Raw genomic sequence first — 140,519 nt, forward strand, 5'->3', positions numbered from 1 at the left:
GTTTGGCCTTGCTCAGGGTCTGGAGAGGGCCATCCAGCTCCTGGGCCACTCTGGTGACTTCCTTCCACTTGTCATGCCCCTGCCCAGATCTCTCTGCTGTTCAAGGCCAAGCCCTAATGCCCCCTCCTCCAAGGAGCCATTTCTAACTCTACTCCAGGGACACAGTCCTCCCTGCCCCTGGGGTGTCACTTCATGCACCTCCTGGCCAGGCCCCTGAAGTCCTGAGGGCCTGAAGGGCACTGATCTGCCAGGTCTGTGTGGGAGTCCCAGTCCTAGTGACTGTCCTTGCTGCAGAGCTTAGAACACATGACAGAAGAAAGGAAGAGAGATAGACATACAGGGACAGAGTCAGAGAAGTAGCCCTGTCCAGAAAGGAGACACAGGAGGCCTGGTGCGGGATCACTTCTTCGGGACATTTGGGACTGGGCTGCACAGGGTAGGGGGCTGGGGCTGTGGGGGTGGGAGGGGTCTACAGCTGGAGGCTCAAGATGGGGATAAGCATGAGGACCAAGGCCAGGCCACGGGGGCTGTCCAGGGCAGGCGCCCCATCCACGTTGCACAGCTCCGTGTTGCAGCAGGACACAGGCCGCGTCTGGCCGATGCCATCCACATCTGAGGGCTCACACTTGCTGGCACATGACTTGGTCACTGTGGAGTCCCCAAGGAAGGGGTACACTGTGGGTCCAGGAGGAGACAGTTGTCAGGGGTCCTTTATAGCCCACAGCCCCTCTGGAGTCACACCTTTCTCAGTCCCTCCTGGCTCAGTGGCTGAGTGCCTGCTGTATGCCCGAGACACACCTGGTGTCCTGCCCTACCAATGTGGACAAGAGGACCAAACCAGAGATACCCAAATGAAGTTGAGGATGTATTCCGCTAAAGGAAGGGACTGGTAGGGGGAGAAGGAAGGCGGGGTCCTCTCTGCTGGGACAGAAAGCCTATGTCAGGAGTGAGGTAGAGGGTGGCCATTCACTGTGCCCAGAGGCTGAGCTGGCTAGTGGTGTCTGGGCTGGAGTCAGCTCTGACCTGGGACCCCAGCCCCGCCTGTGGGCAGCTACTGACCAATCTCCAGGGAGTAGAGTGTAGTCTTGCACATGGTCTCGTTGGCATGACAGGTGGTGATGGTGATGCAGCTGGCCACGCTCATGGGCTCCTGACAGGTGTAGCATTGTAGAGCTGCCACTGGGAGGTGGGGAGCAGATCAGGGCCAGTCAGGGTGGTGCTCAGCCCTCCCCTGGAGGCCCAGCTCTCAGAGGGCCGATGCCCACCTGCTAAAACTCACGGAAGTCACTATGAACTGGATGCTGGGGTGGGGAGGCAAAGTGACTGAGTCACTGGTGTCTCTATAGTGAGAGGCAAGCCTGGGTGGGTCTTGGGGCAAGGGTAGGGACAGGTCACCCCTTGGTTCCCTCCTGGGGAAGGGTTTTGTGAGGATTCAGGTGAGGCCAGGAGGGCTATGGGTGTAGGGTGGGCTGGCATGTCTGGTGTGCCTGCAGGTGCCTGCGTAACAAAAGCTGCCCACTCCCTGTAGGGTGCAGGCTGCTGGGCCTGGAGGCCTGTCTACCTCCCTCCCCCAGTATCCCTAGCTCCAGTCCCAGGAGCCAGGTCTCTGGCTGCACAGTGAGGCTGCAGGCTCCTCCATCCCCACTGCGTGAGCTGCCAGGGCCTCTCCCATTCTCTGGTTAAGCTCACCTTCTCCCTCTGGGAAATGGGCATAATGGTCTGGCTTAGGCTACTGGGCCAAGCTTCCTTCCTGGTTGAACACAGGGAGCCCCATAGGTCCAGGTCCTTTCTCCTTACTGTCCTCATCTCGCCCTGGGGGTCTGGTTTCCTTCCCTCCTCCCATCAACAGTTGCCCCAGCCCCTGGCCTCCATGAAGTGCAGTCCCCAGCAGGCACCCAGGGCCTTGGCTCCTACCCATCTGGGAGGCCACACTCTGCTCACCCCACTGCAGCTCAGTCCCCTCCTAGACCAGTGGTGGACAACACCCTCCCGGGAGTCCACTCTCTCTGTCTTCCCTCCTGAGGGGCCCTCCCTGGAGACAGTTTGGGAATGTCTGTGGGCGTAGGGTCCCCTCCACCCATGCTGCCCCTTGGGCCCACACCTCACCGAGCTCCCCACAGGCCGCTAATACCAGCACCGGCAGTGCCAGCTGCATCCTCTGCATGGTCCCGGCAGCTGGGTCTGTGCTCACCCTGGGCCTGCCCAGCGGGGCCAGCAGATACCAAGTGTGGTGCCCAGACCGGTTGGCTGAGCAGATTAACGGGCTCCAGTTACCAGGGTGGAGGTGCGGAGACCCCGCCCCAGGCCAAACAGGGCCTCTCCTCACTCTCCCTCCCTGCCCCAGGCTGGTCCACTTCCTCCCCGCCCGTGCCCAACCCCTCCAGCTCTCCCCAGGTCCCTCCAGGATGCCCTTCCTGCTTGGAGTCCTCTGCCGCCTCCCCTCTGAAACTTTCCGCCTGGGGTCTTTCTTCCTCCTCTCTCCATCCAGAGGGGTGGAGGGGTCCCACTCCTGTCTCCCACTCCTGTCCCACTCATGTCCTTGTGGCTCCAGGCCAGAATCTTTCCAGATGACCTCGGCTCCACCTCCCAGCTCCTTCAAGAGGTCAGGCTGGTGCTTTGCCACAGGCTGGGGACTGAACTGCCACTAGACAACAAGCTAAAAAGTTTTCTCAGAGGCTTAAGGAGACAAATGCCAAAACTGCTGGGTCAACAGAGAAAGTTCTGGAAGGAGGGCAGGGGTGGGTAGGGAGGGGTTGGGGGTCAGGGGGTGGTGGTAGTTAATCCTGTGTCCCTGGCTTTGCTGTTTGGGCACCTTGATTTCTAATAGTCCAGTGAGGTCGCCCTCAGCCGGGGCTTGGTTAAGCTAGCTTCCTGAAGATAAGGAAATGGAGGTGGCATTCCTTGCCTAAGGCTCAGACGAGACACAGATGAATTTGGGTCTGGGGACTTGGGGCAGGTCTAGCCACAGCTTCCCGTGCCTATGAACATCCTCCTGAAGTACCTGCTCCAGCCTCCCCAGGGTAGGCCTGGTCCGGGACCCTGCCACCCCTTCCCCAAGTCTCACGCTGCCTGACATTGACAGGAGCTTCCTGGTCCAGGCTGGGGTCTCACTGGTGGTGCCCAGACTCACACTGCAGCCCTGGCCGTCTTTCCTGAGTGTGCAAATCTCACTCCACTTTTGGACTTTGGTCCTTCTGTCTCCACTGCCAGGAATGCCATTCCCTCTCCCACCCCTCAGTGGTTGAAATTTTGTCTCTGAGGTCACCCTCCCGTGACTTTTTCATGGTCCTTAGGGATGGCTGCTGGGTCAGGTCCATTTGGGATCTGGTCTTAGCCCAGTGTGACTGGGATAGCCTGTGTCTCCTGGAGCTCTAGGTGGGAGCTGAGGGTACATGAGTGGTGGTCTTGAGGGCACCCCGTAGGTGTTAGAGACTTAGCCGAATGGGTCTTATTTTCCTGACTACAGCGTGGACTTACATAGTACTAATTGACTGTAGTTTCAACAAAGGCACTGAGGCTCCGAGAAGCTGATTGACTTAGGCAAGGTTGCCTAGCGAGTGCCAGGTGGGACAAGTAGCAGCCCAAGCCTGTCTGATTCTGTATGTCACCACACAGCCACGCTGCCACCAACAATTGATGCTGGGTGCAGCTAACTGGATTAGACGCCACACCACACACACCCTGGGTTCCTCTTGAGGCCTCACCCAATTCCTCTGCAATGCCATGGCCCAGATCCTTCTTGTCCTCAGACCCAGGGGTTTCACCTGCACTTTCTACCCGGAAAACACCTGCCTGGCCCCCAGGCCTTCACCTCCTCCTGGAGTTTCTGCCTGATCCCACCAGGGAAACCCAGAAGGAGCCTATCTTCAAAGTTGCAGCCAATTTCTTGGGTGGAGAGGAATGTAGCCTGGCCAGGGTCTGGCTGGCTTTGTCCGGGAGGGCTTTGTTCTGAGAGGCCCACACCCTTCCCATCTCAGTTCTTCCAGAAACCTCTGGGTCAGGGCTCAGTGTGTGACCAAGGTCAGGGCTCAGTGTGATCAATGTCAGGGCCCAGAATATGACCAGGATCAGGGCTAAGAGTGTGACCAGGATGAGGCAGGGCTCAACCTGTAACTAGGGAAGACCTCTGCAGTAATGCTGCTGCTGAACTGGGGAAGTGCAAGGCTGCCCCTGGAGCTGCTGATCTCAAGAACTTACCCCTGAACTGTCGGGGGTCAGAGGCTACCCTACTACCTCTTTTCTGGGCAGAATGGAACTCTGCTGTGCGACCCCTTCTCCAGGACCTTGCCCAAGTCTCTCTCTACAGGTTGGGGTGAAGATTTAACTCTGCCACACAGCTGGGAAGAGAGGCCATGCCCTGCTCCCACAGCAGTTTCAGCTGACAACACAGTAGGTCAGACAGCACTCACCACGGGATGGGCAGCTCAGGCTCATGGTCCGTGCTGTCCTGTGTCACCTGTATCTATCGTCTCATTGCTTCTGTGTGTCAGAGTCTGGGTGGCTCCCAGGCTGTGATGGGGTGTGGCTGGGCCATGTCGAGGCCCACCTAGGGAGGACGAGCTGAAAACTGGCGTGGTGCTGACTGGTTCTGTGCCTGGTGTCTGTTAGTGGGGGCCGTCCTCAGTCTCTTGCTGTGTGGGCCTCTTCAGTGAGGCAGCTGGCTTCCTCAGACCCACACAGTGTGTGACATCCTGTCGTGTAACAAACTACCTGACCCTCAGTGGCTTAGCACCCACTCAGCACAGCTCAGTCCTTACCCTGGTGCAGCTGGGCTCTCTGCTCAGGGTCCCACAGGAGGAGGGTAAGGTGTGCCAGGCTGGCCCAGGCTCACTTGGGTGTGGGCCGAGTTGAATCCCTCAAGGTTGTAGGACTGATGCCCCTGCTGGTGCCAGCAGAGGCTGGTCTCTGCTTCAGGGCCATGTCCCTCCCCGTGTGGTCCTCTGCACATCAGCAGGAGTGCCAGGTCCCCCTCAGGCTTTCAGCTCTGTCCCCTCTTCCCACCATCAGCAGAAACCCCATCCCTGACTGCATCTTGCAGCAAAATTACAGAGGAGCAAGGCTCAGATAGGAGTCGGGATGGCAAGGGCCCTGTCACCGTCCCAGCACGCAGCCCTGGGGACACAAACTGGCAGTGTTCACAGAACTCTAGACTATCCCCAGAGTTTTGTTGAATGTGCCCCAAACTGTCACCCCAAAACTGTGGGCAGGTCACCTATGCTGCCTCCTGACACTGCTGGGGTCTGAGTCTGGCCTGAGGAAGGTCTTTTGGGCGAGGACCCTGATGTAACAGTGTGTAGAACTGAGCTGGGGCTCTGTGCAGTGCTGTTGAATGATGGCTGCTAAAGACCTCTTAGGAATTCCGGGAGGGTCCTGCAATAATGACAATGATTTGCCACTTGGACCTTCCCAGAGGGTCCAGCTAGGCGCAAGGCGTTGTGGCTGTGTGGATGGTGAACCCCATGAGAGGGGGAGGGTGCCAGTGCATGGCCCAAGGGTGCAAAGAACACAGACACTCACTGCAGCTTTTCTTATTATGAAACCGCAGGCAACCTAAATACATGCGAGCACAGAGGTTGGCACCTTAGGGCACGTCCCAGCTGATCCTTCTGGAAGGACACAGGAGGACAGCATGCAGCCACCCCTTTCCAAGGTACAGCTCACTTCCTTGTCAACATAGGAATGTTGGACTAAAAGTCATTGGTCTGCTCTGCTGCAGCCCCTCAGAGTGGACAGGGAGGGTAGGATTCCAGGATGGGACACCCCTCAGCCTTCCTGGGAGTCAGGAGAGCCTACCCAGAGGAGACAGGCTGGGGATGTGCGAGGGCACGGCAGGCCTTCCTGGGCTTGGCCGCAGCTCCCCATGCACAGCCTGTGGTCTCCTGCCCCACAGCAGAGACATGCACAGCAGAGAATGTGGATGGGCCAGAAGACCATCTGAGAGCAGGGCAGACAGAGTGCTGCAAACAGGACGGTGCCCCGGGCTCAGGCAGAGGCCGCCAGTCTGGGCCCCTGGTGGTATCTCACAGAGGTTGGCCAGTGAGGCTCACATGTCCATGCCCACCTCCCTCCCGCGCTGCAGGGGCTGGAAAGGGGGATCTCTGGCTCCCAGGCCCCCTGCAACCAGGGTGACTTTTACTCCATGAAGGGGGAAGGCAGGAATCTGGGTGTTTGGGGACAGCACACAGAGGCGGTCCCTTGCCCCTCTCACTGTGGCCTTGTTGCTCCTGTGCTCCTAGAGGTCAGATTCTGGTTAGCCGATCTCTGATTCTGAGCATGGTTGAATTCCTGCCCTTCTTTAGCTGCCGCCCAGGGTTTTCTGTGAACAGACTGCTCATTCCTTTGGCCTTGTTAATGGGGTGTTGCTCTTTCCTTGACTAATTGGAAGGACTTTTTTTTTTAAACAAGGTCTTTCTATTTCCCAGGTTTGCTTTCTTTATGATATTCTTTCTCATTTTTTTTTAGATTTCTAAGTACTAATTTATGAATCTTTCTCAATCTGAAATTTGTATCATTTTTTTAAATTTTGAACAGCTTTATTGAATGTACTTCATATACCACACAATTCACCATTAAAGTTTATAATTCAATCATTTTTAGTTTATTCACAGACATGTGCAACCATCACTTTAGAACATTTTATCATTTCAGGCCGAGCATGGTGGCTCATGCCTATAATCCTAGCACTCTAGGAGGCTGAGACCAGTGGATTGCTTGAGCTCAGGAATTCAAGACCAGCCTGAGAAAACAGCAAGACCCTGCCTCTACTAAAATAGAAAAACTGAAACAAGAGGATCACTTGAGCCCAGGAGTTAGTGGCTGCTGTGAGCTTTGACACCACGACACTCTCTCAGAAAAAAAAAAAAAAAGAACATTTTATCATTTCAAAAAGAAACCTTGAGCCCTTACACCCCCGTCCCTACACCCCTGTGATTCTGAGAGTGGACATTTGTTGTCCCTGCAGCACAGGCCACGCCCAGGGCTTGACTCCAAATCTGAAGCACAAACAGTGCTCTGGGACTGAGCCCTGACCTGGGAGGTCTGATGAGACCTCCAGGTGGATAGCGTGGGACTTGAGGTGAATTAGGGGACACCCAGCTGAGGTCACTGCAGAGCTGCTCAGTTGCTGGTGGCCAGTAGTGCACATGCTTTTGGGTGACCAGCAGTGATGTGTATTGAGTGGTGTGAGAGAAGGAAAGAAACTCTAGTTCCCTCATCTCTTGATAATCCCCCTCCACTCCCTGGCAACCAATCTGTCTACTTCCTGTCTCTGCAGAGCTCTCTATTCCCACCATTTCATATAAATACAAGGCCTGACAATTACGTTCTTGAACTTGCCATCCTGTGCTTGCGTTGGCAGCACTGTACAAACAGCTCAGTGAGGTTTCATAGCCTTGGCATTTCAGGGTCTCACAGTTGTGTGGTGTCCATACATGGCGGTGTCTTGATGAGTGGCCTTCATTATTATTGTGTGTTTTCCTGTGCTGTCCAGGAATGTCAGAGCTTGAATGAGAGCAACAAACAAACATTAAATTTCTTGTTAAACTTGGCGAGAGTAAGAGTGAAATCAGGATCATGCTAGTCCAAGTTCATGGGGAAAATGCCATGAAGAAAACAGCAGTGTACAAATGGATTAAATGTTTTTCTGAGGGGAGAGAAAGCCTCACTGATGAAGAGAGGTCAGGGCAGCCAGTAATGAGCAGAACTGATAAACACATTGTAAAAATTAGAATTTTGCATCAAAATCATCAGCTGACTGTGAGAAGCATAGCCAACCATGTAACATTGGTAGAGAAATGGGAAAATCTTAACTGAAAATCTTGGCATGCGAACGATGTGTACAAAAATGGTCCCAAAGGAACTCACTGATGAGCAAAAGGAAAGGACAGTTGAAGTTTGTCAAGACCTTTAAAAAGGGAAGGCGATGCTTTGGCCATGTTTTCACTGGTGATGAAACTTGGCCGTACCAATACAAACCTGAAACAAAGAGTCAACGTGCAAACGGAAGTCAGCCAATTCTCCATGCCCCAAAAGTTCCGTCAGTCCAGATCTAGAGTCAAAACAATGTCACCAACCTTTTTTGATATCAGAGGGATTATTCATTATGAATTTGTAATAACTGGACAGTTAACCTAGTTCACTATTTAAATTGCTCAAAAATATGAGTGAAAAAGACAAAAACAACTTCAACTTTTTGCCAACAACTCAGGGCTCTTGCATCACGACCATGCACCAGCTCACACGGCACTGTCCATGAGGGAGATTTTAGGCAGCAAACAAATAACTGTACTGGAGAACCCTCCCTACTCACCTGGTCCCCAGTGGCTTTTTTCTCTACTCAAAGATAAAGGAAATATTGAAAGGAAGACATGGTGATGACATTAAGGACATCAAGGGTAATATGACAATATCTCTGATGGTCATTCCAGAAAAAGAGTTCCAAAATTGCTTTGAAGGGTGGAGTAGGCCCTGGTGTGTGTGCATAGCTTCCCAAGGGGAATTGTTTGAAGGCGACTCTAGTGATACTCAGCCAGGAGATGTGCAGTACTTTTTCTAGGATGAGTTTGCTAACTTAATTGTCAGGCCTCGTAGAATCATAGAATTTGTGGTCTTTAGTGACTGGCTTCTTTCACTTAGTGTGATGTTTTCAAGGTTCATCTGTGTTTTGGCATGGATCCGTACTTTATTCCTTTATATAATGGAGCAATATTCCATGGCATAGATACATCACATTTTGTTTATCCATCCACTGGTTGATGGGCATTTGGATTTTTTTTTCACTTTGGGGTACTATGAATAATGCTGGATGAACATTCATGAGCAAGGGTTTCTGTGGACATGTTTCTGCTTCTCTTGGGAGCAGAACAGCCAGGTCTGCAGTAATTCTGTTTCTCATTCTCTGAAGAATGTGTCTGGCTTTTCTATTCTGAATTGGCTAACATTTTAAAAATCTCTCTTTTTATTTTTTTAATTTTTGACACAGTCTCATTCTGTTGCCCAGGCTTGAGGGCAGTGACATAATCATAGCTCACTGCAGCCTCAAACTCAAGCCATCCTCTCACCTCAACCTCCTCCTCAGTAGTGGGGACTACAGGCACCTGCCACTGTACCCAGCTAATTTTTCTATTTTTTTTTGGGGGGGGGGGTAGATGGGATCTTGCTGTGTTGCTCAGGCTAGTCTGAAATAAACTTCTAACCTCAAGTGATCCTTCTGTCTTAACCCTCCCAAAGAGCTAGAATTACAGGTGTGAACCCTTTTCTTTTAACATTTAACCCTTGGATTCCACTGGGCAGCCTTTTGATATAACCAGAGTCAGGACTCAACCAGGCAGCTACGTGTTGTCCTGTGCTGTATCCTTCCCTTCGTTATCTGAAAATCCACCGCCAGCACATTCTAAATTTTCTCTTGTATGTGAGAATATGTATGCATAAATTCTCTCTCTCTCCAACATGTCCATAGCTGGGACCAGTCTGATGGGATCCTCGTTGGTTCACTTAATGTTAGGTCACTCTCCCCCTGGGGCGTTCCCCCTGCCTGGCCATGCGGCTTTACAATTGCTTTGGTTTTTCATGAGTTTATTTTTCATGATAACTTTGTCAAGGGGAGAACAGAAAGGCCAAGGACAGGGCCTGGTGGTGCATTTCTTGATAGGTGTTAATTTGGGGAGGAATTGTGCACCCCGGTTGATGACTTGCCTCAATGTCTCTGAAACCTTGTGGGGGTCCATCAGCTCACTTTGCTCCTGTGTCTCCCCCACAGATGAATGATCACAGCTGTCAATCCTATTCTCCCAACTCTCAGACACACCCTCCCCAGCACCACACCTGGCACCCTCAGGAGCTGGAGGGAGTGTCCCCTGCCAGGTGGGGGCTTCCTAGACAGGGGCACGCAGGGCTTGGGTGGGCATACAAGGTTCCCAGGGAAATAAACAAGTTGAGCCACACAAAGGTGGTGGGGCCAGCATGGGAGGAGGAACAGGCAGGGGACACCCCAGGCCAAGGGGTGGCAGGTCTTCCCCTGGGCAACCGACCAAGTTCTGTGTATGTGTGTGCGTGTGCACCTGTGAGTGAGGGGGGACAGCCCACGCCTTCCAACCTCTCTTCTCCCCGGGCAGGGAAGGCCTCTGCAGCTCTGGTGCTGCAGGACAACCTTCCTCCTCTACCCCTGTGAGTCTCAGCCTGGATGGCCTTTCTCTGCAGATTCCTGACTCCCATTCTAGGCAGGGAGGGGCTCCTGATGTGCCCCTGCTGCTCCTTGCTTCTGCTCCCAGAGGCAGAAAGGCCTTCAGTGGATGAGACAATGGAGGAGAGTGGGTGGGGGAAGCTGCAGAGGCCACCTGGGGTGAGGGGCCAGTCCCCCCTCCACCCCACTTGGGGCCCAGGACACAGTGCTCCACTCTCACCAGACAGCTCCGTCGAGTGACCTGGCCTTGTTTTATTAAGGGGCAGGACTTTATTAAGGGGTGCACACAGGGAGGCCCCAGGTATGGACCACAGGGCATTTAGGCAAGTTGTCATGCAGGGCTTCCTGAGGAAGAATGGTGCTGACGGTGGCATGGAAGCTGCTGGGCTGGGGTTGGTGCCTGGGGCAGGAGAAGGAGGGTGGTCAATCCTGGTTGCAGAGGCTGGCCTGGCAGCAGGCGATGGACACATGTGGGCCCAGGCCCAGGCTTTGGATGTCGGGGCAGCCTCTTTGGCACCTCTTGGTGACTAGAGGCAGGTCATTGAAGCTGATGAGGTCCCCTGGGGTGGGCAGAGAGAAGTCTTGGAGCTCCCCAGAAGGCTTGGAGCTCCCCAAGGCCACCTAGGCCCCTCAACCCACCCTCTACCCAAGTACATCAGGCTCTGTGGCCCCTCCCTGGGCTGGCACACGTGAACACCCCCTGCTCTGCTCCTGACTCACAGGCTGCTCCCTACTTGCAGGATGCCTGGAGACTGTGCCCCCTCTGAGCCCAGATCTTCCAACCTGGGCAAGAATGGTGTGGTGGCCCCCTCCCCCACTCACGGGTGGCGATAGTAACGCAGTGGGTGGAGTCCTCCGGGCATCTGGACTTGTGGGAGCATCCCCCGAAGCCCTTGCACTGGTGGCACCACATGGCTTGGGCTGAAGCTGCAGGCAGAGAGACAGATGGCCATAGACCAGGAGCAGGCGATGGCACCCATCCAGTCCCCACCCCATTCCCACTTCTGTGATCAGCTCCCCCAGGAGCTACAGCCTTCCTCTGGGGGTACCTGGCCCCTCCAGACTCAACAGCAGGAGTAGGGAAAGGTCACCAAGCCTCATCCAAGGCCAGGCTGTCATGGGGGGCCACTTACTGCAGAGTACAGTGGCCATGCAGAGGCTGGAGGGCTGAGTCACACAGATGGGGGCCAGCACTGTGGCAGTGGTCAGCTCTCTGATTCCTCTGCTTAGGCCTCCCAGACAGCATTCTCTGAGCTTTCTAGGAGCCCTGCCCCATGGACTCAGGCAACACTGTGGGCTGCCTGCCCGCCCTAGCTGCCCCTAGAGACAGCCTGAGGAACCAGGGCCGGTATCCACTAGTGTGAAAACCTGCTACATATCCCCCAACTCCTGTTTCCTGGAGCCTTGGGCAGGGTGTGGGTTGGGGTAGGGGCAGCCCTGGCTATGGTGTGACCTTCCAGGGTGCAGGGGCCTGAGCTTAGAGGGGAGCTGGGGGCAGACCTGGGGCAACCCCGAGCTGTGCTCTTTGGCCATGCACACTTGTGCCTCCAGGGACCCAAGCAGGACCCATTAGACCCACCAGGGCCTCCGCTCGCTCCTGTGGCTGATGTGGTGGGGACCTTGCCCACCTCTGTAGGGGGCCCAGTGCAAAGACAACTGGACACAGAACTGTAAACAGACATGAAGCTCTGTTTTGCGTTCTCCCATGAGGCTGGCCTCCTTGCTTTTGAGATACTAAGTTCCTTCCCCTAATGGCCTTGCTGGGTCTGCCAATCCATTGGTCTTTGCCTCTCCTGGCCAGCCGCCCTCCCTGCCTGTCTCTGTCTCCATCTCACGGCCTCCCACTGTCCTCTTCCTTGCTCTCTATTCACACACTCAGGGCTTGACACTGGGGCTCAAGGCCAGCGCTCTGCCCATGCAAGGCTGCTGACTAGCAGGGATAGTGGTGTGAGCTGTCACGACTGTGCTGACTCGCCTCCCTGGCAGGCTCTCGCCATGACGGGGGGCTGGATTTCTCCCTGATCAGTGCCAGTTCCAAAGCCGGGTGCCTGTGGACAACACAACTCATGCCAGAGCTGAGCTGACCTCAGGTCTTTCCATCCCTCCCGAGCCTCCTGGTGGACCCTGGGGCCTGTTGCAGAATCCACCACGGAGCAGGTGACAGAGGCAGAAAGTCCTGTCCGTGGTGATGCCCCTACCATCAGCCCTGTCTCCTCTACCAGCTGCACAGATCTGGCTGAGACCCTCACCTGTGAACAAGAAAGGTAACAATGGCTGCCACCAAGCCACAAAGCCCATATGCCTTACTCCACCAGAAGGGACAGACAGTGGTGTTTGTGCCCTGAGGACGCTGCTGGGAGAAAGTTCCTGCCTCTCACCCGCTTCTCAGGCTCATCCTCCTGAGGGCCTCCCTGGCTTTGCACACGCTGCCCCTTCTGCTGCCCAGGCAAAAAAGCCCCAGCTCAAATGCCACCTCTTCCAAGACGTCCTGCTGGGTTTCTAGGGCAGAGTTAATGGCTCCTCCTAGGAGCTGCCTCATCTTGCCCCCATCTGGTATCAGTGTTTCTGCCCCAGGTGACTGTGCTCAGCGGTCCCTCTCCACCCCCACTAACCTGGACATGAGGGCCTCCACCGACTCCTCGGCAGCCCCCCAAGACCTGGTATGGCACTGCTCCCCTCCCCCGTGCCCCCAGCCAATGCGGCCCAGGAGGGGCTGGTAGAATGAATGAATGAACAGAAGAGTGAGTGAGTTTCAGGAGGGGGCTGGGTTATCAGGGGAAGAAGTATTCTGCTCCTTATTAAGGGTTCTGTGTTTTCAGCTGGGCTGGGGAGAAAGGCAGAGAAAGTTTTAGGCCCAAACAAGAAATTGCTGTGAGATTTTGGGGACACTATTTGGGCCGTATGCTCAGAGCTCTGGAAAAAGAGGGGACATATGAGGGAAGGGGTGGACAAATGGGTGGGGGTCTGCGAGCAACAGACCAGACCAGGGACTGACTCCCTCTGCAGCCAGTGGGCATGGTGGCTGGTGGCCTGGGGCCAGCCTAGGGATGGAAGATGGTGATGCCTGAGGGTGGCAGATAGCAGGCACTCAGCCACGAGGTGGCACCCAGGTGTTCTAAGAGAGGCTCTCGGTATGCGACCCCGTGCTACAATGGGAAGGGCAATGCCCAAGCGTGGGCAGGCCGGCATTCAGCACAGGGAGGGGCTCAAAAACCTTCTTGGTCTCTGGGTCAGGCAGGAGTCAGTGGACCCCTTCTAGCACCCAGGCTGTCCCATGACACACAGGTCACATAGGGTGGTGACTGACAGGTGACCACTCCCTCTGGAGCCCCCCAACCCCTCATGCCCCAGCCCTGACAAAGGCTCTCTCCACATTGAACTGAGTCCCCTAAGTGCCCCTAAAACTCTCAGCCCTTCAGGATGGAGCTCATCTGCCCGGGCCCTGGGAGAGTCCTCAGGGTCAGGCAGGGGTTCAGTCTCTCAAAGGACAGAGCCTGATAGGGCCCAGGCTAGGAGTGTCCCTGGGATAGAGACTAGACAGACCCAAGAGACTCCTGACGTACAAATGGAGCCCTGCTCCTGGCGTCAGAGGCTGCCCCAGGTAGTCCCACACACAGATACCAGGGGAGGGCCTAGGATCTGGGGAGGGGAGCTGCTGGGCCAAGGAGACATCAGGTGTGGGGGGAGACGCAGCCCTGAGATGAGCTGGAAGGTAGGCAGGACATAGGCCAAAGAGCCCCAGCCAGGGGCATGGGCCCAGCAACAGCCAGGTGGTTGCTGAGATGAGGCTACAGGGATGGAGTGGACAAGACTGCCAAGTAAGCAGGGAGCAGGAAGAGAGGGCCCAAGCAGGGCAGAGGGTGGCCAGATGAGCAGTTAGCAGTGGGCGCCAGACCAAAAAAGGCCAGAGGAGGCCAGGGTGGTCGAATCTAGTGTGTATATGTGGGAGAGCACACGTGTGTGCGTGTGTGTGTCTGTGTGTGCTCATGCCTGTGTTTGTGGCTTGAGGGGGTCTGTGGAGCTGGAGAGGCCCGGGGAGGGGAAGGGGAAGGAGAGGGGGCAGAGCCCTGAGAAGTGCAGGGGTCAGCACAGGGCTGAGCTGGGTGGGCCACTGAGCCCATGTGGGGCTTATGAGGAGGGTTGTGACTGGCAGATGAGGAGCATAGTGGACAGTCCCAGCCAGGGCTGGTGTGACCCAGACAGAGAGTGGCAGAGGGCATGGGAGGACCAGGGCCAGTAGTGCCCCGACCCCTGCACTCACCCAGCTGCAGGCTCAAGAGGACAGCCAGCAGGGACCCAGCGTGGAACTGCATGTTCTCTGGTGAGGACGGGCTCTTTGGTGCCCAGACTGGCCGCCTTATACTCGCCTGCACCACGCCCTGGCTCTCGCCCACTCATGGAGTCTGTAGGTCTGAGTCACCAGGCAGCCTGGCTCAGCAAAGAGCTGGGCAATTCTGGCACCAACCTGGTCCCCAAACTGGCTAATGGGGTTCCCTGGGGCAAGCCCTAATTCCGGGAGCCTTTCCTTGTCCACAATGTAGGGATAATCCTAGTTATTGGATCAAGGATCCCATAAAACCACCCAGTAGAGGGTAGACACTAAAAAGTATGGGCTGCTCTCCTTTGGTGGAATGAGATGCTGGCACAGGCCTCCAGATAACCTTTTCCCCTTACAATGAAGATGGAGCTTCTGGCTGAGTGGAAACCAGGGGTCTTCCTCAACACTCAAGCCCTGGAGGGGATCTAGATGCCCCTATCTCCAGAGAGACCAGAACGTCCTGCTTGGCCATTGCACCTCAAGTCTCATCCCATCCCAACCCGTCCCAGGGCTGGGAGTGTAAGCATGGCTAGAAGCAGCCTCTCATGGAGGTCCCAAGGGTCCCATGATTGTCACCAAGGGTCTCAGGGTCTGTGTGGGAGGCCGGTGACAGCCCAGAGAAACACCCTGGAGAGCAGGAGCCACCCACCATTCTGCTGAAAGCCGGCAGGGCCAGGTTGGAGTGGTGGGCAGGGCACAGTCCTGCCTCCCTCACCTAGGACAAGACCCTTGGCCACGCAGGGGCTGGTGTGCCCCAGCTCTGCCTCTCCCCTATCCCCAAGTATCCTACCAGCCTCCTTCCCTACACCTGGGCTGGCTCTGTGGTCAGACCAGGCCCAGAGGAGATGGGACGCACCCAAGACCTGGATGTGGTACAGTGGACAGGAGTTTTGGACCCACAGAGGCAGGAAAGCCGTCCAAAGTAGGCTGAGGCGGCGGGGCTGCAGAGAAGGGCAGACACATGCACCCATCCCTTTATTCTCTGAGTGGGAAACTGACAGGGCCACTCCTGGTGCTAGGTACAGTGGGCATGGTGGGAATCACAGACTGAAGGTGAATTCCAAGTCTTGCTCAGGATTAGGGCTCAGCTGAGCACTAGCACAGGAGCAGGGCCCTGGGAAGCACCCGGATCTCAAGAAGCTGGATAGGAGGTAAAGGACACCAACCACCTGGGGCCTCTCCCTGTCCAGACTGCAGGCTGGCCCCTTACACCCATTAGCTGGGCGGGGGGCTGTTGTTCCCATCTCCTCAACGAGGCTACTGAGGCCTGGAGACATGGTGCATAAGCCCTGGGACCAGATAAAGTACACCCAGGCATGTCAGAGGGTGGAGAGTGCTTGGTTTCCTTTTACTTTTTCCAAAGTTTGAGAATTATAAATACAAGAATGTTCTCTGCGACAAATCAGACACTAGGAAGGGTGGGGGATAAAGCAGCAGCTGGCCTCCTGGGCCTTCCTCACGTCCAGCTCTGAGGCTGGCACCAGGGCCCCGCACGTGCACCTCCCTTGGGCCTGCTCTGCCCGAGGTGACAGAACTGCCGCTCTGGAGCCTTTTGTTGTAGATGGCGACCTGGCTGTGTCTGCTGTAGTCTAGCTTCTTCTTAGGCATACATCATATTCCATGGAGAACATGTGACACCCCAGTGTGCCATAGTTTGTTACAGCAGCCACTTCTGAGACACCCAGGCAGCTGGCAGCCAGTGGGCTCCAGAGAGAGCAGAAGCAAATACCCCAAGCACCTGTCCATGTGGCCAGGTCCCCAAAGCAGGACACGGGTTGGGTAGAGGCCCCACGCCTCTCCAGCCCATCAACCCTCCACACGCCCAAAGTTGGCTGGATGCCCTGACACTGCCCTCAGAGGTCCCAGCTCCCCTCTCAGCTTCCCGGGTTTAAGCTCCTATAGTCCCCATCCTCAGACAGGGTTCTCCCTCTTTAGCCTGTCCTGGGTGACAGTGATGTCAGCACTGGGCTAGGACCAGGTCAGGATTGGGGAGAGGTAGGCAGGCAGTTGCAGGAAGCAGGTGTGAAAAGCTGCCCCTCCCGATAGCCTGGCACCCCCAGCTCATGTAGGGCCTTGTTCTCAGCTATCCTTGAGCACACAGGTAACCAGCCTTCCTCCCATTACCCCGTAGATAGGAGGGATGGAGGGAGGACCCAATCCTAGGGCCCCTCCCAGCTTTGGCTGAGGGCAGCACCTGAGTGGTGTAAGGCCATGGTCCTGACTCAGGTGGTGCCTTGCACAAGCCCGGTAATGACCAAATTCTGGGCCTCCTGTTGGACTCAGCCCCAGGTGGAATGGAAGGGCTAAACAGGATCTCTTACCACCTCCCCCTCTCCAGGCCCTGACAATAGTTAGGACAAGTGTACTTGTTTGGTTTCTACTGGCACTGCCATTCCAGTACCCTGACTACAAAGCCACGTACCTCCCTCTTCTCAGCCTGGTCCAGCATTAGTTGCGTACGTTCTGTGTGCTCAGCTGGGCACCCAAAGGACACCACACTCTGACCTCTTAGAGCCCGCATGTTAGCCTAAGGACCAGGCCCTGGAGGCCCACTGCCCTGCCCAGCTCCTCTCTGCCTGGAATAGCCCTGGCCCTGGGCCCTGGCCAGCGCTCAGGGCCCACCAAATATAGCAGGGCCACAACTCCCACATCCCTGCCAGCCTCAGGCCTTGTGCCCAGTAGAGGTGGAAGTGAGGACAGAAAGGTCAGGGGTGTGAGTGAGCTAGAGGGTGCTGACCCCTTTCTTTGCCAAAGGCTGCTCCCACACTGAGCCTGGCACAAGTTCCTAGGACCGACAATGGGGGCAAAGGCCTTCCTCACCTGACCCTTCATCCCACACCTGTCCTGGGCAGCTGCTGGCCTCAGCAGGAAGCAGACAGACTTTCCTAGGCCTGGCAGAACCTTTTCTCCTAGGACTGCCCCCAGAGGGCTGCCCCGAGAGTGGGGTTTGGCCACAACTCCCATCGAATCAGCATTCCTGGGCTGGTTGAGCACCCCTCCTTTACACAGCACTGTGCTAGAGACTTCCAGCCTTGGATGGAAAAGGGGCCGAGTTTACTCACCAGTGCCTGACACCTCTAAGGGGTCTGGTCCCACCTATCAGCATTTTGAAAATGAAAGTCAAGGCTGCCAACTGATGTCCTCTGGGTGGTCAGAGGAGGTCAGAGTCTTCTTGCTGATAGTCCTGGGCCCTGAGGAGGGAGCCTGGGAGGTTCTCACGGAAGGCAGGATGTTGGGTGGGGTTGCAGGATGAGAGGTTATAGTCATGTCTCTCAAAAGCTTTGTCATTGAGAGGGTCTGCCTGGGGGGCCAGGGCTTACAGCAGACCCCAGAGGGTGGCCAGGAGTATTGGGGCCAAGGCCAGGCGCCCTAGTGTGGCGAAGCTGGCCCCATTACAGAGGTCATACTGGCAGCAGACGGTGGTGGACGCATGCTTGGAGTAGCCATCGTACACAGTCTCGAAGCATCTGGGCACACACGACTTGCTCACCTTCATCTTGGTAGGGGTATAATCTGCAGGGAGTGAGCAGACCAGCCAGCACCTCTGAGAAGGGTGGGACCTCCCAGTTGGCCCAACCCCAGTGTGCAGGCCTATCAGGACAGGTCCTTCCCAGCTAGAAGCTCCTTCCCTAGGCCCCCCACACACTCAGGGACCGGCAGAGCCTCCCTCCTGATCCCAGGCAGGACCAGGGTGCCCCAGACTCACAAGTTCGTGTGGTCATGCAGTACGTGGCCATAGCCGGGCAACGCATGGCGTTGAAGCAGTTATCTCCATTGTAAGCACACACGTGGCACTCCAGGGCCTGGGCTGGGACCAAGAGGTGGGCAGGAGGGGTGTGGGGAGTCACAGAACATAGCAGAGCCCCTCTCCATCACCCCCAGCCCTCCAGCCCATCACAGCTCTTCCTAGGGCAGAATGGCTGGAAGGAGAAGTGGCCACAGGGAATTCTGGCCTCCTTCCCCACTGCCAGCCTACCTGCCCCAAATGTAGGTCTGTCCAGCCCTCTGTCCTGGGCCCATCTTACCCAGAGGTAGGCCCACCAGGGCCACCAGGAACAGAGTGAGCAGGGGTGCCATGGCTGGAGGTGAGAGGGCAGTGTGGGAGCAAGGTGGAGGCAGCAGCTGGTTCCGGGTCACAGAGGAGGTTGGACAGCCCCTGTTCTCCTGGACGGAGCTGCTAGTCTGCTGTGGGTGCTGCAGCCCTGCATAGAAGGCGATAGAGACAAGTGGTCAGTGCTGGGCCATAGGAGGCAGGGGGAAGGGGGCCAGTGGGCTGAGGAGCCACCTAACTCAGTGTCAGGGAAGGTTTCCTGGAGGAGGGGAGACTTGAGAGGGGTCAGGGTATGTCAACCAGGAGGGAGCCTGACAGGGTCCAAGAGAGCCCCAACAGGGAGGAGGATGAGGAGCAGGGCTAGAGAAAGGTAGGAGTTGGCAGCCTCAAGGGGACGCATGGGTGACGTTGAATGCCAGCCCAGGGGATAGCTGGTGCCAGGGTGGGGGTGGGGCTGTGGGAGCCTGACAGACAGCCTCCTCTCCACACAGGCCCCTGGGAGCTGGGTGTCTGGCTAGGGCAGGACTGGCCCAAGGCCTGGGTCTCTTCTCACTGCTCTTCTTCCCCTCACCTCTCAGGTGGTCCATGTGTGGGACACCTTCTCCCAGGAAGGCCTCCACAGCCCTGTCTGGAGCTCTTGGGTCTGAGTCCCTGGCCACTGTACGAGCTCCCCCAGCAGCAAGGAGCCGAGTCCAGCCGGTGGGGAAAGGCTTTGAACACAGCCGGGTAAGACCAGAGGAACTGCCCAGTCTGGGTCTGCTGTCTAGGACGCAGGTGCCACCCTCTGGGAAGGGGCTGGGAGGGCAGGGACATGGACTACGACGCCCCTCCCCCCGCAGGGTACTCAGGGCCCGATCCCCACCCTAGGGGACTAATTAGACTTCCTCTTTTCCGGAGAACAACAGGTCCTCTGTGACCCTGTTCCTGAGCACCAACCTCAGGATGTTGAAGGCCTGGGTCAGGCCGGCCTGCGACTCTGGAATCTCCCGCCCTCTCTCTGGGAGCCCCGCCCCAAAGACTGCAGTCCTGGGCGGAGGAAGGGCTCTCGATGCAAGCCAGGAGTCGCGGTAACCTCGCCAGTGACTTTCACCACCCTGCGGCCCCTGCGCCTGGAGCTCACCGGGAGCCGCTCGCCGGTCCCTCCTTCCGTCTGACTCGCGTGGGTCGGCGAGCCCCGCTGCGTCGGCTCCGCCCGCTCCGCCAGCTCCCTGCAGACGCCCCGGACAGGTCCCGCCCCGCCCCCACGCGCTCTCCCGCAGGCCCCGCCCCACGCGCGCTCCCCGCAGGCCCCGCCCCACGCGCGCTCCCCCGCAGGCCCCGCCCCACGCGCGCTCCCTGCAGGCCCCGCTCCGTCCGCTGACCCGCCTAGGGTCGTGGGCCCCGCACAAGGGTGAGGCGTGTGGACCCCGCGCTCAGGCAGCCCCACGGTGACAGCCTCGAGACCCTCAGACGCACGTGCTCCTCCTGAACGCGTCACGGGCAATCTCCATCAGGTCCTGCTGCAAAATGCTCTGGTCCCTAATGGCCGCACTTGGCCCGCACCGCCACGCCACGCCGCGTGGTTTAGCCACTCTGCCCCCAGCCCCTGCGCAGCCGCTGGTTCCTCGGGTCCAGCTCAGCTCGGACTGAGCAGCCCCAGACGGAGCTGGGGACTCGCTGCAGAGCCCCACCTGGCCGAGCAAGCCCTGACATTCTCCCTCTGTTTCGGGCACCTCTCCCACCATCCTAGTGGCAATATGAAATAATTACATTTATATAACTTTAAACACCTCAGTTTTTGCTTTGTTTTAGGCAAAATTTAATAGAATTTCATGGATTCTAAAATGTTCCTTTTTTTAATGTGAAAAAAAAAAAAAACAAACATTTTCTTCAACTTTAAAAGCTATATATCCTTTTTAAAGACATGAAACATTTTTGTGGGCCTGAGACCCAAAGTCCTTGCACCTACTGAGTAAGTGGGCTGTGGTTCCGGGACCCTCTGTCTGGACAGTGGGTTACTCTCTCTGCCCGGTGGTACACATGTGGGTGTGTCAGGGGCTGGGGGTACAGCAGCAAGCAGAGCTGACAGAGGTCCCCAAGTATTCCCAGCCCTTGGAGCTCACAACCTATTGCTGGGTGGGGCATGAAATAAACGTCAATTAAGTGCCTAGCATAATACACACACCCTGCATGCAAAGAAGCAGGAAAATGTGACCCACAAACTGATTTCAGAAACAAACCAGAAATGACACAGATGGAGTATTAAGAGGCAAGTATTAAATTATTAAAATGAATATTGTGAGTATATTTTGTGTGTTCAAGAAGGTAGAATAGAGCATGAAAATGTAGGGGGTATAAGAGACTTTTTTTTTTTGCAATTTTTGGCCAGGGCTGGGTTTGAACCCACCACCTCCAGCTTATGGGGCTGGTGCCCTACTCCTTTGAGCCACAGGTTCTGCCCCAATAAGAGACTTTTTTAAAAACACAAATCAGACTTCTTTTTTTTTTTTTTTTTTGAGACAGAGTCTTACTCTGTCACTCTGGGTAGAGTGCCATGGTGTCATAGCTCTCAGCAATCTCAAACTCTTGGACTTGAGCAATCCTCTTGCCTCAGCTTCCAGAGTAGCTGGGACTACAGGCTTGTGCCACTGTTCCCAGATAGTTTTTTTCTATTTTTAGTAGAGTTGGGTCTTATTCTTGCTCAGGCTGGTCTTGAACTGCTGAGCTCAGGTAATCCATCCTCCTTGGCCTCCCAGATGTCAGGATTCCAGGCATGACCCACCGCACACAGTCACAAATCCGACTTCTAAAAATGAAAAATAGGGTGGCGCCTGTGGCTCAGTGAGTAGGGTGCCGGCCCCATATACTGAGGGTGGTGGGTTCAAACCCAGCCCCGGCTGAACTGCAACCAAAAAATAGCCGGGTGTTGTGGCGGGCGCCTGTAGTCCCAGCTGCTCGGGAGGCTGAGGCAGGAGAATTGCGGAAGCCCAAGAGCTAGAGGTTACTGTGAGTCCTGTGACATCATGGCACTCTACCGAAAGCAGTAACATGAGACTCTGTCTCTACAAAAAAAAAAAATAAATTAAATAAATAAATAAATAAAAATGAAAAATAGGGGCCAAGCATGATGTCTCATGCCTTTAATCTTAGCACTCTGGGAGTCTGAGGAGGATGGATTGCCTGAGCTCAGGAGTTTAAGACCAGCCTGAGCAAGAGTAATACCCCATCTCTACTAAAAACAAACAAACAAAAAAAAAAAAGTAGAAAAACCAGCCAGGCATGGTGGGGGCACCTGTAGTCCCAGCTACTCTGGAGGCAGAGGCAGGAGGATCGCTTATAGCCCAGAGAGAACCACATGCCTGTTCCTCAAGTTGCTGTAAGCTAGGATGATGCCACAGCACTCTACCCAGGACAACAGTGCGATTCTGTCTTAAAAATGAAAAAAGACAAAAAATGGATTTGAGAGGGAAAATGTACTGGGTGTGATTAACAATAGAGAAGACAGATTAGTGAACTTGAGGACACAGCATTAGAAATTACTAAAAGGAATTCCTTCGTCAAGAGTTCTCTATGACTGGCCTTTCCTGAGACATGAGGCTGGGGAGGGAGTGGAGGTTAGGGCAGGTGGGAACTCTATCTCATCCACCTGTGTCTTCCCAGTGCCAAGGAGGAAGTGTGTACTACGTACATAAAGAATAGCTGTGCAGTTTGTCTTCTGAACCAAATAGAACCTTATCTTTTAAAACTTAAAAAATAAAAAACCTCTAGAAATAAAAAAAAAAAAGAAATTACTCAAAGGAATCACGGAAGAAGACAGACTGAAAAAAAAGCATCAAGGAGCTATGGGACCGCTTCAAGTGGCCTGCCCTGTGTCATTGCTGTTTCAGAAGGGGAGGAGAGGATGAAAGGAAAAGAAACAATATGCAGAGAAATAATGGCCAAAATGTTTCCAAATTTGATGCCAATTGTAAGCCCATGGAACCCAGAAACTCAATGAACCCCTAAGCACTAGAAATATGAAAAATGCCACATCAAAACACATAAGTAAATTGCATTAAACCAGTGACAGAGAAATTTAAAAACAGACTTTACACACAGAGCATCAAAGACAAGGGTGGCAACAGAGCTCTTATCAGAAACGATGCACACCAACACAAGGAAGCAGTATTTGAGATACGAAACACCAAAAACAACAACAACAAAACACACCTTTCAAGTTGGAATCATATGCACAGCAAAAATAAAGGTGAGATAAAGAATTTCCAAGGCAGAGATGGTACAGCAGCAGCAGCAGACTGGCTCTGGAGGGTCCCTCTGACCAGTCTAATGCTCCTTCCCTCTGATGGCCATGAAGAGAACACATTTGAGGTTTGGAGAGGGCGCAGGAGGATCTGGGCCTCCCTTCTCAGAAGGCACCGTCTGTGGCTTTTGCAGAATCTCCCTGAAAAGCAGCCGTTTGTCTGGAAACTGTGCAGTGACTGATTTTAGCGTTTTTCTTAGAGCATAGAGAAAACTTCATCTCAGGGTGCTGGATGGGCTAGAGAGGCAGCTGTGCACCACGAGGGGTCAGAGCCCCAGCCCTGGGGCCGCCTTCAGGTGGCTGTCCTTGGAGCCCTACCCTACGCTGTCACCTGCCGCAGTGCAAGGTGAGGCTCTGGGTGTGGCCTCTAGCAGGGGGAGCCCTTCCTCCAGGGGCTGGCCTCACTCGGATTAGAGTAGCCAGAGAGAACCACACATCTGTTCACAGGCCCTGCCTGGGGCTGTTGCCTGAGGCAGTCTTGGCTAGGGTTGGGGTGGGGACAGGATGGGGATAGGGTAGTTGATGGGGCTATTGGACTGGGTCTCAGAGTCAGCAAGCAGCTGGGAGTCTAGGATGGGGATCTTCGGAGGCTGAGAGCTAGAACCTCCCTGCTTGGTCTGGAGTCCTGCAGGATCACAGGCCCTGCTGTGGCCATGCGGAAGCCTGGCCCTCCCTGGAATGTCTCCCATGTACAGGCTGTCTCACAGGCGGCACCCTCCCTTCCCCCAGGGTGGATATCCCTGTCCTCTGGACTCCGTCTCCTGTGACCAGCCTGCTGTGGGAAGACAGAAGTCACCCCTTTCTCCCAGCCTTGGTTTCCACACATACAAAAGTGGGTGGCCTGGACACCTCTGTCCCTCTGCTCTCCACCCTGCTCCCAGGTCCAGGTGTCTTTCCACACCGTGGTCTGGGCACCTGTCCAGAGTGGGGCAGAAAAGGGCACAGATGGGGCCCCCAGCAAGGGGTGGCCTGCTCAGGGAAGACAGGCTTCCTTCTTAGGGGCCCAATGTTCATCTCTCCGTGGCCATCAGGGGGCACACTTGTCCTTACCTGGAAGAGTTCATGGGGTAGAGGGATGGGGCACAGCCAGGGGCCACCTGCAGCCCTGTAGTGGCCAGAAGCAGGGCAGAAGCTCTGCAGGAGGCCAGGGCCCCCAGTTACAGCCACAGGTGGCATTGATGGGGTGCTCGCTGCACCCGGGGGTGGGGTGGATGCCAAGGGCACATGTAGGAATCTTAGTGGCCCAGTGAGGATAAGGAGCATCCCACCCAGCCACCCTGGGAGGTGGGACCTGGCGTAGAGATGGGGCCTCACAGGTGGGGGCGGGGGGGACAGCAGCTTTCCCCAGACCAAGTCCTGAGTGTCTCAGTGGCAGTCCTCCAGAGAAGGGTTCTTCCATGGCCACGTGGTCATGACCAATGGTCTCGCCAAATCACACTTCATCTCTTAGGACTGCCCAGCACCCCAGGACCCTCCACTGGAACTGGGGACGGGACTGATGCTGTCTTGTGGTGTTTGAGAGTGAAGGGGTGACCTGGGATTGGAAGCATCACTGGCCCCTCACTGACCAGCAACCACCCTCCACTGTCTGCTGGTGGTGGTGGGATGGGGTGAGGAGCTGGGCCACCATAGGGTTTTTCCAGGCCAGGCCTGTACTGACCTGCCCCAAAGGGAAGTGCTGCTTGCTAGTGTGGGCTGGTTCCTCCTCACAGCCTCAAACCCTCAAAGTTGCCAGAACCTAGGCAGCGGGGCTGGGACCCTCCCTGCCTCTGGGCGACCTCACCTAGCCCATGTGCTCTGAGTCACACTCCCCGCCTCCAGCTCTGTGCTGGTTGGTCTGGCCATGGGGCTGCTGGCATCTGTGGATAGGTTGTCCCAGGCAGTGGGACTTGCCTTGGCTGAGGCTGTGGGCACTCAGTTTCTGCAGAGCTTCTAGGCTGGGTTTGGGTCTGGGGCAACTTGAGCTGGCCCTCTGGAGGGTCTTGGACCAAGGTATCAGGGATGTGGCCTGGGACGGGGTGGGGGATCCCTTATCCCCTAAACATTGTGTGTGGGGCTTCCAAGCACTATGCCCTGGGCCACTCAGACCTCACTTAGACATACTCTCCACCTGCAGGGCTGTGGGGGAGGTGGCAGGGAAGGACAGATGGTAGTGTTTCAGGCGTCATTCACATGCTATTACACTGCCATGATCAGGCCAAGGTGATAAGGGCCAGAGGCTCAGGGGACCTGAGTGGCCTGATCCCCCCACTGTGTCTTGCACTTCCAGAATAGCATAGACATAGACACTCTGGTCTTAAAACATTTATTCCCATGAGGAGATTTAAGTAGAAAAATAAACGGGAACCAAACAGAACAAATACAAAATTAGAAGGGATCAGAATGACTTCTGTCTTTTGCCCTCCACACTGCTGGGGGGGCGCTGCCTTCTGCCACCCCGAGGGTTACCCCAAGCCACCGGCACTCAAGGACCCAGCCCCGGGCCTTCAGGGGGCTGAGGGCATCTTCATCCCCCTCACACTCAGGGAGGGGAAGGGGTAAGAGCCCTTTCCTGGGGCTTCAAAGGTTAGGGGCCAAGAGGAGGGTGAGCAGGCCCAGGGCCAGCCCCAGGCCGAGGATGGTGTGGGAGAGCGGAGCGTGGGCAGGAGCGGCGCTGGTCCGCCTCTCATTGCATAGGTCATCCCGGCAGCACTGGGTGGCAGTGCCGCCGCTGAGCTGGCCTTGCTGGGTTTGAACAGGCATGCATGTTTCTGCGCAGTCCTTCTTCACCAGGTTCCCAGACAGAGACTCCACTGAGCAGGGGGCGGTGCAGTCAGGCCTGGGGGCCACCTCTTACCCACTCACACCACCAAGCTTGTGTCCACAATGACCCCTCGTATGGCCCCCCGCTGACATTCTTCGCCTCTGTGCCACTGTCACAACTGTGACCCGGCTGCCACCCACATCACCCCCTGCTGAACGCCACCCTGGGGTGCGGCTCACCTGTGGTCATGGTCCTGCAGAAGTTTGAGCTGGATGGGCACAACTGTGGGTGCTTGCAGTCAGTGGAGCTGACGCACACGTGACAGAGGAGGGCCCGAGCTGGCAGTGAGGGCAGCAAGGGCTCAGCAGGCCTTGCTCACTGCCCCCGAAGACCCCTCTTGAACAGAGCCCCTGCCATCCCTGCTCTAGGCCCATCCCTCTTGAGCCAGGTCCTGCCAGGCTCATGTCTTGCCTACAGGCTCAGATGTCAGTTCTGGCACTGCCACCTGGAGCCAGTGTCCTACCCTGGGCCCTGTCTGGAACCCTGAAGAAGTGAACAGTCTTCCTCTAGGAATTCGGGGATCTGAGACATGGCTGCTGTCCCCCACCCCAGGGACTGTCCCAAGAGTGTACAGTGATGGTTCTGAGCTGAGGCCCTGGGGGCTGTCTGCTTGACTGCTCTGGCCCTGTGGGGACAAAGATGGGGTTATCTCACAAGCTGTCCTGGCAGGGACCTGGGGACCGGGAGGGACTGGCAGTAGGGACTGGATAAGCCCTGGGGAAGGCATCTCAAGACAATCCCTGGCTCTGCTGCCTCTTGGAGGGTTTGTGACTCCATGGGCTCCTTCTAAGATTCTCAGATTCTGAAATACTGAAAATCTGATCCCATTAAGTTAAGTAGGTTTGTTTTCTTTTAAATTCTGAGTCTAGCATCCTACAACTTCAGGATTCCCTGAGTCTAAAGGTCTGGAACTCCAGGCTTCTACTGCTGTGATTGCCAGTTAGCCTTAGCTGGGCTGAGACTAGGGGAGCACCCCACTCCCCCACCCCCGCACACCAAGTCTCCTTGCCTAGCCCCTTACCTGGCCCAATGGCCACAGCCAGGGCAGCGAAGAGCAGCAGGATAGCCTTCATCTCTGGCACTGTAGGGAGCATGGGGGCCCCTTCTCTCTGAAAGCCTTATAGCTGGGATGTGCCGGGGGGTGGGGACTGGGCAGCCAGCCAGCAAGTGGCGGTCCTCCAAGACCTGCACAAACATCAGCCTGGTAGAGGGACCAGCCCCACCCTGCCTGGGCCACACCTACTAGCCCAGGTCTTGCCTGGCCCCTCCCCCAGGCAGGGGCGTGCCCGTTGCCAGGCTGGTGAGGGGAACAGACAGAGACTCTCTGTCCACCCTTCCAGGTCCTGGTCCTGCAGCTTGCTGTGGCTGTGTCTCTGCCTCTCCCTGCCCATGTCTCTGTGTCTCTAGGTGTCTCTGTTCTCTCACTGTCCATCCATTCCTGGGTCACTTTGCTCTGACCTGCTGCCCACTCTGTCTCCATCTTTGCGTCTTTGTCTCTGCACCCCCACCCTTGGATAATCTCTTCTACAGGGTCACAGCCTGTGTTGGGTACCCTGTGAGTGCCCAGGCTGTGCCCAGGGGCTGGGAGGGAGCAGGAGGAGCGCTGACCTGTCTTCCTGGGCTCTGGGTTCAGAGTTGCTGGGTCCTCCCAGAGAAACTCTGGAACAAGGAACCCCATGGAGCAGAGATCCCTGCTAAGTTGGGAGGACTTGGGGTGATCTTGTTATACCCGGGGCAAGTGGGAATTATAGATAAACACCAGCACACTGAGTCTGAATTAAGCAAGACTCCTTTATTGACCAGCCGTCAAAAGCGGGCTCATGCCATAAAGTCTCTTGACCCCATTTCAGAGGCGGTGCAAGGTTTTTATACGGCACTTGAGGCAGGGGATGGGAAGCCCTAGAGTAAGCAGAATTGTACAGAAGCCAACACCTGCAAGGTTAGATCTACAGGGTAAAAGGGGGTTGCTACAAGGGGAACTGGGGTGGTGCACAGACTAGTGACAGGACTGTGGTTTGACAAGATTGTGCAGCAGTCACAGGATTTTGCAGCTCTCAGTTAAACTTCTGTTTTTGCAGGGTTGCTGCTTGCTCGAGGGGCTACTGTGGTTACCAAGAAGCAAGAAGGGGGACTGTAAGCTTTTAACAAGATGGAGTGGGTCTGGCTCGCGTGCTCAGAATGGATGGACTTAGGGCACTACAATCAGGGCTGCTGGGGTGTGGGTGGTAGAGGGAGAGGTGCCAGGGCAGAGGTGAGGCCTAGGCCAGGTGAGGGGCATGAGGACCCCTAGCAGGACTGTCATAGGTGCATGGGGACCTCGGGGAGCCGGGGACCAGCCCTGGGATTCAACCCTTCATAGTACTAGGGAAAACTGAGGAACTCATGTCTCTGCACTACCCTCCAGCCCTGGCACCACCTTCCAGATGCCCGGGATCCCTCCCTCCCTATGCCCCCTCCCTGGAGGAGCAGTGTCATCCCCCTACCTTCTTTCTATTGCCCTACATGTCTCTGCCCTGGTCACCCAAACATTGTGAGCTACTCTGGACTAAGGCCCCAGGGTCCAGAGCCTAGGGCCCCAGCGCAGGGTGCAGGGTCTGGTGCCAGTGGATGGGAGGCATATCCCACTTTCACCCTCTCTGCACTCACAGCAGGTCCCTGAGACCCCGCCTGGAGCAGGGTGCAGCCCTCTCCCCCAACTTTCACCCTCTCTGCACTCACAGCAGGTCCCTGAGACCCCGCCTGGAGCAGGGTGCAGCCCTCTCCCCCAACTTTCACCCTCTCTGCACTCACAGCAGGTGCCTGAGACCCCACCTAGAGCAGGGTGCAGCCCTCTCCCCCAACTTTCACCCTCTCTGCACTCACAGCAGGTCCCTGAGACCCCGCCTGGAGCAGGGTGCAGCCCTCTCCCCCAACTTTCACCCTCTCTGCACTCACAGCAGGTCCCTGAGACCCTGCCTGGAGCAGAGTGCAGCCCTCTCCCCCGACTTTCACCCTCTCTGCACTCACAGCAGGTCTCTGAGACCCCGCCTGGAGCAGGGTGCAGCCCTCTCCCTGATAGTTTTCCAGTCTGCCTGCTTGTCCAAGCCTGTAGCCCCTTGTTGGGTGCTGTGGGTGGGGCCCACAGTGACGGGCCAGGCTACCATAAGCAGGTCAGAGACACAGATGAAGATCAGCCCTGGGCCTGGCCTGCCAGCCATCCCTGCTGACAACGGCCTATGGACACACACCAAGTGTCTGGGCTGGAGATCTTGGCCGGTCCTCCTGGCATGCCCTGGGCAAGCCGGCTCCTGTGCCAGGCCTCACCTCGCCTTGCCAGACAGGGTAAAGTTACTAACACAGGTGCCGGGGGACCAAGGAGAGGCACTGCCTGAGGCACTGCTCCATGTGGCTCTCCCAGAAGACATCCCCAAAGGCAGAGAGGTCACAAGGCAGTGCCTCTGGAAACCCAGGAGGGCCTAGGTAGAAGCCCCCCTGAGGAAGCCCTACATTTGTGTACAGTGCCTAGTGGCCACTTGTCCCGCTGGCTGACCCAGGTTCACTGGGGCTTGTTCAGGGCAGCCAGCATTTCACTGACAAGGCAGGTGATGTAGGAGTTCACCTCCTCCCCCCTGGTGAGGGAAATGGGGTGGGGGGCAGCTCCAAGGCTTCCCTGTGTGACATGGGGCCCAGCTTAAGGCCTGGGCGGGTTGGGGGAAGATGCATCAGAGGCCTTGGGAAGCAGAGCTCAGGGCTTGGTGACAGGGTGGTGACTTGGTGAGTATGGCAGCTGAGGAGGGGTGACTCACTGGGGCCAGGGGGCATGGAAGCTGCTAGAAAAACAGGTTTGGAATTCCCGTTGGGTTTGGTGGGGCTGGAGGGCCTGGGATGCCAGCTGGACTAGGTAGAGGTCTGGGTGGGGCTATGGGACTGTGGGGCAGTGGGCCCCCTATACCTGGGATGAAGAAGGCCCTGAGGGGTCCCTAAGGCTCCACTGTGGCTGTGTTCATAGGGGCCTGCTGGGCATGGAAGGCGAGGCCGAAGCTGGGCCCCAGCAAGACTGCCTTCAAGGATCTAAGCTACCTGACCCTGGCATTCTCCTAAAAGAAGTGTGAACAATAGTTCCGGACCTGAAAAAGTGGGTGGTTCTGATGCCAGGAGCTCTGGGGGAGCCGGGAACTTGTGGGGTGTTCTGGCGGGGGCCTTGGAGGCAGTTCGGGTTGGAGTGCAGAGAGAAGCCTTCATAGTCCCCTATGTCAGCCCCCTGCCAATTTCCTTTTATTGATGAAGAAAGGAGGATCAGAGAGGTCTGAGCAGGCACCAGGACACCCCGGGAGTGAGATGGAACCTGGCAGGGTCTCAGGTACAGTTTCCTATCACCTCCACCTCCTTCCAAAGCCTGGCCCCTGTCACCCAGCCTGGGAGGGGGGCCTGCATCTGATTTGTGCCATCAGGGAGTTGGGAACAGGAGAGGCAAGGAAGAGGGATGGGGCAGGGATGTCCCCTCACCCCTGGTCCTGCCTGCTCCTTGAACTCGGCTGGCCAGGAAGCTGGTTTGGAACACACCTGGACTTCTGTCTGGAGCAGAGGTTCCCTGCTCATGCCTCCCCTGGCACCTGCCTGCCCTCTCCCCTCCCCCTCTCCTCCCCCCCTGTGCTCCTGGCATCACACAGGGTTGTGGGGGCCCAGAGAAGGTAGTATGTGGCTCAGGGCAGCACAGCACAATATGCCAGCTTTCTGACAGTGAAGTCTTGGCTCCTGACTTGACCTGGGGTGGACACTAAGCGGACCTGTTTGGGCCCTGGGCTGGAGGTGCCAGCAAGCCCTGGGGAATGGGGAGGGGGCTTCTTCATCATCAGGTTGACATACGGCAAATGCACAGTCCTAGTCGCAGTCCAGGGGCTCTAAAATGCTTCATTTGTTCCTGCATTCATTCAACATCTTATAAGGACTTGCCATCTGCCAGGCACTGTGGCTATGACAGAGGCCAAGAGAAGGGAGAGGCAGGGCCCAGCGCTGGGGCTCCAGACTATGTGGGCAGGGGAGATGGTCAGTCGCTCTGTGGTACACTGGGTGAGAATATGACCATGGGAATGCCAAGGGTCTGGGATTGGGCAGAGTCATCTAAACTGAGACCTCTGAAGCGGGGGTGGCCGGGTGGGATGTCAGGTCCCGGGCGCCAGGCCCTGTGAGGCCTAGGGCATCGTACCCCTTTTCTGCCTCTTTTCTCAGCAGGGCCCAGGTAAATACTCTGTGGGTCAGGCTGAGTGATTCAGTGTCTCTCTCAGGCCTGCTCTGTTCCTCTCTGTCACATACCTGGATAGGTGGGGCCTTGGATGGCACAGAGAGGGGCTGGCCTTGTCAGACATCACCCAGAAGTGGAAGTCATAGCTGTCTATTGCCCTACACGTCTGGACCCTTCCCCTACATCCAGGCCTCCCCACTCCTTCCCCACCTGCCCGCACAGAGTCACCTTTACACATGGAGCCACAATGCCAGACATGAGTCTCTCACCCGCTTCTCGGGGACCTGTGCCTTTCCTAGATCAGCCCCTGGGACCCTGACCACCTGCAACTCCTCCCCCATAGCTGGGCCTGGATGCTGGGTGCAGTTATCTCTAAGGGCTGGGCCAGGGGCTGGGGCTCAGGACTGGCCTGCCCCTCCGCGAGGCCCACATCCTTGTCAGGCCCCTCCTTCTTGCCCTGTGTGGATGAAGCAGAGCTTGAGCAATGCTTTTCTGTCTTGGGGTGCAGCCTATTCCTGGGAAGGGCTGGACTGGAGCCCTGGATTCCAAAGATCTAAGAGAAACAAACTAGTTCTCAGGCCCGGCTAGTGGTACCACATGTGGAGGCTGCCACCTTCTCTGGGACCTGCGTGGGGACACCCCTCCACAGAACACCCGGGTGGGCCCTGATTATCAGACATCTGCTGCATTGAGGCACTGGCATTCAGGGGTCTGGGCAAGATGTCCAGAGGCAAAGTCTGGGAGCTGAGGGAGAAGCCCTCAGGGTGTGAACTGTGTCCTCCAAGATGTAGGGGAAGGCCTGCAGAGGGGTGTTGTCACAAGGCCCGGGCACCACAGATCTGTGGGGATCTCAGAGTTCCAGGACTGCAAGCTCTTAGCAGTGTGGACGTGCAGAACTCAGAACCTTGGAATTGCAGAACTTAAAGGACCTGAGTGAGAATCAGGTGCACTGGAGGTGGTTTATTCTCTACACATTAGGACAAGCCCTCACTAGGGTTCTAGGGACACACAGAGGGTTTGTGCTCATGCTCAACTCCTGGGGTCTCCCCTCTGCTCTGCCACAGTCCACCCCACCCGTTGCTGCTGGATTTTAGCTCAAAAGGGTAGGTTCCAGGATGGGGAACACCATCTCCTGGTCACTTTCCTTCCTCACACCCCTGTCTTCATTTGCTCCCCATACCCACCCATTGACCTGTCTATCCATCCATCCATCAGCTATCTATCTGCGGTCCATTCACCCATCCATCTGTCCATTTATCCATCCATCATCCATCCACCATTCTTATCTATCCTCCCTCCATCCATCCATCCATCCATCCATTCTCTGTCCACACAGGGATTAGTGACATCTGCACCATCATTAAGCTCACCTTCTCAAAGCACCATTCATTCTGGGATGTCAGGTATGGACAGGGCCTGAGCAGATGAGGAAACAGGGTGACCCAAGACGGGTGGACCAGTGGATCAGACCTTTTGACCATCTGAGAAAGACATGTAGGAAGTTAGTGCTGCTGACACAGTGTGGCTTTTCCCCGGTCCCTGGTAAGAAAAGGGCTCCATGGTGTTGACCACACTCTTCCAGGAGGTCCCCTTGTGGGTGGGCTGCTTACCACCCGCTGCCCTCCCCTCAGGATGAGCAGAGCTTGTCCTTCTGGAATGAAGGTAGAACTTCTTACTCTCCCTGGGGTCCTCCCCTTGACCTTGAGGAATTCCTGCCCAACCAAATGCTCCTTCTCCTGTGAGTCAGTGCAGACCAGGTTCCAAGGGAGGTCCCAGCAAGACCGTGGAGCTGGTGACCTTCAGCATATCCCAGGCAAGGGCTACTTGGTGGTCTGTGGTGGCTACGTCCCTCCAAGCCCTGTCCCCAGTGAGGTGACCCCACCAGGGGGCACTGCCCTCAGACCCCCTCCAAGTCTTCTAGGAAGTAGTTACAATACTGTCCCTCTCCCTCTCCTTCCCCTCTTCCCGTTCCTATTTACAGGCATCTGTCCCTGACAAGAGGAAGCAGTAATTCCAGAAGCTCACAGAGTTAACCCCAGGGGTGGGGCCAAGACCCTTGAGTAGACAAGCAGTGAGTGGCAGCTGGGGGCTGGCAGCACCCAGCCTGCAGACTCATGCTCTTTAAAGATTATATGATGACTTGACATGCATACACCTGTGCCTTGTCCTCAGTCTGACAGTGGCACTGGCACCACCCCCAGGGTGGTATCTGCTTCCTTAGTGTGGCCAGGGGGCTGAGGAGGCCTGTCTCTGTCCCCCCACATGCCTCTCCTGGCCTGGCCACTCTCTGCTTATCCTGGTGGCTCCCTGGGGTCCCAATCTGATGCTGGGTTCAACCAGGAGGTTTACACATGGGGGAGTCCTCTCTGGGAGTGGGACAGGCCTCCAGGGGAGGGCAGAGTGTCCCAAACTGGGCTCCTCACCACAATCTTAAGAGCTTAAGGGTGTGTCAGCTCAGCCCAGGAAGCTACGTAAAAGGGGAGGGTGGGTGAATCCGTAAGAGGGGAGGGGAAGTAGATCCTCGGGGATCAGAAATGCTGGGTGGAGGGCCCTGGTCTGCCAGGAGCCTGGAAGCCCCCAAAGCTATGCATAGGACAGAGGGGCAGCCTTGATCATGAACAGGTCAGACAGAGCCGGGTTGATTCGAAGGGACCTGGGAAATCTCCACCTTCATTCCAGAACTCCTGGCTGTCACGGCGGGGTCCACCACAGGGGCCCTAGCTTCCTCTGCAAGTGGCTCATTTGGTCTTGGCCCTTCCCAAGTCTAGTCTCTCCCCCATCCCACCCAGGCCTCCCTCAGGCATTTCAGGGGTAATGTGCCCCAACCCATTTGCACCCTATCCCTCACTTAGGTCCACACCTCCCTGGTCTTGGGGTCCCCTTCTCCCCTCTTCCTCTGCTCCCACCCCAGTGCCTCCTGTGTTGCCATGCCTTCCTTGGACTTGGCTCAAGCAGAGCCCCTTCCCAGCAGCCCCCTCGGAACTCTGCAGCAATCTTAGAATCTGCCTGGCCTCCCTATCCTGCTGGGGACCCTGTTTAGGCTGGCTCCGCACTCTGCCCTCTCTTGTGTGGTTCTCCTCATAGTCCCTGAGCCTTTCCTACCTCTGGGCCTTTGCATGCGCTGTCCCCATCTTAGCTGTCCCTCCCACACAACCCTTGCTAGGTGCTGAGGTCCACTCCGTCTGCTGTGAGGCACTCTGAGGGGTGCTGCTTTGTGATTGTAGGGACACCATGGAAGCAGGAGGAGAACTCAGGCTTCCCCAGGCCAGCCTGTCCACACCCCCAGGAGCTGTGGGGTCGGAGAGTCCACAGAGCTCTCTCTGCCTCAGCGTTTCCTCTGGAGCAGAAAAGTCCAACACCCCTGTGTGGAAACAGTCCCCTGCCCGGGCCTGACTTCTGCAGGTAGCAGCTGGCAGGGGGAGGCTGCATGTTGCCACATGGCTCTGACTCGCCCGGTGGGAGCTGCCCTGAATTGTAAGGCCCTGATGGAAACAGGCAGACTAGGGAGACCTGTCAGACGGGACAGTCAGGGCCCCCCTTCCTTGGGAAAGGAAAATCCCAGCTTATCCCTGGCTTGCTGTCCCCATGGGGCCCTACCCCATGATCCCTGGAGCCCAGGGGCTTGGAGGGCCCTGCCTGGCCTCCCAGCCTGCCTAGCTCCCTCAGGCCGCTTGTCCTCTCTTGCTCTCCAGGCAGCTCAAGGTGCGGTCACAGGGGAATAGCCCCCCAGTCGGCAGGGAAATCTTCTCTGTGTCCTGAGCTTGCTTTCAGCACAGGCTCTGGGCGCAGCAGCAGGCGGGCTGGGCACATGAGGCCTGCAGCACAGGGGGACTGGAGTCTGGATGCCAAGGTGGGCTGTGGCCCAGGGAGGGTGGAGAAGTAGCTTCAGGGAAAGGCCTAGGAGGAGCTGCAGCAGGTACCCAGCATCCTCGTGCTAGCTGTAGAGGGCTCTTGGGGGTGGGGGGTTGTCTCCCTGTTGGGAGGCCAGGCAGCTGGGGCCAGGGGAGGCTGCCTGCATCCCTGCATGGATCCCCAAACAGCGGCAAATGCCTGTCTGGAGGCTCCTAGCCGCAGGCCTGCTCTTGGCTTAGGTACTCGGTTGTGGGGGAAGGCTCCCACCGCCCAGAGTGGAGTCCCCACAGCCTGGGGATCCCCGTGGTGGAAACCACCATTGGCTGTAGGATTCCCCCTGGGCTGTGGGAGGCTCCTCCTCCCACCTCCGATTGTGGCTGTAGCTCTGTTGGGCAGGCAGGAGGCCCACTGCCACTCCTCAGTCAGTAGATTTGTACTGGTCAGCTAGGGAAGGGATGTGAGGAATAAAAGATGGAGGAAGAGGATATCTCTGCCTGTCTCCTGAGTTCAGGAGGCTTGGATGGTGGGGCAAGGACTGGACCTGGACGGTTGGGGCCAGGGCAGGGTTCCACAGGTCTGAGAGCAGAATCCTGGGTGGCTCTGGACCTTACTCTGCCCTCCAGGAGAGCCATGGGAGGAGATGTGGCCTTGGGAGTGCTGAGTGGCCAAAGGAGTTAGGTGCCCCCAGCAGGACACATGACTGTGGTATGGGTGAGGGGTACTCTGCAGGACTGCGCACACAGGATGTGGGTGTTGGGGGGCAGCACTGGCAGAGGACAGTGAGGCTCAGAAGGGCTCCACAGAGGACCCCTGGTGAGCCAAGTGGGGGCACTTGGATTGTGTTTCTGCCACTCTGGCCAAGGGCTGGTACAGATGCAGGACTCTTAGGTAGCTGGCAAGTGCGCCCCTCCTGTGCCTGAGTTAACTCAGCAGGGACCCTCCCCTGCAAAGTACCTCTTCTGCCTCCAGGGGGCCCTCACCCTCCACAAGCATGAGGCTGACCACACCAAGAAAAGTCTCAGACCTTCCTCTGCCATCTCAGAGGACCAAGTGGAGCCTGCACTTTTATTCTCTCACAACAGCCTGGGGGGCTGGCAGATGGCGCTGCCAGGGGAGTTAGGTTGGTTCCCCCATGCCCGATGTCTGGCCCTGAGCCACAAGGTGACCTGACCCGCCCCTCAATGGGTTGTGAGGGGACTGTTTAAATGGCCTGCAGACTGTGTTCTCCTGGACCAAGGCTGGCAGGGGTACTGGGCTGGGGGCTATGGCCAGCAGACTGAGCCCGTTAGACCTTGGAGGCAGCCTCATCTCAGGGCAGTGGCCAGGCAGGGGAATGGGAAGGCAGCAGCCCAGGAGATGAGTGGCTGGAGGGAGGGAGAGTGGGGGTGAGAATAGGTGGCTGGTGGTTTGTAGAGGAGACGGGGAAGACCAAACCTCTGGCCCTGTCTTTTCTGCAGGAGCGCCTTTGTGTACAAGGGGAGGCCTAAGGGGCCCAATGAGGGTCCTGCCTTGCAGGGCCTGAGGGGGAGGGACCTACAGCCTCAAAAATGTTGGTAGAGGTGCTGGGGGGAATTGAGGGGGTCTTCCCACTCACAGATGGCCAAGAGTCCCCAAAACCCCAGCAAAGAGCTGAGAGTGTCCTGGAGGTGGGGTCTAGGGGCAGGTGCTCCCCTCTGGGGTGTCTGTCAGGTGGTTCCCTGGGGCACAGGCTGAGCTTCTGCATGAGGGTGGCAGACCCAGGGGCTGTGGCCCCTCCCTGGGACATGGAGGTGCAGCCTGGGCAAAGAGGACAAGGAGGGGCAGTGACCAGGACCCTTCTCCACAGGTTGTATCGGGAACTGCTCCTGAGCAGATGGAGCCTGTGCTGAGAGGCCCTCAGCAGGCCACCTGGAGCAGCACCCATAGCAGGCTGGCCACGGCGCTGGCCCACAGGCCTCCGAGGCCACCAGACAGGCTTGCAGCTGCACTGCGGTTGCACTGGCTGCCCTGGCAGCAGGAAACAGAGAGGGCACGGCCGTCAGGGGACACGGTGCTGTTGGGGCACGTTGGAGAGCAGGACTTCATGACCAGGATGCCACCGGGGCTGGCTGCAGAGAGAGGAGGGTCTGTGGGCACTGCATGTCATTTACTCCCCTGCCCTGGAGGCCCCATAGCTGGGACCATTGGCACCACAGCTACAGTGTGCTTTGGAGGGTTCTGGGGGCTCCAGTGGCCTTTGAGGCCTCGAGGTGGCAGCTTGGGGAGATGTGTCCTAAAAAGAGATCAGGCTCCTCTGTGACATCAGTATCCCCTCCCTCCTTCAGTCTTCTCACTTCCCTCCCCACGCTGTCCCTGGAGATGTAGAGAGGTGGCCGTGGCCAGGAGCTAAGGCCAGACCCCCTCTGAGGCTGGAAAGCCTTATGAACAGTGGGAAGGCCTCTGCTAAGCTGGTTTAGAATTTTGTGTCCCCTGAGGAGACAGACTTGGGGTCTTGCCAGGGGCCGCCTTGTGGACTTCTGCACTGCACAGTGGGGACAATCGTGTCCATGAGGTGACAGTGCAGCAGCCGCTTGGAGCCCAGCGTCTGTGAGAAAGGTGAGTTAATCTGCTGTTCAGAACATTCTGGAAATGGTAACCCCAACCAAACAGGCCTCTTGTTCAAAGCTGGCCAGAAACCACGAGGTGGGGTTGGGGGATTCTATGGGAAGGTGCTTAATCGGTCTGTACCTCAGTTTCCTGGTCTAGAAAAGATTGATAATAACAGAAGCCCCATCTGTAATTGTTTCAGGGTTAAAGGGAGACATTTCTGAGGAGCGTGAGAGCAGCTGATGCACGGGGAGCACTTGACAGTTATCAGCCCTGTGGAGTTTAGTGTCACGTTCTGAGTGTCTCTGACGTAGAGGGACAGAACGGCCGGGTCTGGATGGATGCCAGCGGCTCCTGGTGCAGGGACAACACCAGAGCCAGTAGGATCCCTGTGAGGTGGCCTCTGTGGGCACACCCTCCTCCCAGAGCCTCAAGATGGCACTGAGCAGGACCCAGACTATTCTCTCATTACACCTGATGGCTGGTGACACTAATGCTCAGTTTTTAAGTAAGGGCCAGTTCAGTGGCTTCTGCCTGTAATGCCAGAGCTCAGGAGGCTGAAGCGGGAGGATCGTTTGAGCCCAGGAGTTCAAGACCAGCCTGAGCAACATAGCAAGATCCTGTTTCTATAGAAAATAAGAAAAACTAGCCACTGTGCTCCAGTTTGAGACCCTGTTTCTAAAAATAATAAATGAATATGGCTCGGCACCTGTAGCTCAAGCAGCTAAGGCACCAGCCTCATACACCAGAGCTGGCGGGTTCAAATCCAGCCCAGGCCTGCCAACCAACAATGATAACTATGACCAAAAAATAGGCAGGCATTGTGGCAGGTGCCTGTAGTCCCAGCTATTTGGGAGGCTGAGACAAGAGAATCGCTTGAGCCCAGGAGTTGGAGGTTGCTGTGAACTGTGATGCCACAGCACTCTACCCAGGGAGACAGCTTGAGGCTCTGTCTCAAAAATAATAATAATAAATAAATAAATAAGGAGCTTTGTTCCATGGATAAAATGGAACACAGACCGGATTCACTGACCCTATTTTTAAGCAGTTGCTGGGGAGATGGGACATACCTGCCCAGGAATCACTAGCCAGAGTTTGGAGATAGAAGGCCTGGGCTCCAATGGCTTGGCCACTTCCTGGTGGGGCTGGGTGGGCTCTGAGCTCCAGTTTCCTCATCCGAGAAATGGGGATATTTAGCCAGGGCTATTGAGGGTGGAGTCAGAAGAGGGCCAGGTGCTCAGGAGGGTCAGGACAGGACTAACCACTCAGGGGCTAGGCAGACCTGCTCCACCCACTCACAGTAACTCCAGAGAGTTGTGGGCCTAGGGTCACCTGCTGAGGTCACTTGGATGGGTGGAAGGGGCACCTTAATTTCCTCTGCTCCCTGGGGCTCCTGTGCCCCCCAATTTCTGTCCATGGATGGCTCCTGCCCATTTTGCTCTTCTGATGACTACCCTCCCCAAGTATCAGCTCTGGTACCCTCATCTCCATATGGTCAGGCTCAGCTGTGACCTTTGAGGCCCCTGGAGGACAGGGAGGGCCCTATGGGTCTATCTGTCTGGAGGTGCTCCTGGCAGGCTGATGGCTCATAGGTGCATGTTTAGGGAGGTACAGCTGGAGGAGAGGCCATGGTGCAGGCCTGGGGAGTCAGATGGCAGTCCCCAGGTGGCTGACCCTGTCCCAGGGTAAGACCTGAGGCTTCCTGGGGGCAAGTGAAGCCCAGGGGACAAGAGTACCCCTCTGCCCCTCTATTCTTTGCAGCTGTCTCTCCACAGAGCCCTCTGCTATGTGGCTTGTTGTTTTCCGGCCATGTCCCCCCGGGAAGTCCACCCTGTACTGTGGTGTCCTGCAGGCCCTGAACATGCAGGTGGTCTTTGCAAGCTGGGTGGTGGAGACTGCTGAGGTGGAGGGAGGAGAAATCTCTCCCTGTCTCATCCCTGCAGCAGGTGTGGGAGTGGCATGGGAGTGCCCCCTACCACCTGCAGAGAGACAGAGCTGGTATCCCTAGGCCAGGCCCTTTTCTGCCCAGTGAGATAGGGGTCCTGGAGCACTGGAGTTGTGCCACTTTCCCACAGGCCAGTTGGAGCAGGCTGCAGGTGTGGGAGACAGAGCTGGCCCTGGCAAGGCGCTGCACCTCTCACACATGGGATATCTCTAAGTGGGGCTGGAGGGGCCCTTGTCAGTGTCAGGATTTGTAGGAGGCCATGGCCCCAGGGTGAGGCTGTTGGATGTCCCTGCCTGGGCACAGAGCAGGGGGCCTGGGAGGATCACAGATCAGCTGCCCTGGTGATCTGAGTGATGGCAACAGTTGCCATTTATTGAGGACAGAGGCCCTTCCACAGACATGATGTCAATTGGGGCAGCAACCCTCGTCCCCTTTCCATACACGGATATTGGTGCTTGGAGGTGATATTACCTGCCCAGGACCCCCAGGGCCACATACAGGTGTCCAAGGTCTGAACTGGCCAGGCTGCCCCCTCCACATATCCCACCCTGACCTTTTTCTTTCTCAGCTCTCAGGGTCATTGCTCAGGTCAGGGTCCTGTCTGGCCTCACTGCCCCTCCTTGGCAGCCCTCCCTGCTGTCTGCCTCCCTCTCTGCAGCCCTGTCAGGCTCCACACGCAGTGTGTGGATGGTTGTCCCCGAAGGACCCATCTCCGTTCCATCACAGAGCTCTCTCACTTCCCCACCCTGCTCAGACCCCCATGATGTGACCTTGCTTCCCGGGGCTCCTGCAGCCTGCTGAGACCCCCATTCCACCCCCCTGCATCTGAACACTGGCCCCAGCTCAGCTAAGGCAAGAACCAGACAGCCGAGGGGTCCACGGAGATCAGAGGAAGGAGAAGGTCTGTCCTCACCGTGGCAGAGTTCCAGGGACACGTGTGATGTTCAGAGGCACATGCGGACACTCTCAAGGAGGGCCAGCCCTCAGCACTGCCTCTCCTTCCCTGATGTTTTAGATGGACTCCTTTAGTCTACACTGTCAGGCCCCTTTGGGCCTCATTCTGATGATATTACGTGAAGCTGTGGGGCTTCCTTAACAGACCCTCACAGACACGACCACTAAAGTAGCCGCATTAGTCTACCTCTGACTGCTTGGGGGCAGGGGCCTGGGTGGCATCCCTGCAGGAGGGCTGTGGTGTCCAGGCTTGGCGAGGCTGGGGGGGTGGGGGCACCTGGAGGGGGTGGGGTAGGGCATGGAGGGGGCAGGGCTGGCCCATACTCACTGGCCCTGGTGATCACACAGTACTTGTCGGTCGGGGCGCACTCTACCAGGGATTCACAGTGCTCGTGGCCGCAACACACGTGGCAGTGCAGAGCGCAGGCTGGGGAAGGAAGCACAGGTATCACAGGAGCTGAGTACAGGCAGCCTGCTGGCGGCCTGCCCAGGTATGCCCTCTGTGTGCTCCTCTGCCTGCTGCACGGGAGCTAGGGGTCCTCTGGGACGGGGCTGAGGGTCTCAGGACTTCATGGTCGGGGCTCCCCACTCTGTTCCCCCTTGCCCTGTGTATGAGGTCAGGTTTTCCGCATGAAGGCAGGGTACGTGTAGAGTGGGCAGGCTGTCCCCAGGCTGGTCTCACAGACCACCCTCCTCCCACCTCACGTCCTTCTCTGCCTCATGCACTTATCTGCCTTCCAGCCCCCTGTGTCTGCCCTGGGGAAGGGACAGGGGACTCTAGGGTGAAGCCACATCCAATAAACCAGGGAAAGACTAGAAGATCAGGAAAGGGGTGTGTGGCCCAGTGGGAGGGTGGGTGGGGGATGGGGACGTGGATGAGTGGCAGGGTGGAGGGAGGAAGGGGTGGAAGTGGACAGGCAGCGTGATGCACATAGGGGAGGTGACTTCAGATGTGACCTGGGTTCCTCTTCTCACTGTCCCTGTCCCCTGTCTGAGCCACAGTGTCCTCACCCCTAAGATTGGAGTACCAGCAACCTGGGCTGCTCGCCTTGTCAGAGGGTGGATGATGCAACACCCGGGCCTGGCCAACGCCTCACTCTCAGTTTCTGAGAAAGGGCTGCCGAGGCCCCAGGCATGGGAGGCTGCCTGGAAGCGGGAGCAGCCAGGTTACTTTACCCAGAGCAGGTGTGGCTCTGAGGACTTTGCACACAGTAGGTGCTTAAGAGAGAGGGAATGGCCACTGGGCTCCTACCCCTACGTGCCTGAAGCCTGCTGGTGACCCCCACAGGCTGAGGGGATTTGCAGCAAAGGGCCCTGGTCCAGGCAGCAGGTAGAGGGAGGTGGGGGTCCCTGGCCCTGGCGGTCCTGTGTGCTGTGTGACCTTCCAGTGACAGGGAGGACAGGGACAGGGCTGTAGCTCAGGAGATCCCACAGGCTCCCTGGCATGGCTGACAGCTGTACAGTGTGACCCAGAGCAGACAGGGAAGAGTATAATGGATGTCATGTGCAGACACCTGCAAGGCAGGACTCAGTTGGAGAGGCAGGCAAGGGAGACCTGGGAGGCCTTCCAGAGTGGGAGGCCCTGAGTTGGGTCAGGGTGGGTGGATTACTGTGTGCAGTCACAAACCCCCACCTGGGCAGAAGGTGTGGACCAGCAGAGGCAAAGCCACAATGCACAGGGCATGAGGACCCAGGAGCTGTGACAGCCATGCCTGTGGGTGGGGGAGCCAGAGACACAGTGTCCTGGTGTGGAGTCTGGGGGGGGGTCCTAGGAGGGTGTGCTATGGGGTGTCCTGTGGGGGTGTCCCATAGGAGTATCCAGTGGGGTGTTAAGTGGAGTGTCCTATGGGGGTGTCCCGTGGGGATGTCCTGTGGGGGTATCCAGTGAGGTGTCCAGTGGGGTGTTCTATGGGGCTATTCTATGGGGGTGTCCTGTTGGGGTGCCCTGGCTCATGTACACGTGCTGTGACATCACAGTGGCCTGCTCCTGATAGGCACTATCCTGGTGTTAGCACTTGATGCATCACCTGCTAGGAAAGCTATGCCTGGGAGAACACAGACGTCCCAGGCTGGTGTCCCCATCCTGACTAGGCCTAACCCTAATCCTCTTCTCCCACCCGGAGTGGTGGGACCTGAGTGAGTGCCCTCGCTTGGGGCCTCTGGGCACCCATCCCCTTGTAGCTGTTCTGATAGTGACGCCTCAGTTTGACTTGACCTCTGCCCAGTCCCCTGGGGCCAGCCCCAGGCCCTTGCCCGTGTCTCTCTCTGCCTGTTCAGACCCACACTGTGGGCCCCTCTTCAAGCTGGAACTATGCCCCAGGGCTCCCATCCCCACGCTCAGGGGAAGCCTCATTATCCCAGAGATGATAATTATTAAGCTGATAATCACAGGCCCTGTCACACCCCCACCCTGCTCCCAAAGCCAGGTCAGGGCAGAGCCAGGCTAGAAAGTAGGGTGACAGACCCATCCTGGCTTGCCCAGGACTTTTCTCTTTTCAGCACTGAGAGTCCCACACTTCAGAAATCTCCCTCATCCTGGGAACTATATAGAGAATGGCTTGTTACTCTGTCTGGGACCCGTGTCCCAGTACCCTGCCGAGAAGCTCTGTGGCTTCAGGACTTGCAAGGGCTTTTCACGCCCACCCCCACCCCCAAGAGCCAGAGAGACACCAGAAACAAGGAAGAAATTTCTACACCACCCGGCAGGCAGAGAGGCACCATGAAGGCCACCCCTCTTCCTACAGTCCCCAATTCAGGCTAGTGTCCCAGATGGGCACCCCAAGCTCCTTGGCTATTGTCAACGCCCAGGAGCCTAGCCCAATGCCTGCCCCCTGTGCCCCTTCTGAGGAGTAGCCAGTGATCTTACCCAGGACAGCACACAGGGCAGCCAGGAGCAGCGGCACCAGCAGAGGCCTCATCATGGGACGTCGGCGAGCAACTGGGAACCCACCAGTGGGAGGGTGCCTTTATGTGGCAGCAGCCTGCTTGGGGTCATACCTGGTAATTTAGCTGGGGAGAGCAGGGCTGGCCTGACTCATGCCTGGGCCTCCCTCAGCCCTCCCCCAGGGCCCGGAGCTCTCAGAAGGTCCCTGGGTCCCCTCTCTGCTAGCCCCTTGGTCCTGAGCCATGAGTCTACCTTCTGCAGGTGCCGGGAGGCCCCATTTGGGCCAGGACGAAGGAAGGTGGTCTGTGGGTAACAGTCCTGACCCAGGTCCTGGGAGTTGGGCCCCACCCAGAGCTCTCCTGAATGTGCCTCTCCTGTGATCAGGGCATGCAGGGAAGTGCTATCCCCATTCTAATGGGGAAACTGAGGCACTGTAGGCTGAAGGCAGCTTTGGACTGGTGCCCCTTGGTCTTCAGTACATAGACAGATCACCTGGGATCTGGTCACTGTGCAGGTTCTGACTGATGTGCTCCATCAGGGCCCGAGACTCTGCTTTCCTGTTGCTGCTGGACAAGGCAGAGCCAGGAGTGCACAGGCGGCTCCAGTTCCTTCTGAGTCACTGCCCTTCTGATGCCAGGCCAGGCACAGGGGACCATGAGCTGACAAGGGTGTCCTGGGGACATGAGAAATGGCCTATTGGCAGTGGGGCTGTCCCATTGCTGTCCTTGAGTGTTTCTGAGGTCCTGGAGGCCAAGGGATGGGACCTTGGGCAGCTTGGTGTCTCTCCTCTATCCCTCAGGGGCTCCCACTCTCAGATGACGCCCCTCCCTGGGCCTACCCCAGGCCTCCGATCTCTTCCAGTCTCCCCTTCCTCACCTCCCCTCCCCACCTCTTGGATGGGCCTCCCACCCCCTGGCCCAGAACATGCTTCCCTGCCCCAACCGCAGCAAGGGTGTTCTTATCCAGAATACTCTTTGACCTTTCCCTGGACATGGCCTAGAGGTGCCCGCGTGTGCTTCTCCCCTTTCTAGACGCTGCTAGGAGCCCAAAGAGCTTTTTCTTCACCTGTGCTGCCTGAAGGGCAGGCTGTGGGAGCTGGGCTGGCCCCCGTGGGGACCTCGCAGGATGGGGGTGGGCAGTGCAGGCCCCACTTTCTCTGTGCAGCCACCTCCCAGCACCAAGGCCTGGGAGTCTCGAATTTAAACTCATGACAGGCTTTGTTCCAGGATGCAGGAATGGTGTATTTGTCAATATTTATTTTATTTTAACTGTTCTTTAGCTTCTTTGAGAACTTCCATATTTCTGGGCATATGGAACATGGCCCTCCTGTGCCTCAGCCCCAGGTAATAGGGAAGAGCCCCCTCCTCAGCACACAGAGGGGGCCACACAGGCCTAAAACTGGAGTTATGATCACTGCCCTGGATCACGTGCATCCCTGTGTCCCGAGACGGGCAGGTGCTGGCTGGGCAGAACTGGTGCCGTTCAGATTCCCACCCAGTTCACACCACCCACACTATCTGCCCTGTCCATGTCATCCACCCCTGTGCTCTGCTCCATTCAACTCCTTGTCCCACACCATCTACTCCATGTCACCTCTGAGCTTGGTGGCCTCTTGGCCGTGGACCATGACAGTGAAAGCCCCAGGCAGGCCTGTAGTCATCAAGGGCTTGGCCATGCCTCACAGCCCCTGGCCTCCCAGGCCCATAGCCTAGCCCTGCCTAGAGCAGTCCTGAGACAGCAGCTAGACTCTAGAGCTTGGACACCTTCACAGATGCCACCTCAGAACTCAGCCCAGGCCTAAGGAAGTTTCCACACTCTGCTGTGGTGCTGGAGGTTGGGCAGGGTATGGCAGAACCAAGGCTTGCACTGCTGTGGGGACTGGGCAGTGCACAGGCCCCAGACATACCCTTGGAGGGACGGGAGGGCTCCCAGCATATCCCTGGGCTGGGAACCTCCAGCAGCAGAGCCCCAGAGGGGTGGGCAGTGTCTCACCTGGCCTCCCATTGCCACCTTGGATGGCTAGACTATGCCAGCCCCTCCTCTTGCTGACCCAGCCTTGCTTCCAGCCAGCCCTCTGGTAGTCTCATCACAAGGCTCTGCATGTAAGGGGACAAAGGGACACAGTCATAGAGGCAGAAGGAAGGGGTGAGAGAGTGGGGTGCTGGGCTCACCCATGTAGTGAACCACAATCAGTGTCAGGCAAGGACTTCTGACCTCGGGGGTGGAGGGACAGGTGCTGGGGCTAGGGGGGTGGGTGCCGAGCCACATGAACAGAAATGGCCACAGTCAGATGGGACCAGTCAGATGGGACCATGCAGTCTAGCTATACTGGGGTCAGCAGCTGCTCCATGGAGAAGGTAGGAAGACAGGACAAGGGGACAGGCAGAGTGGACAAGCAGGCCACCCCTGACTTCTCAGCATAGGCGCAGGTGGTGAGAGAGGGTAGAGGAAACGCTGGATTCAGTGGATCCCAAGGGTCTTTCAGGGCCAGAGATTCTGTAGCCCCTGAGAATGGGCGTGCTGCTGAGCTGGGCCCTGAGTCTGAGGGACAGGAGCTCTGGGAGAGATGGACCCTCCCCATGGGAGAGCCTGAGGGAGGGGCTGAGGAATGGGCTGTGGGGTGGGCTGTGCTGGGAGTGGGTTGTGATCACCCCTATTAAGCTAACCAGGAATCATCAGTCTTTTACAAGCTGGGCACTCTAATTACCAGACTCTCTCGGGGCATCATTAATGTGTGGCCTCCTCAGCCTGGCATTAGACTCAGCTCCGCAGAATGGCTGAGAAGGACTTCAGGGGCTCCCAGTCCCTGCCAGCTCAGAGGAGCTAGTCCCACCTCCAGGAGGGACCAGTGACCCAAGTCAGGAGCCCAAGGCCTCAGGGTGGCCAGTGGTTGGGTCCTGCTCCTGCTCAGGCCCTCCCCTCTTTTCCCTCATTCTCTCCCCTCCATCCTTCCTAAGGCCCTGTCCACCCCCTTCTCCCCTTCCTCTCTCACCACCTTGCCTGTCTAAGACCTGTGCTGGGGGCTGGGGCTGGAGGGGCATCAGTCCCTGGCCCTGGAGATGGGGAAGGCCATGCCAACTGCACTGAGTCCCTAGGAGTCCTGAGGACCAGTTCCCTGCCTGGCTGGATACCTGCACCCACCCACTGGAGCCTTTCACCAGTGGGCGAGGGAGTCAGCATCCTGGCCTCATAGTGTGGATGCACCTTAGAGACCCCTGCTCAAGGCCTGCCTGGCCCTCGATTCCTCCACCTGCTGCCTGCTGGGCCCACAATACCCCTGAGACCTCCCAGAGCCCCTTGTGTCACAGGCCTGAAGCAGGTGAGGCACAAGTGGTGCCCAAGCATTGTGAGCTTGTCCAACTAGTGGGGCCCCAGGACTGAGCAAGCGCAGCCTCCTTGCTGGTTTCACATGGAGGGAGCTGAGCCTGGGGGTTGGAGAGGAGCCAGGAGTGGAGCTCAGGTCCCTGGAGGAACTCAGACAGCTGGGTTGCAGCCCCCTATGGCCATGTAGCTCATAGGTGCCGGTGAGAGCAAGAGGGTTCAGGGCTGGGCTGGGCCCAGAGGCGCAGAGCAGCAGGAGAACCCCAGCTTCTCCCTAAGGCTAGACGAGGATGTTCCCAAAGACACCTACCACCAGAAGTCCGGGCTTAGGTTGAAGCCCACTCACTCACACTGTGGGATGCCAGTTCTGTCCCCCAATCTCTTCAAGCCTCCATTTGGCCATCTGAAGAATGGAAGTGATTGCAACGCCGACTAGCACTGGGGGCTGCCCCCAGTCAGGGTCTGTGACCCACAGTCCATCCCACCCTGCACTTTCCTCCTGGGGCAGGAGGGAAAGCTCCTTGGGGAAATGCTGATTCCAGGGGAGGGACAGGACGAATGCCAGATGAGTCTAAAGTGCCTTTTTCTTTTTCAACTTCTTTATTGAGATATAATTTACATGCCATAGAAAACTCACCCCCTTAAAGTGAACGGCTCATTGCTTATTCACAGAGCTAAGTGACAGCACCATTCCCGGTGTTGGAATATTTCTATTATTCCATGGCAGTCCATTGCAGTCACACCTCGCTGCTCCTCTCTCAGCCCCTGACAAGCCCAGCTCTATCTCTGGGCCGTGGATTTGTCCATTCTGGACGCTTCTTATAAGTGGGATCACCCCGTATGTGGCCTTTTGTGTCTGGCCTCGTCCCCTCAGCAGACATGCTCACAGTTCCTCCATGCTGTGTCAGCACTTCAATCCTGCTAGTGACGTAGTGACATTTCTTCATGAAGACAGACCACATCGTGTTTATCAGGCACCAGGTGATGGACATTTGGGCTGTGAAGCATCACTTAGAGCCAGAGGAGAAGAAAATCCTAAAGACCAAAAGCCAAAGTGATGGGGTTTGTCAGGGGAGTGAGGACAGCAGGCAACCCAGGGCTGGATGAATTTGAGCAGCAGAATGGGTAACGGTATTGGATTATACCTTGGTGAATAAAGTGAATGTCTCTGAGCCCATAGTAATGTAAATAGATGCTAACCGAAAATGAGAAAGAGACAGAGCTTCCCCACGTAAGAAGGCCACATAGTTTCGGTAGATACTCTGCCTTCAGGGATGGGGGGCTTAAATCTGCACCCCTTATCTGTGGCTGCTCTCAAGGACTTCGTCCCAACCAGTAAAGTAGGAGGAGAAACATTAGCCCAGGACCTGAGTCAGCATCGACAGTGCTGAGTCATGATGATGCCTGGCTCCCAGATTCCGTGCAATTAAAACGGGCCTCCCTCCTGCTCTGTCCCCTAAAAGCACCATCTCAGTACAACCAGGGAAAAACATCAGAGGATCCCACATTGAGGAACAGTCTACAAAATGCTGACCAGTACCCCTGAAAACTGCCAGTGTCCTCGAAAACAGGGAAAGTCTGAGACACGTCTCAGCCCAGAGGAGGCTGAGAAAGCCGGATGGCTCAGCGTCTGCGGTGTCCCGTGTGGGGCCTGGGAGCAGAAAGACGTCGGAGGTAAAAAAAGGAAATCTGAGGAAAGGGTGGCCTTGAGTTAGCATTAACATACCAGTGTTGGTTCATTAATTGTGACAATCGGACCACAGGAGCGTAAGGCGTTAAAACAGGTATCTGGGTGTGGGGAATGTGGGGACTGTCTTGTCTGTACCATCTTAGCAGCTTTTCTGTAAATCTAAAACTATTCTGAAGTAAAAAGTTTCTGTGAAAATGCAGCAATGCCTGTGGAAGCGAGTGACTCGTAGAGCTGGGGACAGTCACCACCTGCTGGAGCCAAGTGGGGGATCCTGCCTGCAGCAGCTGCTACCCTGGGCCCCAGAAGACCCCACTTGGGTGGGTTTGCCATGCAGGCAGCAGCACTCCCACCCTGGGCACTGGTCTGTCTCACAGCTCATAGCCCTCGTCACCATCATCACCACGCCACAGTGGGTATTCTAATTTCCAGGCATGGCTGGAACCTGAAACTGGTCATAACCCTGGTCACATACGGAGTGCTGACCCTGGTCACAGGCTAAGCTCTAAATCCTGCCACACGTTGGGCTGACGCTGGGCACAGAGTCCCGGCCTCACACTGAGCCCTGGTAATGATTACAAACTGTGTTTCGACTCTGGCCACTCGGCCTTACCTTGGTCACATATTGTGCCCTGATCTTGCTCATATTCCAAGCCCTGGCCCTGGTTGGAGGGATCGGATGATGTAATCTTAGGACCTAGGATGAGATTTGGGGGAAGCAAAAAAAATGGCAGTTTGCTTAGGGGCACAAGGCACCCCACAAAGGGCTCAAAGGGTCACGGGGAACGCGACTTGGTACGGCTCCTTGAGGGAGCAACAGAGAAGTCAAGTCCCAAGGTGTATGGCCCTGCCCTTGGCCAACCCCACTTCTGCTGCCTCCGTCCTTTCTGCCAGAGCCGGGCCCTGCAGCCCCCGCCTCCTGCTACCTCTGGGCCCCTGCCGCAGGGAGAATGCCAGCTTTTCCAACACCGTCTGAGGGAAGTTGGCCTTAGGTTTGGCTTCAGTGAGGGCCACACAGGACCACCCTGCTAGCCCAGGATCACCAGGCAGCCACCTCCTTGTGCTGTGCTGGCTCCTTCAGGAGGGGCCTGGGGCTGGGAGGTGGAGGACACAGGTAATTCTCTCTGGCTTCCCAGGCCCTCCAGGCACCTGTCCCAGTTGGTCTGGTGAGCCAGGAGCCAGGATGCCTATGCTGCTGAGTGTGGGGAGCAGTGGGTATTTTCCAGGAGCAAGGGAGTGGCATATTGGATCAAGAAAGGCAGCCTGGCTTCCCCCTCAGCTCCCAGCACCCTTCAGCACTCAGGGCCTGCCTTCCCCTACATGTGGGGGCTGAGCCACTGGCTGCTCCTGCGGGGTCCACAGGCTGGGGCGCAGGCGGGCCAGGAGGGTGACTAGGAGTGCCCCAGCCAGAGCAGGGGCTGGTGACATGGCAGTCCTCTCGGGAGTGTTCCCCTCTCCAATGAGCCACCCTGCAGCTCTTTTCCAGCAACCTGGGGGGGAAAGTTCAGCAGCCCCTGGGCAGAGCCTGGCCCCAGGCCACCATCCTCATCCTTGGGCTCCCTCTAGCAGGGTTGGCAAAGTGAGAATGTCTTGGAACCGGAGCAAGGAGGGAGAGTTGACCTGAGTGGAGATGGTGGGAAATGAGAATCTAAAGCCAAGAAAGACAGGAGACAAGAAATAGGACGGCATCGGGAGGACCGATGCAGCTGATGGCTGCAGCCAGCACCCGAACCGTGGAAACAGCTTTATTTACACAGTATCTTAACAAGGTTGTGTAACTCTTAACACTTGAGGTAGAGATCAACCTTAAAGAGGAAAAACTGTGTGCTTGCTGATAACAAGGAACGCACGCATGGGCTACGGGACTTCTGGCAGGTGGAAGAATATTGCTAACGGGGTTTGTTGGGGGTTGCTCCCTAAGCATTTCCCAGGCGGTGGGGGCACTACCACTCCCCACAGGAATGTGGCTCACGGAGGACCTGCCCAGCCAGACCCAGAGGGCGCCACCAAGCTCCAGCTTTACCTCCAGTGCCCCAGCCAGGCAGCCAGGCAGGACACCTTTAGGGCACTTCAGCTGAGGGGAACAGAGGGCAGAGAGGGCGCAGCCCCCGCTCTTTGGACCCAGCCCTTGTTAGCCCTGTAGCTCCCAGCAGTGACCAGGCACGCTCAGGCACTCCTGCTGGCTGCTTTTGTCAGCTTTGCCTGGGCCCTCTCACCTCCTTCCTCAGTGCTCAGAGCCATATGGTGTCCATGGCTCCCAGGGCCACTCCTGTCCCACCTCCCATCATCGCAGGAGTCTCCGACAACATGGTCTTGTATGTCAGGTCCTGGCTTGGCATCTGGCAAGAACCGACACATCAAGGGCTCAGAGTCCTCCCCTCCACCGTATGCTCCTCCCCCAACTCACACACACGTGCACACACATACCCTCAGGCACACGCAGACAATTACACGTGCTCCCTTACAGTACACAGTGACATGCAAAAACACATGCAGGGACACGTGTGCTCCTATACACATGCACACACACAGAGACACAGTCATACTCCGTTACAGCATGTGCCCCACAATCCCACAGACCTGCTCTTGCACACAGGCATGCAGCACACACAAACACAAGCACACACTCCTACACACATGCACACTCGTACTCCTTCACACACCACACACACTTGCAGACACTGATATGCTCACACGCGCATGCGTACGTGCACACACGCTGGCTCACATCCACACTCACACATTTGCACACACACACGGACACACTACACACGCGTACACTGCATTGTGCACACATGTATGCACATTCACACACAAATGCACCATGCCCAGCACGCACCTCACACACCTGCACACACGATGCGGCAGCTCTGAGTGCCCAGCTCAGCCCAGACCTTTGCTCTCTTGGGCCGGGAAGGCGGCTCAAGGCTCCACTGAGTGTGTGGAGGCCAGCCCACCCGGGAGCCCCTGGTACTTGGCCCCCACCCCTCCCATTTCCATGGGACCCTCAGACGCTGCCATCATCACTGCTGGGTGGAGGCTCCAGCCGTTGGAGCAGTGGGATGTTGGCCATGGTCCTGGGGGAGAGGGTTGGGGGAAGACACTGCCACTACCCCAGCTGCCAGGACTGTATGGTGGCACCTTGGTGGGACCTACACCCTAGAGCTGCCTTTTCTGCTGAGCGCCCTAAAGGCAAGACATGGTCTCCCATGGCGAGTCCACATGCACAGGGCGCGGCTCAGGAGGAGTCTTCTCTGAGCACATTGGAGAAGCTGAGGCTGGAGGCACAGCAGAGTGGAGACTGGATTGGCAGGGTCTCCTCTCCACCTGCTTCTAGCTGCCCCCAGAGAGCCCAGCTCCTGGGCAGGAATGCACTTCTGCTGTGGAGAGGCCCCCAGCCTCACACCTGGGCCTGGGTGCCCTCCCAGAGCCTGCCACCACCTCCCGCTGGCGGTGGCCCGGCCACGTGGTCTCTCACACTCCACCCTTTCACGTTCTCCTCTCTTCCTCCTCCAGGAAGCCTCCTGTGACCTCACGCAGAACCCTCTATTCCCTGATCCCTGGGGCTCACTTGGCTGTGGGGTGCAAGGCTGTGCGTTGCTGTGTTCCTAGGTGCTCGCTGGGTCCTGCCCAGCCCTCTCCCTGTCCTTCTTGGGCTCCGCTGTGCAAGTGTCCACTGCGCCTTCTAGACTTACCTCACCCACAGGGCGAAGCCCAAACCTTCTGGAGGTTGGACACCAGGGCATCTGCAGGGGATTACCCCCACCAGTGGGCCACCCACTAAGTCACCCAACTCCATGACCTGATACCTCAGAGGAGGACAGTGATGCCCTCTGCAGCTTGGTGCTGCCAACAGGGGCACCTCCCTCATCACACACAGACTGGCTGAGTTCCATGTCATCGGTGAAAGGGACAGTCGGGGCACTAGGAGGTTTACACCCGCGGGTGGCAGATGCACAGGGTGCAGGAGCCCAGAGGAAGGGTGCAGAGCCATGTGGAGGTGGCTGGCAGAGGCCTCTCCTCCCCAGCCAGGTGGTGCCGGGCAGCCCAGGGGCCGTAGTCCTCTCTGAGACTGCAGAGCGCGAGAGCAGCTGAGGCCTCGCTTGCCAGGGGCCCTGGGCATTCTCTGCTGGACCCGGACCTTAGTTCATGCCTCTTTTAGGTGCACTGGGGTGATGAGAGGACAGGGAGTGGCTCCTGCACAGGTCTACTGCGCTGACTCCAGCAGATGCCACGCCCAGCCCGCAGGCTTCACATCTGTACCGGGCTTTGCATTTGGTCTGATCCCATCTTCTCCCAGCAAGGTGTGCCAGGAATGCTGGGAAACCAGTGTCCCCAGAGTCGCTGAGTTCCCCAGAATGACAGTGGTGTTGGTGTCACCCCACCCTCCCGCCCCAGGTGGGGCGGTTCTGAGGCTTCCTGGGGCTCAAGGGCTGAGTGGGGTGGAGTCTGCGGCCTGCAGGGCTGATGGCTCAGTGATGCCTTTCCTGCCTCGTCTTTCTTGGCAATGTCCCTCAGTCTCCTGAAGATGTCATTTGTCTCCAGCCTGCTTCTGGAGGGTGCAAGCACAAAATGTACAGTATCCACCCATAGTTCATCGAGAGACGGCTACTATAGCAGGGACCACAGCTGTCATTCCAGAGTTACGGGGACTCTCCCCCAGGGCTCATCTCCCTGGGCAGCAGACCAGACACATCTCCACCTGAGACACAGGGTCTACGAACTGCAGTTTGGTTTTGAAATGGGCTGCCCAGTCCAGGAAAACCTCCCCTAGTGGGAGGTGGTGGCTGATCCAAGCGCCGTGGGTGCCAGAAAATTCCCCTGCAAGGGACCCCTGTCGTGGGAGGTACTGTGGGGAGGTGAGCCCTGGCTGGGAGTCACAGGACCTGGTCTGAGGCCCAGCTCTGCCACCCCTGGACATGTGAAAGAGATTCGGTCCCCTTAGCTCTGAGGGGAGGGAGCTTGCAAGGCCTGCCTGTCCCCAGACTGGCCCCAAGGGGCTGGCGGCACTGATGTAACTACAGAAAGACTCATGATACCAGGGTGAGGAGAGTCAGCAACAGGGAAGGCAAAAAGGAATAAAACAGAGGGATGGTGAGAAAGATGGGGGAGGAAGGGAGAGACATGGTGGGCGGGGGTGCAAGGAGGAAGGTGTGGGCAGGGCAGGAAGGCTGTGGCCTCCAGGCAGGGCTGGGGAGCACCCGCCAACCAGCTTGCTGAAAAATTGTGCACCTGTGTACCTTTGTAAGTGTAATACAAGTTTTATTCACACAAAAGGTAGGTAGCACGCGATTTACAAATAATAATGAAATATACAATAATCTTCTGTAAATGCCACATGTTCTACGTGTTTTCACAGAAAGCCATCATTGATTCTTCTGTGTCCACAGGGAAGCATTCATTCTGGCATGAGTGCTGGGTGACATTTTTGTTTAAGAGGAAGAGGAAAGTGAAACCACAATGGTGACACATATTGGAATTCACTCATCAATAATATCAGCGGATCCTTTGCTGAATTGATAGTAGTTTCTAAATTCTGGAAGAATATTTTTTCTTCAGAGTGTTGGGCTATCCATGAGGTAATGCTACAAACAAACACATTTCTGCATTATTGACATCTTTTCTGCCTCTTTCTTAAGTCTAAACAATCAATAAAACAATAAATTAAGGCTTGATTTTAGTGTCGGCCCTTTTTTCCATGGCGTAAATATTCCCACTACGGTGGGTTCATGTCACCACCGGTGCCACTGCACACACCTTTGGGAAGGCCAGCTCAGCTGCTGGCCGGGACACAGCACCAAGACGCCGCAGACTCTGAAGCCTCCAGGGCAACAGTAACACTGACATGGTCTGATAATCAGGAAGTGACTGTTCTAAGTATTTCCTTTATTTTTGCATAATTTTATTTAGTAGTAGGTTGATATAATTTAACGTTTTAATAATGATTTTTGACAAAGTTTCACAAAGTCTCTGAAAATTTAGCAATTGGTTCCCATGAGCTGGTGAGAACAGACTCCAGCACAGCAGTGGGGGCAGAGGAGTGGGAGTGAGGGGAAGGTGGGGAAGGTCAGGTGGGAAGGCGAGAGAGGAGACAGAGGGAGAGAGGCAGAGAAACGCCTGGGGGTTTGGGTGGCTTGGAGGCAAGCCCTGGGGTTCCGCCTCCCTCCTCTGCACTTCTGTTTGCTGACTGGTCTCTTCAGATGGCCCTTGGACTTGGCACATAGGGAAGGCCAGAGCAGGAATCTGTAGCACTTCTATCCTGCTGAGAGAGCAGCCTAGCTGGCCCCAGGGCCGCAGTGCACTCCCTCCACCTCCTGAAGACGCCGTTTGTCTCTGGCCTGCATCTAGAGAGCCCAAGCCTGGCACCTGCAGTATCCACCCCACAGTTCAAGAGGCAGCTGCTGTAGCAGGGACCACGACTGTCACTCAGGGCTTATGGGGGACTCGTATCTATTTGAGATAGGTGTCTTCCTCTGGGGATGCACTGCAGCTGGTGTGACCACTTGCCTACCGAAGGGCACCTGGGTTGCTTCCACTTTGCTCCCATTATGAATAAAGCTGCTTATAAACATTCATGTGCAGATGTTTGCATGTGAATATGAATCTGCATTCCTCTGGGACAAACACCGGAGTGCTACTTATGAGTCACATGGTAGCTGTGCGTTTAGTTTTGTAAGAAACTGTCAAACTATTTTCCACAGTGGCTGTGGTACAGGAAAGTGGACCCTTAAGCTGGGGGCCCAGTAGGTTCTTGGCTTTTTTATAGGAAAGAATTCAAGAGCAAGCAGGCACAGCAAGGCAAAAGCAAGTTTACTGAGGCAAGAAAAGGAAAAAGGATAACTGCTCCATACACAGGGCAGCGGCTCTCTCAGGAGGGCACCTGGTGAGGGTCTGGCTCTTACTTCATAACTTCTATTTAATTTTATGTTAAGATGAGGTAGGATTATGTGTAAGATCTCCGGGATAGGGGTGGGAGTTCCTGGAACCAGGGGTTCCTCCCTTTTTAAACCACATAGGGTAACTTCCAGGCATTTGCAGGTAGGGTAAATGCCACGGCATTTGCAGACTGTCCTGGCACTGGGGCTGGGGTGGGTTTCTTTTAGCAGTTGATACATTATACTCAGGGTACAGTGAGCAGGGAGGGAGACCCAGGGGCATTTTTTGTGGCCACCTGGTTGCACGGGCTTCTCCATGTCCCATTTTATCAGAGATGTTGGTTCAGGGCTTTTGACTCCTTGTCAAGCAGGCCCTGCAGGACTCTGTCTCAGTGGTGACATTTGACATTTTCACCAGCACTGTGTGAATGACCTAATTTCTCCTCATCCTTGTCAGTGTTTGGTGCCATCGCTATGAGACAGGGTCTTTCCAGGCTGGAGTGCACTGGCAGCAATCACAGCTCATTGCATCCTGGGCTCGAATGAGGCTCCCACTTCAGCATTCTGAGTGACTAGGACTGCAGGCTCATCACCACACCAGGGTGAGGTTGCTACCATTTTTAATTTTAGCCATTCTTATAGTTGTGTGCTCAGATCTCATTGTGGCTTGAATTTGCATGCCATGGAGGGTAACAATGTTGACCATTCTCTGATGAGTTTGTCACTTACACACATATCTGCTTGTCAATGTCCATTCCTGTGCTTGGCCCATCTTCTAATTGAATTTTGTTTTTGAAATTCTGGGGAATTTTAAGTGTTTCTTATGCATTTTAGATAATACGTATTTGTCAATGTGTGGCTTGCAAACATTTTCTTCCAGTCTGTAGCTTGCCTTTTCATCCTTTTAACAGTCCTTAGTAGAGCAAATGTTTTAGTTCTGGTGAAATCCAATTTACCAATTGTTCCTTTTATGGATTAAGCTTTTAGTAGATTGTATCGTTCTTATGTCTTTGTGGTGTACAGATGTAATCTTTTTTATTTCTGATATTGATAATTTGTACCTTCTCTCTCAGTCATGATGAGTCTAATGATTCATAAGTTTTATTAGCTTTTTCAAAGAAACAATTTTGGTTTTATTGATTCTTTTGTATATTTTTCATTTCATTACTTTCTGCTTCTTTCTGATTTCCCTGGGTGTATTTACTATCCTTTTTCTAAATTCTTGCAGTAGATGTTCAGATCACTGAATTTCAGACTTTTCCTCATTAATGTATGATTTTGGATCATAAATTTCTCTTAAGTGTGGCTTTACACTATACCACAATAGTATGTCACATATACATTATAATTTAATATCAATATTTTCTAACTTCCATTGCAATTTTTCTGAGACCTAGGATATTTAGACATTTATTGCTTAACTTCCAGACATTTGAGGATATTTTAATTTTGTTATTAGTTTCTTATTTAACTTCACTACGGCCAAAAACCTGCTCCAGATAATTTTGTCCATTTAAATTGTTGGGATTTGCTTTATCCTTGGCACGCGGACAAAACTTTTATGAACATTCCACATACACTTGGAAAGTCCAAGTTGTTGGGTGCAGTGCTCTACGTGTTACTGCACCAAGATTGCTGCATAACTTTATTAACTTGCCAGCTCAAACTGAGAGAAGTTATGTTGAAATCTACCATTTCATCTTTTATTTCTGTTAACATTGGCTTTATATATTTTGAGGCTATGTTAATACATGCATACAAATTTAGAATTATTATATGTACCTGCTGGATTTACCCTTTTGCAACTGTGAAAATACGTCCACTATAGCAATGTTTCTGGTATTGGCATCACCTCTGCGCCGGTAGAAACTCCGCAGATTCCGCTCAGTGCCCGCCCGCACTGCAAACTGGTGCCGCAAACTCGCACTGCAACCTGCGCCGCTTGGCCGGCTGGGACCAAGCTAAGGTTACCGGCAGGGGGCGCAAGAGAAAAGGGGCGAGGCTGGAGTGGAGTGAGGGACGTGCTCCTTCCGCTCACTTCCGGCTTCCGGCTTCCGGCTTCCGGCTTCCGACAGCGGCTTCTGGTCCGCTGGGGTCTTTTCCGGGTGCCGCTCCTTCGCACCCCAGAGGCGTTTTTGACGCCGTTGCGGAGCTGGGGTTCGGGTTCCAGCAGCCCCGCCACTGTCAAAGTCTCTTCCCGGAGCAGTGGGGCCCTGCATGTTGCTTCGTCCGGCCTTTCCCCTTGACGACCCCGGCCGGAGGTGGCAGTTAGCTCACGGGGTCGTTTTACCTGCTTAGATGGTTGGCAAAGTGCAGCCTACGCGCCAGATCCGTCTGGGGTCTGTTTTTGTGAACTATGAGCTAAGAATTTGTATTTAATTATAAATGTTTATTTAGGAACAAAAGAGAACCTTCCATGAATATGTATGACGTTCAAATACATTTTATTGGAACACAACTATTTTTGTTCATTTATTTTTTTAATTTATTTTTTTATTATTAAATCATAGCTGTGTACATTAATGCGATCATGGGGCACCATACACTGATTTTATAGACGTTTGACATATTTTCATCACGCTGGTTAATATAGCCTTCCTGGCATTTTCTTAGTTATTATGTTAAGACATTTATATTCTACATTTATTAAGTTTCACATGTACCCTTGTAAGATGCACCACAGGTGTAATCCCACCAATCACCCTCCCTCCCTCCCCTCCCTTTCCCCCCTTCCCTCTGTTGTTAGGTTATAACTGGGTTATAGCTTTCATGTGAAAGCCATAAATTAGTTTCATAGTAGGGCCAAGTACATTGGATACTTTTTCTTCCATTCTTGAGATGCTTTACTAAGAAGAATATGTTCCAGCTTCATGGTAAAGTCTCCATCTTTCATTAAGGCTGCATAATATTCCGTGGTGTACATATACCACAATTTATTAATCCATTCGTGGATGGATGGGCACTTGGGCTTTTTCCATGACTTAGCAATTATGAATTGCACTGCAATGAACATTCTGGTACAAATATCTTTGTTATGTGATTTTTGGTCTTCTGGGTATATACCTAGTAGAGAAATTATGGGATTGAATGGCAGATCTATTTTTAGATCTCTAAGTGTTCTCCAAACATCTTTCCAAAAGGAATGTATTAATTTGCATTCCCACCAGCAGTGTAAAAGTGTTCCCTTTTCTCCATATCCATGCCAACATCTCTGGTCTTGGGATTTTGTGATATGGGCTAACTTTACTGGAATTAGATGATATCTCAAGGTAGTTTTGATTTGCATTTCTCTGATGATTAAAGATGAGCATTTTTTTCATATGTCTGTAGGCCGTGCACCTGTCTTCTTCAGAGAAGTTTCTCTTCAAGTCCCTTGCCCAGCCTGCAATGGGATCACTTGTTCTTTTCTTGCTTATACTTTGAGTTCTCTGTGGATTCTGGTTATTAAACCTTTGTTGGAGACACAACCTGCAAATATCTTCTCCCATTCCGAGGGCTGTTTGCTTGCTTTACTTACTGTGTTCTTGGCTGTGCAGAAGATTTTTTAGTTTGATCAGTGTTTTGCCTTCTTTATGATTAATAGAAAAAGTGATAAAGTTTAATCTATTGTGAAATGATTTAAACATATTTCTGGCTTCTGGATATGAAGAACTTGTTTGGACATTTACTGAATTAAAACTCATTAGTATTCTAATTTCGTTTCTAATGTGTTACTGCTCTTTTGTTTGAAAATAAATGAAGAGAAGTGAAACTGAGCTTTTAAGACCAAGTAATCTATTGACAGTCTAATTAATGTGCTCCACTGTTCCATTAGCATTCAGATGTTTTATGCAGATTGACAAAGCTCTTGTGACTGCATAATCTATTGGAGGGCTGTAATGTAGAGGACCAGGTCCCTCAAAATGAGGCCAGATCAGTGTCTGAAGGTCACTGATCTGGCCTCATCTACTCTACTACACTACTGAAGTAGTGTATTTTTGAAGCTACTTCAATTGCCCGGAGGGTCCTCCTCATAAAATATTCGCCCAGACGGATTTCTTCAAGAGTTTTCCCTGCACTCTCCTCTAGTATTTTTATAGTTTCATGTCTTAAGTTTAAATCTTTGATCCAGTGAGAGTCTATCTTAGTTAATGGTGAAAGGTGTGGGTCCAGTTTCAGTCTTCTACAGGTTGCCAGCCAGTTCACCCAGCACCATTTGTTAAATAGGGAATCTTTTCCCCACTGAATGTTTTTAATTGGCTTGTCAAAGATCAAATAACGGTAAGTAGCGGGTTCATCTCTTGGTTCTCTATTCTGTTCCAGACATCCACTTCTCTGTTTTTGTGCCAGTACCATGCTGTTTTGATCACTATCGATTTGTAGTATAGTCTGAGGTCTGGTAGCATGATTCCTCCCTGCTTTGTTTTTATTTCTGAGTAATGTCTTGGCTATTCGAGGTTTTTTCTGATTCCATATAAAACGAAGTATTGTTTTTTCAAGATCTTTAAAGTATGACAGTGGAGCTTTAATATGAATTGCATTAAAATTGTATATTGCTTTGGGTAGTATGGACATTTTAATAATGTTGATTCTTCCCAGCCATGAGCATGGTATGTTTCTCAATTTGTTAACATTTTCAGCTGTTTCTTTTCTTAGAGTTTCATAGTTCTCTTTATAGAGATCTTTCACGTCCTTCGTTAGATAAACTCCCAAATATTTCATCTTCTTTGGCACTACTGTGAATGGAATAGAGTCCTTAACTGTTTTTTCAGCTTGACTGTTGTTGGTATATAGAAAGGCTACCGATTTATGAATATTGATTTTGTAACCTGAGACACTGCTGTATTCCTTGATCACTTCTAAGAGTTTTGTAGTTGAATGCCTGGTGTTTTTCAGATATACAATCATATCATCTGCGAAGGCAAAAGTTTGATCTCTTCTGACCCTGTATGGATACCCTTGATCACTTTTTCTTCCCTAATTGCAATGGCTAAAACTTCCGTTACAATGTTAAAGAGCAGTGGAGACAATGGACAGCCTTGTCTGGTTCCTGATCTGAGTGGAAATGATTTCAATTTAACTCCATTCAATACCATATTAGCTGTGGGTTTGCTGTAGATGGCCTCTATCAGTTTAAGAAATGTCCCTTCTATACAAATATTCATAAGTGTTCTGATCATGAAGGGATGCTGGATATTATCAAAAGCTTTTTCTGCATCAATTGAGAGAATCATATGGTCTTTGTTTTTTAATTTGTTTATGTGCTGAATTATACTTATAGATTTACGTATATTGAACCAGCCTTGAGACCCTGGGATAAAACTGACTTGGTCATGATGTATAGTTTGTTTGATGTGTTGCTGGATTCTGTTTGTTAGGATCTTGTTGAATATTTTTGCATCAATATTCATTAGTGATATTGGTCTATAATTTTCTTTTCTTGTTGGGTCTTTTTCTGGTTTGGGGATCAGGGTGATGTTTGCTTCATAGAATGTGTTGGGTAGTCTTCCTTCTTTTTCTACATTTTGGAACAGGTTGAGTAATATAGGTACTAGTTCCTCTTTAAAGGTTTGATAGAATTCTGACGTGAAGCCATCTGGTCCCGGGCTTTCCTTTTTAGAAAGATTTCATATGGTTGATGCTATTTCAGAACTTGACATTGGCCTGTTCAACATTTCCACTTGATTCTGGCTAAGTCTTGGAAGGTGATGTGCTTCCAAGTATTGGTCAATTTCCTTCAGATTTTCATATTTCTGAGAATAAAGTTTCTTGTAATATTCATTAAGGATTTTTTGAATTTCTGAGGAGTCTGTCGTATTTCATCTTTGTCATTTCTGATTGATGAGATTAGAGATTTTACTCTTTTTTTTCCTGATTAGGTTAGCCAAAGGTTTATCTATTTTATTGACCTTTTCAAAAAACCAACTTTTTGATTTATTGATCTGTTGTATCATTCTTTAGTTTTCAATTTCATTTAATTCTGCTCTTTTTGGTTATTTCTTTTCTTCTTCTGGGTTTGGGGTTGGAATGTTCTTCCTTTTCCAGTTGTTTGAGATGTCCCATTAAGTTGTTAACTTCCTCTCTTTCTGTTCTCTTGAGGAAGGCTTGTAGTGCTATAAATTTCCCTTTTAGGACTGCTTTTGCAGTATCCCAGAGGTTCTGATAATTTGTGTCTTCATTGTAGTTTTGTTCCAAAAATTTGGCAATTTCCTTCTTAATCTCATCTCTGACCCAGCTATCATTCAGCATAAGGTTATTTAACTGCCATTTTTTTTTATGAGTATGCAGATTCCTGTTGTTACTGAGTTCAACTTTTATTCCATGGTGGTCCGAGAAAATGCAAGGAATAATTTCTATTCCTTTAAATTTACTGAGGTTAGACTTGTGACCCAAGATGTGATCGATTTTGGAGTATGTTTCATGGGCTTATGAGAAGTATGTGTATTCAGTTTTGTTGGGATGCAATGTTCTGTAGATGTCTGTTAAATGCAAATGTTGGATGGTTAGGTTTAAATCTAAAATTTCTTTGCTCAGCTTCTTATTGGAGGATGTATCCAACACTGCCAAAGTAGTGTTGAAATCCCTGACTATTATGGAGCTGGAGGAAATCAAGTTGCTTGTGTCTGTTAGAGTTTCTCTTTTAAATTGAGGTGCATTCTGGTTGGGTGCATAAATATTAATAATTGAAATCTCATCATATTGAGTATTACCCTTAACAAATATGAAGTGACCATTCTTATCCTTCCTTACTTTTGTTGGTTTAAAGCCTATTGTTTCTGCAAATAAAATTGCAACACCTGCTTTTTTCTGATTACCATTTTCCTGAAATATGGATGACCATCCTTTCACCCTGAGTCTATATTTGTCTTTTAAGGTAAGATGTGAGTCTTGTATGCAGCAAATATCTGGCCCGAGTTTTTGTATCCAGTCAGCTAACCTGTGCCTCTTTAGAGGACAGTTTAAGCTGTTCACATTAATGGAGAATATTGATAAGTCTGGTGAAATTTTGGGTATCGAGTTTTTAGAAAGTGCAGTGGACATTTTTAATCCTTTCACCACTGTGGAAGTTGGATTTTGATCAAAAGTTTCTGAGTGTGTTTATTTTGTGGCAGAGGATTGGGATGGTCGTTATGGAGGATACGTCTAAGAATATCCTGAATAGCTGGTTTGGTTATGGCAAATGTCTTCAACATATGATTGTCATTAAAGTATTTAATTTCTCCATCATAAATGAAACTCAGTTTAGCTGGACAAATATTTTTTTGATATAAAAGCATTGAGGAAATTCACCACAACAACACCAGCTCTCCAGGAAATACTTAGGTGTATTCTCAACACTGACAACCACCACAATGGACCACCAGAAAAGTAAACACCCAGAAGATAAAGGTGAAAACTTAGCTTCCACAATAGGATAAGCTCAGCTCAGTTGGGTAGCTCTTATCTGCTTTTCACCACGTATCTTCACTCAGCTGGGATACCTGTTTCTTACTCTCCTGGTGCAAGTGGACTAGCTGCAGCATTTTGAGATGATAGTGGAGGCATCAGAAGGCAACCCCAATCACACTAACTTGTATCAAGTCTTTGTTTGCACAGCCATTAAATAATATATCATTGCCTGAAGCAAGTTGCATGACTAATTCCAAAGTCAAGGAAATAAATCCAGCCTTTGGTTGGAGGGACTGTAAAGTTATATGGCAGAGTGCTGTATGGGACAAGGTAAAGTCAATCATTGTCATTGGATCTACATACATACACATATATTAGACCCTTTCACCATGTTCCAGATACAAAGCTGTCTTCTATATTTTCTAACCTTTAAAAATGATTGTATACTCTTCAGTCTGATGTTTTCTACCTACAATTCTTCTTGTTTACCGCTTCTGTCTTTGATTATCTAATCTGCTATTAAATTCAGCTTGTGATCCTATCATACTCTTAGTTTCTATTTCATTAGGTTCTACCACTTTAATATTTTATTAATACTAATTTCTGACCTTTAAAATTGAATGTTTAATTCATTAATTTTCCAACTTTCTTCTCTGCTAATATAAACATTTAAATTTCTAATTGCTTATGAAATTTTCCCTGGGTACTGCTGTAGCTTATACCTAAGTTTTGTAATGTTTTGTTTTGTTTTTTGAGACAGAGTCTCATTTTGTCACCCTGGGAAGAATGTGGTAGCACCACAGCTCACAGCAACCTCAAACTCTTGGACTCAAGTGACCCTCTTGCCTCAGCCCCCCGAGTAGCTGGCACTACAGGCACCTGTCACAATGCCCGGCTATTTTTAAAGGCAGCCTCTCACTGTTGCTCAGGCTGGTCTCGATCTCCTGAGCTTAAGCAACCCACCCACCTTGGCCTCCCAGAGTACTGGGGTTAGAGATGTGAGCCACCATGTGTAGACTTTTTGATAACTGTTCAAATTAAAGTATTTAAAATTTTTCATTTTGGTTTCCCATTTTTTCAGAAAAATGCTTATTCTGTAACTGGTGTGTACAGGGTCCTATATATGTGTATTAAATCAGTATTATTAGTTGTGTTTAATCTTTTCACTAAATTTTCTAGATCTGTCAACTATTGGGAAATGTATGTTAAAATATTCTACTGTGTTACTGGTTTTGTCAGTCTTTCCCTGTATTTCTAACAGTTTTTCTTTATGTAACATGGAAGCACTTCTGTAAGATATATATGTATATATATATACACACACATATATATATACATATATACCATATATAATTCTTTAATTGTTAAGATATTTTATGGTGAATTGAATATTTTGTCACTTATGTAGATTAATGCATTTTGTCTTAAAGTCTATTTGTCAGATATTAATAAGTTTACCATATCTTTTTTTTTTTTGAGACAGAGTCTCACTATGTTGCCCTCTGTAGAGTGCTGTGGGATCACAGCTCACAGGCTTGGGCTTAAGCAATTCTCTTGCCTCAGCCTCCCAAGTAGCTGGGACTACAGGCACCCACCACAATGCCCAGCTATTTGGTCTTATGTTTTGAGTGTGTCTTTTTATGGATCTGTTAGTTTATCTTTGAACTGGTGATTTTATTTATTGTAGTTGCTAAGGCATATATGTATTTCTGCCACCTTGTTTAGTATTATTATTATCTTTTAATAAGAGGAAGGGCTTTATTCACCAGCCGGGAGCTTATGGCATAGAAGAATTCCTAATGGCCGTGCTCTCTGACTGGCTTAGTCTTTCCCTTTTTATCGATAGTCAAAAAGTTCCACCCCACAGGTACCCTTCTCATTGGCCAGTTTGAATCAAGCAGGAGATGCTATTCCAGCCCCTACAGAACTACAGGATTTCACAGAACTTGGAAATTTCTAAGTTCCAGGAAGTTAAGTTTACAAATTCCCAAGAGCTGAATCACCATGGAGAGGACCCTGCAGGTGTATCCTTGTGTCTCCTTGAGACCTATTCTCCTAGACCTCACCCTTCTCGGGTATCCTCTCTCATTCCCCCCTTTTGAGACTCCAATATATCTTAATTTGGGGGTCTCAATATCAGCTTTTTTCTGCAGGTGCCGATATTAATTACTTTTTAGCACTGAGGTTTTAGGGACTGTGACTTTTCTTGGGTTCTCTACTCAGGCCTTAATAGTACCATGGTTGTGGGCTAATATACATACAAGTTTTTACTTTTCCCTGTGACACCACCCCCCCTTCTCAAAGTCCAAAGTCCAATTTTTTTTTTTTTTGCACAAGAGACTTATTTAATATTTATTCAAAGTCCAATTAAGACAAGTCCCTCAAGGAGTTTCCTCAAGCTTCAGCCGTGCATTGACCAGGCAGCTCCTAGTATGTGGCTGGAGCAGGGCATGTTGACTGTTTTAAAAGTTACCTTTACTTTCCAAGGGGCAGTGAAGCCCTATTCAGCCAGCTGTGATGACTCCACGTGTGGTTAGGATGATGGTGTAAAGTCCTTTCTACCTTAATTTGAGGGGGGCCAGTTTCTGATTCTGGAGCTAGACTTGGCCCCCTTGATCCTCCAGAGAAAAGGGATGTATAGACACAAAAGACTAAGCAGAATACTGTTAATTACCCCAATGGAGATTTTCCTCGCTATTCTTTCTAGGGTTTTTGTCTATTCAGTTCAGTTCATTCCCAATTCTTTTAGGAGTTCCTGCTAAATTGCAGGGGATTGACAGAGGCCTGTTTGAACAAGACCAGTGGCAAGGCCTGTATCCAATTAAGCTTTGCTTCCTGGCAGAGTTTACCAATTTCTGTTCTTATGGTCCTGTTCATGCACACTACCCTGTCTAAGCTTTGAGGCTTATAAGTTATTCAGAGCTTTAGCTTATTATTTGCACTAGTTCTGTTATGAAGGCTAGCCCATTGTCAATTTTATTTATTTATTTTTCTTTTTTTATTATTTTTTTTACATATACATGTGTTTGTTAGGTTTCCACTTTTGCCTTCACAGAATTAAAAAGGCTTAAAATTTAATAACAAAACAATGTTTGAGATAAGGACTGGAAACAAAAACCTCATAAAGAATGAACAATAAATACATTCAGAAAAGAAATCAAATGATTGCTGCATTAAAATATTAAGCAATAATAATAGTGCCTAGAAAGTAACATTCACATTGTCAGATAAGAGTATGTCTATTATAGAATGCTTTGACTCTGAGGTTCAGTGTGGAGTCATCAGTTAACTTCTTATTTTTTTCCCCAAAGTCTCAAAAAATAGACAACTAATATTTTAATTGAAAGTAAAAGATAATTTCAAAAATCAGATTATGCCAAATCTTATAGACAATAGAAAAAGAAGAAATACTTTAAAATCATTCTACTTAATCTGGATACACCTGATATTAAAATTGGAGAAAATATATTATTATAAAGGGGAAATTATAAACATATTTCACTTACAAATGAGGATGCAGTATCCTAAACAACATATTAACAAGTTGAATTAAAAAATTAATGTTTAAGTAATATACTTTAGTCAGAATTAAATCCAATTTATGTGAGAATTAGTCACTATTTTCTTTTCTTTTTCTTTTCCTAGCCCACACCCCCTCCCTCCTTCTCTGTCTGGTATCCCCTTCCCTCATGCCCCATCATGTCATTAATTGTCCTCCTATCAAAGTTGAATACACAGGATTCATAGTTCTCAATTCCTGTGATGCTTCACTAAGAATAATGTGTTCTGCCTCCATCCAAGTTAGTACAAATGCTGCTAAATCTCCACTTTTTTGATGGTTGAATAATATTCCATGGTATACATATACCACAGCTTACCAATCCATTCCTGGGTTGAAGAACATTTAGGCTGTTTCCACATTTTAGCGATTGTAAATTGGGCTGCAATAAACAGCCTTGTACAAGTGTCTTTACAAAAAAAGTTTTTTTCCTTTCTGGATAGATGCCCAGTAATAGGATTGCAGAATCAAACAGGAGGTCTAGGTTGAGTTCTTTAAGATTTCTCCATACTTCCTTCCAAAAAGGTTTTATTACTTTGCAGTCCCACCAGTAGTGTAAAAGTGTTCCCTTCTCTCCGCATCTGTGCCAGTATCTGCAGTTTTGAGATTTTGTGATATAGGCCGTTCTCGCTGGGGTTAGATGATATCTCAGGGTGGTTTTAATTTGCATTTCTCTAATAATTAGGGATGATGAGTATTTTTTCATGTGCTTGGTAGCCATTCATCTGTCTTCTTTAGAGAGAGTTCTGTTCATCTCTCTTCCCTAATTGATATATGGTATTGTTGGTTTTATTCTTGTGGATTAATTGAAGTTCTGTATAGATCCTCATTATTAAGCTTTTGTCAGATTCAAAATATGCAAATATCCTTTCCCATTGAGTAGGTTTTCTATTTGCTTTGGTTGTTGTCTCCTTGGCTGTACAGAAGCTTTTCAGTTTAATTAAATCCCATTTGTTTATTATTGCTGTTGTTGCTATTGCCATGGCAGTCTTCCTCATAAAGTCATTCCCCAGGCCAATATCTTCCAGTGTTTTTCCTATGCTTTCTTTGAGGATTTTTATTGTCTCATGCCTTAAATTTAAGTCATTTATCGATCTTGAATCAATTTTTGTGAGTGGAGAAAGGTGCAGGTCCAGTTTCAGTCTGTTACATGTGGATATCCGGTTCTCCTAGCACCATTTATTGAATAGGGAGTCTTTCCCACAGTGTATACTCTTGTTTGGTTTATAGAAGATTAGGTGCCTGTAAGTTGTTGGTTTCATTTCCAGGTTTTCTATTCGATTTCAAATGTCTATGTCTCTATTTTTGTGCCAGTACCATGCTGTCTTGACCACTATGGCCTTGTAATACAGCCTAAAATTGGTATGGTGATACCCCCGGCTTTGTTTTTATTACTAAGAACTGTCTTAGCTATGTGGGGTTTTTTCTGATTACATACAAAAAGCAGAATCATTTTTTCCAAGTCTTGAAAGTAGGATGTTGGTATTTTAATAGGGATGGTGTTGAATCGGCAAATTGCTCTGGGAAGTATAGACATTTTAACAATGTTGATTCTTCCCAACCATGAGCATAGTATGTTCTTCCATTTGTTAATGTCCTCTGCTATTTCCTTTATTAGGGTTTCATAATTTTCTTTATAGAGGTCCTTCACCTCTTTTGTTAGGTATATTCCTAAGTATTTCATTTTCTTTGGGGCTATGGTGAAGGGAGTTGTGTCCTTAATTAACCTCTCATCTTGGCTGTTGTTGGTGTATACAAAAGCAACTGACTTGTGGACATTGATTATATATCCTGAGACATTACTGTATTTTTTGATGACTTCCAAGAGTCTTGTGGTTGAGTCTTTAGGGCTTTCTAAGTATAGGATCATATCATCAGCAAAGAGGAAGAGTTTTACCTCCTCTGCACCCATTTGGATTCCCTTAATTTTCTTCTCTTGTCTAATTGTATTGGCTAGAACTTACAGCACTATGTTGAATAGTAATGGTGACAGAGGACAACCTTGTCTGGTTCCAGTTCTAAGAGGAAAAGCTTTCCATTTTACTCCATTCAGTAAAATATTAGCTGTGGGTTTGTCATAGATAGCTTCGATCAGTTTAAGAAATGTGCCACCTATGCCTATACTTCTCAGTGTTCTAATTAGAAAAGGATGCTGGATGTTATCAAATGCTTTTTCTCCGTCTATTTAGAGGATCATATAGTATTCTGTTGATATGGTGAATAACATTTATGGACTTGTGTATATTAAACCAGCCTTGCATTCCTGGGATGAAACCTACTTGATCATGATGTATGACTTTTTTGATGATAAGTGTGGTAGCATTCTATTTATCTTACTTTGTGAAAGTCCATTGCTTAGTTTTGTCTTTTGCATCATTGTGGAAACTAGGTTCTGTCCTTTAATTTCTGGGTGTTTACTTTGCTGAAGGTCCATTGTGATGGTCAGTGTGTAGAACAGGTTGAAATATTTCCTGTAAAGCTGATCTTGTTGTGGCTAATTTCCTCAATGTTTGCCTATCAATAAAAGATTTGATTTCTCCGTCAATTTTAAAGCTTAGCTTAGTGGGATATAGAATTCTGGGTTGGAAATTGTTCTGTTTAAGTAGGTTAAAGATAGATGACCATTGTCTTCTGGCTTGAAAAGTTTCATTAGAGAAGTCCGTGGTCACCCTGATAGGTTTGCCCCTGTAGGTCACTTGGCACATACTCCTGGCAGCTTGCAAAATCTTTTCTTTTGTCTTGACTTTAGATAAGTTCATCACAATATGCCTTGGAGAAGCCCTATTTGAGTTGAGGCGACCAGGGGACCAATATCCCTCTGAAAGGAGTATGTCAGAATCTTTGGTGATATTTGGGAAATTTTCATTTATAATATTCTCTAGAATGGCTTCCATTCCTCTGGGACATTCTTCTTCCCCTTCTGGGATACCTATAACTTGTATGTTTGAACGCTTCATAGAGTCCCATAATTCTATCAGTGAACGTTCTGCTTTCTCTCTCCTTTTTTCAGCCTCTTGAACTACCTGAGTTATCTCAAGAGCTTTATCTTCTACCTACGAGATTCTTTCTTCTCCATGATCTAACCCATTGTTGATACTTTCTATTGCATCCTTAAGTTCCCTAATTGATTTCTCCAGTTCTTTCAGCTCTGCTATATCCTTTCTGTATTCTTCGTATCATTCATCTCTTATTTGATTCTCTTTTTGAATTTCCTTACCGTTATTTTCTACTTTCTCAGCAATTTTCTTCATTGTTTTCATCGTATGTATTTTAAATTCCCCTTCTGTCATTTCTTTTTTTTTTTATTTATTTATTTATTTTTATTGTTGGGGATTCATTGAGGGTACAATAAGCCAGGTTACACTGATTGCAATTGTTAGGTAAAGTCCCTCTTGCAATCATGTCTTGCCCCCATAAAGTGTGACACACACTAAGGCCACACCCTCCTCCCTCCATCCCTCTTTCTGCTTCCCCCCCCATAACCTTAATTGTCATTAATTGTCCTCATATCAAGATTGAGTACATAGGATTCATGCTTCTCCATTCTTGTGATGCTTTACTAAGAATAATGTCTTCCACTTCCATCCAGGTTAATACGAAGGATGTAAAGTCTCCATTTTTTTTAATGGCTGAATAGTATTCCATGGTATACATATACCACAGCTTGTTAATCCATTCCTGGGTTGGTGGGCATTTAGGCTGTTTCCACATTTTGGCAATGGTAAATTGAGCTGCAATAAACAGTCTAGTACAAGTGTCCTTATGATAAAAGGATTTTTTTCCTTCTGGGTAGATGCCCAGGAATGGGATTGCAGGATCGAATGGGAGGTCTAGCTTGAGTGCTTTGAGGTTTCTCCATACTTCCTTCCAGAAAGGTTGTACTAGTTTGCAGTCCCACCAGCAGTGTAAAAGTGTTCCCTTCTCTCCACATCCATGCCAGCATCTGCAGTTTTGAGATTTTGTGATGTGGGCCATTCTCACTGGGGTTAGATGATATCTCAGGGTTGTTTTGATTTGCATTTCTCTAATATATAGAGATGATGAACATTTTTTCATGTGTTTGTTAGCCATTCGTCTGTCGTCTTTAGAGAAAGTTCTATTCATGTCTCTTGCCCATTGATATAAGGGATTGTTGGCTTTTTTCATGTGGATTAATTTGAGTTCTCTATAGATCCTGGTTATCAAGCTTTTGTCTGATTGAAAATATGCAAATATCCTTTCCCATTGTGTAGGTTGTCTCTTTGCTTTGGTTATTGTGTCCTTAGCTGTACAGAAGCTTTTCAGTTTAATGAAGTCCCATTTGTTTATTTTTGTTGTTGTTGCAATTGCCATGGCAGTCTTCTTCATGAAGTCTTCCCCCAGGCCAATATCTTCCAGTGTTTTTCCTATGCTTTCTTTGAGGATTTTTATTGTTTCATGCCTTAAATTTAAGTCCTTTATCCATCTTGAATCAATTTTTGTGAGTGGGGAAAGGTGTAGGTCCAGTTTCAGTCTTTTACATGTAGACATCCAGTTCTCCCAACACCATTTATTGAATAGGGAGTCTTTCCCCCAAGGTAAGTTCTTGTTTGGTTTATCAAAGATTAGGTGGTTGTAAGATGTTAGTTTCATTTCTTGGTTTTCAATTCGATTCCAAGTGTCTATGTCTCTGTTTTTGTACCAGTACCATGCTGTCTTGACCACTATGGCTTTGTAGTACAGACTAAAATCTGGTATGCTGATGCCCCCAGCTTCATTTTTATTACTAAGAACTGCCTTAGCTATACGGGGTTTTTTCCGGTTCCATACAAAACGCAGAATCATTTTTTCCAAATCTTGAAAGTATGATGTAGGTACTTTGATAGGAATGGCATTGAATAGGTAGATTGCTTTGGGAAGTATAGACATTTTAACAATGTTGATTCTTCCCATCCATGAGCATGGTATGTTCTTCCATTTGTTAATATCCTCTGCTATTTCCTTTCTGAGGAGTTCATAGTTTTCTTTATAGAGGTCCTTCACCTCCTTCGTTAGGTATATTCCTAGGTATTTCATTTTCTTTGAAACTATGGTGAAGGGAGTTGTGCCCTTAATTAGCTTCTCATCTTGACTGTTATTGGTATATGCAAAGGCTACTGACTTGTGGACATTGATTTTATATCCTGAAACATTACTGTATTTTTTGATGACACCTAGGAGTCTTATGGTTGAGTCTTTGGGGTTCTCTAAGTATAAGATCATGTCATCAGCAAAGAGGGAGAGTTTGACCTCCGCTCCCATTTGGATTCCCTTTATTTCCTTGTCTTGCCTAATTGTATTGGCTAGAACTTCCAGCACTATGTTGAATAGTAAAGGTGACAGAGGACAACCTTGTCTGGTTCCAGTTCTAAGAGGAAAAGCTTTCAGTTTTACTCCATTCAGTAAAATATTGGCTGTGGGTTTGTCATAGATAGCTTCAATCATATTTAGAAATGTGCCATCTATGCCTATACTCTTCAGTGTTCTAATTAGAAAAGGATGCTGGATTTTATCAAATGCTTTTTCTGCATCTATTGAGAGGATCATGTGATCTTTATTTTTGCCTCTGTTAATATGGTGGATAACGTTTATGGACTTGCGTATGTTAAACCAGCCTTGCATCCCTGGGATGAAGCCTACTTGATCATGATGAATGACTTTTTTGATGATAAGCTGTAATCTATTGGCTAGGATTTTGTTGAGAATTTTTCCATCTATATTCATGAGTGAGATTGGTGTGAAATTCTCCTTTTTGTTTCGGTCTTTTCCTGGTTTTGGTATCAGGGTGATGTTTGCTTCATAGAATGTGTTGGGGAAGATTCCTTCTTCCTCAGTTTTTTGGAATAATTTCTGCAGTACAGGAATAAGCTCTTCCTTGAAGGTTTGATAGAATTCTGGAGTGAAGCCATCTGGACCAGGGCATTTTTTAGTTGGAAGCTTTTTTATTGTTTCTTTGATCTCAGTGCTTGAAATTGGTCTGTTCAGGAGGTCTGTTTCTTCCTGGCTAAGTCTAGGGAGAGGGTGTGATTCCAAATATTGATCCATTTCCTTCACATTGTCAAATTTCTGGGCATAGAGTTTCTGGTAGTATTCAGAGATGATCTCTTGTATCTCTGTGGGATCAATTGTTATTTCCCCTTTATCGTTTCTGATTGAGCTTATTAGAGATTTTACTTTTCTATTTCTAGTTAGTCTGGCCAATGGTTTATCTATTTTATTTATTTTTTCAAAAAACCAACTCCTTGTTTCATTAATTTTCTGAATGATTCTTTTGTTTTCAATTTCATTGATCTCTGATTTGATTTTGGATATTTCTTTTCTTCTACTGAATTTAGGCTTAGATTGTTCTTCTTTTTCCAATTCCATAAGATCTCTTGTGAGATTGTTGATGTGCTCTCTTTCTGTTTTTCGAATGTAGGCATCTAAAGCGATGAATTTTCCTCTCAAAACTGCTTTTGCAGTATCCCACAGGTTTTGGTAGCTTGTGTCTTCATTGTTGTTATGCTCAAGGAAGTTAATGATTTCCTGTTTTATTTCTTCCTGCACCCATCTGTTATTCAACAGAAGATTGTTTAATTTCCATGCCTTTGGGTGGGGTTGAGCATTTTTGTTAGAGTTGAGTTCCACCTTTAGTGCCTTATGGTCTGAAAAGATACAAGGTAAAATTTCAATTCTTTTGATTCTGTTGATATTTGTTTTGTGTCCCAGGATATGATCAATTTTGGAGAATGTTCCATGGGGTGATGAGAAGAATGTATATTCTTTATCTTTGGGATGGAGTGTTCTATATGTGTCTATCAAGCACAGTTGTTCTAGGGTCTCATTTAAATCTCTTACATCTTTGTTTAATTTCTGTTTAGAGGATCTGTCCAGCTCTGTAAGAGGTGTGTTAAAGTCCCCTGTTATTATGGTATTATCAGATATCATATTGCTCAGACTGAGTAAGGTCTGCTTCAAGAATCTGGGAGCATTTAAATTGGGTGCATAAATATTTAGAATTGAAATGTCTTCTTGTTGTAGTTTTCCCTTGACCAATATAAAGTGACCATCTTTGTCTTTTTTGACTTTAGTTGCTTTAAATCCACATGTATCTGAAAATAAGATTGCAACTCCTCTTTTCTTCTGAATTCCATTTGCCTGAAAAATTGTCTTCCAACCCTTTACTCGGAGCTTTAATTTGTCTTTTGAAGCCAGGTGTGTTTCTTGCAGACAGCAAATGGATGGCTTGTGTTTTTTAATCCAGTCAGCAAATCTATGTCTCTTCAGTGGGGAATTCAAGCCATTAACATTTATTGAGATAATTGATAAGTGTGGTAGTATTCTATTCGTCTTATTTGGTGAGAGTCCATTGCTTAGTTTTATCTTTTGCATCAGTGTGGAGGTTAGGTTCTGTCCTTTGATTTCTGAGTTCTTACTTTGCTGCTGATCCATTGTGGTGGTCAGTGTGCAGAACAGGTTGAAGTATTTCCCGTAGAGCTGGTCTTGTTGTGGCGAATTTCCTCAATGTTTGTATATCCGTAAATGATTTGATTTCTCCGTCAATTTTGAAGCTTAGCTTAGCAGGGTACAGAATTCTGGGCTGAAAATTGTTCTGTTTAACGTAGATTAAAGGTAGACGACCATTGTCTTCTTGCTTGGAAAGTTTCATTAGAGAAGTCTGCGGTCACTCTGATGGATTTGCCCCTGTAGGTCAACTGGCGCTTACTCCTGGCAGCTTGCAGAATCTTTTCTTTGGTCTTGACTTTGGACAGGTTCATCACAATGTGTCTTGGAGAAGCTCGGTTAGAGTTGAGGTGACCTGGGGTCCGATAGCCCTCTGAAAGCAGTGTGTCAGAATCTTTGGTGATGTTTGGGAAATTTTCTTTTATAATATTCTCTAGTATGGCTTCCATTCCTCTGGGGCATTCTTCTTCCCCTTCTGGAATTCCTATAACTCGTATGTTGGAACGCTTCACAAAGTCCCATAATTCTGACAGTGAACGTTCTGCTTTCTCTCTCTTCTTTTCTGCCTCTTTTACTGTCTGAGTTATCTCAAGAACTTTGTCTTCTACCTCTGAAATTCTTTCTTCTGCATGGTCTAACCTGTTGCTGATACTTTCCATTGCATCTTTAAGTTCCCTAATTGACTGTTTCAGTTCCCTCAGGTCTGCTATATCCTTTTTATATTCTTCATATCATTCATCTCTTATTTGATTCTGTTTTTGGATTTCCTTTTGGTTATTTTCCACTTTATTAGCAATTTCCTTCATTGTTTCCATCATTTCTTTCATTTTTTTCAACATGTGTATTCTAAATTCCCTTTCTGTCATTCCTAACATTTCTGTATAGGTGGAATCATCTGCAGTAGCTACCTCATGGTCCCTTGGTGGGGTTGTTCTAGACTGGTTCTTCATGTTGCCTCGAGTTTTCTGCTGATTCTTCCTCATGAGTGATTTCTTTTATCTGTTTCCTTGCCCTAATTTTCCTTTCACTTCCTCTTGCTCTTTAAGTTCTTGTGCCTGTGGACTAAGGGTTACAGGACCAGAAGGGTGAGAAGGTTGAAGAGCAAAAAAAGGGGATGAAAGAAAGGAGGACCAAGTGATAAGAAAAAAAGAAAGATAGAGAAAGGAGAGGGGGTGGGTATAAGGAATATTGACAAAAAGAAGAGAGGCACAGAAAGAGGGAGACAGGGCAATATAGGTGTACAGTAGGGTACTTTGACACAACCTTAAAAAACCCCACCTTCTGGGGGTGCCCAGTTGCGTGGTTCCCTTGAGGTCAGCAGCTCTTTGCTAACCTGATCAGACACAGTACCCCACCTCCACCAAGTAGAGGGGAAAGACAAAAATGCTATAAATCAAACCAAAACAAGCAAACAGAAAACTTTACGGGATACAATTGGGTGAAAAACCAAATGATATCGGTAGAAACACTAGCAAAAATGAAGTTGTAGTTATTAAAAAAGGCAGCAATGGGAAATTATAATTAACCTAGGAAAATTGAGAAAGAAAAAGGGATCTGTATGGAAAAGATTGAAATTAAAAAAACAAAAGAACATCAGCAACGTCAAAATAAACAAACAAACAAAGAAAAACAACCAAACAAAAAAAAAGAAAAAAATACACAACGAAAAACAAAGCAGTTTGTATATGTTATTGAATATTGTCTGGGCAACACGTGGTCTTCTGGGGTATGAGATGTTAGTCACAGTTCTGATACGACTGGAGGCTGCTGATTTCTCAAACCCCAGCAGGTAGACACCCTAAATCTCTCTTCAGCCTACTTAAAAGGCACTTTGAACTTGTAAACTTGCTGAGCAGAAGCTTTCCCAGCTTTCTTGCTGGAATCACTGCTGAAGTGGCTATCCACTTACCCAGTGTGCCAAAACTGGTCTCACTCTGCCCCTGAGGGTTAGGGCTGCAAGGCGGCTCAGACCCCACCCTTAGGGTACTTGGTTGCTGGGTTACCAGCTCCCACCCGTTTCTAGCTCTGCGACCCTGAGGGCAGAGCTTGCCGGGGCAGATCACTGACAATGGATCCGTGTGACCCACCGCCAAACACTATTAGCTCCGTCTGGCTCAGCGGCTCAGACTGGGGCCCTAGACAACGGCCAAAGTTCTCTGCACTCCCGTTCAGGCCTTCCCCAAGGCAGTTCAACTCAGTGCCAAGTCCAAGGACACCAAAACAGTTCACAGGTAAGGCCTTTCTGGTTTGCAGTCTCGCTGCTACTGAACTTACAGTTGTGGGCGGGTTTAGACGGATTGAACACACGCGACCATTTGTCGGTTTTCCACTGTTTTAGTCCTCCTCTTGGGGTCCAGAAGTCTCTCGCTGACTCCCTGTATCCTCATAGGAGTGATGATAGGCAGTTCCCACCAGCCAGAGATGCCTGGAGTCCTATCTCCCCAGATTCACGGTGCCCAGATGCAAGGAAGCTGTTACTCGCTGCCATCTTGCTCTGCCTCCCTTCTGTCATTTCTAACATTCTTTATAGGCGGAATCCTCTGCTGTAGCTACCTCACGATCCCTAGAAGGGGTTTCTCTGGACTGGTATTTCATGTTGCCAGGATTTTTCTGGTGATTCTTCTTCATGAGTGCTTTCTTGTATCTGTTTCCTTACCCTAATTTTCCTTTCACTTATTCTTGTTCTAAGTTACTATGCCGCTGGCCTAAAGTTTTAATGAGTCCTTTTGGTACAAGACCAGAAGGATAAGAAGATTGAAGAGCAAGAAGGGAAAAAAGATTTTAAAAAGAAAAGAGAGAGAGAGAGAGAAAGCACAGGGGATGAGTAAAAGGAAATATTGACAAAAAGAAGAAAGGCACTGAAAGAAAGAAATAAGAGTAATACAGGGGTATAGTAGGGTACTATGACCCAACCTTAAAGACCCCAACCTCCGGTGGTTATGAGTTGGGTGATTTCGTTGAGGTCAACAGCTCTTTGCCAGATGGCTCAGACACAGTATCCCACCTCCACCAGGTAGAGAGGAAAGACAAAAATACTATAAATCAAACCAAAACAACAAGCAAAAACCTTATAGGATAAAATTGGGGGAAGAAAAACAAATAATAGGGGAAGAAACACTGGCAAAAGTGAAATTCTAATTATTAAGGCAAAAATGGAAGATTATATTTAAACTAGAATAGTGAAAAAAAGGAGAGAGAGAAAAAGAAAAATGTCAAAGAAAAATGTTGAAATTAAGATAAAAACAACAACAAAAAAACCCAAAACCTCCCAAACCAAAAAACCAAACAGTATATATATCTTGCTAAATATTATCTAGGCAACAGGTAATCTTCTGAGGTATGAGATGTTAATCACAATGTTGATACAGCTGTACGAGATGGAGACTGGCAGCCTCTGCTGATTTCTCAGAACCCGCAGGCTTTGGAGCCCAAATGTCTCCTCAGCCCACTTAAAAGACACTCTAAACCATGAACCTTAGCCAAGCAGAAGCTTTCCAAGGAAAGCACTTATCCCTGGGATCTCTCCTAGCATGGCTGCCTGCTTATCCAGTGTGCCAAATCCAGTCTCTTTCTATGCCCCTGAGGGCCAAGGCTGTTAATTTGCCAAACACTTGGATCTCCACACTTCCCCAGCATCTCAGTCCCTGCCTTTGGGCAGCTCAGTCACTAGATTACTTGCCCAAGTTCTCCCAGCGAAACCCTGTGCTGCAACACGCAGGGGCAGCTCCCCCATAGTAGCTGTGCGGGCAGCACACAGCTGAATGATGTTAGCTCCTTTCTGGCTCAGCAGCTCAGTCTGGGGCCCCAGACAGCGCCCAAAGTCAGGTGACACACTGTAGACTGATAGTTTTGGCCAGGGCTGCCAGGTGGGAGATGTAGAGGTACTGGCCCAGCAACTTCATCAAATACTCCTGTCACCATGGTGGCTCCTAGAACCTGCGGGACTGCTAGTCATCCATCTGGCATCTTTATCTATTCTCCCTCAATTTCTTTGCTCTTCTCCACTGGCAACTGTTCCTTGCCTTCCAGGGAGTAGATAGTGAGAGCTTTTTCTTATTTCTTTTATCTTTTCATCATTCAATACTGACTTTCTTTTTTTTTCTATATTTTCCATATTTTCTGTATTTTATAAAAACTCCATTTCTACTCTTTGGTACTTACTCTTTATGTCTAATTTGTTTTCATTATCTCTGAACCTCCTAGTGAACTATAAGAAATACTAGAGAACAATTCTAATAACCTCCCTCCTGCATTTTATCTTATATGTATTCAATGTTGTCTTTCTCATTTCCCTTAATCTCTCTCAAATCAGAGATTATTCTTGTGCTATCTAGTCAATGATTGTTTGGATTTATCCATATAACTTAGTTTTCTCTGGCAGCCATAATAAATTACCACAGGCTGGGTGGCTTAAACAACAGACATTTCTCTTTTCACAGTTGTGGGGGCTAGAAAGTCCAACATCAAGGTGCCAGCAGATTTAGTGTCTGGGGAGGGCTCATTTCCTAGTTCATAAATGGTGATTTGTGTGATGTCCTACATGGTGGAGAGAGGAGCTCTGTGGTGTCTCTTCACAGGATACTAATTTTATTGGACCAAAGGCCTACCCTATGACCTCATTTAAGCCTAATTACTTCCTATTCCAAAAGTAGCTCTGGAGATTAGGGCTTCAATGTGTGAATTTGGGGAGTGGGTAGGGAAAACGACACAGTTCATCCATAGCCCAGCACACTAACACATCTTTACTTATACTTTATTTACATATTTTATATCATTAATTTTTGACCTGTGAAATGTTTGTGTTAGCTTGGCCTACAGGTGAAAAGAATTGAAATAATTTTTCATTCAGCACTATAAAGTGTTTCATAATAGGAAGGTTTTTAGCTATTGTTATGGTCTAAATGTTGTGTGCCTCTAAAATTCATGTTGAAATTTAATCACCATTGAAGTATTATTAAAAGGGGGGCCTTTAGGAGAGGTAATTAGGTCTTGAGAGTTACAGCCCCATGAATGGGATTAATGCCCTTAGAAAAGAGATTGCAGGGAGCACCTTAGCTCCTTATGCCGTGTGAGGAACATAGAAGGCACTATCTGTGAGAAACAGGCCCTCAGCAGATTTTGAATATGTTGCTGCCTTGATCTTGGACTTCCCAGCCCCCAGAACTGTGCAATGAATTTCTGCTGTTTATAAACTATACAGTCAAAAGTATTTTGCTACATCAGCACAGAGTAAGAAATTGGCAAAAATGGACTGTTGCTATGACAAATACCTAAAAATGTAAAAGTGTCTTCAGAGCTAGGTAATGGGCAGAGGCTGGAGAGTTTAGAGGAACATGCTAGAAAAAGCCTATAATTGCTATGAATGGGCCATAAAGGGCTATTCTGGTGAGGGCTCAGAAGAAAGGGAGAGCTGTAGAAGGAGCCTCAGTCTTCTTTGAGATTATCTAAGTGGTCATGATTAGAATGTTCATAGAAATATGGATAGTAACAGCGATTCTACTGAGGTATCAGAAAGAAATGGGGAACATGTGTATCATAAACTGGAGGAAAGGCAATCCTTGTTATAAAGCAATCAAAAAGTTGACTGGATTGTGTTCATGTTTCATCTTTTGTGGAAGGAAGAACTTAATAAGCAATGAATTTGGGAGAAGAAATTTTGAAGGAAGGTGTTGTGGCATGCTTCTTTTGATTGCTTGCAGGAGTCCTCAAACTACGGCTTGCGGGCCACATGAGGCAGTGTGATTGTATTTGTTCCCGTTTTGTTTTTTTACTTCAAAATAAGATATGTGCAGTGTGCATAGGAATTTGTTCATAGTTTTTTTTTTTTAAACTATAGTCTGGCCCTCCAATGGTCTGAGGGACAGTGAACTGGCCCCTTGTTTAAAAAGTTTGAGGACCTCTGTCACAGTGACATGCAAGATGAGAGAGAATGAAACTTAAACATTTGGAAAATTCTCAGCTTGGCGTTGTTGTAAATAATGCAAAAGCATGTGCAGGTGACCAAGCAAATGTTTGATAAGATTAATATGAGTAAAAGGAAGCCAGATGCTATTCATCAAGACAGTAGAGGAATAACCCTGGGGTTGTTTCTGAGATCTTTATGGCTGCCCCATACATCACAGGCCCAGGATGATTTCAAGGCTCTGCACTGCATTGCAGTGCAGTGCTCCTGACTGTCCCTTCTGTGGCTCAATTAGGCCCAGATGTGCTCAGTTTGACCCTGAGGGCACAGGTAGTAAACCTTGGCAGCATCTGTATGATGTCTTCACTGGTCTGCGGAGTGCACACACTGAGGGCATGGATGCTTCCTCCACCTGAATTTCAAATGATTCCTTGGAGAGACTGGGGGTCCGGACAGAGAACTGCCATGGTAGTGAGGTCACTGCAGAGAGTCCCCTCTAGGCCAATGCCCAGTAGAACCGTGGGAGCAGGGTTACTCCAAAGACTCCAGACAGCAGAGACACTAGCATGCAACACCAGCCTGGGAGAGCTGAAGGAGTGAGACTCCAGCTCACTACAGCTGCTTTGTGGGCTCTACCCAACAAAGCCACGGAGTCAGGGCTGCCTGAGGCCTTGGGAGCTCAACCCCCACCCCAGTGTGTTAAGAAGAAGGGATAGAGGGCGGCGCCTGTGGCTTAGTCGGTAGGGCGCCGGCCCCATATACCGAGGGTGACGGGTTCAAGCCCGGCCCCAGCCAAACTGCAACCAAAAAATAGCCGGGCGTTGTGGTGGGCGCCTGTAGTCCCAGCTATTCGGGAGGCTGAGGCAAGAGAATCGCTTAAGCCCAGGAGATGGAGGTTGCTGTGAGCTGTGTGAGGCCACGGCACTCTACCGAGGGCCATAAAGTGAGACTCTGTCTCCACAAAAAAAAAAAAAAAAAGAAGAGGTGATAGAGTGGAAGAAAATTATTTCGCAGTTTTAAGATTTAACGTTGGCCCATAGGGTTTTGGACTTGGTTGGGACCCATCACTCCTGCCTTCCTATTACTCCCTTTGACAAAGGGAATGGTTATCCCACGCCTGTCTCTTTTGTATTTCGATTTTTGTTTGGTTTTGTTTTTGATACAGAGTCTCAAGCTCTTGTCCTAGGTAGAGTGCTGTGGTGTCATAGCTCAAAGCAACCTCCAACTCTTGAGCTCAAATGATCCTCTTGCCTCAGTTTTTCTATTTTTAGTAGAGACAAGGTCTCACTTTTGCTCAGGAAGGTCTCCAACTCATGAGCTCAAGTGCTCTGCCAGCCTCAGCCTCCCAGAGTGCTAGGATTACAGGCCTGAGCCATCGCACCTGACCTCTATTGTATTTTGAAAGCATATAATTTATTTGATTTTTCAGAATCACAGCTGGAGAGAAATTTACCTCAGAATAAATCCTAACTCACATTTGATTTAGATGATATGTAGATGAAACTTTGGACTTCATACTTTTGAGTTAATGCTGGAATTAAGACAACTGAAGTGAAGACTTCTGGGATAGAATGCATTTATTTTAAATATGAGAAGGACCTGAATTTGGGGAGCACAGATGCAGAATGCTGTGGTCTGAATGTCATTCCAAAATTCATGTTGAAATCTAATCCCTATTGTGGTGGTATTAAGAGGTGGAAGGCAATCAAATCATGAAGGCTCTGCCCTCATGAATGTGATTAATGTCCGTAGGAAAGATCTAAGGGTGAGCCCTGTCCTCTTTGGCCTTTTATGAAGACACACAGAGGTCACCATCTATGAGGAACAGGCCTTCATAAGGCTAGACTTCCTAGCTGCCAGAACTGTGAGCATAAATTTCTGTTGCTTAGTCTAGGTTACCCTAAGCTATTTTGTTATCAATGATTGTGTAGTGAGGCACATTGTTGAGAGATAAATTTCTATACCTTTTACTTTATTTTCCTTATTACATGTTTAAGCTCCCCCCTTTAATGTTTCATTGCAGTGGTGACCATGTATGTGCTCAACAGTTTTCTGAGTTTAGATGGAACACTTCTCAGGCTCCACCATTAAGTGTAGTGTTTATGTAGGTAGCTAACTTTTTGTCAAACTATTAAAATTTCTTTCTATTCTCAGATATCCAGGATTTTAACAAAAGTAAGTGAATGTTTATTATTAGATGATGGTCAGTCTTTGTTCTCTTGCTATAACGACAGATATCTTCTAAGATTGAGCTATCCCTGCATTTCTGGAGTAAACTGCACTTATGATGTTTTATTATTTTCATATACTTGGATTTGATTAGCCAATTATTTTATTTTTCCCCACAGCTATGATGGCTGCTAATTTCCTTTCTTGTGCTGCTTTTGTCTTGTAGTATCTTTTTTTGTGTTTGTATAAAAGGATTTAGCCAAGAGTAGTTTTCTTAGTGCCTGAGATAGAGAATGACATTTCAGACAGATGGATGTGTTTATTCAAAGCAGCAGAGACTTCTGAAAATCTGTGTTTGGGAATTTGTAAATTACTTTACATGTATTAGAGGAGAGTCACTTTCTGTGTTCAGAGGTCAAGCTGTGAATCTGCACAAGCCCGTCTATGGCTTCATGTGAGCTTTTGCATCCAGCCATCCAGGTGTCCAGCAGCTGCACGCTTGTTCTCAGGAGACAGATTTCTGTACTGAATGTGGGGGCCTCACGTTTTCAATTTTCTGTTTTGAAAGCCTGCACATAGCTGATTACCTCACATACATACATATTTTGGAGAATTTATAATTTTGAAAGCAGTGCTGATTTTATGGAACCACACATACCCCTTCCTCCCATGTGTGCTCCAAGCTGTAGTGGCACTTGAGAAGGGGTCCTTCTGGCAACAACACACAGCCCTGGGCCACTCACCTCCTCGCCTCATTTACAGAAGGAAGTAATACTCCTTTCATCTCAGGTCACTGTGATTCAGGGCTTTCTATTACTTGCACCTGTTCTAGTGATGACGCAGCAGTGCCACTTATTCAGCAATCCATCCCTGCCCCATTAGTTGAGACTCCATTTAGTCTATTCTAAGTCATGATGGTTCTTAATGATTATAGCCGCTCAATTCCTACCCTTCCTGCCATGATTTCACATACTGTTCTGTGTTTCTGTGTGGTCTTCAGCCCCTGGCCTGGGACTGTCCTTTGAGAAGGCTATTTCCTGCCTTGCTCTGACATCCTTCATTACCCAGTTGAGATTCCACATTTCATCACTCAACTGCTCTTTTGAAAGAAACTGCAATTCTGTCTTAGCTGTGGTCTCATGCAGTAGCTCATGCCCTGCCTTCCCACTCACACATGCAAACTGCTGCCAGAACACCTACCACCAGCTCTTCTCCATCTCCGCAGGCATTTAATGCCCCAGCTCAGCCATGACCTCCACACAGCCAGGCTGTGTCACATCTCCCACAGCCTCTCTTCTCTCTTGCCTTGAGGGACTGTCCTAAGCTGCAAAGTCATCTTGCAAAGTCCAACCTTATTTGTGCTCTCATTCTCTGAGCAGATACCCCTATATTGTGCTTCATGGAAAAAACACAACTGTTGGCAACAAATCTGTTCAACTTCCTACCCCTCCCCATGCATGACCTTCTTGTGTGCTCCTGTTGCTCTCCCAGGTCAATTAGAGGAAGTACTCCTTCCTGGGGGTGTTCTGGTCTCTTTATCTATCCTCTGCTTCATTCCACCTGTGTAAGAACTCTGGACTAGCTGAGCCACCATCTCCCACTTTTTCAATCCCTCACTCTAGTCTAACTCCCAACCTATAGTCCACAAAGAGCCAAGCTTTGATGCTAACAAGGCAACACCTATGGTGAGCCCTGGTCTTTCCTAAACACTACACCCCATTCTGCCTTCCTTCCACGATGACTCCCCTAAATGAGCGCCTACTATATTAGTGACAGCATAGTCCTTAAGTCACTCTAACTCTTCACCCTACAGCAATTTCTTATCTTTCATAATCAAGTCATTGAAAATACTTCTACTGACATTAACAGTTTAAAACCCTACCAGTTCCAAATTCAGGACTTCCACATTCACAGGTCTTGACTTCCTGTTCTTTAACACTGTAGATCAGGCGTCCTCAAACTTTTTAAACAGGGGGCCAATTCACTGTCCCTCAGACGTTGGAGGGCCGGACTATAGTTAAAAAAAAAAAAAAAAAAAAAACAACTATGAACAAATTCCTCTGCACACTGCACGTATCTTATTTTGAACTAAAAAGCAAAACGGGAACAAATACAATTCACACCACTTCATGTGGCCCGCGCGCCGCAGTTTGAGGACGCCTGCTGTAGATTATAGCCTCTGTTCCAAGGGACTCCAATGGCAGGTGGCCATGGAAACTTTCCTGTGGTTGATCTCCTACCCAGCTTGTTCTTTCTGAGTGAAATACCCACTTTTGCCTGAACTAACAAAAGTGGTGCTCCCTAAATTCCAGCCCAAGGATGTGACTTGAGAGCAGCCAAAGGACTGTTAGTGGGCACAGGTGTTTACAGCAGGGTCTGAACACAAAACCCATGGAAGGCAAAAAGACAATGTGCATACAGGCGGAGACCAATGGGCGCTGGAAATTTTATCCAGTTCTGGAGTTGCTGGCCAGCCCTTAGGACCCTCCCTGCCCACTGCCCACACAATGGACTTTGGCCTTAGCTTTAAAGTGATATGTGACCAAATTGATCCTATCCAAAAAAATTCTTTCTGGAAGTTTTTCCTGGGTTTCCCACCCAGCTGCCTTCTTGTGGCAGACCAGGTACAGGCTGGCCAGGAAGGTGGGGACAGAGGGGAGATGAAAACAGGCAGTAGGTGGGGCCATGTCCTGCCCTGAAGCTGAGAGCACAGGTTCAGGGTTTCTTAGCTGCAGTGTGTACATTGTCTTGAAATACAGGGATGGAAAAAAAAACAAAAAAAGAAATAGAAGGATGGGCCCAAGGACCTCAAGGCCACTCCACTCCGACCAAGGCTTAACAAATGAGACTATGCCAACGACCGAAGCTCTCCTCTCCTCTCAGATCCAGCACCGCCGGCCCTGGAGTCACCTCTACAGACGCTCGGCCCTCTCCTCCAGGGCCATAGGGCTGGCAGACCTTTGTCCCAGCTTCCAGTTTTGCTGAAGGAGGACAGAGCAAGAAAGTTAGGGGGGTCTTCCAAATGTTCATGGAAAGTTAGGGGGGGTCTTCCAAATGTTCAGGGAAAATGTGCATTATGAAAAACTACACATGAATTTCAAAACTTTTTTGCACTAAAATAAATTCATACTAATTTGTTGTAACATGTCTGAGCAAGATCTAGTTTGAAGCACTTAAAAGGGTGAGACAGCAGTTATGAAAAGTTTAGGGGACAATGCCCCAGGTGAATAAGCAGTTTATAAATGGATAACTCATTTTAAGAAGGGACGAAGACAATGTGGAAAATGAAGCCACGGCAGCACCATCCATATTAGTCCTTAGGGAAAAATTAATCTTGTTCCTGCCCTAATTAAAGAAGGTTGATGATGAACAACAGAAACAGTGGCCAACACCACCAGCGTCTCGCGTGGCTCAGCTCACACAGCTCTCACTGAAACACGGAGCACACTCCCCACCGGACAGCATCAGCGCTGCTGCCCCCAGACCAGCTGCAGATAAAAGCCAAGTTTCCAGTGAGGTTCAAACGGTCAAGATCCTAAAGTATTACTTTGAAGAATTGTAATGGGAGCTGGAAAGTGCCTTTACCAGGAGAATCTTGAAGACAGAGCACAGTCACAGCAGTGGTCACCAAAAGGGGATGTGTCTGTCAGAACAAAAGCAGACCAGTCAAGGACAAAGGTCATGGCAACAGATTTCAGGGATGCTCAAGGCATTTTGCTTGCTGACTGCCTGGAGGGCCCAAGAATGGGAACATCTGCGTATATGAGAGTATTCAGCCAAAGCATTCGCAGAAAGACACCCAGGAAAGCCTCAGCAGTCCTTCTCCACCAGGACAGCCCTCCTGTTCCGCCCCCTCCTCAGACAGGGTCACTTCTGTGAGCGTTTTGGTGGGAAATCATTAGGTATCTACCTTACAGCCCTGATGTGGCTCCTTCTGACTTTTTTTGTTTCCTAATCTTAAGAAGTCTTAAAGCACCCCATTTTTCCTCAGTTGATAGTATGGAAAAGACCTTATAGACATGGTTAAATTCCCAGGACCCTCAGTTCTGTAAGGGCAGGACTAAAAGGCTGGTGTCATCCCTTACAAAAATGTCTTGAGGGAACCTACCCTAAGAAATAAATTTATATTTTTATTTTATCTTTTAATTCCATTTTTTCCACGAACATTTTATAGTCACCTTGTTGTTTGTTTTGGGTAGAACTTTTCAGTCTGGTTTCTCAGCTCTCTTTGGACAGCAGCATTTTTTTTTTTTTTTTGTAGAGACAGAGTTTCACTTTATGGCCCTCGGTAGAGTGCCCTGGCATCACACAGCTCACAGCAACCTCCAACTCCTGGGCCTAAGCGATTCTCCTGCCTCAGCCTCCCGAGCAGCTGGGACTACAGGCACCCGCCACAACGCCCGGCTATTTTTTTGTTGTTGTTACAGTTCGGCCGGGACCAGGTTTGAACCCGCCACCCTCGGTATATGGGGCCGGCGCCTTACCGACTGAGCCACAGGCGCCGCCCTGAACAGCAGCATTTTAATTGAAAAATGGAAGACATGCGCCCTGCTGCTGTCTACTTCCAACGGTTCCCAACCTGTGGGTCCCGACCAATAAAAATACATCCTGCATATCAGATATTTACATTACAATTTATAACAGTAGCAAAATTACAGTTATGAAGTAGCAACAAAAATAATTTTATGGTTGGGGGTCACCACAACATTAGGAACTGTATTAAAGGGTCGCCGCATTAGGAAGGCTGAGAACCACTGACTTAGCCGAAGTGTCAGATGTTGGACAGGTAAGTGTAGGAGAACTCATGACTTCATGCACCTATGCCAGCTGGCAGATGAAATCCAAGTTCCTTCAATGGAGATATTTACCTTCTGTCTTCTGGAATCTGGCAGAATGGAGAAAAGACAGCCATGGAACCCCTCCCACTGGATAGGAGTGTCCCCAGGATGGTGCCCCACGGCCCCATGCTGAGAAAAGACCTCTCCACCCTAATCATGCATTCTCCTCACTGTTACCAGGTTACCTGACAGTCAGAAGTATGGAGTATACATTCTGTATGGTGGACTTAGGCCCCTTCCCCATGAATACTGAAGCGGTAATGGGCAAAGAGGAGTAGAAGAAAAGGGTGATTGTCAGTGATAACCAGTTATAAGGTTTGATTTCAAGGAGAAAACCTTATTACCAAAACTACTACCAGGAGACTTTGACTTGCTCTGAATACAAGCTGAGGAGCCCCTGGGCTCAGAGCCAACTGTACTATCCCAAGGCTCCCAGACAATCAGACCAAGATGTAATCAAAACAAAACAAGTTTAATTCATCAGGTTCCAACAAGTCTGCAGTAAGTCCAAGCTCAAGGGGGCTCAGCCCATGGCACTGCCCATGGCTCATGGCAGGCCAAAACCACCTACAATGGAGGCAAATGCCAGAAAGGTGGCCAGCCTGGCATTGCCATGGCTCACCTCACTTGCTCTGTCAGTGTATTCTTTGAAATCTATTCTTACATGCCCCTCATTATTGCATAGATGGGTATAACAGCACACTAAGTATACGAAAGGCATTGGCTTTTCCAGTATGAACTCCTTGGCTCTGAGTAGACTAGCTGTTCCACAATGTGTTGAGCACTGTTTTGAAATCAGGAGGAAACGTGGAAACATTCCTAATAGGAAATAAAAAGAGAGAGAAGAAAACCATGTGAATCCCAGCTGTGACAAAAAGCCTTTCTGTCTATGTCTGTCAAACTCAGGAGGGGAATCAGGAGCCCCCACCAAGAGGAAGAGTGCCATGGGGAGGGGCTGGCTTGTGTGTTCTGTGGCTGTCAGGTACCCCCAGCCCTGGCCTGGCCCTCTGCACTGAGAATGTTAGTCTGGGGATCGCTGTTTCAGAACATACAAGCTCTTTCTGCCTCAACTTCTCAAACATGGGGTTGATTCAGGCCTACATGACCACAGACATGTGAGAGGAGGGACTCTTGGCCCTCCTGGCCCCTGCCCAGAGTGTGGAGCTGGCTTCTCAGTAGACCAAGGTCAGCTCTGGGCTGGAACTTATCTTACCACTTCACCTCATTCTCCACTGTGCAAATAAATCATTTTTCCATGTTACATTATAAAGTCCATGTTGGCTAACCTGAGCTTTCACCTCAGTATCCCACAGACTTCCTGGAGCACAGGGGCCTGAGGAGCGGAATTGGGATTCTCAAGCCCTGAAGATAGCACTGGGGCAGAATGTCCTGGGTGTTCAGATTACCCTTGAGGAGGGCTTTGCATGCCCGGAAGTCGTCAGGGGAATTATAGTTGACAGAGTAGCAGTCTCCACTTTCTGAAGCATGCACTCTCCTTTGAAAACGTTATTTTTCCCCGTACAGCTAGTTTTGTGCCTCTCTTGTAAAGGTTATCTAGACACTATTTTCAATGAGGCATTTAACACTATGCAAGCTTAATTGTTCACTTAAAAATGAATGAAACTAAACCTGGATTTTCTCCTTACCCTAAGTATTTCATCTTAACCTCTACACTGGCAAGACAACCCTCAGCCCCTCCTATCGGGACTTTGGTCTTCAAGTTTTAAAGAAAAAATCACTTTACATTAGTTATTCTCTGTTTAGACAAACCCTAATTGATTAAAGTATTCTATCGACCTGCCGGTGAGCCCCCACCATGAATAAGGTACTTACTTATGGCAGCAGTAACACAGAACGTTTCATTATTTTCACAGGTCTGAGGGTTTGAGCAGCTGAAGTCGTCTTCTCTCTCACAAACATGGCACGACAGCTGGTTATCTGCCAGGAGGAAGGAGGAGAGATGATAGACCGACACAGTTCTCTGCTAAAGAGGGACACCTTGTCCTCCCCGAGGCAGGAAGCCCATTGCCGTCACTCCCCACCCTGTACCCGCCTGAGCTCTGTCTTCTCTCCTGGGGGTCCCCTCTCAGGAAGTGTCTCCCACTCGGGTGCCCCCGAGTACTCAACACAGACGACACACCCCAGACACACAGAGACACGCTGGGGGCGCCGGCTGACCTTGTTTGGCCGTGACGTTGGCCGGGGGCGCCGGCTGACCTTGTTTGGCCGTGATGTTGGCTTCGGTCTGCACCTGCCGCATGACCAAGACCAGGAGAACGGCTAGCAGGGCCATCTTCTCAGGCAGGCCCTGGGCCAGAGACCTCAGTCAGCCCTAAGCCGCCGACCCCGGGCCACCCCGCACCGGGGACCCCGCCACCTGCCACCCCGGAGGCCTCTCACGTCCCACGCCACCTCCCCGCACCCGGCCCCCGTCGCGGCGGCGCCCACCGGCCTCAGTAGCGGTCCAGGCATCCCAGGGTCAGTCCCGCCGCCTGCCTCAGCGCGCCCTCCCCTTACTGCCACCTCCTGGTGGCGCCGGAGCTCCTTCTGGAACGTTCCTCAGCCTCCGCTGCGGGGATGGGGGCGTGCGGGGCTGCGTGTGTGCCCTTCCTCACAGCACCGACCGGGCGTCCTCGCAAAGTCACTCCTTCCAGCCCTTTTGTAAGGACACGGGCCTCGCGGCCTCCCGAGAGTCCACGTCGCGCCTTTCCCCCGGCCGCCCGCGAGGTCCGCGTCACGGGCGTGGGACGTCCCCGCGGGCCGCGTGCGTCTGTGCGACGTGGCGCCGTCCCGGGCCGGCTCTGCAAAGCGGACTGTGTAACGTGTGCTGGGCCTTCCCTGCGCTGTTCAGAGTTTCGTTCCGCCTGATTCCTTTTCAGAAAGCCACCCGAGGACCCTTCTCCCGCCCCAGTGCCCCCAGCGACGGGGAGCGGCTCTCCGGCCGCGGCGAAAGGCCCACGGGTGCGGGGGCGCGGGCGCAGTGGAGGGACCGCCCGGCGGGGCCCCAGGGGCCCACGAGGAAGCTCGGGGACGGGAGGCCACCGGGGAGGTGCTTCGTGACAACAGTACCCTCAAAAACACAGATAATTTCATTTTAAGAAGGGATGAGACATGTCGAAAATGCAGCCCGTGGCGGCCGACCGTCCACATCGATCGTCCCAGGAAAGTTACCCTCGCTCGCGCCCTGCAGGGCGGAGGCCCGAGGCGACCCGGCGGGCCCGAGGCCGCCTCCAACCTCTCCCCAGCGGCGCCGACGGGGCGACTTCGGGGCGGGGCCAGGCGACTTCGGGGCGGGGCCGGGGGCGGGGCCGGGGCGGGGCTGCGAGATACCGGCGAGCGTCGCGGGCTGCTGGCGGGTGGGACACACAGGGGCCCGCGTCGAGCTTCCAGAACATTCCTGGTGCTGACGGGCGCGCGGACTCAGCCCAGGCATCCGCGATTTCCTGAGAGCTGTTTTCCCCTCAGAGCCCCACCCACGGGAACCCGGCTGGTCTCAGCGAGCGGGTGAGGAAGACGCTTTGTGGGTCCGGCGGGGGTGGGGGGAGGCGCAGCTGGGGAAAGTTCCAGAAAGGGGTAGGGGCGGCCAGAAGTGCCTCAGACACCGGCGCGGTTGTAGCGGCAGGCTGGGCGCGGTTGGGTTTGGGGCGTCGTCCTGCGGGGCGAGGTTGGAGTTTGGTCCGGCTGGACCACAGCCTCGAGGAACGCCGCTCCCCGGGGGTCCCAGATTCCCCACCTCATCCCCCCACGCCGCTCCCCGGGGGTCCCAGATCCCCCCTCCACGCCTCTCCTCGGGGATCCCAGATCCCCCCTCCACGCCGCTCCCCGGGGGTCCCAGATCCCCCCCCACGCCGCTCCCCGGGGGTCCCAGATCCCCCCTCCACGCCGCTCCCCGGGGGTCCCAGATTCCCCACCTCATCCCCCCACGCCGCTCCCCGGGGGTCCCAGATCCCCCCTCCACGCCTCTCCTCGGGGATCCCAGAGCCCCCCTCCACGCCGCTCCCCGGGGGTCCCAGATCCCCACTCCACGCCGCTCCCCGGGGGTCCCAGATCCCCCCTCCACGCCTCTCCTCGGGGATCCCAGATCCCCCCCCACGCCGCTCCCCGGGGGTCCCAGATCCCCCCTCCACGCCTCTCCTCGGGGATCCCAGATCCCCCCTCCACGCCGCTCCCCGGGGGTCCCAGATCCCCCCTCCACGCCGCTCCCCGGGGGTCCCAGATTCCCCCCCACGCCGCTCCCCGGGGGTCCCAGATCCCCCCTCCACGCCTCTCCTCGGGGATCCCAGATCCCCCCTCCACGCCGCTCCCCGAGGGTCCCAGATCCCCCCTCCACGCCGCTCCCCGGGGGTCCCAGATTCCCCACCTCATCCCCCCACGCCGCTCCCCGGGGGTCCCAGATCCCCCCTCCACGCCTCTCCTCGGGGATCCCAGATCCCCCCTCCACGCCGCTCCCCGGGGGTCCCAGATCCCCACTCCACGCCGCTCCCCGGGGGTCCCAGATCCCCCCTCCACGCCGCTCCCCGGGGGTCCCAGATCCCCACTCCACGCCGCTCCCCGGGGGTCCCAGATTCCCACTCCACGCCGCTCCCCGGGGGTCCCAGATCCCCCCTCCACGCCGCTCCTCGGGGATCCCAGATCCCCCCTCCACGCCGCTCCCCGGGGGTCCCAGATCCCCCCTCCACGCCGCTCCCCGGGGGTCCCAGATCCCCCCTCCACGCCGCTCCCCGGGGGTCCCAGATCCCCCCTCCACGCCGCTCCCCGGGAATCCCAGATCCCCCCTCCACGCCGCTCCTCGGGGATCCCAGATCCCCCCTCCACGCCGCTCCCCGGGGGTCCCAGATCCCCCCTCCACGCCGCTCCCCGGGGGTCCCAGATCCCCCCTCCACGCCGCTCCCCGGGGGTCCCAGATCCCCCCTCCACGCCGCTCCCCGGGGGTCCCAGATCCCCCCTCCACGCCGCTCCCCGGGGGTCCCAGATCCCCCCTCCACGCCGCTCCCCGGGGGTCCCAGATCCCCCCTCCACGCCGCTCCCCGGGAATCCCAGATCCCCCCTCCACGCCGCTCCTCGGGGGTCCCAGATCCCCCCTCCACGCCGCTCCCCGGGGGTCCCAGATCCCCCCTCCACGCCGCTCCCCGGGGGTCCCGGATCCCGCCCATGCTGCTCCCCGAGAGTCCCAGATCCCCCCACGCCACTCCCCGGGGGTCCCAGATCCCCCCACGCTGCACCCCAGGGATTCCAGATCCCTCACAGGGTCCCTGCTGCCTGGTTCTCCCGACCCTCTAGCTTGTATTAGATCATCTGCCTTCATATTAGAATTAAGCACATTGGATTCTTGTTTCTACATTCTTGTGATGCCTTACTAAGAAACTGCAACAAAAAAATAGCCGGGCGTTGTGGCGGGCGCCTGTAGTCCCAGCTGCTCGGGAGGCTGAGGCAAGAGAATCGCGTAAGCCCAGGAGTTAGAGGTTGCTATGAGCCGTGTGTCGCCGCGGCACTCTACCAAGGGCGGTACGGTGAGACTCTGTCTCTACAAAAAAAAAAAAAAAAGAAGAAGAATGTATTCCACCTCCATCCAGGTTAATATGAAAGATGTAAAGTCTCCATGTGTTTTTACAAGGGTGAATAGTATTCCATGGTGTACATACACTGCAGCTTGTTAATCCATTTCTGGGTTGGTGGGCATTGAGGTTGTTTCTACATTTTGGCGATTTTTTTTTTTTTACTTAAACCGAACTACAATGAAACAGTCTAGTGAAAATGTCTTTATGATAAAATGATTTTTTTTCTTCTAGGTAGATACCCAGTAATGGGATTGCAGGATCAAATGGGAGAGAAGGGAATACTTTTAAAGGAAGTATGGAGAATCCCCATATCATTTTGTCCAAAATCTTTTTAAAATTTCTGTTGGGAATGATTTGGGGCTCATTTATTTTTTGGAGCTGTGTTCTTAATTTCCAAACGTGAGGATTTTCTACTTTTCTATGAGTGACTTTTTGCTTAATGCCACTACAATTAGAAAACATACTTTGAGTTTCAAAAATTACTTTTGATTATGAAATGGCCGTCCCTTCCCATCTCTTGCAATGCTTTTCCTCTTGATGTCTGCACTCGCCAACACTGACTTCACTGTTACACCTTTCCAAGCCTCCCTTGCTTTGGGCTGTTTTCATATATTTTAATTCTAACTATGTTATAAACTTAACATTTCTTTTATTGGGTCTTCTGTTAACAACATATCCTGACTATTGTTGCCCAAAATCGTGTTCATTTTGCCTTTGGTTTTGAAGAATATTTTGTCAAGAATGTGTGGTATCACTTTCTTCTTCACCATTTGAAACTATTCTCTTGGTTTTTGTTTTTCATAGTTTCTGTTGAAAGTTAAAAGACAAAAATGTTTTGTCTTTTTTCCACTTTGGCTGCTTTTATGATTTTCACTTTTTTTCTTTCTTTTTTTTTTTTTTTGTAGAGACAGAGTCTCACTTTACGGCCCTCGGGTAGAGTGCGTGGCGTCACACGGCTCACAGCAACCTCCAACTCCTGGGCTTACGCGATTCTCTTGCCTCAGCCTCCCGAGCAGCTGGGACTACAGGTTCCTGCCACAATGCCTGGCTATTTTTTTGTTGCAGTTTGGCCGGGGCTGGGTTTGAACCCACCACCCTCAGCATATGGGGTCGGCGCCCTACTCACTGAGCCATAGGCGCTGCCCGATTTTCACTTTTTTTCAATGGTGTAACTGTGATGGGTCTAAGATTTGTTTTATTTGCATTTATTCTGCCTTGGACCTGCTGAACTTTTTAAGTCTGGGGGTTATACCTTTAATTCGTATTTGAAAATTTCTATCCCAGTAATTCTTTAACTTTCCTCTCTTCATTTCTCTGTCCTCTCCTTGTGGGGCTCGCATTTACTCGTGTGCTACATGTCCCTGGTTCTTTTCTTCTTGTCTATTTCTTTTCCTGGGTATCAGTTTGGTTTTTAAAAATAGACCTAGTCTTCATATTTTTCAGTTTTTTCTTCTACTGCATCTGGTCAGCTGTTATTGCCATCCAAGTGAATTTTAAAGTTTCTAATATTTTGTTTTTCTATCCTACAATGTTCATTTGATTCTTCTTTAGATTTTCTCTATTGATAGTTTTCATTTTTTTTAAATTGATTTTATCTTTTTCTCTTTAGTATTCTGACTATGTTATTTTACAGCATGTGTATTTTAACACCAATATTTTGGTGGATTGTGGATTTATTTCTATTTCTGTTGTATTGATTAGCACTCTCTGATAGAATAAAACATATTTGTAGTCTTCAGTTCCTGACACGAAGCTCCTGAAACCTTTGTCATTTCCTGAGTGATGGAGGTAATAGCATTTTTTTGTCATACTATTTTGTCTTAGTATAGCTGGTCCTCTGCATCTGCAGTTTCTGCATTCAAGAATTCAACCCACCACAGACTAAAATTATTTGATAAAATAAAAATAAATAATAATATGGTAATAAAAATACAAATTAAAAATTAATATAACTATGTATATAACATTTACATTGTGTTAGGTATAAATAATCTGAAGATGATTTAACGTATACAGAGGATGTGTGTCAGTTATATGCAAATATCTGCCATTTCTTATCAGGGACATGAGAAGCCTTGGATTTTGGTATCCTGGGGAGTTTCCTGGAACCAGTCCCCCTCAGATATTGAGGGAAAACTGTATGCTTCCTGACACAAGAGCCTAGGACTCTTGCAATCTCAGGAGTGTAAGAGTGTCTTTTGTAGGCTAATGAGGTAACTGTGGGACCCTTAGACAGCTTCAGGTTGGAGTCTGGTCCTTAGGAGATGAAGATAGCATTAGAGGGTTGAAACGTTCATCCCCACCCCCAACCTCTAGCCACGGTGGAGGGGCTCAAGATTGAGTTAGTTGTCAATGGCCAATGATTTGATCAATCTTACCTAGTGAGACCTCAATAAAACCCCATAAACTGTGGGGTTCAGAGAGCTTTATAATTAGTGAACAAGTGAAGATTTGGGGAGAGTGGTGCCCAGAGAGAGTGTCGAGGCTGAGCCCCTCTGCACATACCTGGCCTTGCATATCTCTTCCTTCTGTTTCTCAGTTGCTTGCTTTATGGTGCACTGATAACAGTAGGAAAGTCTTTGCCTGTGTTCTGTGAGCTGTTGTAGCAGATTAAGTGGTGGAAGTCTTAGGAACCCCTGACTTATAGCTGATCCATCAGTCTACAGGTGGCCCAGAGTGTCAGTTTGCATCTGAAGTGTGAGCAGTCCACAGGACTGAGCCCTCCACATGTGAGGTCTGCCCTAACTCCTCATGGTGTCAGATTGAATCAAATTTCTTGATCCCCACTTGGTGTCCAGAGAGTTAGAGAATTGGTTTGTGTGGAAAAACCCACATATTTGGTGTCAGAAGTATGGTGTTATAGAAATAGTTAATAGTTAAAAAAAGAAGAAAGAAATAGTTCATAGTATGGTCCCCTACCTCTTACAATCCTGTGGTTTTTGTTTCATCTTTTAAAAAGAATCAATTTAGTTGTCTCTTTCTCTTTAATATTCTCATTCTAATTTTTAAAGCACTCATATGGACATGTCAACATTTGCGTGAACTGTGGTTTTATTTCTGTTGCTGTTTTATTGATTAGCAGTAACCTGTTCCTGACTTTTGCATGTCCTGTGGTTTTTTTATTTAATGTCTGACATTGTGTATAAGATAGCTGTAAAGCTTGTAGATGATTGTATGTGACAACCCAAGGTGAGTGCCTTGAGACAGCAAGTGTCGCAATCTGTGGACATTTATTAAGCCAAGGATTGAGGATGCGCCTGGGAAACCACAGACAAATCTGAGACCATTTTTCTGAAGTGAGGGGAACTCAGTTTTTAAAGGGAATAGAGCACACAAAAGGGAAAAAAAAGGAGGGAGTGGGCAGTGAGGGGTGTGGATAGTCTTAGTAGACCCCGCACTTCCCATTTTACATTAGATAAAGCAAATGTTAGAAGAGGAAAAGGGCAGGAATGAAGGATGGGTTAAGTCCCTGTGTCCCTGTCTCGGTGGGTGGAAGGTGGTCTGCTCTCATCCCATCTCTGTTCTGCACCTGGAAAGACAATGTGCAATCAGCATAGTTAGTGCAGAATCAAACAGGATGTTGTTCCAGGAGCTAGACTTAGCCTGGGGATGCAAAGTTACCACTTAACGAGTCCTTGCTTCTGGGACCCAGCAAGGAGTTTCCATGTGAAAGACCTGAGAGACAGTCCTTGCAGACACCTGAGGACTTCACTCTTCTGTGGGATCAGGCTGACGGGTGGTATTAGGAGAAGATCTGCTGTGGAGGGGGTGTGACATGACTGGGCCTCCAGGTTTGACCTTCCCTTTTTATAAGGAGTTGGTCCTGAGATTTTGTTTTCCTTATATGTGTTACTTGTGGATATGTCTGCCCAGTCTTCTCTCAGGGAGTCTGTGGAAAGACCCAGTCCACTGGCCTGCTCAGGAACAGAACCTGGTTGAGATGGTTGCAGCTTTGAGTAGACCCAGGCCACCTCTGGAGCCAGCCTCTGTCCCTAATCCTGACTGAAGCAGGCATGAGCTATGCTCTTTCACATCAGCCCAGCCAACTCCCACTTTTGCTTAGATGTGAGGAGGAGGCCTGCCTGGCTTTTGGTTCAATTCATGCAATTTTATTTCCCAGCTGTGTGTGGCCAGGGAGAGTTGGCTTGCCCAAGCATTTCCTAAATGTATGGCTTGTCTGAATCTTCAGCACTGGCAGTTTCCCCTTTCTAGGCTTTGACTTCTCTCTTGAATCTCACCATACACACCTGTTCCACATGGGCCACTGGCTGTTGGCAGAGACCAGTGGTGTGATTGTGGTGGCAGCTTCTAGAAGCACTTTGTCTCCTAGGCTCTATCACACTACAGAGCTCTTACCACACTACAGAGCTCTTACTTGGCCTTTCCCAGTAGAGTCCGTCCCACCTCAGCTCCTGGGGACAGACTCTCCCAGGGGAAAATGTGCTTGGTCTTTAGGGTTCCTGGAGATTTCGGGCCATTTCAGCCCCCTGTGAGCCAAAACAGTGCTCTGGTTTGTATTTCCTACTGTGGTTTGCCTGTGGCCAACCTGGGTTTCAGCCAGTGCCCAAACTGACAGATGTATCATCAGTGACAGCTGCTCCTTCAGAAGGGCTTGGGCTTCTTTGATGCCCTGGCGGTATGGTGGGCATTCCTGCCCCACAGTGGTGGTTCAGGACTCAGTTGCAAGGGGCCCTGGAATTTCCCTTTGCCAGTAACCAAGAGATGGCTCTGTGAAGCCCAGGTCCAAGGAAGACTTGATTCCAGGGGGAATTTTTTCTTAAGGACAATAGGTACCACCTTCAAATTTGGCTTCTGACATGTTCTGCACTTGTTCCCCTTCTGTCACCTCACCCCTGGTTGTGGAATTTCTTGCAAGATCAGGAAATATACCAGTGGGTGATATTCAGAAACATTTCTCGGGTTGCTTTTGAGACCTAGAGTCAACCACTGGATATAGAGAAATATTTGGGGTGTGAATACTCTGGATAAGCTGCCATGTGAAGCAGCCCTAGGACTTCCCTGACTTGAGAGGTGATGATGAGCTTGTCCAAGATGAAGGCATGAGGATGGCAAAGCCTTTATGTGTGTAAGACCTATGCAACCCCAGTCCCTAGCCAAGGAGCTGCCTGCCCAGTTGGGGAGGCATTCAGGTGGGCAGGGGAGGGAAGATCACGGGCTGTTGGTACCAGCAGCAGGAAGCTGGTATGCAGAGGTGCACAGTGGCTGATGTGGTGTCTTGTCCTCCTCACCTTCAGCCTCAAGCTCCTCCAGGAAATGATGCTCCCCTTTGCTTTACTTCTTGCCATGGGGCTCCCACTGGTGGGAACCAATATCACCGACGTTGGTCGGGACTGTAAGTATCATTCTCTCTCACTGTCTTGAAGGGGATCTTGACCAGAGTTGATGGGGGTCTTTGGAAGGGTTGACTAGAATTTGGAGCATCTCAGCTAGCTGGGGTTGGTGTTGTCAGTGTAATTAGGAGTGGGAATTAGTCAATTTTGGGAGAGCATGAGCAAGGAGGCAAGGCTAGGAGGCAGGAGGACTTCCCCAAATGAACAACTCCCTGACCAGGAGACCTGAGGGAGCATCTTGATGTGGCACTTGCCCATCCGGCCAGGCAGGAGTGGCCAGGGAAATCCAGGAGCATGAAGACCTGCCTTGGTGAGGCAGACCTGCTATGCAGAGCAGAGCTATCCCTCAGCTTCTCTGAGAACAGGAAGAGCTCCTTTGGACACCTGCTTCTCTCACCAGAGCTGGTCTTGTCCAGACTCAAGATTGTACAGAGATCTGAGTAGTGATGCTTAGGGAAGTCCCTGGAGGTGGAGGGCAGGGGCTGACCACTGGAGTGGGGTGGAGCGGGCTAATGATGTTGGGAACTGAAGCTTGATGCCTGCTTTCTCCTCTCTCAGGGACCTTTAATCTGAAATGCCAAGAATGCTCAATCATAAATGACTTCAACTGTGATAAAGTATTAGAATGTCCCTATCACATCAGGCGCTGTTTGATAATCTCCATTCGTAAGTACCTCTGTCATTTTGGCACATTTTGGCACGGTCTTCTACTTGAGCTGTTTTGGGGGCAGGGCTAGTCTGCTTCTCTTTGCACAAGCCCTGTTACCCTTCCCTGGTATGTATCTGCCCCAAGAGTGAACCACAGGCACAGGGCTCAGCCTCCTGTGAGGTCATTGTCCTGTCGAGTTGGATGTTCTTCAAGGCAGAACGGTCAGACTGTGCATCTGTGATGTCTTGAGGGTATGAGCATCGCTGGACTTGGAGGCCTCTGCCTCTTGTCTGTCTCAGGTTATGTTTGTAGACACCCAGTACAGCATAGTGACTCTTCTGAGCTGGCCATCAGCTTGTCCTCACTCTTGCTCTCCTTCATGCCATCTTTCCCATTGTAGACCTTGTGACCAGCACCAGTTCCTAAGACCCCAGCAGATGCTCTGCCATCAGACCACAGAAATGACAGGTGCCCCAATGGGTCAGTTTAAACACATCTGCAGGAGACCCATTTGTATCCCCCTAACTGGGAGGGCAAAGGTGCTTGGCTTTTGAATAGCTTTTGATATTTTCCTGCAAACTTTGACTTTTCTGCCCCACCTCAGTCCTTGCTCTGGACTATTCCTCTTCAGAGTCCCAACTCTCATCCCTTTCATGGCTTCTTCCATGGGCATGGAAACTATAACATCTATATTTCATAATATGTACCTGTCATACTTTAGAGGGTGTTTTATTGGGTGGACCCTGATGGATACTAGGACAAGAATTTATAAGAGCTTTTGGCAGAGATTTGGGAATGCTAAAATGCTTGGACATTTTCCCCTTCCAGATACTTGCTGATTTTTGGGACTGTGAAAGATGGTAAGCAAAAGGCCTCTGTGAAAACCTTCTGAATGTCAGAGACTTAAGAGCTTCCCTCCACAGCTGGCATCAATGAGATGTTGGAAGAGGAACACACAGACCTATGGGGCACAGGGAGAATCCAAACACAGCGTACATGGATATGTCCATCTGACTTTTTTTTTGTTGTTGAGACTGAGTCTTGCTCTTCTGTCCCTGCTAGAGCACAGTAGCATCGTTACAGCTCACAGCAACCTCAAGCAATCCTACTGACTCAGCCTCCTGAGTAGTTGGGCCTGCAGGTATGCTCCACCATGATTGGCTCATTTTTAAAAAAAATTTTAATAGAGACGGAGAGTTGCTTTTCAGACTGATCTCGAACTCTTGAGCTCAAGGAATCCACCTGCCTCAGCCTCCCAGGGTGTTAGGGTTACAGGTATGAGCACTGTGTCTGGCCTCAACTGACTTTTGACAAAGGTGCAAAACCATCAATGAAACATTCATGGGGGAAATACACCTGCAGATCAAACCTTATATAAAAATTAACTCAAAGTGGATCATGAGCTTAAATGTGTAAGGTCAAACTCTAGAATTTGTAGGAAAAAAAGACAAATAAGAGAAAATTTTCAGCATCTAGGGTGAAACAGAACATCTTGGATTTGGCCCCAGAGTATGAACTGTAAGAGCCATCTCATGATATGGCTGTCAGCCAACTGAAAGCCTTTGTTCTATGAATGAGCATGTTAAGAGAATGAAAAGACAAAATACAGACTACAAGAAAATATCTGTAAATCACACATTAAACAGAGAACAAGTATCTTGAATTCATGAAGAAATCTTAAAAGTTCAATAGTCAAAATCTATCCAGTCTCATTAGAAAATCAGCAAAAAAGACATAAAAAGACATTTCACTAACATGGATTCACAGGTAGCAAACAAACACATGAATAAAGTCTAAACATCATTGGCCATTAAGGAAGAACAAATTAAAACCTCAGATAGCACTAATCCGAGTGGCCAGAATAGAAAATAGTGACAGCAACAAATGCTAGTGAAGATGCAAAGAAACCACATCGTTCATAGGCTGCTGAAGGGCAGGACCTGCAAAACGACGCAGCCACGTAGCAAACAGTTTCTTTCTTTCTTTTTTTTCCATTAAGTTATTTGTACATAGATCATGAATACATTTATGCCATTATGGGATTCATTGTGTTGATTGTATAAATTGGAGTCCTTCCATCCTACTAATTAACATAGCCTTCACCTCATTTACCCAATTACAGTGTTAAGACATTTGTGTTCTACACCTGATAGATCCAACCTGTACTTGCAATATGCTCCATAGGTGTGATCCCCCTATTAACCCTCCCTATATCGACCCACTCCCTTCCCTTCTCTTCCCCCTCCCTTCCCTCCTTCATCCTGGGCTATAGTTGTGATTCATCTTCCATATGAAAGTGTGAGTGATTATAAATTGGTTTCATAGCAGTACTGAGTACATTAGATGTTTTTTTCCATTCCTGAGATGCTTTACTAAGAAGAATATTTTCCAGCTCCACCCATGTAAATATAAAAGAGGTAAAGTCTCCCATTTTTTAATGCTGCATAGTATTCCATGGTATACATATACCATAATTTATCAATCCATTCATGGGTCAGTGGGCACTTGGGCTTCTTCCATGACTTGGCAATTATGAATTGAGCTGCAATGAACAATCTGGTGCAAATATCTTTGTTGCCAAATGATTTTTGGTCTTTTGGATATACACCTAGAAGAGGAATTGCAGGATCAAATGGCAGGTCTACATTTAGATACCTGAGTGTTCTCCAAACTTCCTTCCAAAAGGAACGTACTAGCTTGCATTCCCACCAGCAGTGCAGAAGTGTTCCTTTTTCTCCACCTCCATGCCAACAACTATAGTTTTGGGATTTTGTGATGTGGACTACTCTTACTGGAGTTAGATGGTATCTTATAGTGGTTTTGGTTTGTATTTCTCTGATGATTAAAGATGATCATTTTTTCATGTGTCTGTAGACCATGAGCCTTTCTTCTTCAGAGAAGCTTCTATTCATATCTCTTGCCTACAATGAAATGGGATCACTTGTTCTTTTCTTAATCAATAAGTTTGAGTTCTTCATGGATTCTGGTTATTAGACTTTTGTCGGAAATATAACTTGCAAAAATCCTCTCCCATTCTGAGGGTTGTCTGTTTGCTTTACTTAGTGTGTTCTTGGCAGTGCAGAAGCTTTTTAATTTGATCAGATCCCAGTAATGTATTTTTGATGTTGCTTCAATTGCCTGGAGGTGTCCTCCTCATAAAGTATTCTCCCAGGCCAATTTTTTCAAGTGTTTCCCCTGCAGTCTGTCCAAGAATTTTTATAGTTTCATGTCCTAAGTTTAAACCCTTTAGCCAGTGAGAGTCAATTTTTGTTAGAGGAAAAAGGTGTGGGTCCAGTTTCAGTCTTCTACAGGTCACCAGCCAATTCACCCAACACCATTTGTTAAATAGGGAATCTTTCCCCCAATTTATATTTTTGATAGGTTTATCAAAGATCAAATGACAATAAGTGTCTAGGTTCACCTCTTGGTCTTCAATTCTGTTCCATACATCTATCTCTCTATTTTTGTGTCAGTACCATGCTGTTCTGATCACTATTGATTTACAGTATAGTCTGAAGTCTGGAAGCATGATTCCTCCCGATTTGTTTTTATTTCTGAGTAATGTCTTGGCTATTTGAGGTTTTTTCTGTTTCCATATAAAACAAAGTACTAATTTTTCCTGGTCTTTAAAATATGACAGAGGTGCTTTAATAGGGATCACATTAAATCTGTAGATTGCTTTAGGTAGTATAGACATTTTAACAATGTTGATTCTTCCCAGCCATGAGCATGGTATATTTTTCCATTTGTTAACATCTTCAGCTATTTCTTTTCTCAGAGTTTCAATAGTTCTCTTTAAGAGATCTTTCACGTCTTTAGTTAGATACACTCCCAGATATTTCATCTTCTTTGGCACTATTGTAAAGGGAAAAGAGTCCTTGATTGTTTTTCCCCTTGACTATTGTTGGTACAGATTTGTGAGTGTTAATTTTGTAATCTGAGACATTGCTGTATTCCTTGATCACTTTTAGGAGTTTTGTAGTTGAGTCCCTGGGGTTTTCCAGATACACAATTACATCATCTGCAAAGAGTGACAGTTTGATCTCCTCTGGTCCTATTTGGATCCCCTTGATTGCCTTCTCTTGCCTGATTGCAATGGCTAACATTACAATGTTAAAAAGCAGTGGAGACAAAGGGCATCCTTGCCTGGTTCCTCATCTGAGTGGAAATGATTTCAGTTTTACTCCATTCAGTACGATATTGGCTGTGGATTTGCTGTAGATGGCCTTTATCAGTTTATGAAATGTTCCTTCTATACCTATTTTCTTAAGCTTTCTGATCAAGAAAGGATGCTGGATATTATCAAAAGCTTTTTCTGCATCAATTGAGAGAATCGTATGGTCTTTGTTTTTTAATTTGTTTATGTGATGTATTATATTTATGGGTTTACATATATTGAACCATCCTTGGAACCCTGGGATGAAACCCACCTGGTCGTGATGTATAATTTGTTTGATGTGTTGTTGGATTTTGTTTGCTAGGATTTTATTGAATATTTTTGTATCAATATTCATTAGAGATATTGGTCTATAATTTTCTTTTCTTGTTGGGTCTTTTCCTGGTTTGGGAATCAGGGTGATATTTGCTGAATGTGTTGGGAAGTAGGCCTTCTTTTTCTATGTTTTGGAAAATGTTAAGTAATATAGGTACTAGTTCCTCTTTAAAGGTTTGGTAGAATTCTGATGTGAAGCCATCTGGTCCCGGGCTTTTCTTTTGGGGGAGATTTCTTATAGTTGATGCTATTTCAGAACTTGTTATAGGCTTGTTCAACATTTCCACTTCTTTCTGGCTAAGTCTAAGAAGGTGGCGTGTTTCCAAGTATTGATCTATTTCCTTTAGATTTTCATACTTCTGAGAACAGAGTTTTATGTAATATTCATTAAGGATTTGTTGAATTTCTGAGGAGTCTGTTGTTATTTGGTCTTTATCATTTCTGGTTGATGAAATTAGGGATTTTACTCTTCTGCTTCTGGTTATGTTAGACAAAGGTTTATCTATTTTATTGACCTTTTCAAAAAACCAACTTTTTGATTGGTTGATCTGTTGTATGATTCTTTTGTTTTCAATTTCATTTAGTTCTGCTCTAATTTTAGCTATTTCTTTTCTTCTGCTGGGTCTAGAGTTGGAATGTTATTCCCTTTCCAGTTGCTTGAGATGTCCCGTTAGGTTGTTGACTTCCTCTCTTTTTTTCTTTTGAGGAAAGCTTGCAACGCTATAAATTTCCCTCTTAGGGGCTCGGCGCCTGTGGCTCACGCGACTAAGGCACCAGCCCCACACCTGAGGTGGTGGGTTCAAATATAGCCCAGGCCCGCCAAACAACAATGATGGCTGCAACCAAAAAATAGCCGGGCGTTGTGGCAGGTGCCTGTAATTCCAGCTAGTTGGGAGGTGGAGGCAGGAGAATCGCTTGAACCCAGGAGTTTGAGGTTGCTCCTTAGGGGAGTTGATCTACTCTGATTATTCATGTTGCCAGAGTTTTTCCACTGATTCCACCTAATAATTGTTTTTTACCAGTTGGTTAGATGGGCAGATAAGGTTAAAATGAATTGGGAGCTCTTGGAGTTGTAGTTAACCAGACCTTTGTCAAGGATCTGGGGCTGGTGACTGCAGCTTTTTCCGCTACAGCTTTGCACAGGACCCATACAGTATTACAGTCTGAGGCTGAGGAAACCTGCTTGGTGTGGTGGGGTTAAGTAGCTCTGTCTTTTATTCAGCTGGTCCTTGTCCGATCCTATTGGATTAGTGACTCTTGTTTGAAGTCTTAGCTGAAGTTTGCTTTCTTGGAGTCGCAGCTTCCCTCAGCAGAGGTGACCTGCAAGTATCACTCTTCTCTCTCGGCTTGGCTCCCAGTTTTCAGCTTAGTTGGGTACTTTCTGGACATTATCCTTCCCTCTGGACAGGAGCTTCTGTCGAAGGCTGGCTCCAGTCAGCCATCTTGACCCTATCAGCAGTTTCTTTAAAAACAAAAAATCAACTACCATATCTTCCAAATTACACTCCCAGGCATTTTTTCCCCACTGACTAAAAACTTATGTCCACACAAAAACATGTAGATGGAAGTTCATAGCAGCTTCATTTGTCATTATCCCCAAACCAGAAACATTCTGGATATCCTTTGTCCTTCAATGGGTAAAGGGTGCAACAGACCAGAGTGTGTCCCCACCCTGGGATGCAACTGCTCAGAACTAAACACGATACACATGACTTGAATGAATCTTTAGGGGTTTCTACCAAGTGAAAAGAGGTGATCCCCAGAGGTCCCATACCACATGATTCCATTCATGTAATGTTATAGCAATGACAGAGTTGTAGAAAGAGACACCAGCCTAGTTCTGCAGAGGATCAAGGACAGGGAAATTGGGTGGAAAAGAGGTGTATCTGTGTGGGGTATACTTGTGGTTCTTACTGCTCTCAATGCTTGTGGCATTAATCCTTGTGGCAGGTATTACAGTTTTGCAAGCCCTTACCATTGGGAGCACCTGAGCGAAGTGCACAAAGGATCTATCCATATTATTTCTTACAACTATATTTGTATATAGAATTATCTTGAAATGAAATATTTAATGAAAAAGAAGTTAAGAAAACCTAACACCACTAACTACATTAACATTAAAATGGCTATAATTAGCAGCCTAGGACTTTCTGAGTAGAGAAAAAAATAAGTAGTATTTTCTATTTACTAGAGATATGCTTAAAATAAGAACACTTCAAGTTCAAAAGTAAAATACAAAAAAATGGTATATTTAAAAATTGTCTAAGGAGGGCGGCGCCTGTGGCTCAGTGAGTAGGGCGCCGGCCCCATATGCTGAGGGTGGCGGGTTCAAACCCAGCCCCGGCCAAACTGCAACAAAAAATAGCCGGGCGTTGTGGCAGGCGCCTGTAGTCCCAGCTGCTCGGGAGGCTGAGGCAAGAGAATCGTGTAAACCCAAGAGTTAGAGGTTGCTGTGAGCCGTGTGACACCACGGCACTCTACCGAGGGCGGTACAGTGAGACTCTGTCTCTACAAAAAAAAAAAAAAAATTGTCTAAGGAAAACTTTTACACAAAAGTAAACTTCAGTATTTTATGGAGATGAGGCAATAAAACTGCAAGGAAGATGCTATGGTCTAAATCTGTAGGCACCAAATAACACAGGATGAAAATATATACAGAAAAAAGTGATAGAACTTAGAAAGGCAAACCCACAGTTATACAGTTGACATCCACACACCTCTCTCCATAGCTTCTAGATGCTGTAGCAAGGAGACAGTACTTACCATGGCTGTGGTCCAGAAGTTGGTGGACTTCTTCTGTGAAGGACTGGATAGTAAATGGTTTCAGCTTTGTGGGCTTCCTGGTCTCTGTTGAAACTACCTAGCCCTGCCTTTGTAGGAATGGAAGCAGCTCCATGTGAAAAACATATTATTGTTGATGTGTTCCAATAAAAGTTTATTTACAGACACACTTGATGGGCTGTATTTGTCCTGCAGGCTCCTGTTTGCCATCCTCTGCCATAGAAGGTTTGAACTACAGCATTAACAAATGAAATATTGACATAGATAACATCAGAACCAGGAATTAGCAAAAATGGGATCCTTATAAGGGTATATATGATGTTTACAATATTGACATTTACAGAATTTAGACATGACATAACACAAGCATCAGCAAAGTTCACATGATTGAAACTATGTAAGTTCTCTTTGGGATTGCACTTGGAATCACTGTGAACTAGGAAACCACCAACTACCTGGAAATTGTATGCAGAGTATATCTAGATAACACCAATCACACAAAAGAGAAATCACAACAAAATGAGGAAATACTAAGGTCTGAATGATGACAATATGACACGTCAAATGAGTGGAAAGTGGCTGAAGAAGAGTTCAGAGCAAAATCTCTACTTATGCAGTCGAATAGTAGAGGGAGCAAAGCTGGAAACATCTGAGCTTCCATTGAAGAAGCTGGAAAAAGAAAGCAAAATTCCCCTAAAGCAATGAGGAAGGAAATATAAAGAGGATTGAAGAAATCTTTGAAATAGAAATAATAAATAAAATCAACAAAGCCAATAGGTGGTTCTTTGGAAAGATTTATAGTATTGGTAAAACCTAGTAAGAAAAATCAAAGATGGAAAAATAAAATTCATATTTCAGAATCGAAATGGAAAAGGAGGCATCATCAGACTTTGCAGACCTTACAAAGAAAATGAGAGATGATAGTAGCCCCTCTGATGGAATGAACAAAAACCTGAAAAACAGAACCATATCTGACCAACAAAGAAATCATAATGTCTAAGTGTCCTGTTAATGAAATGGAATCCTTTATGAGAAACCTACCCACCAAGAAATCTTAACATCCAGCTTGCTTCACTGGCAAATTCTTCAAAATGTAGATGGGAGAAATAATACCTATCTTACACATGTTCTTCCAGATGATAAACAAGGAAGAACTACTTTCCGACACATTTATGATGGCAGTTTAATCCTAACACCAAAACCCAACAAAGACATTACAAGAAAGGGAAATTACAGACCACCCTTTCATATGAGTATAGATGCAAAAATAGTACCAACAAAATATTAATGCCATGCAGTATCCTGGGCAGGATCCTGGAGCAGGAGTGGAACGGTAAGGACAAATGGAGGAAACTGAATGACATATGAAGTTATGCTAATAAGAATGAGCATGTTTTCCTTAGTGGTGATAGATGTACCACAGGGATATAAGCAGTGCAAGACAAGGAGACTGTGTATGAGATGTGTAGGGAATCTTCAGAACTTTTTGGAAATCTAAAATGATTTTAAAATAAAAAGTTCATTTATGCATGTGTGTGTACGCATGGACACACATCACATCCATTACCTCATGGACTCAAACTCAGAATTGCACTGAAGCACATATTAACAAAGAAAAAAAAAGAAACATAATTGTGGATGCTAAAACTTTTTGATAACGTCCAAAGCCTTTTCCAAATTAGAAAATAAATCTCTAAAATTGGTATAGAAGGGACATTTCTTAAACTGATAGAGACCATCTACAGCAAACCCACAGCCAATATCATATTGAATGGAGTTAAATTGGAATCACTTCCACTCAGATCAGGAACCAGACACGGCTGCCCATTGTCTCCATTGCTTTTTAACATTGTAATGGAAGTTTTAGCCACTGCAATTAGGGAAGAAAAGGCGATTAAGGGTATCCATATAGGGTCAGAAGAGATCAAACTTTCACTCTTCGCGGATGATATGATAGTATATCTGGAAAACACTAGGGACTCTACTACAAAACTCTTAGAAGTGATCAAGGAATACAGCAGCATCTCAGGTTACAAAATCAACATTCATAAATTGGTAGCCTTTATATATACCAACAACAGTCAAGTTGAAAAAACAGTTAAGGACTATCCCATTCACAGTAGTGCCAAAAAAGATGAAATATTTGGGAATTTATCTAACAAAGGACGTGAAAGATCTCTATAAAGAGAACTATGAAACTCTAAGAAAAGAAATAGCTGAAAATATTAACAAATGGAAAAACATACAATGCTCATGGCTGGGAAGAATCAACATTGTTAAAATGTCTATACTACCCAAAGCAACATATAATTTCAGTGCAATCCCTATTAAAGCTCCACTGTCATACTTTAAAGATCTTGAAAAAACAATACTTCGTTTTATATGGAATCAGAAAAAACCTCGAATAGCCAAGACATTACTCAGAAATAAAAACAAAGCAGGGAGGAATCACGCTACCAGACCTCAGACTATACTATAAATCGATAGTGATCAAAACAGCATGGTACTGGCACAAAAACAGAGAAGTAGATGTCTGGAACAGAATAGAGAACCAAGAGATGAACCCAGCTACTTACCGTTATTTAATCTTTGACAAGCCAATTAAAAACATTCAGTGGGGAAAAGATTCCCTATTTAACAAATGGTGCTGAGTGAACTGGCTGGCAACCTTTTAGAAGACTGAAATTGGACCCACACCTTTCACCATTAACTAAGATAGACTCTCACTGGATCAAAGATTTAAACTTAAGACATGAAACTATAAAAATACTAGAGGAGAGTGCAGGGAAAACCCTTGAAGAAATCGGTCTGGGCGAGTATTTTATGAGGAGGACCCCCCAGGCAATTGAAGCAGCTTCAAAAATACACTACTGGGACTTGATCAAACTAAAAAGCTCCTGCACAGCCAAGAACACAGTAAGTAAAGCAAGCAAACAGCCCTCGGAATGGGAGAAGGTATTTGCAGGTTATGTCTCCGACAAAGGTTTAATAACCAGAATCCACAGAGAACTCAAACGCATTAGCAAGAATAGAACAAGGGATCCCATCGCAGGCTGGGCAAGGGATTTGAAGAGAAACTTCTCTGAAGAAGACAGGCACGCGGCCTTCAGACATATGAAAAAATGCTCATCATCTTTAATCATCAGAGAAAGGCAAATCAAAACTACTTTGAGATACCATCTAACTCCAGTGAGACTAGCCTATATCACAAAATCCCAAGACCAGAGATGTTGGCACGGATGTGAAGAAAAGGGAACACTTTTGCACTGCTGGTGGGAATGCAAATTAATACATACCTTTTGGAAAGAGATATGGAGAACACTTAGAGATCTAAAAATAGATCTGCCATTCAATCCTGTAATCCCTCTACTGGGCATATACCCAGAAGACCAAAAAGCACATCATAACAAAGATATTTGTACCGGAATGTTTATTGCAGCCCAATTCATAATTGCTAAGTCATGGAAGAAGCCCAAGTGCCCATCAATCCACGAATGGATTAATAAATTGTGGTACATGTATACCATGGAATACTATGCAGCCTTAAAGAAACATGGAGACTTTACCTCTTTCATGTTTACATGGATGGAGCTGGAACATATTCTTCTTAGTAAAGTATCTCAAGAATGGAAGAAAAAGTATCCAATGTACTCAGCCCTACTATGAAACTAATTTATGACTTTCATAGGAAAGCTATAACCCAGTTATAACCTAAGAATATGGGGAAGGGGGAAAGGGAGGAGAGGGACAGGGGAGGATGGGCGGAGGGAAAGTGATTGGTGGGATTACACCTGCGGTGCATCTTACAAGGGTACATGTGAAACTTGGTAAACAGTCTGTGAAGCTAGTGAATGATGCCCCATGATCATATCAATGTACACAGCTATGATTTAATAAAAAAAGAAAAGAAATCTCTGAGGGAAATGAAAGCAGAAAGGAAAATGGATCTCTTAGAATGAGATGAGAATTAAATGAAAATGTATCAAAGATTTTCCCAATGAAGTAAAAATTGAAGTAAGATACCTCATATCCCCACCTCTATTCCTAATGGAACTGGAGTTCTTAATTCAGGCAAGAGGAAGAATTAAAACACTTGGAGTTTGGAAAGGGAGAATTTAAACTGCTACTATTCCTCAGAGTTAAACTTTTCAAAAAACATGTGACTTTTAGCAAGGACACTGAACACAAGTTAAGTATTCAGAAAATCAATTTAAAAAAATTATCTTTCCATACAGCAAGAAACAACTTTGGCATTATAACTCACAGCAACCTCAGACTTGGGCTCAAGCGATCCTCCTGCCTCAGCCTCCTGAGTAGCTAGGACTACAGGTGCCTGCCATAACGCCTCTGCTAGTTTTTCTATTTTTAGTAGAGACAGGGTCTCACTCTTACTCAGCTGGTCTCAAACTCCTAAGCTCAAGCAATGCACCCAGCTCGGCTTTCCAGTGTGCTGGCATTACAATATGAGCCACTGAGCCTGGTCAAGAAACAAATTAAAATTTTACAAAAAGAATACTGTTTTTAAGAGCACTGCAAAATCAATGCCTAAAAAGAAATGTAACTAGATTTGTGCAAGATTTGAACACCAAAATTGCAAAAACACTGTTGCAGACTTAAGCACATGGAAGAATACAGCATGCTCATGGGTCATGAGATCCAACAAAGACATCTCTTTGCCTCACTTTAATCCTTGAATTCAAGAGAATTTCAGTCTCAGCAAGAGTGTGTGTGTGTGCAAGTTGATTCTGAATACTTATTGGAATGTAAAAGGTTGGGATTAGCTAAGGCATCTTGAGGAAAAAGAAAAAACTGAAGGACATGTGCTCTGAACTATCGAGATTATTTATGTAGTTTAATTAATTAAGATAATGTGTTGTTGGATCCTGTGGCCAGGATTGAAAAATAGAATACTAAAATAGAAAGAATTCAGAAATAGCCACATACATTCAATGACTTGCTCTTGGACAAAGGTGACCCAGAAATACAGTGGGGAAGGATGTTTGTTTAAATTCAATAATGGTGGTTATATTAGATAGATATACACAGTATTTGCACTGTACAAAAGAAGCAGTTTCAGGTGGTTTGCAGATCTTAGTGTAAATACTGAACGAAGTTTTTAGAGGAAAATGTGGAAGAATATATTTGTGTCCTTTGGGAATTTAGAATTTTAAAAACAGAACAAAATAGTGCTAGTCGTATAAATATGAAATTGATAAATTATATTGCATTAAATTTCACAACTTCTGTTCCTAAGGAAAAAACCCTATAAAACAGGAAAAATGCAAGATGAGGAAAAAGCATTTCAAAACATGTATCTGCTAAAGGACTCCTATTCATAATATATAATGAACTTCTTCCTACAAATTAATAAATAAAAAGCAGATTTTCCAATAGAAATTTGAACGAAAGACTCAAAAGAAACATACTAGAAAATGCTATCTGAATGGGTAACAAATATAAGAAAAGTCATCCAGTGTCATTCCTCTTTGATGAAAATGCAGCTTAAACCTGCAACATGACAAACCCACAAGGAATGGACTCAATATTCAAAAATGCCCATTCTTGGTGTTGTCAAGGATTTGAAGTGTACACTATCCTTTGGAGTATAGGTAGGTTCAATCCAGTCTGGAAAATGCTTCAACATTATCTGCTGAAGTTGCATATTAAAGACTCAGGGATTTCTGCTCCTAGGTACATAGTTAATAAAAAAACTCACATAGGCTCACCTCAAGACAAAGACAACAATATTCATTGTAGCACTATTTGGAGTAGATGAAAGCCAGAAATAACCATAATGTCCATGGACACTAAACTGTGGTGCTTTCATCAATGTAACTGTACACAGCTGTGAGGATGGGCAGTACACAACAATGCAGCCATAGGATCATGTTCATGAACACAGAGTAAAGCAGAAGGAGCCATGAACAAAACAGACATGAAGTGCGATTTCACTTCATTAAGTTCAAAAACAGGCAAAACCAATACGTGGGCATAGAAACCCACACACTTCTTGTGTGCGGCTGTGGCTGCTTGTAGAAATGTCTGAGTGAGGAGTCGGGGCTTTCATCTTGCCAACTGCAGAAAATCAGATTAAGGCCACATTAATATGGGAACCCCTCTTGCAGGTCTTTGTGATCCTTGGGACATAAGTAAAGCATGATTCCTAGTCTTCACCCTAAAGCTTCAGAATTATGGCAAAAAGCAACCCGGGCATTTCATTTGTATAGCTACATGAAGGGTATTATGACACTGTTTTGGGAGGACCAGCGGCAGACATAAAGATAGCAGCTTAGATAGAAAAAATATTGCCAAAAGAGATTCTTGGGCTAATGAGACTGCCTGGTGCAGCAGTCCCTAACCTTTTTGGCAGCATAGACTGGTTTCATGGTAGTTAACTTTTCCATGGATCTGGAGTAGGGGGAATGGTTTCGGGATGATTCAGGCACATTTATTGTGCACTTTATTTCTATTATTACTACATTGTAATATATAATGAAATAATTACACAGCTCACCATAATGCGGAACCAGTGGGAATCCTGAGCTTGTTTTCCTGCAACTAGATGGTGCTATGGAGGGGAGATGGTGACAGATGAAGCTCCCCTCGCTTAGTCCTGCTCACCTCCTGCTGTGCAGCCCAGTTTCTCACAGACCACGAGCCAGTACCAGTCTATGGCCCAGGGTTTGGGGACCAATGCTCTAGTGGACTAGAACATTTTCATTATAGAATTCTAGAATGTTGCCACAGTTGGGAATGTAGAATTGAGTTGGTTATAGTTGATTGTGAGGTGTGTGTGCTTTGACATTTATAAACAGAAAATGTGAAATCAATAATTTTCATCTCTACTTCATTTTCAGGTTTGAACCCACGGGAACTGTTTGTTTTTAAGAACTGTACATTCAACTGCACATTTGTATACGAATCTCAAATGCCTCCTGAAACCCCAAGAAAACGCTACAAAGCTAATAGTTTCTACTTTGTTCGTTGTTGTAGTGGCATGCTTTGCAATACGGGAGGACCTACTAATGTTGAAAGGGACTTGGTGCCTGAGGGAACAATTGAGGAGGAGCTTCCAGATGGAGCTATGAGTTTCTGGGAGTGGAAATATGTCCCAATCTTTGCCTGTATCATAGTCAGCAATACACTGACTTGAGAACTCCTGGGAAGTGCTGCTCACCTTCCCCACTCCTCAGAGAAATTTTGCTCTCATCGCCCCCTTTTAAATCAGAGATACTGATCACAGTGCCTCCAGTTGGTTTAATTATGGCTTATTTTAAGAGAAATAAAGCAAATTATTGTTTGTTGAAAATTTTCACGAACATGTGATTGCATACAGTCAGGTGCCGTGGTGCAGTCGCTGAGCAGATTGGTCCTCTTGCCTACTACATGCTTGGGGATTACTTTGTGATTTCAGTACAGTCGTGTGTCGCTTAACAACACGGACATATTCTGATGAGTTTGTCATTGTGTGAACATGACAGGGTATACTTACACAATGGTGATAGCACAGCCTGTACAGCACGGTACTACACTGAATACCCAATGGTAAGTATTTGTGTATCTAAACATATAAGGTACAGGAAAAATACAATGTGTAAGATACAAAACAGCGCACCTGTGTAGGGTGCTTACACACCAGTTCCAGCACCTAGATCCCCCTTCAGAGCAGTTTTGGCACTCTTTCTGGAAAGGCCATCAGAGCTATTATCATAGTACCCTTGACATCCTGAATGTCATCAAAATGTCTTCCTTTCATTATTTCCTTTATTTTTGAGTAAAGAAGTCATTGGAAGCCAGAGCGGGTGAGTAGCGAGGGTGTTCCAATACAGTTATTTGTTTACTGGCTAAAAACTCCCTCAAAGACAGTGCCATATGAGCTGGTACATTGTTGTGATGCAAGAGCCACGAATTGTTGGTGAACAGTTTATCTTTTCACACAGCCTTTTCAGCATTTCCAAATAGTAGACTTGGAAAATGGATTGTTTGTCCATCTGGTACAGATTCATAATGAATAACCCCTCTGATATCAAAAAAGGTTAGTGACATCATTTTGACTCTAAATTTGGACTGATGGAATTTTTGAGACAGAGAATTGGCTCACTTCTATTTCCACTTCGATGCTTGGTTTCAGGTTTGTATTGGTACAGCCATGTTTCTTCACCAGTGAAAACATGGCCAAAGCATCATCTTCCCTCTCCAAAGGTCTTGGCAAACCTTGACTCTTTTTTGCTTTCGTTCATCTGTGAGCTCCTTTGGGACCATTTTTGCACACACCTTTCTCATGCCAAGATTTTCAGTAAAGATTTTCCCGTTTATCTATTGATGTTTATTTGATCTGCTTTGCTTCTCATGGTCAGCTGATATTAATACAGAATTTCACAAATTTTTGCAATTTCTTTTGTCAGTTGTGCTCATTACTGGCCATCCTGATCTCTCTACATCAATGAAGCTATCTCTCCCCTCAGAAAGACATCTAATCCTTTTGTTCAGTGCTGTTTTCTTAATGGAATTATCCACATAAACTTGAACTAACATGTCCCTGACTTCACTTCCCTTCTTGCCAAGTTTAACAAGAAATTTAATGTTCATTCATTACTGTAATTCAAGCTCTGACATTCTTTCAACAGCACTAAAAGCCACACAACAATGAATGCCACTCAGCAAGACACCACCACATTTTGACATGAACTCAGCTGTGAGAGACTGGTATACCAAGGTTACAAGACCTTACTGAGCTATTTGTACAGTGTTTCCAATGTAAGTGGAAGCTATTTGTACAGTGCCACACCGTGGCAAGTTCACAAACTTAACTGTCAGACCTTTGTATGTCAATCATTACCAGAGTCAATTTCAGAGCATTTACAACACACTCCCCCTAAAAAAACACTAAAACCTATTAGCAGTCACCCTCCTACACTACCCAGGCTCACACTCCATTACTAGGCAACACCTAAGGTACTTTCTGTCATTGTAGATTTCAATGCTCTGAATATTTTCTTTGAATGGAATCAGATATTATGGTCTTTTGTAACTGACTTCTTTGACTTAGCATGTTTTCTTTCTTTTTTTTTATTAGAATTAGATCATAGCTGTGTACATTAATGCGATCATGGGACACCATGCACTGGTTTTATAAACAGTTTGACACATTTTCATCACACTGGTTAACATAGCATTCCTGGCATTTTCTTAGTTATTGTGTTAAGACAATCATATTCTGCATTCACTAAGTTTCACATGTACCCTTGTAAGATGCACTGCAGGTGTAATCCCACCAATCACCCTCCCTCTGCCCAACCTCCCCCCACTTCCCCATATTCTTAGGTTATAACTGGGTTATAGCTTTCCTATGAAAACCATAAATTAGTTTCCTAGTAGGGCTGAGTACATTGGATACCTTTTCTTCCATTCTTGAGATACTTTACTAAAAAGAATATGTTCCAGCTCTGTCCATGTAAACATGAAAGAGGTAAAGTCTCCATCTTTCATTAAAGCTGCGAAATATTCCATGGTGTACATATACCACAATTTATTGATCCATTCATGGATCTATGGGCACATGGGCTTTTTCCATGACTTAACAATAGTGAATTGGGCTGCAATAAACATTCTTGTACAAATATCTTTGTTATAATATGATTTTTGGTCTTCTGGGTATATACCTAGTAGAGGAATTATAGGATTGAATGGCAGATCTATTTTTAGATCTCTAAGTGTTCTCCAAACATCTTTCCAAAAGGAATGTATTAATTTGCATTCCCACCAGCAGTGTAGAAGTGTTCCCTTTTCTCAACATCCACACCAACATCTCTGGTCTTGGGATTTTGTGATATGGGCTAATCTTACTTGAGTTAGATGATATCTCAAGGTAGTTTTGATTTGCACTTCTCTGATGATTAAAGATGATGAGCAGTTTTTCATATGTCTGTAGGCCATGCACCTGTCTTCTTCAGAGAAGTTTCTCTTCAAGTCCCTTGCCCAGCCTGCAATGGGATCACTCGTTCTTTTCTTGCTTATACGTTTGAGTTCTCTGTGGATTCTGGTTATTAAACCTTTGTCAGAGACATAACCTGCAAATATCTTCTCCCATTCTGAGGGCTGTCTGCTTGCTTTACTTACTGTGTTCTTGGCTGTGCAGAAGATTTTTAGTTTGATCAAGTCCCAGTAGTGTATTTTTGAAGCTGCTTCAATTGCCCGGGGGGTCCTCCTCATAAAATACTCACCCAGACCGATTTCTTCAAGGGTTTTCCCTGCACTCTCTTCTAGTATTTTTATAGTTTCATGTCTTAAGTTTAAATCTTTAATCCAGTGAGAGTCTATCTTAGTTAATGGTGAATGGTGTGGGTCCAGTTTCAGTCTTCTACAGGTTGCCAGCCAGTTCACTCAGCACCATTTGTTAAATAGGGAATCTTTTCCCCACTGAATGTTTTTAATTGGCTTGTCAAAGATCAAATAACGGTAAGTAGCTGGGTTCATCTCTTGGTTCTCTATTCTGTTCCAGACATCTACTTCTCTGTTTTTGTGCCAGTACCATGCTGTTTTGATCACTATCAATTTATAGTATAGTCTGAGGTCTGATAGCATGATTCCTCCCTGCTTTGTTTTTATTTCTGAGTAATGTCTTGGCTATTCGAGGTTTTTTCTGATTCCATATAAAATGAAGTATTATTTTTTCAAGATCTTTAAAGTATGACAGTGGAGCTTTAATAGGGATTGCATTAAAATTGTATATTGCTTTGGGTAGTATGGACATTTTAACAATGTTGATTCTTCCCAGCCATAAGCGTGGTATGTTTTTCCATTTGTTAAAATTTTCAGCTATTTCTTTTCTTAGAGTTTCATAGTTCTCTTTATAGAGATCTTTCACGTCCTTTGTTAGATAAACTCCCAAATATTTCATCTTCTTTGGCACTACTGTGAACGGAATAGAGTCCTTAACTGTTTTTTTTAGCTTGACTATTGTTGGTATTTATAAAGGCTACCGATTTATGAGTGTCGATTTTGTAACCTGAGACACTGCTGTATTCCTTGATCACTTCTAAGAGTTTTGTAGTAGAATCCCTGGTGTTTTCCAGATATACAATCATATTATCTGTGAAGAGTGAAAGTTTGATCTCTTCTGACCCTATATGGATACCCTTGATCGCCTTTTTTTCCCTAATTGCGACGGCTAAAACTTCCATTACAATGTTAAAGAGCAGGGGAGACAATGGGCAGCCTTGTCTGGTTCCTGATCTGAGTGGAAATGGTTTCGATTTAACTCCATTCAATACGATATGGGCTGTGGGTTTGCTGTAGATGGCCCCTATCAGTTTAAGAAATGTTCCTTCTATACCAATTTTCATAAGTGTTCTGATCATGAAGGGATGCTGGATATTATCAGAAGTTTTTTCTGAATCAATTGAGAGAATCATATGGTCTTTGTTTTTTAATTTGTTTATGTGCTGAATTATACTTATAGATTTACGTATATTGAACCAGCCTTGAGACCCTGGGATTAAACCAACTTGGTCATGACGTATAATTTGTTTGATGTGTTGCTGGATTCTGTTTGTTAGGATCTTGTTGAATATTTTTGCATCAATATTCATTAGTGATATTGGTCTATAATTTTCTTTTCTTATTGGGTCTTTTCCTGGTTTGGGGATCAATGTGATGTTTGCTTCATAGAACGTGTTTGGTAGTCTTCCTTCTTTTTCTACACTTTGGAACAGGTTGAGTAATATAGGTACTAGTTCCTCTTTAAAGGTTTGGTAGAATTCTGAAGTGAAGCCATATGGTCCCGGGCTTTTCTTTTTAGGGAGATTTCGTATGGTTGATGCTATTTCAGAACTTGATATTGGTCTGTTCAGTATTTCCACTTAATTCTGGCTAAGTCTTGGAAGGTGACATGCTTCCAAGCATCAGTCAATTTCCTTCAGATTTTCATATTTCTGAGAATAAAGTTTCTTGTAATATTCTTTTCTGCTGCTGCTTTAGGATCCTCTTTTTGTCCTTGACTTTTGAGAGTTTGATTATTCTATGCCTCGGTGTAGTCTTATTTGGGTTGAAGCTGTTCACTGTTCTCTGACCTCCTGTACTTGAATATTTTTATAGTCCTCTAGTTTAGGAACACTTTCTGTTGTTATTTCTTTGAATAATCTTTCAATGCCCTGATCTGGCTTATCTTGCTTAACTCCCTCTTGAACACCAATAATTCTTATCTAAGGTCTTTTGAGGTAATTTTTTATATCTTGTAGGCAATCTTCCTTCCTTTTCATTCTCTTTATTTCTCTTTGGACTGTGTAATTTCAAATAGCCTGTCTTCAAGCTCACTTATTGTTTCCTCTGTTTGCTCTATTTTGCAGCATTGAGAGCCTCTAATGAAGTTTTCAGTTTAGCAAGTATATTTATCAAGCCCAAGATTTCTGTTTGATTTTTTAACTTATTTCATTGTCTTTGTTAAATATCTCTGATAATTTTATGAATTGGTTTTCTGTTATCTTGGAAATCTTGTCCTTGAAAGTGTTATTTTGAATTCTTAGATGCAGAGTTCATAAATTGCAGTCTCATTAGGGTCACTGGTTCTTTGCTTTGTCCATTGCAAAGGTCATGGTTCCCTGTTTGCTGTGTTTTTCTTGCAAAGGTACATCTGTGTCTTTACATTGAAGGATTAGCTACTTATTCTTCTCTGTCTGGCTTCTTTGATTTTTATTGGATATGTTTTCTTAGAGATTCTTTGTAATTTACCTGTTCATTTTCTTTCTTTCAGTTTTTTTTTATTATTTTTTTTTTGAACCAGAGTCTCACTTTGTCACCCTCAGTACAGTGCCACGGCATCATAGCTCACAGCAACCCCAAACTCTTGGGCTCAAGCAATTCTCTTGCCTCAGCCTCCCAAGTAGCCACGAGTACAGGTGTCTGACACAACACCTGGCTATTTTGTTGTTGTTGTTGTTGTTGTTGTTGTTGTTGTTGTTGTTGCGGTTGTCATTGTTATTTAGCTGGCCTGGGCCAGGTTAGAACCTGCCAGCCTGGATGTATGTAGCCAGCACCCTGCCCACTGAGCTACAGGTGCCACCTGCAAATCCATATGAATTTTAAAACTGGCTTGTCAATTTCTACAGGAAGTTAGTTGAGATTCTGATAGGGATTGTACTGATCTTTAGATCACTTTGCAGAACACTGTCATCTCAGCAATATTGGATCTTCTGACCTGTGAACATGGGATACTTTTGTTAGCTTAGGTAGAAAAGTAAGACCCAAACAGACCATATATGGAGTTAGCAGGGTTAGGGATGCGGAGTAAGAGAACATACTGACATACTGTAACAATAGTGCAGTAAGGATAACCACAGTGTCACAGAGAACACAGAGAAGCAAAACATGCAACATTGTATGACATTGCAGCTTGTCCCCACCCCACCTCTGTCATGGGCTTTGGGCCCACAATACCTCTGAGCCCAACTATATAAAGTGAAAAAGTCTCCTGCCTGATGGCAAGCAGAAGACAGCATCCCCACTGATCAAGAACAAAAGGGGAAGAGACAACTTCAAGAAGGAGGAGAGGCCAGACGGCCAAAAAGGGACTACACAAAGACCCCAGGGCCACTGTTTGTTTGAATGTGTGGCCACTCCTACCTTCTTAGGACTGATCATTGTTTAAAAATAAACTTCTTTGCTAACTGAGTTCCTCAGTTTCATTCTTTGATCAAAGGAGGCAAAAACCAAGGTGTTCACATCATCTGTTGGTAACACTTTTGAAATTATTAAGATTTTCTTTATTTTTTTCAACAATGTCTCATATTTTTCAGAGCATAAGTTTGAACTTCTTTGGTTAAATTTGTATGTTTTTCTTTTCTTTTTTTCTTCTCCCTATTTATTTATTTATTTATTTATTTATTTATTTTTTGAAGAGAAGGAAAGAGAAGTTTATTAAGTTGTTTGCAAATGAGGATGCTGGCAGACTCCTGTCTCAAAAAAATATCAGTGAACTCCTTCTGAATAGAAACGAAGAGCTTTTAAAGGTTCTGATTAACCCCATAATCTCAGCTTGGTCTAAGACAATCTGTGTCCTCCGCCCAGATTTATCCCATCTTTGGCTAAGACCACTTTGTGACTTCCTCCCAGAGGAGCTGTCTCCTGTGGCACTAAGAACAAAGACACCCTCTGCCCCTCCTGGCCTGAGGCAGGCTTATAAGTTTTAGTTCTCTCAAAAAAGGGGCAAGGAAGTTTTGAAGAGACGAAAAGCATTTTATGCTCCCTTTACCCCAAGCCATTCTGTTATGTATTCCCCACTATCCATTTTCTCATCCCATATCTATATGAAGAGGGGTGACAGTACCTGCCTCAGGACACTAGGAAGGGTCTCTCATAAACTACTTCTTAGGGGCTTAACTTGAGCCTGATACTCTTATCAAGAGAAGGGCAAGTGGCAACCCCCTATTCCACTTTATGTGGGTTCTATGTGATTTTCTTTCTAGTTATAGGGCTTTGCTTACTTGCTGAGTTACCTATGCTACAAAAGAGGGTCCATTATCATACATGTTCCTCCTGGGGGTTCACTCAAAGAAGCTCATGGGTGGCCACAGGACACTGTGTAGCATATCCAAGTGCATATTTTGGGAATCAAGGTTTCCCCTGACAGATATTGCTATGGAACACCCAAACATGGTGACTCTTGAGGAGGACCTGCTGAGCTGCCCTGCAGCTGCCTGCCCACCATGTCCATCACCAGCATGCCATTCTCCATCTGCTTTTCCTGGACAGCTGATGGTAATCCTGTTATCTTCTGAGGTGTATTCCTGCACTGTGTTGGCGTATATGCAAAAGAACTTGGCAGAGGCCCTGTCCCAGGCCAATAGCTGCTGGTAGAAGCCCATCATGGAACTTCAGATACTCTCTGGGAGAACAAGCCTCTGCCCAGTCTGAAAGGATTTCTACTAATATCAAGTGAAACTGCCCATCATTGAAGAGCAGGGCATCTCACGCCGGGCTCACTGTGTAGCAGGTAGCCTCTCTGTCTTTAGATTGCTTGAAATACACAGGTCCTCCCAAATGAGGAAGCAAATTCATTAAGGCAAACACACAAACAGTTTATTGCAAATGGGGCCCTTCCAAATGAGGTTATCCCAAACCCGTTAAGGCCTCACACCCCTAACGTGTGCATTCGTGTAGATGCCTCATACGAGGCTGAACCAAAATTTCAGGTAGAACAACGAGTCCATGAGAATTCTGTCTCCACTTAGCTGTGCCACCCAGACATCAGAGCCGCAGTCTTGGCACCAAACTCCCACTGCCAACCTATATCTGGGGCTTCATTGAGGAGGCATGGACTCTTGCTCCCCCATTTATAAAACTCTGCTCTTTAGATCCCAATGTCATTTGCACATAAGGCTTCTATGGGAATATTTGGGTTGGAGCTACTAGTGAGGCAGGGGACTCTGAAGCCCCCTCCTTTGTCATCTTGGGTCCTGGACCTGAAGGAAACATTTGCTTTATGGAGGGTTTTTCTTGTTACCTGGAGCCTTTTGCAATTTGGGGGAAGGGTTCCTTCCAACATCCTCCCTCCCTCCCCTAGGTGGTGTTTCCTTTCGATTGTCTTAAAGGACCCTGAGCTGGCAGCACATGCAGTTTTGTCTACTTTAAAGCCACATTGATTACCTGTAAGGGATTAATGCTGATTGCCTTGCCCTGGCTATGGGAATGCCATCTGGCCAAACTGAGTTCCCAGCTGGTTAAGGGGAGACCATTCCTGACCCTGAGTCATAACCTAATGGTCATCAGATTAAAGAACCAGTTCAGGCAGCACCTCTCCATCCCCCTGCTGCGAAGGTGGCAGCAGCAGCAGCAGACGTTCCTCTCCCCTGTGCACTGCTCAGCAGCAGGCTCTGTGTGCTACTTCTCCCACTCACTGCGTCCACTCCAGGGCTGTGAATCCTCCTATCTTACCCTCGTTCACTGCAGAGTTCCAGTGGGGATAGGAACTCACCAAAAATCTTACATGCACAGATCATTTCATATACCATAAACAATGAGTTTTCCTCAGGCAATACTATAATAATGTGTTTTTCTCAAGCAGAGAGTTTGAGAGCAACATTCCTCTCTGGAATTGTGGCAAACCAATCATTTGAGCTCTGAATTTTCTTTAATATAATTTGCCCCTTAATAAAACTTTATGTGCAAGAATTAGCCATCTTAGAAAACCTGTCATGCCTTTGAGCTTTATACAAATAAAGGCACAATAAACCAACCAAACTTTCCCCTTGTTTTCCTTATTTTTAAAAGATTTATTTCTCATTCTTTTTGAAAGCTCATTTACCTACAAATAAGGCAGTTCAGTTACCCCTTCACAAACACACAGAAAGGTCAACTGAGATTAATTTTGGGAGGAAGAGGAGATGGAGAAGACCTTTTGGTAAAAATTACAAATCAACAATATAATGAATTGTCTCAAAGAATTCAAAAAGAGCAAATTAATCCCAAACCTCAGAGAAGAAGAGAAACGACCAAGGGCAGGCCAGAACAAACAGAGATTGATACTTACACAGAAAATCAATGAAACAAAAAGTTGGCACCTTAAAAAGACAAATTGGCAGACCTTCTGCTAGGTCAAACAAAAGACCCAATAAGCTCAATCAAAAGTGAAAAAGGAGACATCACAGATACCACAGAAACACAAAACTTCATCCCTGAATACTACAAAATCCCCATGCACAAACTGGAAAATGTTAAGGAAATGGATGGGTTCTTGGAAACAAGCAACCTCCCCAAGCTCAGCCAGGAAGAGTTAGAACTCCCAAACAGACCATCACCAAGCAACGGAATTAAAGCTGCAACAGAAAACCCTCCAGTGAAGAGTCCCAGAACAGATGGCCTCATAGCCAAACTCCACCAAACCTAAAAAGAAAAACTGGCTCCCACACTGCAGAAATTACCCTATGGCATAGAGAAGGAAGGACTCTTCCCTAATTTGTTCCATGAAGCCAGCATCACCCTGGTAAAAAAAACAGGAAAGGAGACAATAAAAAGAAAAGTGCAGGCCAAAATTCATCCTGAATACAGATGCAAAAATTCTCAACAAAATTCTAGCAAACCAAATTTAGCAGTACACACACACACACACAAACCAAAAACCCCACCTGCCATGACTAAGTGGGTTCCACTGCAGGTCCAGCACATTCAAATCTACAAATGTGACCCACTACATAAACAGAAGCAAAAACAGAGACCACATGATTATCTCAACAGACACAGAGAAAGCACCCAGCAGAGCTCAGCACCCTTTTACGAATAAGAACTCTTAAAAAGGCAGCGCCTGAGGCTCAAGGAGTAGGGCGCTGGTCCCATATGCCGGAGGTGGTGGGTTCAAACCCAGCCCCAGCCAAAAAAAAAAAAATATCACAAAAAAAAACAAAGAAAAAAAAAAAAGAACTCTTAAAAAAATAGTCATAGATGGAACACACCTCAAAACTACAAAAGCCATATCCAACAAAGCTATAACTAACATCAAACTGGATGGGAAAAAATCAGAAGCCTTCAGAACCAGACAATGTTTTCCACTATCATCACCTCCACTCAACATAGTGCTGGAAGTCCCAGCCAAAGCAATCAAAAAAGAGAAGAAAACCCCGGACATCAAAATGGGAACAAGAGAGGTCAAAACATCACTCCTTGTTGTCAACATCATCTTACATCTAGAAAATCCAAAAGACTCAGTCAAGACACTCCATGACAATACTCCTTTGAATTAACAAATTCAGCCCCTTAGTAAAACCTTATGCACAAGAATTGGCCATCTTAGATACAATGTCTCAGGATACAAAATCAATGCACACAAATCAGTAGTATTCCTACACCCCAACAACAGTCGAGCTAAGAACAAAGCCAAAGACTCAACACCCTTCACAACAGCAACAAAGAAAAGCAAAACACCCAGCAATATATCCAACAAAGGAGGCAAAAGACCTCCACAGGGAGAGCCCCAAACTACCAAAGAGGACATCGCAGCAGATGCAAACAAATGCAAAACACGTCATGCTCAGAGACCAGCAGAATCCACACTGTCGAGCATCCACGCTACCCAAAGTGATCCCCAGACCCAATGCAATTGCCACCAAAATACCAACATCATTCTTGCAGATCTAGAAAAATAATTCCACGTTTTTCACAGAACCAGGAAAGAGCCCACATAGCCAAAGCATCCCCAAGCGAAAAGGACAAACTGGGGGCACCACCTACCCCTACCCAGCTCCAAGCCACACCACAGGGCCACAGCAACCAAACAGCATGACATCAGCATAAGAACAGACACAGAACAAAGAATCAGAGCAGAAAACCCAGATACAGAGCCATCCTCCACCACCATCCAAGCCCCAACACAGAAGACAACAACACACACTGGGATGCAGAATCCCCACTCAGCTAATGGTGCTGGGAGAAAGAGACAGCCACGTGTGAAAGACTGAAATGGGATCCGCATCTCTCATCCCCAACAAAACTCAGAATTGAGAACCAATTCAAACCTAAGGCATAAAACCATAAGAATTCCAGGAGAAAATGCTGGAAAAACTCCCACAGGTATTGGCCCAGGCAAACAATCCACAGAGAAGCCCCAAAGGCAATCACAGCAACAGTGAAAATCAGCAAATGGGACCCAATCAAACCAGAAAGCCTCCACACAGCCGAGGAAACAATCAAAAAGCAAACAGACAACCCACATAATGGGAAAAACCATCCACACAGCACATTTCTCATAAAGGGCTGAACTCACAGAAAAAAATCAAACAACCTACAAAAAATGGGCAAAAGACATGAACAGAAGTCTTCCAGAAGAAGACAAGCCAACGGCCAACAAAGACAGAATATGCCTCCAGTTCAAATAGGCAGCCACAACTTCCCTCACACTCCATGAAAATGACATCACAGCACAAAAACTCACCAGGCAAGTGTCACAAAAATTCACAAACTATCAAATACAGGGAATTCCCAACACAACCCAAAATGCTGTGGCCTAACACCATTCTCTTTCTAAAGTTTCTCCCCAAGGGTCTTTGAGATGGAGTTTTCTTATGTGGCAATAAAACTCACAAATGACAGACAAGACAAGGGACAAACATCACGTGAAATGGCACTTCAGACCATGTCCCAAATGCCCCCACAGGCCTGGAAGATAAACCCTTCCCAAACAGGAGCCTAGTCCCCCTGTTCTGCAGGAAACTGCAAGTGAGCTCTGAATTCAAAGCAGGCTCCCCCCAAAGGACCCTGGAAACAAACAACAAATAGCAGGTCTGAAGCTCCCCCCACACCCCCCCACAGCCAATATGGGTGGAATCAGGATCTCAGTGTGTACCCTGGGAACTCACACGAAAGGCCTGGGGCCTACATACCGTCCAAATCCATGTCCTTCCCAACTCTGTTCAAGTTATGGGGAGCTGAGTCTACTTTGATGAGATAGAGGCAGGAGTTCTCAGAAGCTAAACAGGCTCGAGCAGTTGCTGGCGCTGTACCTGGTCTCTCACCTTGAAAAGAAGTTGCTCCTGCCTGCAAAGACCTATGGCTTTGACCCAGGCTGCTCACGCCTCTCACAGCAGTTGCAGGTGTTGGAAAATTCCCCTGGGGCACCAATAGGCCTACCCAGGAAAGCCAAAATCTGATGCTGAAAGCTTGGCACGGGTCTTCCGACACCACTGAGAAAAACAGGGATGAGCAGTTTGAAGAGAAGGAGAAGTTTATTAATCTGCTGGCAAATGCGGAGGCTGTCAGACTTCTGTCAAAAAGGACCAGCATCCTTCATTCATTCTGCGTTCACTTACGATGATCCAGTAAATGAGATTTGTTCATCATTCCTCATCACAGTGTAGAGAAAGCCAAGTGATTTTTTTGTGTATTGATCTTCATGCTGAACTACTTCATTAGATACAAGTTTTTACTGGATTTCTTAAGACAGTCTGTATACAAAGTCATGTAATCTGTGAACAGACAGTTCTATTTTTTTCCCCATATAGACGACTTCTATTTATTTTTAGTGCCTGCTTGTTCTGGCAGGAACCTCCAGCATGATGCTGACTAGCTGTGGTGAGAGCAGACGTCCTTGCTCCTGACCTGATGTACGAGGAAGCAGCCAGCTTGTCACCACTACATGGGAGGTCAGCTGTTGGGCTTTCACAGATGCCCTTCTCAGGTTGAAAACATTACCTTCTACCTCCAGGGTGTTCAGTATTTTCATCATGACAATGGTGTTAGCCTTTCTCAAATGCACTTTCTACATTTACTGAGATGAGACTGTGACTTTTGTTTTTCATTCTACTAATATGATATACTATTAAAATAATTGATTTTTGGATGTTAAACCAACCTTTTATTTCTGAGACAAATGCACTTGTCCATGGTTTATAACTCTTTTTATGTATTGCTAAATTCGGATTGCTAGTATTTATTGAGGGGAGGAAAGAGGAGCCTGAGTAGGCCCAGAAAACACAGCAGGCGGGGAGCGGCTAGGCAGAGGACTCATGTTCACTGGGTGTGAACGAACAGGAGGGGCATTCCTGCCCACTCTGTTCTCTCTGCTTTCCATCGAGTCTGACCTCCTCATCCCTTTGCCTGACAGCCCTTCCATGTTGCACTCCCAACCTCCACCTTGGTTTGACCTGGCTAAGGAATGTCTGCTGAACAGTGTCCTCTCCTGCCCAGGGCGCCCCCTCTTGTCTGTCTCCCTGCACTGCCTGTGTGAATGCTGCTCTTCTGCCCCTGCCCAGACTGCGCTGTGCCTGGCCTTGCTCCACCTCATCCCAAGCCAACATGGAAGTGCTCCCCTCCCCACAATTCTCTGTAACCCACAGTCCCCCAGCGGCCCCCTTGCAGTGTCCAGCCAGAGGTAGAGAGGAAAGTGATGTGAAGGCTGCCTGAATCATAATCGCTCTGGGGAACTGATACAACTTCATGTTGTTGGGATCTGGCCCTCCTCGGCACTTTTTCTGAGGTGGCACCTGGTAGCACGCATTCGGACAAGCTCTGCAGGCATTATTCTTTCACTACAGCTTGAGAAGTGACGTGCTGAAGGGTAACCCAAGACAGTCCCACAGAGGGGAGAGGTACTTGCTGCCTCTGCCTGGCGGTCAGCTGTGCACTTTCAAAAGCGAAGGGAAACAGAGTGACTGAGAGTCACAGGGCTAGGAGATGGTTCTGGCAGAGAAGGTGCAGAGGCAGAGATGCCCAAAGTTCCCTCATAGATGGCCTCACTCTCCCAGGCATCCAAGGATCTAGTCGTGAGGGTCACAGGACACTGGCCGCAGGTGGTGTCTGTGCACGAGGCTCTTTGTAGTTAGGGTGAAACCACGCATGTGTTCCTCTTAGAAACGCTGTGTTGGCCCGAAGTCAACCCAGGAGGGGACCTGGCCACATTCATGGCCAAGCAGGGAAGAAGACTGCAGGATGATAGAAGTCCAGCGTGCTCCACACAGTCCATGTGATTGCTGGCCACCCATGAGAGCAGCTCACAGAGCCCTGACGCCTTGCAGAAGCTGCTAGAAGGAGGGCACAGGCAGGCGTGGGCAGCACGGCAGAGTCCAGCAAGGCAGTGAGGATTGCGCTGCAGCCAAGGGAAGGCTGCCTGCCTGCCGCCACCCACCCTGGCACAGTTCTTACTGTGCAGGAGCTGAGAAGGCCACATCACTCTTCCGTGATGGTCATGCTCAGGGCCAGGCCACAGCTGACGTACCACCCCTTGCTAAAGGCTCGCCCAAGGACATGTGGGAAGAAGGGGTTGAATGAGAAAATATTAAACTTGGCCCATTCCTGCTAAAACCCTCATGCCACCCTCCTGCTCCGCCAGCCCTTTCAGCCCTCCTTTCTCACCCTGGTCCCTCCTCCTGCCAGGGCCTCTGCCCCACTTCCCTCTAGGCTTTGGGGAGTCCAGGCTTTCCCTACAGACACAGCACAAATCCCTACCCCCAAGTCTGTGTCCGTGCAGCCCAGGGCTCCCACGTGGCCCCTCCTGGGGAGTAAGAAACTCACGTGAGTGCTGAAGAAACACCAGGAACTTGCAGGCCGCAGTCTACACATACCTCAAGACCAACCACTTAGGACCACAAGCTTCACTCATCCCATTTCCCCACACAATGGCTCTAATCATGAACAACACGCAAAACCCACGTCTCTGCCGTCCTTGTCAGCATGATTCCCTGGTGAAGCCAGTCGGCTGCACCCCAGGCCGCCCACCCAGCCCTCCACCTTACGGAGACCCAGATCGCAGCCACCAGTGATGAAGGGTCAGCGCCTCCCAACGCCGCCTCAGCCCTGCTGTGACAGGTGTGGTGGCATCTTCCCCCAGCTGGATCTCTCCGGCTAGCACCTTGTGCTTTCTCTAGTCACGTGACAAACACACTCAAAGTGCCCTACTTGCGCTCATGGGATCACTGATGGGCGAGATGCCTGGATCCCACAGACACTGTGGTCCTCTGAGCAGCTGTGCTACACGAATCTGGGGCCCATGTGGCATGTGGCTCTCCCGCCCACACTCACCCCCTGAGTCTGTCCCCACTTACCTTTGATGAACATTTTGGTGGAGGGCCCCACCAGCATTAGCGTCACCCCGGGCCACCCCAGGGCATCAGCAACCCTGGTATCCCCTCCTGGCCAGGTGCCTGCCCCAAGTGGATGTGGGGTATCTTTCCAAGGGGAGACTGTAGGGCAGTGCCAGGTGGGGCCAGACTGTCTCCCCAGTGGACAGGCAGAGGCAGGGCCCCTGGTGGGCAGCACAGGCCAGGGAAGGCAGGGCCCAGCATGCTCCCCGTGCCTGGTCCAGGCTGAGCGCCCCCAGGCCGTGATTGCCTCATGGGTGCCTCTTTCATGCTGTGACTGCAAGCGTGGGAGTCAGTGGCAAGGAGAGCTGAGGCAGAGCCCCGGCAGCAGAACTCACCTCTTACTGGGCTATGCAACAGAGGCCACAGCCCCCCGGAAGGCGCTGGGAGACAGCAGAGGGACAGCCATCTGGATCTGGGCAGCCCGGCCTCAGACTGGGGATGGGGGGGTGGGCTCCGAAGGCACAGCTGAACAGAGCTGAGGGCAAGAGCCCCAGGCCCCTCCCTGGGGCACAAGGCAGGTGACAGAACACCTGGGACAGCGGCAGCAATGCCTACTTCCCGGGACTGCTGCACGCTTCAGGGGGACGACATGAGGACCACGCCACAGACCCACCCTCCGAGGGACAGCCCTGGCCGTGTGCCTGCCGCAAAGAGCTGACGGGACAGTGGGGCCCTGACGGTGCCGCAGCTCAGACGTTACCATCTCTCATTGCCTGAGCTCTGAATCTGAACCAGGGCCATGTGCTGTGAGCGAGCCGGGTCGGGAACAGCTGCCACAGGCCCCTGCACAGGGACGGATGAGCCCAGGGAAGTTGCAGTCTCGTCTTTCAGCCTGAGGGTGGCTCCTAACACCCCCAGCCCCACGAAGGACCAATGTCTCCTGGCTACATTCTGCCCCTTAGCTGCACCTGCAAGGCCAGCCAAGACTGGGTCGTGTCGGGACACACAGCGAAGCCCCGGAATACACAGGGAATCCCCCTACACACTGTGCCCCTGCACTCACTGAATTGGCCCCAGGGCTGAGCCTGCCATGATGATGAAGCCCGGTCAGGTCTCCACTGCAGGCCCAGCACAAGGCCTGGGAGGGCAGGCACAGGCAGGAGTGGGTCACTTTAGTGAACCCCATTCTTCTCCCCTTTCCTCTACGCTGCATGTTGCAAGAGGTAGATGAATAATCCAAGGTCCCAGGAAAGATAAGGGGCACATTCATCATCCTCTGATCTGCCTTGGAAGAGGGAGAGGCTGCTCCCCCAACCTCCACCCCCATGCACCCCAGGACAGACCTTGCTTCAGCCCTGACCTCAGCCCTGGGTTTACAGGCAGGTCCGGTTTCTTCCATGACGTGATCCATCCACCAGTGCAGGTCCCTGGGATAAATAAAAGGATTTGGGCACTCGTAGAGGGAGCATTGGGATGGCATTCAGGGCGAAGGCAGGTGTGTGGCTGGTGGGGCCCTGTCTATCCCTGAGAGGACCACGGACACTGGGCACCAGAGCCATTGTGGCCCCTAAGGCGGTGCTGCCCTTCGAAGCCATACCCCAGTGTCGCACCAACACCTGGATGAAGATGCTGCAGATCTGGAAGGACCAGGGCTATGAGAACCTCCACCTGGACATGCATCAGAACTTCCAGGAGCTGGGGCCAATTTTCAGGTAAAGCCGTCCCTGCTCCTAACTGAGGACACCCAGAACCTTCCCTTCACTCTGTATCCTGGGGGAGACTAGGGGGAGCCCAGTGGGCGGTGGGTCCTTGTCTTCACCAGAGGACATCACGGCTCCTCTTGAGGAGACGGCAAATCAGGGCTCGTGCCAGAGAACAGAACTCGGAAGCTCTGGAGTTGGAGAGGTTTGGGGTAGACAGCAGGGTAGACTTCCTGCTGTGAAATCTCTAGTCCAGAGTGGGGAGGTCAGATAAGAGACAGTCTGGACTGGCTTTGCAGAGCAGGACCCAGGATGTGGCCCTGCCCGCAGGCCTTTGTGCTTTGTCCCACAGGTATGACATAGGAGGGACACAAAGGGTGTCTGTGATGCTGCCGGAGGACGTGGAGAGGCTGCAGCAGGTGGAGACTCTGCACCCACGCCGGATGTGCCTGGATCCCTGGCTGGCCCACAGGCATCACCGAGGGCACAAATGTGGCGTGTTCTTGCTGTGAGGGTCCAGCTGGGAAGGGGGGGATGGGCATCTGGGACAAAGAGAGGAGGCGACACAGAGAAGACCCCAAATCACCTGGGGACTCATGTGGGGGTGGAGCCAGAGTGACCACCAAACCCTGAGGAGTGGCACCCGTGATTCCTGCGTGCCCAGCAGCGAGCAGAGCAGGGCAGTGGCATAGACGTGTGCAGGGCACTTTGCACTGAGAGGAGGGAGGGCATTGCCTTAGGGAGCACCCACTGCACAGCCCTGGTGGCCATGTGCCCTCCTGGTCGCTGGGGCTGCCGTGCACAGGTGAGGAACTGAGGCTCTGAGAAGGCAGCCACTGGCCCAGGTCCCGGTCAGAGTGTGCCAGAGCCTGCTATCCACCATGGTGCCCCTGGCTTCCAGAGCTCAGGCAAACCTTTGCCTTGGGGAGCCAGTCCTGGGCAGGGGGCAGGTGGACATGGAACACAGGTGGTTGCTGGTCCTGCATTCTCAGGAGCTGAGCAGCATGTGGGGCCACTGCCTTGGGGTGGATGTATCATTCCCCAGGGAAGGGGTGACACCCCTGGTCTGGTTGGTAGGCAGAGGAAGAAGAGTGTGGTTGAGTCCATCAGCTGCAGATGGGCTGTCGTTAGGACAGGAGGAGGGCCTGAGGATGGATGTGGACAGTTGACAGCCACCACACCCCTGTGGAGAAGTGGATTCTTTGGGGAATAACGGGGTTTAGGTGGATGGGCTCCCCTGGGTGGGGGCCCTTAACTGGAGGCATGTGGGTGGGGCACAGGAGCAGAAAGGACAGTTGGACAAGGGTGGGAAGAGTGGGTGTGCATATCTGAAGCAAGGGGTGTGCTGGTGTGTGCACATGTGTGCAAGTCTGTGTGCACGTGTATATGCATGCAGGCTTTTATGCATGTGTGTGTGTGCATTTGCAGTCCTGTGTATTGAATGTGTACCTGTATCTGTGCTCACATTTATAAGCAAGTTGTGTGTGTGAGCTCGTGATTCCATGCATCTTGATGTGTTGTACACATCTGTTCTGAGTGCTTGAGCATACATGTATTGGGAATACCGCAGCTTCACCAAGGGACAACCTTCCCCCATGGAGAAGAGGTGTCCTCACTCAGGGAGGGTTCACATGGGTGACCTGTGAGGCAGGCCCTGGCCAGCAAGTTCACATGAATGACCTTCATGAAGCCCCCTGCAGCACGGTCAGGCAGAAGCCACCGTCTCATCCCTGGGACCTGCATGGCCTGAGCCCAGCACCTGGAGTCCACTCAGAGAGAAAATACTGTGCTCACAATGGCAACACAGGCAGCTGTGTCAAGGGCCCCCATCAGTGCCCTGCCCCACTGGTTCCTTGGGGACAAGGAAGGTGGGATATAGGTTTGGGGCCCAGTGTCTGCCTGGGGCTGCCTCTCCAGCCATGTGCTCTGTTCTGTAGGAATGGGCCCGAATGGCGCTTCAACCGATTGCGGCTGAACCCAGGAGTGCTGTCACCAAGAGCTGTGGAGAAGTACCTCCCCATGGTGGATATAGTGGCAAGGGATTTCACCCAGATCCTGAAGAAGAAGGTGCTACGGAATGCCCGGGAGGCCCTGACCCTGGACGTCCAGTCCAGCATCGTCCACTACACCACAGAAGGTGTGAGGTCGGGTGGAAGGTCCCATCCAGTGAAGGTGGAGTAGAATAAGAAGGGGACACGGAGGGCTGGTAGGAGGCTGCCTTTGGTTCAGCTGTGCCATCCTCCCTGCAGCCAGCAACCTAGCACTTTTTGGAGAGCGGCTGGGTCTCTTTGGCCAGAACCCCAGCCCAGCAGGCCTGAAATTGCTCCATGCCCTGGAGGCTATGTTCAAATCCACCGTTCAGCTCATGTTCACACCCAGGAGCCTGTCCCGCTGGACCAGCACCAGGACGTGGGAGGAGCACTTTGAGGCATGGGACTGCATCTTCCAGCATGGTGAGGGCCAGCGACCCTGCAGTGCCATGTGGCAGGGCCACTGCAGTGGCCCAATTTTTCATTCTTCACAGCCCAGGGGAGAGCAAAGGTCTACCAAAAAGAGTCAAGGCTGAGGCAAAAGCTGGGCTGGGCTGACTCAGAGTTCTTGGGGTGGGGCCAGGGAGACTTAGGGTGCTGGGTGCAGGAGTAATAGGGGGTGCTTCGCAGCTCTCAGTCTGGGGCGTTTCTTCTTCTTTCTACAGCCAACAACAGCATCCAGAAAGTCTATCAGGAACTTGCACTCGACCGCCCTATATACTACAGTGGCATTGTGGCAGAGCTGCTGTTGCAGGCAGAGTTGTCACCAGATGCCATCAAAGCCAATGCTATTGAACTCATAGCAGGGAGTGTGGACACGGTCAGAGCAGCAACCGGCCCCAGAGAGCAGCCACCCTGTGTCTCAGGCAGTGTCCTCAGTGCCACATATCAGCCATGGGCCCCAGCCCCAGGCCCTAACCCCCGCCCCCACCCTTCCTCAGCTCCCCCTCAGCCCCTGCCTTAGCTTGTCAATTGATGAAAAGATTTGCATCTGGGCCTTGGTGGGATGGGGGTCCCCTGTCTGTAGAGGACTCAGGGAAGGGAGTCCAGATGGACATTAGGATTCGGTCCAGTGTTCCAGGGATGTGTCCTGCTCAGAGCATGGACACCCCTGCCCAATGGGTGGGGGACACGCCTGAAGCCACCCTGAGGGAAGAGGTCTGGGCAGGTGTCCATGCCTGAGCCTTGCACCTGTGGCTCCTACAGACAGCCTTCCCTGTGCTGATGACACTGTTTGAGCTGGCCAGAAACCCCCAGGTGCAGCAGGCCCTGCGCCAGGAGAGCCTGAAAGCTGCCCCTAGCATCACTGACAATCCTCAGAGGGCAATGGTGGAGCTGCCCCTGCTGCGGGCAGCCCTCAAGGAGACCCTGAGGTAGGTGCCTGCTGACCCCTCCCCAGCCATCTACCCTGGCTGGAGAGCAGTGCTCACTGGCAAGTGGCAGCCAGGAGATGGGACTGATCAGAAGCCTTGCCTCAGGATCCTTTCTCGCTGCCCCTCCTCTCTGTCCCGAAGGAGAGGGGCCTCTTCTTTCCTCTGGAATTCCTCAGTGTCCTGGGGCCAACTCTGGGGTCTCCTGCTTGGCTTGGGGCTGCTCCAGTTGAGGGAGGTTTGGCTGAGCTCAGCAGGTTCACGGAAGCACCTCCTCATGGTCTGGGCTTCCCATGGGCCTGGGACCTCTGGGGGGTCGCGGTAGGAAGTCTGCAGAGGGCACAGGACAGGGGCCCTGTCAACGCTGAGACTACTCACGGATGTCCCTGCCCCAGGCTCTACCCCGTGGGCGCCACCCTGGAGCGAATCCTGCCCTCAGACATGGTGCTGCAGAACTACCACATCCCCGCGGGGGTGAGTGCGCCCCACGCCCCTCCAGCCGAGGCCCCACCCCCATTACCGACGGTGCAGCTGACCTGTCCTTCCGCACTGTCCGCAGACACTGGTCCAGGTGTTCCTCTATTCCCTGGGTCGCAACCCCGCCTCCTTCCCGAGGCCAGAGCGCTATGACCCCCAGCGCTGGATGGACATCAAGGGTTCCAACACAAACGTCCGCCACCTGGCTTTTGGCTTTGGCGTGCGCCAGTGTCTGGGGCGGCGCCAGGCAGAGGTGGCGATTGTGTTGCTGCTGCACCACGTGAGCGGACCGCGGCTGGGCTGGGCGGGGCAGGTTGGGCGTGGCCAGCGGGGAGTGGGCATGGCCAAAGTGGGCCGGGCTATAGCAGAGCAGTGCGGGACTGGAAGAAGAGTGTAATAGCCTTGGGAAGGATGCAGCGAGGCCAAGCTGAGGCGCTGATAGGGTCAGGCCTGGGGTGGGTCAGGCCAGGAGCAGAGTAGGTCAGTCCCTGGGTTGGGCGGGGCCGACAGATGTGGAGGTAAGGAGGCGCGGGGCCCTGCAGCCTTTGCAGTTTAAGGTGGTCTGACCTGGCCTGGGCTTGGCTAGGCTGGGCTGGCAGGTCCCAGCTCACTGTATGGCTCTGGCTGGAACCTCAGGCTGCTCCTCCCCTGCAGAATGTGTCTCACCTGGAGGGCAGTGAAGGCTTTGCCAGGGTCCTTGGGCAGCTGACTAGGCCAGGTGGAATCACAGCTTCTGTCCTAGGTGCTGAAAAACTTCCTGGTGGAGACTCTAAACCAAGAGGATGTAAGGATGACCTTCTGCTTCACAATGAAAGCCACCAGCTTCCCTGCACTCAGCTTCAGGGTTGTCAGCTGACCACGCTCCCACACCCAGGCTTCTAGCCTCGCCACCAGGGTCCCTCTGCCAGGGCCCCAGGCCACCCCCTTCTCTCCCTGGGCACTGCATGCTGACCCACATCTCTGTCCAGCTGGCCCCTGTTCACATGGAACACCTGAGGCCCTCCAAGGCCGGGGATTGCCAGACTACACAGCAAGGCCAGGGCAGAGCTGGGGCCCAGGGACTGGGCCCTGCCCCCTGTCCCACCTGGCTCCTTCTCAGGCAGCTGTCTCCCACTTCCTCCCCAGGATACCCTGCAGGTCCCTCATGTGGCCGTGCAAGAGTCCTCAGATTCCGTCCTTTAACTCCTGTCTAAAGTCACATACTCCTTGTAATCCTGTCCCTGCCCCTTACAGGAGCCGTTCACGTGTGTCCCCTCTACTGCTTCCTTGTCATCACACATGCTGTGCTTTTGCCTGGAATGCTCTTGTTTGGCTGGACTTCACCTATTCTGTACAAGGTGTTCTGTTTTTATTTTCCACCTATCCCTTCTGCTTGGCCCCTTTGGACTTTTAATAGCAATACAAGGCCTCTGTGACTGGCTAAAGCCCCCATGTTGAGCCTGCATAGCGTCCTTAGTTGGTGGTCACTAGAATAGTCACTACTTCTGCAAAAGTGTGCATCTGTGTCAGAAGATACTGATCTGGGAAGTAGTAAAGATTGTGAACACATCTAGCTGATGGTGGGGTTTATCAAATAGAACCTTGTGGAATTGTGTGATAGGTCCACCGCTGGGGCAGCGATGCACCACCTCTCATGAAGTTCTTTATGCAAGTGCCCAACTGACCCATAGGCAAGCTAACCCTGGTTTGTAGCAACCCACAAACAAAAGAAGACAACAGGCCATCTCACTGGTGGAAGAGACTTTGAACTTTAGGGCACTGACTTGAGGTCACAGATCAGGCAGGAGTCTCCCACATGTCCCCTGGGGTGTATGGAGTGTGGCCAAGAGGCCGGGTGGTGGAATGTGCTCCACTCTTGCTCTCTACTGCCCCCACCCACCCCCACCCCGGTGACAGACCCCAGGAAGCTGGTGCACAAGAAGGCAGTGAGGTGGTGGGTGGCCCATCTGGCTGAGCAGCCCTACTGGTACTGAGCATTCCGAGGAGGCACTGTTCAGGCCCTGGAACTCCCAGATAAGGAAAAGGATTTTCAGGCTTTTCACCCCTTCACAATCCAGGGGAAGTGCCATCTGCCAGAAGTACGTCAGGGGCCTTTGAAGGTGCTTTGGAGAGCCAGGCAGCAGAGAGAGAAGGTTTCAGGTTCTGTGGCCACATGGGCACAGGCTGGAATCCTAGTGTGTCACACAGTCCCACCCTTAACCCCTGTGTGCCTCGGTTTCTTCACAAGGGAATTTCATGTGGTGATTCCCATTTTATTTTGCCCCAGTGAGGAAAAACAAGATTGGTGTTTGTAAAGTGTCCAGCTCAGTGCCTCAACAAGCAACTAAATAAATGAAAATTTCTCCTCCTGTGACTCAAAGTTGCTTCTTTATTTGTCACCCTGAGTGGATGAATGGGTGGCATGTGATGGCAGAGATGGTACTGGAACACAGTTACCACCTAGTGACCATGTGACACTCTGCCAGTCTGCACACGCATCCACCTGGTCTTCACAGTGATCCCACGAGGTGAGCAGCATGATCACCCCGACCTGACAGAGAAGGAAACAGGTTTAGAGAATCCGCTCAGCTGCCCAAAGTGTTAGCACATGCATGGCAGGCACCACATGAGTCCCTTCTCTAGTGATCTCACTACTTCCTCCTCAGCTGAAGGCCATTGAATGAAGAGGGCTCTTCCAGATTTTGGAAACAACCTCCAATGTAATATTGAAGAGGTTCAGGCCTTGTAGGGGGAAACACTTATTTAGGGTCCAAGTGTTGAAAACAGACTTATTGAACTTATTCCAGATTTATTATTATTAAACAGACTTATTCCAGGCAAGGCACATTTGGGCCTCTGTGGGGTTTGTCCCAGAGTCATTAACAGGGGATCCTGGATGGAAGAGTCCAGCTTGCATCCCCCTACTGTGGCCTGCCTTCACAGGAAGCTCAAGCACACATGGAGTCTGGAATTCATAAATTTGGACCTGCCAACATCTTGGGAGAAGATTCTCTTTCCCAGTGGACTGCAGCTTCAATGTTTCAATAGAAACCTTGCAAGATGCACTGAGCTAAACCTCTAAAGCCAGGTCACCTCCAAACTGCAGACCTTCAAACAATATATAAGATAATAAATGCTCACTATCTCGAGCCACTAAGTATCAGAAATACTGTCCTGTTGAATTCTGTTTGCTTCAATATTTATCAGGGATATTGTTGAGCATTTTTGCATCAACATTCATAAGGTACAGTGGTCTGTGCTTTCATTTTTAGGTAGCACCTCTGTCTGGCTATGGTATCAGGATAATGCTGGTCTCATGAGTTTGGAAGTGTTCTCCTCTCTTCAATTTTTTTTGAAGAGTTATAGATATGTTCAGATTTTATGTTTCTTCTTAAGTCACTTTAGGTAAAAGAAATTTATCCATTTCCACTAAGTTATCCACTTTGTTGGAGTCTAGTTGTTCATAATATTCTCTTATAATCCTATTTGTTTATGTAACATTAGTTGTGGGTGTCCCCTCTTCTATTTCTGATTTTAGTTATTTTAGCCTTCTTTCTTTGCTTCTTGGGAAACCTAACAAGGTCTGTCAATTTTGTTGATCTTTTCAAAGAATCAGCTCTTGGTTTCATTTATTTTCTCTGTTGTTTTTCTATCTTGATCTTTGAACATTTCACTCTAATCTTTATTATTTTCTTCCTTCTGCTAGATTTGGGCTTAGTTTGTTCTTTTGCTGGTTCCTCAGTGTACAAACTTAGGTTGTTGAGTTGAGATATTTCTTTCTGATGTAAGCTATTACAGCTGCACATGCCCCTCCCCCCAATGCTTTGCTCCAGCCCGTTAGTTTTGGCATGCTCAGTGTGTGCTCTTCTTGGTACCAGATATTTCATAATTTCCTCCGCAATTTCCTCTTCAAACTTTTGGTTGTTGAAGAGTATGTACGTGTCATGTTTTCTATTTCTTTATACGCCTTGTGAGATTTTGTTAAGGTATGGGCATTTGAATAAATATCCACCTTTCCAAGTCTTTATGAACTGACTTCCTGCGAGGGAGGATCTTCACTAATCTTCTTGACTTAAAGGTTTAAAGTCTTCTTAATCATTTTATGAGGATGTGTCTTTCCTGGACCCATATGTGTGTTCCTATTCCAGGTCCCTATACAGGGTGGCCATAAAGTTCATGTGCGATTTAAATAATTACAACTATAAGCATCTATTACATGCTTTTAAATGTATTGATTGATTCCCTTTGGAGTCTCACCATTGCTGTTTCTCAAAGGTCTTGGATTTCTATTGTACAGTATTATTCTGCCTGTCATCTCTTGCCCCCAAATATCTGAAGGTTGGCAGACTTCCTGCAGCTCTAAACTATTTTCCGTAGCCCATAATCTGGCATCGAAACTATACTACATTCCCACTGTACTCTGAGTCAGGCAAGAGTTTGTCTAGCTGTCCCCAGATAAACTAGAACACTGCAAGAACTTTTCACTCTTTTCCTTTTATCCAAAGGGAGAAACTAGTTGTTGCAAACCAGTGTGGGGAAGGGGAGTGAGCCAGAGTGGAATTGGTGGGGACTGAGAAAAATACAGCACAAGAGAAGACACAGAGACAAAAGATGGGATTGGGAGGACTGACAGAGCTGATGGCTGCAGCCAGCACCAAAGCACAAAATCAGCTTTATTTTATAGTATCTGTACAGGGTTGTCCAGGGGGAAGTAGCGTAGACAATATGGGGAAATAGCATAAACAAAAGACATAATTTTGGTCTTACAGTCTAATTGGAAAATGTAAATGACTTTAATAAAGACAAATCATCTTGATAATGGTTTCTATTCAGCTTTGTTAACATATGATGAGAAGGGAAAGTTCATGAGGATCTCAGCATAGTTGACAAAACAAAGGAAGAACTATGACTTAGTGGTTACTACTCAACTTTGTTAGCATATGACAAGGAGAAGGAAGGGAAAGATTTCAAGGATCTCTGCATAGTTAACTAGACAAAGAAAGAGTTACATGACTTCTGGCAGAGGGAGCCTGAAGAAAGGTTGTTCTGGGAACAGAAGAGAAGCACTTGGGGGTTCATTCCCTGAATGTTCTCCAGGCTGTGAGGGCCCTGCTGTCTCACAGCCCACTCTCCACAACTAGTCACTGGGTGATTTCCTCCCGACTACCCCACAATGTACTGGGAGATGGTTGGCAAGGCAAGTGAATGTCATAAAATTTTCTTCTTGTTTGAGAGTGGCCTTTTCTTGATTAGTCATTCACTTGATTGCTATTACTTCTTACCTGATTTCCAGAGGTTTCATGAAGCTATTTTTGTCCATTTATGATTATTTATTCAGTGTGTCAGTGGAAGAGAAGAGGCTTGGAGCTTCCTAGTCCACCCTCTTGCAGACATGACCTCCTTTTTTTTCCTTTTTGAGTTGTGCTTGGTAGCGATTAGAAAATGTAGAAACTGTACAAAAAGATATATTCAGAGAGTTGTCAGAAATGGCATCACAACATTGCTTCCTTCCCGTCTCACATCCATAACTCATAGGTAAATAATCTCAGTAATTCTTTTTTATCCTCCCTCTCTTCATTTCATTATTATTTTTTAAAAACTAAATTTAACTTAATTTTTAATTAACAAATAATAATTGCATGGATTTATGGGGTACATAGTGATGTTTTGATACATATAATGTATGTTGAGTGTGTCAGGGCAATGAGTATATCCATCATCTTAAACATTTATCTTTTTTTTTTTTTTGTCTTTGGAACATCCAATATCTTCCTTCTAGATACTTAAAACTATTTAGAATTTTTTTTATTAACCTATTTAGAATATTATTGTTAGCTCTAGTCATCCTACAGTGGTATAGTACACTAGAAGTTATTTGCCCTATCCATCTGTAATTTTGTATCCTCTAATAAATATTTCCCTATTCCTCCCATTTTCCTACCTTTCCTTGCTGCCAGTATCCTCTGTTCTACTTTTTATTCCAATTAAAGCTTCTACATATGAGTGAGAACGTGAAGTGTTCTGTTAATGTGATGCAATGTGTCGCTGCCACCCATGTGAAAGAACCAGGCTGGACATGGATTGAAGCACTAGCTTGCAAGAGGTGGGCTAACCAGAGGTGCAGGAGAGCCCTGAGTCCCCTCTTCAATAGCCATTTATTAAGGTTATACACAACAGGTGTGGAGAGTTAAAGTAATGACATACAGGGGCTGCATGGGTAAGGATTCCACATGCTCTCTCCTCATATGTTCTTTCCCCACAACCCCCATGAAGGAGCACCAAGCATCAATGTTTAACACCTGCTTATTAACAAGTGATTGGTCTTATCTCATTCTGGAACACTGAGTTACTTGGGGGATTGCCCCTAAGTCACAAAACATCTCTAGGCTTGCCAGGAGACTGCCCTGTTCTCAGCATTTCCTTTTTATGTGATAATAGTCAGTAACTGTCCTTGCAAGCATGGTGTCCATTCCTCTACAGTAATGTATATTGAACCATCCTTGCATTTCTGGGATGAATCTTGTTTGATCATGGTAAGTGATCTTGATAATGTGCTGTTGAATTCTGTTTGCTAGTGTTTTGTTGAAGATTTCTGCATCTGTGTTCATCAGGAATGTTGGCTGATAGGGTTATTTTTTTCATTGTTGCAACCTTGTCTTGTTTTGGCATCAAGGTTAAGAATGCTGCATTCATAGGTGGAATGAATTAGGAAGAATTCCCATTGCTTCAATTTTTTCAGAATAGTTTGAGAAGAATTGGTATTAATTCTTCTATAAAAAAGTTTGGTAAAATTCAGTGGTGGAGTCATCAGGTGTTGGGCTTTTCTTTGCTGCAAGATGTTTTATTGCTGATTGAATCTTGTTGCTTGCTACTTGCCTGTTCAGGTTTCCTATTTGTTCTTGGTTCCATCTTGGTAGGATGTGCATATCCAGAAATCCATCTGTTTCCTCCAGGTTTTTTAATTTATTGGTGTGTAGTTGTTCATAATATTCTCCAAGGATCCTCTGTGGTTCTTTGGTATCCACTGTGATGTCTCCTTTTTAGTTGCCCATTCTATTTATTTGTGTTTTCTCTCTTTTGTTCCTAGTTAGTCTAACTATTAGTTTGTTGATTTTGTTTCTCTTTTCAAAAAACCAACTTTTTGTTTCATTTATCTTTTGTATTGGTTTTTTAAGTCTCAATTTTGTTTATTTATGCTCTGATCCTTTTTATCTATTTTTCTACTGTTAGGTTTGTTATGTTTTTGCTTTTCTGGTTGAGAGGCATCATTAGCTTATTAATTTAATATCTTTCCAAGTTTTTTTTTTAATTTAGGTATTTGATACTACAAACGTTCTTCTTAATACTGCCTTTTCTACGTCCCATAGGATTTGGTGTGTTGTGTTTCTATTTTCATTCATTTCATGGAAGTTTAAATTT

General features: G+C 48.9%; 6 protein-coding genes across 9 annotated transcripts; 2 read left to right on the top strand and 4 right to left on the bottom strand.

The window, feature by feature from the left end:
• Positions 1-387: 387 nt before the first annotated feature.
• Positions 388-2,217, bottom strand: LYPD2 (LY6/PLAUR domain containing 2). Its single transcript, XM_053559474.1, has 3 exons — positions 2,107-2,217; positions 1,060-1,179; positions 388-675 (listed from the first exon to the last, which is right to left on the bottom strand). Exons 1-3 carry the CDS (start codon positions 2,162-2,164, stop codon positions 470-472), a joined length of 384 nt encoding a protein of 127 aa, XP_053415449.1. The 5' UTR covers positions 2,165-2,217; the 3' UTR covers positions 388-469.
• An 8,191-nt stretch (positions 2,218-10,408) lies between these two features.
• Positions 10,409-15,048, bottom strand: SLURP2 (secreted LY6/PLAUR domain containing 2). The gene is made up of 3 exons (XM_053559358.1): positions 14,442-15,048; positions 11,003-11,107; positions 10,409-10,740 (listed from the first exon to the last, which is right to left on the bottom strand). The coding sequence occupies exons 1-3, from the start codon at positions 14,491-14,493 to the stop codon at positions 10,604-10,606; spliced, it is 294 nt and encodes a 97-aa protein (XP_053415333.1). The 5' UTR covers positions 14,494-15,048; the 3' UTR covers positions 10,409-10,603.
• Positions 11,014-18,656, bottom strand: LYNX1 (Ly6/neurotoxin 1). Of its 2 annotated transcripts, XR_008373911.1 has the most exons (4): positions 18,524-18,656; positions 18,205-18,306; positions 17,561-18,011; positions 11,014-11,107 (listed from the first exon to the last, which is right to left on the bottom strand). XR_008373911.1 is itself a non-coding variant. In XM_053559357.1 (3 exons), the coding sequence occupies exons 1-3, from the start codon at positions 18,573-18,575 to the stop codon at positions 17,815-17,817; spliced, it is 351 nt and encodes a 116-aa protein (XP_053415332.1). In that variant the 5' UTR covers positions 18,576-18,656; the 3' UTR covers positions 16,865-17,814. The 2 variants fall into 2 exon arrangements, 1 of the variants encoding a protein (XP_053415332.1); XM_053559357.1 differs by lacking the exon at positions 11,014-11,107 and having other exon boundaries at positions 16,865-18,011.
• A 6,461-nt stretch (positions 18,657-25,117) lies between these two features.
• On the bottom strand, positions 25,118-26,808 carry LY6D (lymphocyte antigen 6 family member D). The gene is made up of 3 exons (XM_053559334.1): positions 26,653-26,808; positions 25,811-25,909; positions 25,118-25,620 (listed from the first exon to the last, which is right to left on the bottom strand). Exons 1-3 carry the CDS (start codon positions 26,723-26,725, stop codon positions 25,388-25,390), a joined length of 405 nt encoding a protein of 134 aa, XP_053415309.1. The 5' UTR covers positions 26,726-26,808; the 3' UTR covers positions 25,118-25,387.
• Positions 26,809-55,426: 28,618 nt separating this feature from the next.
• GML (glycosylphosphatidylinositol anchored molecule like) lies at positions 55,427-112,313 on the top strand. Of its 2 annotated transcripts, none has more exons than XM_053559319.1 (4): positions 55,427-55,537; positions 97,025-97,122; positions 97,679-97,786; positions 111,900-112,313. In XM_053559319.1, the coding sequence occupies exons 2-4, from the start codon at positions 97,044-97,046 to the stop codon at positions 112,193-112,195; spliced, it is 483 nt and encodes a 160-aa protein (XP_053415294.1). In that variant the 5' UTR covers positions 55,427-55,537; positions 97,025-97,043; the 3' UTR covers positions 112,196-112,313. The 2 variants fall into 2 exon arrangements, with proteins under 2 accessions (XP_053415294.1, XP_053415295.1); XM_053559320.1 differs by lacking the exon at positions 55,427-55,537 and adding an exon at positions 89,614-89,715.
• A 16,704-nt stretch (positions 112,314-129,017) lies between these two features.
• LOC128563668 (cytochrome P450 11B1, mitochondrial-like) lies at positions 129,018-133,977 on the top strand. 2 transcript variants are annotated; one of them, XM_053559088.1, is made up of 9 exons: positions 129,018-129,256; positions 129,597-129,752; positions 131,182-131,381; positions 131,494-131,697; positions 131,940-132,094; positions 132,481-132,647; positions 133,040-133,118; positions 133,204-133,401; positions 133,864-133,977. In XM_053559088.1, exons 1-9 carry the CDS (start codon positions 129,018-129,020, stop codon positions 133,975-133,977), a joined length of 1,512 nt encoding a protein of 503 aa, XP_053415063.1. The 2 variants fall into 2 exon arrangements, with proteins under 2 accessions (XP_053415063.1, XP_053415064.1); XM_053559089.1 differs by lacking the exon at positions 133,204-133,401.
• The last annotated feature ends 6,542 nt before the right edge of the window (positions 133,978-140,519 follow it).

The sequence above is a fragment of the Nycticebus coucang genome, chromosome 13 (genome assembly GCF_027406575.1).
Source record: "Nycticebus coucang isolate mNycCou1 chromosome 13, mNycCou1.pri, whole genome shotgun sequence".
In the NCBI taxonomy this organism is placed as follows: domain Eukaryota; kingdom Metazoa; phylum Chordata; class Mammalia; order Primates; family Lorisidae; genus Nycticebus; species Nycticebus coucang.

Coding starts and splice junctions, on each gene's coding strand:
- GML (XM_053559319.1), top strand. CDS start 97,044: ATGATGCTCCCCTTTGCTTTACTTCTTGCCATGGGGCTCCCACTGGTG. Junction 97,123..97,678: donor CACCGACGTTGGTCGGGACT/GTAAGTATCATT, acceptor CTCCTCTCTCAG/GGACCTTTAATCTGAAATGC. Junction 97,787..111,899: donor CTGTTTGATAATCTCCATTC/GTAAGTACCTCT, acceptor CTTCATTTTCAG/GTTTGAACCCACGGGAACTG.
- SLURP2 (XM_053559358.1), bottom strand. CDS start 14,493: ATGCAGTTCCACGCTGGGTCCCTGCTGGCTGTCCTCTTGAGCCTGCAG. Junction 11,108..14,441: donor CCTCTTGAGCCTGCAGCTGG/GTGAGTGCAGGG, acceptor CTCTGCCTGCAG/CTTCAGCCCAAGCCATGTGG. Junction 10,741..11,002: donor CTGCGTTACTATCGCCACCC/GTGAGTGGGGGA, acceptor TGCCCACCCCAG/GGGACCTCATCAGCTTCAAT.
- LY6D (XM_053559334.1), bottom strand. CDS start 26,725: ATGCTCCCTACAGTGCCAGAGATGAAGGCTATCCTGCTGCTCTTCGCT. Junction 25,910..26,652: donor GGCTGTGGCCATTGGGCCAG/GTAAGGGGCTAG, acceptor CCTCACTGCCAG/CTCGGGCCCTCCTCTGTCAC. Junction 25,621..25,810: donor CTGCAGGACCATGACCACAG/GTGAGCCGCACC, acceptor CCCCCTGCTCAG/TGGAGTCTCTGTCTGGGAAC.
- LYNX1 (XM_053559357.1), bottom strand. CDS start 18,575: ATGGCACCCCTGCTCACTCTGTTCCTGGTGGCCCTGGTGGGCCTACCT. Junction 18,307..18,523: donor CCTGGTGGGCCTACCTCTGG/GTAAGATGGGCC, acceptor TCTTGGTCCCAG/CCCAGGCCCTGGAGTGCCAC. Junction 18,012..18,204: donor CTGCATGACCACACGAACTT/GTGAGTCTGGGG, acceptor CACTCCCTGCAG/ATTATACCCCTACCAAGATG.
- LOC128563668 (XM_053559088.1), top strand. CDS start 129,018: ATGGCATTCAGGGCGAAGGCAGGTGTGTGGCTGGTGGGGCCCTGTCTA. Junction 129,753..131,181: donor AAATGTGGCGTGTTCTTGCT/GTGAGGGTCCAG, acceptor TCTGTTCTGTAG/GAATGGGCCCGAATGGCGCT. Junction 132,095..132,480: donor TAGCAGGGAGTGTGGACACG/GTCAGAGCAGCA, acceptor TGGCTCCTACAG/ACAGCCTTCCCTGTGCTGAT.
- LYPD2 (XM_053559474.1), bottom strand. CDS start 2,164: ATGCAGAGGATGCAGCTGGCACTGCCGGTGCTGGTATTAGCGGCCTGT. Junction 1,180..2,106: donor AGCGGCCTGTGGGGAGCTCG/GTGAGGTGTGGG, acceptor CCCACCTCCCAG/TGGCAGCTCTACAATGCTAC. Junction 676..1,059: donor ACTCTACTCCCTGGAGATTG/GTCAGTAGCTGC, acceptor CTGGACCCACAG/TGTACCCCTTCCTTGGGGAC.